The sequence below is a fragment of the Meriones unguiculatus genome, chromosome 3 (genome assembly GCF_030254825.1).
Source record: "Meriones unguiculatus strain TT.TT164.6M chromosome 3, Bangor_MerUng_6.1, whole genome shotgun sequence".
Classification (NCBI taxonomy): Eukaryota; Metazoa; Chordata; class Mammalia; order Rodentia; family Muridae; genus Meriones; species Meriones unguiculatus.
The window spans coordinates 26,561,004-26,704,065 of record NC_083351.1 but is presented as its reverse complement, the minus strand read 5'-3'; the positions used below and the strand labels follow the sequence as shown (position 1 = coordinate 26,704,065).

Sequence of the window (143,062 nt, the reverse complement as noted above, 5' to 3'; positions counted from 1 at the left end):
GTTTCCACCCCTCCCTCCTTAGCTGATGACCTCACTTTACAGAGAAATAGGAATCATCCTAAGAATCCCGCCAACACGTGCCTCTACCACGTCCATCCCCCACCCCATACCACAGATGGGTCCTTCCTCCCAGCCCCCCTGGGCTTTGCAGCCCCTCCCCTACCGCCTGCTCAGAACCACTCACTCTGCATTGTGCCACCTCCTCCTGCTTTATCTACTTCCTCTACTGTCATGTAGATATTCAAGTCTCTCCATGGCAGAACAAACCCTCCTGCAGCCACATCCCCCACTCATCATACTGTGCTCTCTCTCTCTCTCTCTCTCTCTCTCTCTCTCTCTCTCTCCCATAGCCAGACTGCCCCAAAGTTTTCTTTCCTGGTGTCTTTAGCATATGTTAGGGTTTAGAACCAGAGTTTGAATTCTAGCTCCCATCCTTGCCAGCTGTGTGACCCCCAGGCAAACCGCTAGCCTTTCTGACCTGTTTCTCTTGTCTCTTCCTCTCATGTAAGGAGTTACACACAGGCAGTGCATGGAGCAAAACCCACCTGAAATAAGGGTGTGCGCGCCTGGAGTCACCGTTATCGTCCGTCATTTCTGACAATGTAATTGCTTCCATTCATTCCTTCCTTAAGCCTGTTTTTCCTTCTACCTCTCCCTCTCGGAGAGACCCTTCTGGTTTCTTGGGAGGGTCATCCTTCTGCCCCAGATCTGTGTTTGAAACTTTGGCATGGGTTTCAACTTTGCCATGGCTCTTACCTGCCATGAGCCACCGCTCCTGTGACATGCTTTGGATAATACCAACATAGCATACGGCTTGGGATCTGTGTATTAGAGCCCTGTCCCCAGGGTGGCAGTATCAGAAGTGACTGAACCTACAGACGGGGTGCTGCGAAAGGACCCAAGGTCACTCACTAGTGGCATACCTTGTGAGGTGATCTGGGGACTCCGGCCTGTCCACTTATTCTTTTCTTTGTTTCCTTCTTTTGAGACAGGTTTCTCACTGTAGCCTTGGCTGTCCTGGACTTGCTTTATAGACAGGCTGGCCTTGAACTCACGGTGATCCGCCTGCCTCTGCCTCTGCCTCCCAGAGTTCTGGGATTATGGGCATGCACCACCATGCCCAACTTACTCTCTTGTTTCTTGACTCTGAGGTGAGTGGTCTGTTCAGCCACACACTCCTGGATCAGCGTCAGGTATCCCTTCTGCCAGAGACTTAGGACAATCACTCCACCCTATCTTTGCATAAATTGTGAGCCAAAAATCATTCTCTTTTTTTTTCTCCTTTATAAGTTCACTGTGTCTGCTATTTTGTAACAGTGATTGAAACCTGACTATGTCCAACCTCTCCTGAGTTAATAATATTCTACTCAGCATTGTACTGAGGCGTGTCAAGAACCAGCCTTGGCAATGTGCATGTAATCTTATGTAAGAAGTGGGAAATAATAAGATCTGGAATGAACAGGAACCCCACAAGGAGAACAACAGAACCAGAAATTTGAACACAGGGGTCTTCCCAGAGACTCATGCTCCAACCAAGTACCATTCATGGAGATAACCTAGAACCCCTGTACAGATGTAGCCCATGGCACTTTAGTGTCCAAGTGGGTTCCATAGTAATGGGAAGAGGGACTGTCTCTGACATAATCTGATTGGCCTGCTCTTTGATCACCTCCCCCTGAGTGGGGAGCAGCCTTACCAGGCCACAGAAGATGACAATGCAGCCACTCCTGATGAGATCTGATAGACTAAGATCAGAAGGAAGGAGAGGAGGACCTCCCCTATCAGTGGACTTGGGGAGGGACATGCGTGAAGAAGGGGATGGGAAGGTGGGATCTGGAAGGAAGAGGGAGGGGCTTATGGGGGGGATACAAAGTGAATAAAGTGTAATTAATAAAAAAAATTAAAAAAAGAAAGAACCAGCCTTGAGTGTGCTGAGATGGCTTCATGGATAAAGACACTGGTCAACAAACCTGACAGCCTGAGTTTGGGCTCTAGAACCCTTATGGAGCACTCTCTCTCTCTCTCTCTCTCTCCCCCTCCCCCAGTGCCCCGCCCTCCTCTCTAATGTATGCAGTTATTCTTGTCACTTCCTCCTGGTCTCCGTGCTGGATCCTTCTTCGGGCTCTAATTTCCAGCATTGACACTGATCTGTTGTTATTGTTGTTTTGTCTTCTTTTGTTTTGTTTTCAAGACAGGTTTTTTTTGTGTAGTATTGGCTGTCCTAGAACTTGCTCTGTAGACCAGGCTGGCCTTAAGTTCACAGAGATTCCAACTGCTGGAATTAAAGGTGTGTACCATGACTGCTGGGCTCGACCCTGATCTTTTAAAGGCCTGATTGCTCTCCAACACTCAGCCCTGATCTCTTCCATTCTGACTTCTTGTTAGGCTCCGAGAGGTAGCAAGCTGTCTACCACAGCTCCCAGCTTCATATCCCCTCTGCCTTCCAGTACAACTGTCTCTTATGCTAAATCCTAACATCTCTGCAAAACTCCCATGGCATGTCGGTAGTTCTGCCCAGACCTTAAACCTTTCCCAAACCCATCTGTGTGTCAATGGCATGCATGGCCTCTGTGCTCGCTTCCAGAGCTGATGGGTAGACAATTGTGTTAGTCTTTTCCAGTTGCTGGAACAAAGTGCCTAAGGCTGGATAATTTGTGAAGAAAAGAGGTCAATTTAGCTCCCAGTTTTAGAGGTCCAAGAACGCAGCGCTGCCTTCCGCTCAGCTCTGGGGAAGTCCTCCTGGCTGTATCGCAGAGTACCAGGTGGCCTCGTGACAAGAATACATGTGAGCACGAGAAAACAGCCACACGGCAGGACTGGAAGCAAGGGAGATCCCTTTATAGCAACCCCTTCTCACAGGAACTAAGTGGAGTCCGTCAGAGCTCCGCTCAGCCACCAGCCGGCCACCAGGCTCCTCCTTTAAGAAAGGTCACATCACTCAACACTGTCACCTGGGAACCAAGATTCCAACATACAAAGCTTTGGGAGACACCTGGGCCATCCAAACAATAGCAACCCCTGCAGGGAACAGCCCTGCAAACGGGGCCTTCTACAAGGAAAGCCGGCAGTATCCACGGTCAGCGCCAGGGTGGACATCAGCCTTTGTCCACGAGTGTTTCTTGAGGTGTATACAGCCGGGTACCGACCTCTCAGGATCCTCTGCAGCTGAGAACAGGGGAGAAAATATAGTCACGGGTAGAGATCACCTGACTCTTTCCTCCCAACCTCCAGAGATGGCCTATGCGTATTAGTACACCAGACTACTAAGATCTTCAGCAAAAGCCCCTCTTGGGTGCCCCCCTACCCTGCCCACACGCGTTCATGCCTGCATGTGTGTATGTGTGTGTTCATATATGCCCATGTGTGGGAATGATCATACGCACACAGGTCGCCAGGTACACATGTGCCAGGTACCTTCCTCAGTCTCCCTCCATTGTGTTTTAGATGGCGGTCTCTCCCAGAGCTAGGCTGCCTGGCCAGCGAGCCCTCAGGAATCCTGTCTCCAGCTCCCGGGGAATACAGGTATGTGCTGCTGTTCCTGGCTTTTTGTGTGGTTGCAGGAGATTCAGACTCGCATGTTCATGCTTACACAGAAGACACTTGGCCGGAGGGGCAGTCCCCCAAGCCCGAGGAGCAGTCCCCCAGGCCCGAGGAGCAGTCCCCCAAGCCCGAGGAGCAGTCCCCCAAGCCCGAGGAGCAGTCCCCCAAGCCCAAGGAGCAGTCCCCCAGGCCCGAGGAACAGTCCCCCAAGCCGGCCTCTGGCTTTCTTTAACCCGTTCCTCTCTCACCTGTACTGGTTTGCACATCCTCTTCCACCACCCTCTAGGCCCCTTCCCTGCCCCTACAGGGGGCTTCTTTGTTGGCTTGTAACATTGTTTCCTTCCCTGACCTGAGTTACTCCCTACTGCTCTGGCAGGAGGTGCTCCCAGAAGCCACTGCCCACTTCCTTGTTCTAACCATGAGTCTCCTGTGGGCCAAACAAACAAAAATGGCAAAACCGCTCACCAGGTAGAAGAGGACCCGCTCGTGCGAGGAACACGTACATATTCTGTGACACTGTATCTTGGTGGTGCCGATGACCTCGGCTCTTCATCCTTAATTGGGATAGCAGAGCTGTCAGAGGAGCTGAGTTCAAGACCAACCTCTTTTTGTTACACGCCTGCCTACCTCCTTGTGGTTCCTGCCATGGATTACCCAGGCGGCACCCAGAACCATCCAGGACAGCCCAGACAGGCTGAGGTTTGTGCACTGAAGATGTGGCTCAACAAAAAAGCCCCTGTCACATCTGGGACAGGCTGTAACTGTCAGGTGACAGAAAGATCAGCATAAAAATGTACAAAGTAGTGCCCAGGACTGTGCATGGCCATGGGTGTGGATGTGTGTGTGTGTGTGTGTGTGTGTGTGTGTGTGTGTGTGTGTGTGTGTGTGTGAATATAAAAGTGTGTTTTTATGCAGCACATGGATACTTACAGAGAGGGCTGTGTACGGATGAGAAAGAATGATGGACTAGCCGATCTGAATTGAAAAAAGGTGCTGAGAGAGCCCCATAGCAGAGCCCCATGGGGCCACCGTCCAGAAGTCTGAAACAGAAGCTGTGGCTGCCATTGTGGTCTGGCATGTGGGTTTCTCTCCTGTCTATCTCCTGAGCCTCCAAAGTATTCTGACCCATGGACGGGTTTGTGGTCTGATTTGTGGTCTCCCAGTGTGGTCTGCCACAGACCCACAAAGGAACCAGGAGTCCAGAATCAGGTCAGGCCCAGGTATGTCAGATCACTGGGGCTGGGATGCACAGCCCCTTGTTCAGCCTTTGGGGGGGGGGGGCGGAGGAGAGGCGTTGGCGGCTCCTGTGAGTTATGACTTTTATTATGCAGAAAACAGGCACATTAACTTCAGGTCCTTTGAAAAATGTGGTCCTGTAATCAGAGTCTGTGTCTGTCCCGATGCACAGTGGCAGCAGGCCAGGGGAGTGCAAGGATGAAATAAACATTTAGAGAGACAACTGCATTTGCAGATCTAAGAATTGAGTTATATGCATTTCTGACAGCTTCCTGAATCACAGCCCACGTCTCTGCCTGGCGAAACTGGGACCTGGCCCTTTAACTAGACTCCATTTCACATAATTAAAGACTCACAAAATTAAATGGCCTGCATGGAAAGTGGCTTTCAGTGGGCTAAATGCCGGGAGCAATCTCCTCGCCGGAGTGGAGAAGTGACACTAGCGTGCAGATCGATATCATCTCTGTTATTAATATCAAAAGCACATTACTTTGTTTTTGCCTGGCTCCCCTCCAAGCCTCCGGCCCTGCCGCGGAGCAGCCATTTGCTCGGGCCATAATTTACTTTGGTGAGTTTTTAAGGTATTGTTTTGTCAGGACCAATCACCGTGACGTTATAAATGGCTGGGAGGACCTGCACTCTCCCTCCGTGGCATATGCAGCGAAATTAATTTTTAAAAGTTTCACGTCAATTACTCCTGTCCTTGAGTTATGCAAGGGGACAAAGGAGCGGAGACGTAAGGATGTGAGTGATCTCAAACCGATGAGGTAACGACACACAGAGGGCCTAAGCTGAGGACCAGAGCAGACATGACACTATCTTTAATTGATGCATTGAATTAAACAATGCTAAAGCCAAATAAATATTGACCACTTAGCAAAAGAACCATTGATTTTTATGATGGACGACAATGCCATCCTGCACTCTGCCTGCTGGGGGGGGTTGGAATTGGTGGGGGGGGGTGTCTCACTGGTTCCAGAACTTAGGCCGGATGATAGGGGGAGTGACCATGACACTTTGGTGGAACTCGGCACATGAGTGTGACTGTTCTCCATGTTTCTTGCGCTCTCTGACCCAAACCCCTTCAAACCATCATCCTGCGGTCACTCCTTCACTCCGTATTCAGCAGACCTCTGGCATGGCCCTGCCTCCTCCTGCAGCCCTCACAGTGAGGTCAGAGGCCCCAAACATCCTTTCACCAGGATCTCCACCTGCCTCCTCCTCTGCCTTGTACCCAGAACCCAACTGCACGGCTTAACCTCAGCCCTGCACACAGAACGCATCACTCACCTCCTGTTCTGCCTGAAAATCAGGGGGACACAGGATGGGAACCAAAAGAGAGAACCGGATCCTCCCACCTACACCCACCCAAGCCTGCTTCTCTTCCAGAAGACAGGAAGATGCAGTCTCCCAGAATCTTGATGGGCAGATACTAGAGGCAAACTTAAAGGTGGACTTTCAGGGGGAGTGCTTGGAGACCACTCCCAAAACCTTCAGATCCGGTTTTCTCACCCTCACACCGTTGTCTGAATACCTCCAGATTCCACCCCTCCTTTCCCCACAGTGCAGAATCCATGGGCCCATTTCCGCCGTGGTCTAGACCCTCCTGGCTCTTGAGAATTACTTGTAGAATGAATGGGTACTATGAGCAAGGCATTAAAGGGTAAATTTTTACATTGTCTTTTAAGAGGAACAGGCCATTTGGCACCAATTATTTCAGAGCCACCTGTCAGGACGCCTGCAGCCTGGAAAGATGACGCAAGGACGGGGAAAAGTGACAGTCTTGTTCACACCAGGGCAGACATGATCGGTCTGTGTTAGGGGTTAGCAATGGCAGAATCTGTATGGTCTTGAGCCACCAACCACACTGGGCTCCAAGATGTCTTCAGATGGCACCAGAGTTGGGGCAAGGGTCTTTGTCTCAACCTGTACTCTGATGTCAGAAACCAAGATAGAGTCTGTGGAAAGTTCTCTCCCCAAACGCGCTGTGATAGCATATGTGTGTGATATGTGTGGGCGTGGGCGTGGGCGTGTGTGTGGAAACTGAGGCTCAAAGAAGTGAGCCACTTACCCAGGAGTGTAACATCTTCACCAAATAGTTGTATGAAATGGAGATTTCAATTATCTTTGTGTTTCTCCCTCTCTGTTTTGACTATCCCTGTGGTTAAGCGTGAAGACCTTGGCATGCCATTCTTAGCATTTTCCCAGAGGCTGTCAAGACCTAGCCAGTCTGGGCCACGGACACCAGGCAGCCCAGCATACGAATAGGTAGCAACATGGTACTCCAGGTGGGCTGGACAGGACACTCGCGCCCCCTCAGGGCAACGGCAGGCCTCAAAGGCTCTGTCACTGGTGAGAAGAGGCGCAGTTGAGTTGGGTGGCAAATTCGCTATCCTTCCACCGACAAGCATTTGCCAGAGCAACAGGCAAGACTTGGACCAGAGAAGCCTCAGCAAAGAAGGCCATGTCCTTGACCTCAGCGAGCTCACGGTTGACCAGATATAAGCTGCCATGTATATGGTCACACCACCCCGACACACCAGGTTAGTCCGTAGATGGGATAAAGAGACAGGACATTGTTTCAGTCTTCTTTAACTTTTATTTGCACAGGCAAGGAAACGAGCTTTTAAATACACTTCCTAGCTTAGTTAAAAAAAAAAATGCATAATTCTACATCAATAGATTAATTAGGAAAAAGAAAACAACAACCAGGCATGGGAAGCATCTGTGACAAACAGATTTCCAGTCGTACGTGAACACGTACGGGAACCCACAAAGCATCCCATCAGCGTACAATTTTCAAACACAAGTGTTTACAAGATGTGTTCTAGCAACTAGAATCTTTTTTTAACAAACACTTGTCTCAAGGTAATACAGGACCAGCTCTTGAGAGTTATACCTGTTCAAATTTTGACTCTCACTGGCTGGTGCTTTTAGAAAACACCGAGAAACACCCTCCAGAGGCCAGGGGTCCCAGGACTTGTGGATTTGCTGGAGTGTCACCAGAAAGAACAGTACGATGCTTCTAACCTTGTTTCCGCAAGGGGCGCTTGCTAACTTGGTGCTTCTGCCAATGGCACAGGTGCTCAAATAGCCCAGAAAGTGTATACATGTAGGGGAAGCTAGAGACAGCTTTGGGTGCTATCCTCAAGAACAGCATCCATCTCCTCAGAGACGTGGTCTGTCATGAGCCTGGAGCTCACTAATTTGCCTAGACCAACTAGCGAGCTCGTCCCAAGACGCCTCCTGTCTCCATCTCTCCAGCTCTGAGATTACAAGCTCACGGCGCCATGCCCAGCTCGTTTGATTGAATTCTTGTCTTCATGCTTGTATGCGGGCACTTAACTAAGCCATCCCCTCGCCCGGAGCTCTTGATGGCCTCTCTACTCTCAATACAAAAGGCAGAGAGACACATATAAATCAAGTCAGAGCTCTCCCCAGATCCAAGGCTCCAATAGATGCTATTGTACTTGTGGGGAAATGGAAAGTCTGACCATTGTCCCTGCATGCTGGGTCCCTGACTCTCCTCTAAACCACAGCCTCTTCCCGTTCCTGAAGCTGGAAAAGTTCACTCCAACCCCAGAGCCGTTGTGCTTCTTGCTTACTGAAATGAGCAAGATGTTCTTCACCTAAGTCTTCCTTTGACTAGCTTCATCACACTCAAATCCTCCTGCAGATGTCCTCTCTTGAGGGGTGGGGGTGGGGGGGTTTTCCTCTGTCTGCAAACCAAAGCAACAGTCCATCACTTCCCATCATGCCTTGTGTTTTACTGATGTCAAGGCCTGTGTCACTCTCTAAAACGGTCATGTCTGTCCTTTCAGTTGTGGTAACCTCTTGAGGAGATGGTAGACCGGTCAGCTAGGGGTCACTGCTGTGTTCCCAGCCTGGGAGATTCCGAGTGCTCAGAAAGTATTTATTGAACGAATCAACAAATGAATGAGTGGAAGAATGAGTGCATGAATGGGAGGAGAGCCTGGAGAAAACTTTGGGTGTCTGGAATGTTTGAGAAGCAGGGAAATCTGAGGAGGAGACTGCTTTCCCTGCCAAGCCTGGCTGTGAGCAGGAAGGCAGACCTCTGTACAGTGGGGATGGAGGGACAGGGATGCACTGGGGGCACTGGAGGACATCCAAGTGGATGCAGCTCATCCTCCCAGACCAAACTGCTCTTTGCCCCATGGTGATAGCTGGAGGCTAGAGGTGAGGGAGAAAAGGAGAAAACACAGACAAGATTGGTAGAAACCCAGCTGGACATAGTTGGACACACACACACACACACACACACACACACACACCGCACATCTCTGCATTGCAGGGAAGGGCAAGTTCAAGACACAGGACAACCCAGGCCAGGCTAAAACGCTCACATCCCAGCTAGCTCTGCCCCTGCTTGCCCTGAGAATGATTCCTATTAATAGTATTGACAAAGCTCCACTCTGTCCTCAAAGGCCAGTTGGGAAATAGTCTCCCAGAAACTTCTCCTGAACCTACTCTGTTCCTGCAAGCCCTTGCCAGGCTGGGTTTGCAGGTCGTCCCTTGCTGGCCTTTATCCCAGTCACTCTGACCCTTGCCTCTAGAATCAGCTCAGACAGGCGCTGTGCAACCTCCTTCAACCTGTTTCCACGTCATTAAGACAGGGGAAATAACAGACACCTTGCAAGGACGTCATGAGGCTTTCTGGAGAATGTCTGCAGCTGCTGAGTGATGGGTATGGTATTTAATAAATACTACACAGGATGGTGAGGAAGAAGAAAACTTTCTGAATCACCCCCCAAATGCCTGGCAGGTGGTTAGGTGGGCGCTGGTGAGAAAACAAAACAATGAAACAAAACACAGGACTTGGAATCCAAAATCCTGGCTCTGACACTGTAGCTGTGATTTGAACAGGTGTCACATACCCTGGGCCCTGCAGGATGGAGTTTCTAAAACTGTCCCCAGGGGATCGTTGGGATGGAATATATTCAGTCTTCTTTCCCATAAGTGAAGAACTGTGATATGTCACAAGCCAGGCTCAGCACCAAGTTAGACTGTGGATGATCCGGGGTCTGATGCCTGTAAGGAGGGGCAGAGAAGAAACAGCAGAGAAGGGACAGCTCAGTTCAGGCAGGCATGGAGGCTTACCCTCAGCAGCAGCCACCCAGGATAGCTCTGTGCCAGCCTTGGAGACAGATGCCTGCCCTAATGACATTGCTGATCGTAGCTAATGTGCACTGGGCGTTGACGGCACCACCTTGGCTTTAGGTTCTTCACACTTCCCAAAACCCAGGTACAACTGACAGCTGCCTCCCACGCGGCAGCCAAGGTTCTGTGAATTAATGTGCCGGGAGCGTGGATCTGAGGTCTGGCATCTCGCATGTGGTCAATAAACAGGAGCCCTGATGCTATTTATTAGCTCAAGAGGTAACACCAGGTGCTTAGAGCCTTGAGTGTTTGATCTTGTTTTAATCATTTAATCCAGGGCGACAAGTGCTAAGACACGACACGGGAAACCGCCCATACACTTAAAAGCTTTGCGCGTGTGAGGGTTTGCTGGCGTTTCCACAGGGGCCGGCCGACGACAGCAGAAGGCCTGGAGCGGTCAGCACGGGACTGGATCATCCAGGAACCCTTCTGGAAGGTGAGCTGGGGAGTTTGCGGGGTAGGCGAGAGAGGTCAGCGTTAGAGGACAGGGGGACCCACCCTCCGCCATCCAGGTTGCTTCGGGCGGCTGCGGAAGGCCTGGTTTCAAACAGGGCAATTTAAAAACATGTAAAAGGCATAAAGCAAGAGCAGCTGTGCACAGCTGCCGTCAAACGCTCCATCGCTGCCTTGCCGTGGACTCTAAATGACAATAAACCTTCCACCCCTTATAAATTAAGCAGACTTTCAAAAAAACCATATCTCCTCCTGCAACTTTTTATGGCTGTTTGGCAACTTTAATCATTTTGCAAAATGCAATTCCTGGCCATAAATTCTCTCCCAAGTACAGATTTAGGGAGATCTAGAGGACTGCGGCGGGTTGATAGGTAAGTTTTAATCTGACAAGGCCAAAAAGTCTATTAGATTTATAGGGAGGCAGCAGATACCCTGTAATTACACCAGGCTCGACCTCCCGGGAATCTCGAATGCTTCGGGATGGGGGGCGGGTGGGGGAAGAGACAGGGAAGGAAGCAGCTGGGGCAGCTGGAGGGGCAGGCCAGAAGCCCTATGGTTCAGCTCCCTGGCCTGGCCTCTCCAGCCCAGGTCGTGGTCACTTCCTGCACAGGCTTCCACATCGGGTTCCAGGTCAATGAAGCCCATAATTGATGCTCACGCAAATGCATACAGTATCCACTGTGCCTGTGGCCGGAGCCCGTTGTGAAGAGCCAAGCCCTCTGAAGGAGGTCACAGATCCCTGAGCAGGGTGCGGAGTGAATGAAAGGCAGCGGGCTCCACTCAATTACACATTCAACAAGCGCGCTGCCCACATTTGTGCTTTGTGTCACATGCTGTATGAGACAGCGGGACAGAGCCATAGACCGTGTGTAGATTGTGTGTTGCACAAGACATCCTGCTGAGGGGCGCCAGATACAGGCTCCAGTACTGGATGCTCCATCCCAAAGAAGACCTGTTCGGTATGCCCAGGGGCGTAGCACTGATGGCCCAATGCTAAGGATCTGACTGATATTTCTGTAGCCTCGACTTTGGCTCAAGTTGTGGGGCTCGGTCTCATAGGAACGCCAGGAACAAACCGGCAGTCCATGGGCCAGCACAGAGTTTTGAAATGCATAAATGTAACATGCATCCTCATTCCCTTATCTTTTTCTTCCCCTCCCCTGTCCTCCTCTTCCCTTTCTTTCCCTTCCCTTGCCTCTCCTTTCTTTTCCACGTGTTACCATTTCTCATTATCTCATATCTGGAGAATAAATTTACATTTTGCTGGGCTCTAGTGTGAGCTCCAGACCCTGGAAGACAGCTAAGGGTGGTGAAGAGGGAAGTAAAGAGCGACACGGGACAGGAGGCATAGCAACCAATCCATAAGCCCTTGGCAGGACAACAGGCAGAAAAACTGCCCAAGATGCTAAAATCCTGATCTTGGAGACTGAGTGTCTGCTATGTCCCTTGGCCCATGAGAAACAAAGGCCGTGGGTGTGGTTGGTTGCTAACCAGCTGACTGGAGGACAGAGAGCTAGTCCTGGCTTACCTGTGTGACCCAGTGTTATCATGTGTCCTGGCAGAGTGGAATTGGAAGGGAGAAGAGCAGTCAGGTCAGAATGAGGCCCCACGAGACAGATGTGACCCACCCAGGTCTGGCTGTGGAAACAGAGGAAGGGGCCCAGAGCAAAGGCAACTAGAACAGCAAGGAAACAGCTACCCCTTGACCTTTTAACCCCACTAAACCTTGATTTTTTTTTTTTTCCAGTGAAAACTATCTCGGACTTCTGACCCTTGGATCGTAAGGTGGTAAATATGTGCTGAGACTACCAAGTACAGTAAGCTGTTACAGCAGCAGCAAACGAGTGACACTGAAGCCGAGGCCTGAGGCACCCACAGACAAGTACCTCCAGCCAAGAGAGCACACCCAGTGTCGTAACTGCGGCCCTCATCGTAATTGCTCCAGGAGCACCACAGTTTACATGTACCCTCATGAAGGTAATGTGACCATTCAGGGTGTGTGAAGGTGGCCTCCGGTAGGTACAGGGTACAGACAGAGGCTGCCAGAGGAAGCTGGATCCCAACTGGGTTATTTAGGGGTGGCAGTGATCAGACCTGGGCCAGGGTGTGTCCTGAGAGTCTTCTGTGTTTTGTCTTCACTAGCAACCCTGGGTGTTGGGTCACACAGTGTCTATGACCACAGTGCCCTTGCCTCCCCTTGGAAGAAATGGGGACTCCTCAACCTTCACATCCCTTTCTTGGTACAGTGATGGTAGTTACTGCTCTTCCGGGCTTGTTCTACAGCTTAGATGAGAAGGTTGTCAGAATCCGGGGACAGTGAGTAGCTGGTACTGAACAGTTACGGCTCTCCTTGTTAAATATGATGTAAAGACTTGAGGTCACTCCAACAACCCCAGCCCCCTAGTGTTTGTACCCTTGCTCTATCTCCTCCCACATATGTGGGTGGGACCTGTCACTCACCTCTAATAGACCTGGAAAGGTGACAGTGTCCCTCCATGCTTCATGGTCACTCTATACTGGATAAGTTCTGTCTTAAGTACAGGCTCTTCCTGATTCAGACAGCAGCCATGCTGAAGAAATCCACAGGACCAGCCACTATGGGTCACTCAGAGTCGAGGGTCTTCTCAGCAGACAACCAGCAAGAGTAAGGTCCTGAAAGGAAAAAAAGTCGGCAGACTATAGAGGGCTCTTTGAAAGCAGACATCCACCAGCGCCATCACCACCACCATGACCACCATTGCCACCGACATGGCCACTGACATCAGCACCACCACCCCCTGTTGGATCCTCCTGATGGATGACCCCAGTTGACACTTGATGGAGCTACGTGAGACCCCCAGAAGAGGAGCCAGATAAGCCATCAACCCACCAGCATGTTTAGAATCATATTACTTAAAGCCATCAAGTCTGAGGTCCCTTCTTAGACTCCGCACAGAATGGACAATGAACCCATCACCTAAGCACCATGTTTCCCGTTTTACAAGTGGAAATTGAGGGTTGAGGAAAAGGGTGTTCTAGGGTCACACAGCCAGTCAAAGGCACAGCTTAGCCTGGACCCTGGCTCTCTAATTCTAGAATCCTTGTTATTAACCGCCCCACTACCAGCACCTAGCGGCTTTTCTCCTCCAGGACAGCCAGCTCACCCATCACCAGGCCTAAAGTTTCTCCTTGGGTTTCTTGTTCCTTCTCATCCTCTGCTCCCTTTCTCCTCTCCATCTCTCTTCCCTACCCATACTGCGTCACTTCATAACACTCTCCACCTGCTCATACCTCTGACCTCAGGGCCTCCCCTCTTGGTTCATCCCTGACAGCAAGCGGGCACCTACATACCTTTGTTCTACCCGGCCAGGCCACCCGATGAGCTGAGTTATTCCACTGGGCTAAAGGCAAACTCTTGGGTAGGCCTCCACAAATCTCAGAGCCAGTCCACAACAGATGCCACAAAGCCCATCACCCTGACAGCAGAACCAGCAGGAAGTGCAGCCCTTGGCGCCTCGAACCCATCAGCAGCCCTCCAGTCCTTCCCTGAAGGAAAGAGGGGCTTCTTTAGAGATGGGAACAGAATAAAATACAGACAAGCATTAGTCAAATGAAATTAATGCTTCCAATATTGTTTTAGGCTTGCTCATATGCATCAAGCATTTATGAAGTTGCCGTTTATCACATGAGAATATTGCAGTTATATATTAGCTGACTGTCTGGTGGCTACTGCAATGGCTCTCCCTAGACCCCAGGTCGCCCTTCACAGGCAAAGTCAGCCTTGGCGACATCCATCTCCTTCCTCTGCTGACACATCCCCAGATACTGATAAAAGGCCTTGCCCCCAACAACATATGAATATTTAAATGACAGTTAATTATTCAGCATATAATGATATGATTAGCATCCGCTTTATTGCTGGCTGTGGGCCCAGCCAAGTCTTGCCCCACACTGAGGGGGTGATGAAGAAATGCCAAAACGCCGGCAAGCCCCAGGTCTGTGGCATCTGCAGGGACCTGTTTGGTATTTGGGGAGGAAATGACCCTGAGGACATCTCCAGCTTTTCTGTGTCAGGCTGCACGTGGAGTCTGGGAGAGAAATCCAGCCAGCAGGGCCGCTGTTCGTACAGAGCTCAGAAGGAGCTCTCCTTCGCCCTGCCAAGCACTCCACAGAAGTGTCACCGGATTCTGAAGCATCGCGAAGCCTTGACCTTCATGACCTTCTTTCCCTTGGAAATGAGGAAAATAAAGTTCGAAGTGAATTGACACATGCCAGGTCACACCGTGTGTGGAGGACCCGGGATTTGAACCCCCGACTCCAGAGAACTTGCTCAACCAGCAACAAGCAAAGCGTATGCACCACACAGGAAGCAGTACTGAGACGGTGGTGCAAGCAGAAGATCTCAAGGCAGTGAGGCTGAGTTCGGATGCAGTGAGGTGGGAGCGGCTTCTGCAAGATAGAGTTGGAGCTGGGCATTGGGGAATAAATGAACTTGGGGTGCTGGGGGGAGGGGCATCCAGGCCAAACAACCTCAAAGAAAAAGGTATGGGGTGGAGAGATGAGGGGCATCCCCCCAAAAAAAATGCAATCATTAGGGCTGGGGAGGAAAGGTACTTAGGAGGTTAGAAGGAGCCAGGATGGGATTGGGCGCACACTGCCTACAGGATGAGTGGCAGCACACGCCTTTAATCCCAGCACTTGGGAGGCAGAGGCGGTCAGATCTCTGTGGGTTTCAGGTCAGCCTGGTCTACCTAGCAAGTACCCTGTCTCCAAAAATAAAAAATTAAAAAAAAAAAGCAAGCAAAAACATTAATTTCTTTCCCTACCTTGACACTTCTGAACCCCAGCTTTCCATCTATAAATACCTTTTCCTCACAATGGTTTTGTGGGTCCAAATCAGAAACTCTGCCAAGGAGGCCAGCGACATGGCTCAGCAAGTAGAGGTGCTTGCCAGGCAAGCCCTGTGACCTGTGAGCTGAATCCAATCCCTGGAATCTACGCAAAGGCAAAAGGAGAGACCTGACTCCATGAAGCTGTCCTCTGACAGCCACGCGCATGGCATGGCATGTATGCCCCGCATACATCACATACACAAAATAGTAAACAGAACTTTTCAAAGAAGCCCGTCAAGGGGCTGGCAGAGGGCAGGTGACCTCATTAAATCTAGGTCATGTTTTCAAGTTGCGCATCAAGGAAGTTCAAAACTCCAGGCCGGGCAGCACATGCTGTAATCCAAGCCTTCAGGAGGCTGAGGCAGAAGGATCAGTTATTGCAGGCCAGCCTGGGCTACATAGCATAAACTGACTCAGAAGAGAAAAAATAAGCTGGGCACGATGGCACACCCCTGTGATCCCAGCACTCAGGAGGCAGAGGCAGGCGGATCTCTGTGAGTTCGAGGCCAGCCTGGTCTATAAGGCGAGTCTAGGACAACCAAAGCTACACAGAGAAACACTGTCTCAAAAAATCAAACGCAAAGCAAAAAAAAAAAAAAAAAAAAAAAAAAAAGAAAAAGCAACATTAGCTGTCCCGTCCCTGGGACCTTGTGAGGCCTGTCCACTCACTCTCAGCAGCTAGCCGCTGACAGCTAGGACTAACTTCCGTTTACAACATAACCAGGTGTTGGGGAGTGAGTTAAATGACCCGGGAAGAAAACAAGTCAGTGAATTTAACAGAAAACCTGTGCCAAGATGAAAGGCCTAGAGTCTTTGAAAATAAATACGGTAAGGAAAAAAAAAATAGTAAAGAGGGCGATTCTAGATCTTAAAAGAATTTTTCCCCCCAGAGCTGAGGACCGAACCCAGGGCCTTGCCCTTGCTAGGCAAGCGCTCTACCACCGAGCTAAATCCCTAAGCTGGGCATTAGAAGATCAAATGTTAAACATAAAAAAATGTATTATCTGACTGGCTTCTAGTTCCAATGTGTGTGCACACACGTGTTCATATGTGTGAGGCTGCAGATGCTTGTTCGTGTGTTCACACGTGTGAAGAGACCGCGTGTGTTTCATATACACGAGGCTGTACATTTGCGCGCACGTGTTCATTTGTGCAGGCTTGCCTATGGGCACATGTGGGTGTGAAGTTGTATGTGTGCATACAGATCTTCATCTGTATGAGTCATATGCATTCACATGTTCATATGTTTGAGGCTGCACACACGCGTGTAGGGAGGCTAGAGTACAGCTCAGGCGTAACCTGAGGTACCTAAGGTGCCACCTACTTTTTCAAATTAACTAATTAATTTCTGAAGACTTGTTTTTATTCCTGTGTATGTTTATGTCTGTGTGTGGGTGCTACATAGGTGCGGGTGTCTGTGGAGGCCAGAGAACGTGTCTGTCTTCTGGAGCTACAATTGCAGGTGACTGTGAGCTCCCTGACGTGGGTGCTGGGAGCTTTAACGTGGGTCCTCTAAAAGAGCAACAAGGACTCCAAAGCCGGAGCCATCTCTCCAGGCCCATTCACCAGTTCTTCAGACAGGGTCTCTCACTGGCCTGGAGCTCAAGTAGGCTAAGCTGGCTGTCCAGCAAGCTCCAGGGATCCATCTGTCACCACCTTCCCATCCCTGGGATTACAAACCGTCACCACCACACCCACCTTTTATGAAGTAGGGATTGGGGATCAAACTCGGGTCCTCAAGCTTGCATGGCAAGCACTGAGCCATCCTCCCAGCCAAGAGTTCAGATTATTTACTTTAAACGAGAGATACAAAACCTTCTTTTGGAGCAACTGGGGAATGTGACTGACCTGAAAAGTGCCGTTTTGGAATTGTTGATTTTCTCACCAGCAACAGCGATGTTGCGACATCCCCATTCTTGGGAGGAGCATGGGAGTCATAGTATCTGAGATGGAGATGGGAGTCATAGCATCTGAACTCACCTGCAAACACTACACTGAAAAGGAAAGGCCGTAACAAAATGCAGCAGTTTCAACGGAGGGACTCTCTCTCCACGCAGGCTTCCCAGGTAATGACAGTATCCTTCCAAACTTGTCCACAGGTTTGAAAACTTCCAAAATTAAAAGTCAAGGGTGAAGGGAGAAAGTTCAGGACCCAGGCTGGCGGAAGCAAGCTCAGCCAGCTGCGGGGACCCCACCCAGACAACACAGCCCGACCACCCATGGCCAAGGGCTGAGTCACCCTTGTGGTCCTTCCGGCAGTGGCTCCAAGCTGGAGGGGGCAGAGGGTCATGGGCCCAGCTGTGGCCCCACTTCCCCCAACACCCTCTTGAAAGGTCAGTTCCCCCAGACATCAAGAAGGGCCCTGTCCCTGGGGAGGATGGAACCAGAAGCGCTCTGTGAGGCTTGCTGGGAGGTGACCACATGGACACTTGCCCCCAGGGACAAAAGCACTCTTGTTTTTCCAGCATGAGCCTTAGGTCCCTGGTACAAGAGTTTCCTTTGGTTCCTCTTCTACATGCTCCAGAGCAGCAACCACCCACTCCTGCCTGCAGGAGGATGGGAGAAGACCCTGTGGGGTGCTCAGGGCCCAGATCACAGGAACACATGGGCTGCACGGGCTGGGCCAGGTTCCTGAGTGGAACCGACTAAGAAACCATGGACTTGGCCTCTCTTTCAGAGAGTCCCAATATCTCAGGGGCTGAGAGTCCTCAAGTCAAGGACACTCATGTTCCTTTTTAACTGATGCTTCTCCAACTGACCCACCCCCAAACCTCTTTCTTTCACCGTCCTTAACAGCTCCAGCCACGCCGTGTCGGAATGCCTCCAAGAAGCTCAGCTAAGAGCTATCTTTTAGCTTTTTACGGTTTGTATCCAGAATGTCCCCCACAGGCTTGTACTTTAAGTTCTCAGTACCTGGCTTGCAGGGCTATTTTTAGGGCTGTGGAGCCTTTCAGAGGGAGACCCTGGTTGGTGGGAATATTAACATCACTAGAGGCAAACTCTGATGGGTATACTCATCCTGGTTCCAGGCTCGGTGTTGCCACTTCCTGGTCTACCGCCAAACTCACCTCACACGCACACACCTCCCCTGACAGGAAGCACTGACGTTTTCAGAATCCCTGAGCCAACATAGACCTTTTTCTTCACGGATGTTATTTCCATCAGCTATTTTGTCACAGTGTCACAAAGATGCTCCCGGAACGAATTTAGCTTTTGTAGCACCTTGCTTGCATGAACTAAACCAAAATTCTTTAAGATACAGGTATGACATTGACCCCCCACCCCAGTGCCATCTCTCAAAATAACAGGCATGAGCAAAGCCGAGACAGGAGTAGGAGAAAAAAGGGCAAGCATGACTGGTTGTCATGTCGTGTATGTGTATGTGTGTGTGTGTAAGAGAGAGTGCATGTGTGAGTGTGTAATGTTGCATGTGTATGTATGTACATGTGTGCATAAGAGTTTGTGCATGTGTGTGCACACATGTATGTATGCAATGTCTGTGATGGAGCACACACAAGTCATGGTGAGTGCAGAGGTCAGAAGACAATCTCAGACGTCGGTCCTTGTTTTCCACCTCTTTGAAATCCGGTCTTCATGTTGTTTTGTTTTATCGTTTGGTTTGGTTTTTCACTGCACACGTCAAGGTCCACAAGTTTATAGAGATCCTCCCATGTCTGCCTCCCATCTCCTGGCAGGAGCGCTGAGATTACAGCCATTCCTGCTCTGTGGACAGATTTTATGTGGGCCCTGGGGGTTCAAACTCAGATCCTCACACTTGCCCAGCGAGCTTGCATGGCTGTGCCCTGTGAACAAGGCAGGGGATGATGAGAATGGGATAGAAGTCACCGCTTGGGCATGGGTGTCGTGATCCTTACTACCCCACAACTCTTGAGAGTTATGTCTTGCTCCCAAAGGTCCCCCCACAAAGGAAAAGGGAGTCTGACTGTGCCATCCACTCCAGCTGACTGTCCTGCACAAGCAGGCAAATCATTCCACTGGATCCAGGCAAAGCTACAGACAGACCCTGTAGCCATAAATGCCCTCACAGCCGCACCAGGTCAGCCACGATCCAACCATGAGAAAGACATTCACCTCATGGAAGCGGTGCACGGGAGTTCCCATTCTCTTCGCTGAGGTGAAACCCCTGGCAGGAGCTAAGTGGGAGCCATTCCTCACGGCGGTGGGAGCCACTGAGTCTCTGTCAGCTACTCCGGTCGCATCACAGAAGCCAACTGGGAGGCAGAGATGAGCTAGGCTGTCAGGCCAGGCTAGCACCCTCAAGGCTCTGAAGAGGTCTGCTTCTTCCAGACAGGCCTTGACTCTTAAATCTTGCAGCTCCCCACACCCCAAACAGCACCTCCAACTGGTAACCAATTGATGTAAACATGAGCCTGGTTGGGGGGGGGGGGGGTGAGATGCCATTTCCCCGTTACCCAGGCCGCCAGCAGCCCAGCATCTGAAATCACCTTGTAAGAAATTGCAGGCCTTGTGTTCTCTTTGATAGCTGCACATTTCAGACGAATCCTGGGGCTCCGTTGTTGTTGGCATTAAGAGAAATGGCCCTCCTGGTGCCCGCTGGATGGTCAGAGGACACAGAAAGGACACACAACAAAAGCAGAGAGGGGGTCCTGGCTTCAGTCACCTGTCTCTTTTACCAAGCACAAGGAGACCCAGCCCTCCCTCCCCGCAGCCTGGAAAAACCAGCATTACCAGACAACAGCTGTACAAAGTGCTACAAAGAAAGGGAGGAATGGTGATTTCAGGAGGTGTAGCATCGAGCCTGACCCAGCCTGAGGACTCAGGACCGAGGGCAGATGCAGTCCCAGCAGTCAAGGGCTTCATCCATCCCCAAGAGTACGGCCCAGTCTGATTGTGCAGCATTTGTATGTGCCCACATTTATTTATAACCATGTTTTTTGTTTAAAAATATGCATATGTATTTGTAGATGTATTTATATAACTATACGTATAGATGTTCCCCTTGAGTTAAAGTTAACCATATAGGAAACTCTGTGTCAATCCCTTCCCTTTAATCTCTTTAGGATCATTATATACATGGGACTTCATGGTTATCTTTTCATATCCATTTATTTTCTCGTGTGTGTGTGTGTGTGTGTGTGTGTGTTCATGTGTGCCACATGAGCAGATCGGAAGACAACTTGCAGAAGCTGGCTTTCTCTTTTTACCACAAGTCTGAGGGACCGGACTCAGGCTTGATGGCAAGCACCTTTATCCACTGAGCCACCCCAGTGGTCCAGGAGCCACATTTAGGATCTGTATCCGGAATAGCCACGGCACATAAGAGTCCTGACCAGAGCAAGACCTCAGCCATCAAGCACCCTGCCCCAGTGTGCACTGTGCTGCACCTTGCAGAGAATGGACGGAACTCGATGTGCCCACAGGCCCGTGCAAGTGGCATAAGGGGTACGGAGGTACCTCACCGTGAGCATGCGTGTGTGCATGTATGTCAGCACCCTGGGCTCGGGCATACGTGTGGAAGCTCTGTGTTCTGTGAAGCACCTCGTTTTCCTGGGTTGGCAGTTTCGTGGTTCCGTGCCTCTGGGAGTCAGACACTCGCTACATCTCTGGTCTCCCTTACAGCCGTTTTGCCTGCAGCAGTCAGTCGCACAGTTGAAAAAAATATGGGTCCGTATGACTGCTAGGAGGCTCTGCAAAGGCAAACAAGTAGGACTCATGGCCATTTTGCAATTCCTGCTCATTAGACATGTCTGGGGCCTTGCGAGTGAGCTCTGAGGATAAATAAGTATAAATATTATATTTGCCTCCAGGTTATCTTTAAAAATGTATTTCCCCTCTCCTTCTACCTGTCTCCCAGCCCCCACAAGTAGCTGTCAGAGCCTCTCAAAGCCCCTGGGTGTCAGAAATACCACCCAGAGTGTCCAGAGCCTTTAGTCAGTGGCTTGCTTCTCCTGAACTGTCTCCAACCGCCGCTCCCCCCACTCACCCCCACCCACCCCCGTTCATGGGTGGCCAGAGGCAGCAGGGTACCCGTGGGCTTCTCCATGCCCCTGGAGCAAGAAGAAAGGGTGTGACTGACACCTTGCACTGAGTAGCTAAGCCCCAAGAAACACTACAAAGAGGTGACAAGGGGCTTTGTCCTCACCAGCTGGGCCTGGGTAGCATGAACAGGGCCACACAGGAACTAGGGGCATAGCAAAGGTCAAGATGGACTCTCAGGTGGCATGGTGCCACTTTGTGAAAAAGCCTGCAGTCCCCACAGTGGGGCCACGGAGATCCAGGACATCTTCAGCACATGGGCTACTTCGTTAAGAGAGCAAAGCCAGGGCTAGGCTGTGTCTCCACTGGCGGAATGCTTGCTTAGCATGTGCACAGCCTGGGTTTGGTCTCAGTGGCATGGGAGTGACTGCGCATATTCATAATCCCAGCACTCTGAAGGGTGGGCATCAGGGTTACCCTAGGCTACATAGTGAATTTGAAGCCAGTCTGAGCTACATGAGACTTTGTCTTAGGTGGGAGGAGGGGGTTAAAGGGAAGGAGGGGGAGTGATAGCCCTACTCATAGAACTCAAGAAAAAGCGTTGGGAAAGAGGGCATGCCTTCTGCCACGCTCTGAGCTGCCTTCGAGGGGATTTGGGGAGCGGGTATTTTTAGGAAGCTGCATATCCATTCTGGTGATCTCCCAGGTTGAGAGTCACTGAGGTAAAGTGGAAAAAAAAAATGGAGCCCAGCACCCCATGCTTCAGAGGGGGGCAGTAAGCCCCAGAAATTAACACTGCTTGCTATGTCTTCTGTGGGGGCACTCCCTCCTCTTCAGGATCCCCATAGAGTCCACTCTTTCTGCCTATGTCGGCCTTTCGGTGGTTCAGAGGAGACTACAGCTCGAAGGCAGATCTTCAGGATGCAGAGACTCCATCCCTTTTCATGGACAGCATCTCTTCTCTGGCTAATGTGCCCCATCTGCCACGTCATTCCAGATGTGGTTCCCACCAGAACAGCAAGTCACGGATTGCCCCTGTCACCACAGGAGAAACTGTCTTTCTTCCCTGTCTTGGACTCAATAGGTAAAGTGAGTCTCTAGGGCAGGAGAGGTGCCACAGCAGCATGATGAAGGTCACCCCCAAGTTGCATGACAGGAACAGCCACCATATGTTTGCTACTCGGGGTGGTTTGAATAGGTATGGCCCCACAGACTCATGCGTTTGAATCCCATAAGATGTGGCACTATTAGGAGGTGTGGCCCCGTTGGAGGAAGTGTGTCATCGTGGGGGCGGGCTCTGCGGTTTCCTTAGGCTCAAGACATGCCCAACGGAGACACAGTTTCCTTCTGCTGCCTGCAGATCAAGATGCAGAACTGTCAGCTCCTTCTCCATCACCAGGTCTGCCTGCATGCCGCCATGCTTCCAGCTGTGATGATAACGGACTAAACCTCAGAAACTGTAAGCCAACCCCAATAAATGTTTTCCTTCATGAGTGTCTCTTCACCACAATGAAACCCTAAGTAAGGTACCACGTCTGACTAGTCTAAACCTGTCCTAACAATTCTATTCCCAGTGCTTGGTTTATCCCAGGTCTACGCTGTGACACAGAAGGAAGTCTGTGGGGTGCTTAAAAGGAAAGAGATAGTGGCATGAGGTGCTACACACCTTTAACCCCAGAAGGCAGAGGCATGCAGAGTTCTGTGAGTTCAAGGCCAGCCCAGCCTAATGTTTTAGTTTTAATTACTGTGCCTAAGAGATCCATTAACAAAAATGCCTCTAACCTGCGAGCCCCTCGCCCATGGACAGACACTTCCTAAGATGCTGGAGCCGTATGGTCCAATCACTGGTAACTGTGTGTGTGTGTGTGTGTGTGTGTGTGTGTGTGTACATGAGTGGGCACGCGTGTGAGTGTCTGTGTGTGCATATGTATACATGTGTTTGTGGAGGCCACAGGTGCCATTGAGTGTCTTCCTTGACCACTATCCATCTTCTATTTTGAGACAGGGTATGGAACTCAGATTTAGCTAGGCTGATTGATGGGTCAGCAAGCCCCAGAGATCCTTCACTTCAGCCCCCCCACACACACACACTGCTGGGGTTACAGACACGGGTCACCAGCATGGCTTTTACAGGAGTCTTGGTGCTCCAAACTTGGGTCCACATACCCACATAGCAAGCCCTTTACCAGCTGAGTCATTGTCCCAGTCCCCTGGGAAGGTGGGCAGGGGCAGGTGGGATTTCTTCAGCTTCTTGGCCCTTCTTCCACAAGACACTAAATGGGCTTTTCTCATTCCAACCTCTTTCAGTCTGAGATTCTACTGTTTGACAGTGAGGTGTCTTTCCTGTTCATCCTCCCCACACCTCAGCGTTCTCATCTACAAAGTGTGAGCCACTGAAAAGTTGTTCTGAGGACTACAGAAAACAGGCCTACCTTTGCACATGGTTAACAACCATTATCATTAGAAATCAGTACTGTTTGTCCAATCCTTTTCCTCCCTGTAAACTGCCATTCCTCCCAATCACTTAGCTCAGGTCTAGCAATGACAGAAAAAAGAGAAGGAAAAGTTGCCAGGAGCCTGTCAGAGCAAAGAAAAAAAAAAAAAAAAACACAGATCCTTCCCTTCTAGCCTAAGACAGAGCTGTGTGATTGATCTAGATTGGTCAGGTGATCATCCTTGATCCAATCACCTGTGAGTAGGCATGAGATCTTGACTGGCCTGTGTTTGCTGTCCCAGTAGTGTAGAAGGGACACTGTGATAGCTCAAGATCTGGCCTTTGAGAAAACTCGGTGGTTTTCGCTTCCTTCTCCTCAGCCACTGCTCTGGGGACGTTTCCACCTAGAATCAAGCACATGCAACAGGAATCCAAGCTACACAGGAAGACTCTGGAAACAGCTCTAGCCCAGAACCGCCGTTTGCTAATGAGCATCAGTTGCTAGCCAGTGTCAACCACTAGATAGCACCCAAACAGGATATACAGGCCAGTTGCAAGCTCAACTAGCCCCAGCCCCTGCTGTGACTGGACTACAACAGCAATAGAGACCATAAGGGAGAATCACCCAGCCAATTCCAGCTCACCCCCAGAACCGGGAGAGAGAAGGAGAAGAAGAAAGGAGAAAGAAAAAAAGAAAGAGACAGAGAAAGAAAGAAAGAAAGAAAGAAAGAAAGAAAGAAAGAAAGAAAGAAAGAAAGAAAGAAAGAAAAGCAATGTAGGGGAGAGAGGGCTTATTTGTCCTACTCTCCAGGTTATCTGTTATTGCAGAGAAGCATCCCATACTCAGTCAAGAGCAGAGAGAGAGGAGGGTGTGGATTCCTGTTTGCTCACTCTCTGGTTGCTGCTCAGGTATCTTTCTCTTATGCTGCCAAGGGCCCAGCTCATGACATGGCACTGCCTACATTAGGATCTTCCAACCTCAATTAACAATTAAGACAGTTCCCGACAGACATGCCCACTTGCCAACCCGACCCAGGTAATCCCTCTTTCAGGCTCTTCCCAGGCTATTCTCGGTTGTAGGAAGTAGACAGTTAAAACTAGCCATCACTAGCTCCAGCTAGTACACCCTCTGCTTTATGTGTGTTGAAAAATAGCCAGAGTCCCCCAAAAGTGCTGGGGTTTTCCCTAATTTGTTTACCAAGGGCAAGAGACATTTTGTTCGGGCAGGCCTAAGTCATAGGCTGAAGCCTCGGGAATATGGAGCTGTTTTCAGAAGTGCAAATGAATACTGTGTGTGTGTGTGTTTGTGTGAAGACTCTGCAGGATATACATACAGCTCTCCACCATCCTCATCAAACAGAGTGGGGATTCCAGAAACTGCCAAGAGAGGGGCCGTGTTCTGGGCAATAGCCATTATATCCTAGTCAGTTGAGGACAGTCCCTAAGCAAATACAAATGAGGTATCTCCTTAACTCCGGCTTCTCCTGTCTCTCTGCAGCTCCTTTTCTCCAGGATAACTGGTCTGGCTTCTTCTACCCTTCCTCACAAACCTGTGTCACGCTAGATCAGAGTGACCAGGCCAGTGTCCAGCCCCACAAGAGGTGGCTGCAGGCCTTGCTTCCCAGACACGTCTGCAAACTAACGATGGCCACAATAATCACATCTTGAGAGGTCCATCCCAGAGCCTTTTGGGATGAGGTGGGGGCAAGGATCTGTTTTCTAAACTCCACCTTAACCCTCCTACATCTCTACCCACCAAATTCCCATTTCCGTTCACATTTCTACTTCGAACTGGTTGTCTGTACATTCAAAATGTCAGTAGCCTAAGACTGATGACAGGACATCAGAATAGACATGCCTATCCCCCAGTGACTCACTGGTGGGCAGGAGGCAGCCATTTTGGTGGGGGTGGGGGATCAGTGAACATCACTAACTACAAACTTCATCTTGGCCTCACAGCCATTCATTAGAGGCTGGTGGAGCTGGCCAGGGGCCAGGGGAGTGAGTGGCTTATTTCTGTTCCATTATAGCTTGAGTCCATATGCAAAGCAGAGGGCTGTGTCTATAAATAAGATATTATAGTTAAATCAATATTGATTATTAGGAGTTAGTGTTATATTTAAAGCCGTAAAACAGAATAAATATTATGGTAAAAGTATCCTAAATCTCATGGGTAAATTCACTGTGTTAAGACAAGGAGACAGGCCTTGGATTGATGGAGTTGTGACCTAATGTCCCAGCTACTATAAAGGGCTTCAAGCAGATGGCTGTCCCTTGTAGAAGCAGAGAGGGGCAAAAGTGATTTGGGGACAGTACATATGTCCACCAGCTCATTCCTCAGCCATATTCTTAAAATATTAGCTCAACTGGCCTGGCGACAACATTCAGTATACCACAATGATTGCCTAGCATGTACTCAGCTCTGGGTTCTAAATTTAAAAAAAGTAGGAAGGTAGGTAAGCAGGCAGACAGGCAGATACCCGTTTATTCTGACAGTAATTTGTATTTGCCAAATTCATCTACTTTTATTTCTTTATTTCGTCCGTCTGTGTGTGTGGATGAGACGGGGGATCACGTGGGTCACGGCGCACATGTGGAGGAGGTCAGAGGAAAACTGTGTGGTTATCTCTCCTTCCACCGTTACCCGGTACTTACACGGCCCGCTCACATACGTGCAGGTGAAACAATCATACACATAAAATAGTACATTTTTCAAAATTAATAAACACACCTGTGGTTCTCTGAATGAGAATGGGTCCCCAAAGGCTCATATATTTGAGTGCTTGGTTCTTAGTTGGTGAAACTGTTTCGGAAAATATCAGGAGGCGTGGCATGGTTGGAGAAGGTGTGTCGCTCAGGGGTGGGCTTTGAGGCCTCAAAAGCTCACCTCAGACCCAGTGTTTCCCTCTATCTCTCTACTTCCCTCCTGCCCTTCTTCCCACCCGCCTCCCCCTCTCTGCCTCCAGCTTGGGGATGAAACGTAAGTTCTCAGCTACTGCTCCAGTGTAATGCCTGCCTGCCGCCGTACTCTCTGCCACGGTGATGATGGACCCACCCTCTGAAGCTATAAGCAAGCCCCCAATTAAATGCTTTTTTCCTATGTCATCTTGGTTGTGGTGCCTCCTCACAGCAATAGAACAGTAATGGAGACAATAACAACACTCTATCAATGTGTTTAGCCTGTTTCTAAAACTAATAAAACTTTAGTTTTGCTTATCCTTTGTACCAGTGAAACCAACTGAAAAAGTGTGTATCTTTCAGAGATTGGGCTTAACTCTTCTCCAGATGACGAGGAAGAATGAACGTTGTGACTGGACAAGGAGTCATGTCTGATAAGACGACAGATGCCACCACATCCCTAGCCACAGCAGATGACTTAGAAGAGGCCAGAAGCAGAGAGTCCCAAAGACTGGATCCGGTGGATGCCTGAGGTCAGGAGACCTCCTCGATCTGCAGCAGACACGCGTTTCCTCACTGGACAGACCCTGAGGCCTCCTGCACTATCCTGTCACAGAATGGCCTGCAGCAGGCAAGGCCATCTCCTCACTTGCCAGCACTGTTGGGAAGAGTTATCACTGCACAGGGCCCCAGCAGGGGGGAAATTCCCACTCCCGATGTCCCTCAGTTCATGAGGGAGCATTGGGTCCTTCATCCATCTGGAGAGACAGAGTAGATGTGACTTACAGCCAGTCAGTCAGTCACCATCTCCTGGGACAGTGCATGCTGAGCAAGTGTCACAAGGACCCCAGGACTGCTTGGAGGCCAATAGGAGCAGCAGCAGACAAACACAGCTGTGTAACAGCAGTCGTGTCCCTCCCTAACCTGCTCCTGCTGAGAACAGGTTTCTGAACTTACAGTTTTATAACTCCCAGTCTTTCCAGGCTCCCCTTGCCCGTGCCTCTCCCAGGCCTGGCACCCAGCCTCCTGCTGATCAATGTGGTGATCAGGGCTGGACAGGGACTAAGAATTCCCACAATCTCCTCTCCCGACCCTTCCCACATCCCAGAAGGTAACCAGCGTCTCCTTTTACCCCCTTTCAGAACTCCCATAGTCCTCTGCTTGTACTCCTAACACTTATTTCACCATTTCTGGTATTATTGCAAGTAACTTGTGCATGGAAGGAGATACATGTTCATGTGTGTGCAGCTGCACACGTGTGCATATAGTGGCCAGAGGTCAACCTAGGGTGTCATTGTCCCACAAGCTAACCACCTTGCTTTTTCACCAGCCCGAGGCTCACCAACTAGGCTAGACTGACTGGGTAGTGAGGCCCCGGGGTCAGCCTGTCTCCACCTCTCCAGCATTGAGATTACAAGAGTGCACCAGGACGTCCAGCTTTTCTCCGGCGTCCCGAGGACCCAGCCTCATTTCCTCACGCTAGCACACCAGGCGCTTCATGACCTGCGTTATCTCCCCGGCCCTACAAGTAATTCTTAGCATGACACGAAACCAGGACTGCGCCCTACGCGATAATTAAAAGAGCTTGTAAAATAAATGAAGACATAAATAGTCATGCCCACTCAGTGACCAAAGGTGCAGCGGCACGCTCTGTGTTCCGCCATCCGCCGGCTAGCGCTAGCTAAGAGGCACTGGAGAGAATTCAGCACCTGCAGGGGAAACGCAGAGGGGCCCGGGAGTTCAGCCTCTGCAGATGTGAGCAACTTGTTCCCGGTTGGAAGACACAGGCATTAGGCTTTTTTCCTGGTGCATTTCCTTGACTGGAGCACCTGGCTATTGTTAACCGCGACTATTCCTGGGTCCCTCTGCGAGTCTATATCAGGCATCCCAAACTGGCCACCCGCGGGCCAAATGTGTCCTGGAGCTTTGTTTGGCCCGAGCTGGTATTTTTGTTTTAATTGACTTTAGTTGCCAGCACGCAAAATTCAGATGTCATGTCAAATTCTAGATTTCTGACTTCTTTTGAAAACTCGGGGCGTGGGGGGATTGGGAGGGGACGAGGGAGGGGGCTACAGCTGAGATACAAAGCGAACAAACTATAATTAATAAAAAATAAAAATAATTTTTTTAAAAAGGAAAGAAAACCCAGGAGGTCTAGCAATAGCATGCTAACTTCCTACAGTGTGTGATAGCCATGGCTGCAGTTGCCAAGGCTATCACACACACACACACACACACACACACACACACACACACACACACATGCACGCACACACATGTACATACTCTTCATGGTACCATCTTCCCCACAAGGTCACCTCACTTGTTTTCTGCCTGGTCCCTGAGGATAGAACACCCCCAGATCTCTGCTCACTGAATTTGATCAACGGGAGAAGCAGGCAGCTGAAGGACAACAGCTAGAAGAATCTGGAAAGCCATTCTCCTCAACTTATTCATGGAGGATTTGCCTTCTGCAAAAATAGAGCTCTGTCCCCCTTTGGGACAGCATTCCCCATGGGCCTGAGCAGTAGATCTTGGTACCAAGTCTTCGAGGCTCATGTAAAAGCCAATCGTGAAAGCCAGACCTCTGTCCCCTTACACTGTGTGTGAACCACAGCCCAGGGAGATGGAACTAATTTGCCCAGTTACGAGGAAGAAAGTGAAATCACACAGCTTAGCAAGCTCCCCATACGGCACTCGTTTCACCAGACCGTCTGAGTGACCCCAAGCTTACTGCTCCTCCTGCCTAGAGACAACTGGAGCTCAGTTAGGTTAAGAAAGGGTTCAGCCCGGATGCTATCATGTAGCCTCTCTGCCTTGGAGACTCCATAGGAGCACTTACTGCTTGGCTCTCACAGGGAAACAGGGATGGGGGCCGTGGCTCTGAAGGCAAAGACAAGGTAAGACTAAAGACATGAATTGACCCTTCCTGGATTGCTCAGTTTGTGATGGAGCCAAATATATAGAGTGCTACAGCTCTGCTGACTGTCGCCTCTTGAAATGCATGAGCTGCTGGCCGCCCCCACGCACACAACAGGGCTAGCTACAAACAAACAGCCTCTTCACACACCTTGAGCAAGCAAGCTCATTCCCACCTCGGATCTCACCAATTGTTCCCTCTCTTTGAAACAGCCTACATGGCTGCTTATTTTTGTCATCCAGGTCTCAGCTGAAATGTCCCCTCCTCAGAGAGTTCCCTCCTCCTGACCTTCAAGTCCTGGAGCTCATCTCTGGTCACTTTACACTCACGTCATTCATAGTTAGTGTCTCCACAAGTCTATGTGAAATGATCTTAATTAAATATTTGCCTTCTTGTCGATGGAGAATGCAAGCCTCTGAAAGCTGGGACAAGGTCTGCCTTGGTCAATATTATTTTCCCTTGTGAGCAGCTCAGAGTAACATGCAATAAATAGTTGTCAAATTAATTAATTAGTCAGTTATCCAAGTGAGAGATGGTCAGGGCACATATGAAGGGGTCGTCACTAAAAGTGGGATGGAAATCTGAGAGACGATGCAAGAATGGAAATCAACAGGCCAGTTACAGAGACTAGAGGAGACGGCAGAAGCCTGGGGTCTGAACATGAGGAGCTACCTGGCGACATCCAGGTGTGCGAGTATTTAGGAAATATATTTATAAGTATTTAGAAAAGATATTTAGGCTGCTGGTTGGTATTTGAGGAAACTATGGGAGAATAAACAGAGCTTGGAGGTATAAGCTCCCTCTACCTGGAGTAAGAGGGGGGGACTCAGATGACTGCCAAAGCATCCCTAAATTTTACTGGACAGATAAAACATGACCAGAAAGGGACCCTGTGTGAGTTATTTTTCTTGCTGTGACAGGACACCTGACAAAAGCACTTTAAGTAAGCTCACAGTCGGAGCGAATGCAGTCCGTGTGCCTGGCAGGAAGGTAGGGTGGCACTCTCTCAGGAACACCAAGAGTTGTACCTCTAAGTGATGCCAAACGTAGTCACGCTGACAATGACGACTAACCATCACAGCAGCTAAGACTCTGGAGAGATGGGAAGGGAGAGAGCGTGTTGTTGGGGACCACGCTGGGCAGCACACCTTCCAGGGAGACGGGGAAAACTGGGGGCGCTGCCCTTGCAATTTGGAGACACAAGGACCTAAGAGCCAGCTCAGTAATGAGCTCCACACAGACACCAGATTAGAGCGGATTAGGAATGGATGTAAGAACGAGACATGGGCACAATGGTCAGTCTGGCCAGGATGGAAGGTCAAAGACACAGTAATAGCCAGAGAGGACAAAAAAAAAAAAAAAAAAAAAAAAAATCCAAGAATGATTGGCTGTGAGCATATAACATGGCTTAAGGTCATTTCCCCAAATGACTGCTAATGCCCATGCAAGTCATTCTAGGTACCCAGCCATTATCTGTGACATGTATGAACATCACCCAAGAAAAGGACCCCTCAAACCAGATACCAAATTCTCCACCAGCATGGAACAGCGAAGTTAGAAATGACAATGGGACACTGCACTGAGTGATGGAGGAGGTAATTATAACATTCTGAGTGGTAGAGGGGTAGAAATGGAGAGGAGGCAGCCCAGGGCTCTGCTTTGAGCACGCGCGCGCGCGTGTGTGTGTGTGTGTGTGTGTAGGTGCACTTGCCCATGCATGTATGTGAGAAAGCCAGAGGTCAACCCTAAGTGTCCTCTTCCGCTGCTCTCCACATTTCTCTTTACACTCAACCGGGAGCTGGCTGTTTCCATTAGACTAGCTGGTCAGCAAACCCTTGGAAGCCTTCTATTTCTACGCCCTCAGTACTGAGTTTATGAACGCAGCCCTGCTGTGCCTGGCTTGTACATGAGTCCAATAAAACTTTACTTACAGGAGCAGGAAGTAGGCTGGCTTTGGCTTGTGGTCCAGAGTTGGCAGGCCACTGCTTTAGAACAAAAGTCTCTGGCACAAGGGACAGGGAAGGAAGACATCCCAGGCATTCAGGTCCAAGCCAGAGGCCTGACCACTGTGGCTGTAAACTCTCTAAAAGGGAAAGCTCCCAACTCACTGAACAAGCAAATAATAAACGAGTTTTGAAAATAATTAAAATTGAAAATTGATTGTCTGGGCCAGAGAAGATTTATGCAAAGGGCCCCTGCTCCGCCGGGAGTGGAAGGAGGGTTTCTAAGCTCTGTGTTGAACAAGCTAAGCATTTTTTCAGATTATTCCCAGCATAATATGCCAAAGGGAATAGGCTCCATTTATTATTTCCTTAAAAAAATCAATGAGCTGAAACATTCCCTCTAGACCTATAATATTTATTTCAATGTTCTGTCAATAAATATAACAAGGTTAGCTTTCTATCAGTTTAGTTGGAAGAATCATTTGAGGGAAGTTCTATTTGTTAAGCTCGATTACAGAAAGCAATCAATAAGGGAAAATTCCCTGGTCACTATAGGCAAGAAATATAGAACTCAGAGGAGCCATCCCAGAGAGGAGATTGATGCTCCTGCCCCCAGTCACTCCCTCCTTCCCCCAAAAGGTGGGAAATGTGGGTGCAGCACTGAGTTAGAGCAATCCACACATGGTGAACCAGAGAGTGGACGGGGCCATTCAGTCACAAAGAGACAGGAAATGCAGCCAGGCACGCCAGTACACACCTGTAATGCCAGCACTGAGGCTGCAGTGAATTCAAAGACAGCTGGGTGAGACCCTGCCCCCCAAAAAAACAAAACAGACAAATGAAAAGAATTAAAATCCAAGTAAGTATTCTGATCTCAGCTTTCATCCAGATCTTGAGTCAGGTTGGAGGCTGGGATAGGGGACCCAGGGATATGGAACATTTGCCTCTTTTACTTGAATTCACTTTCATTGCATCTGGTTGGTGTTAAAATGGCAGGGAAAAAAGGGCCTTCTGTGACTAGTAGATTCCTGGGTGCTTAAAGAGTTCACCTTTGGATCCTCACCCTCCAACACACATGTCCTCTCTCCTAGAATCTCATTTTGCGTGTTGCTCCTGGCTTGGGCCAGACAACTCAACTATCCCTAAGCCTTCCATGACATGTGCCATGGAGAATAAAAGGTTCGGGGTCAGAAAACCGGACCATTTGTCTCACCTGCCCCATTTACATAGCTGAGTGGTGACTTTTCCAATACTCCAAGCTTTTTCTTCCTCTTGGTAGAATGAGAAAAATCTTGACACCTTACTCGGGGACTACACAGAATACAAAGATAACATGACACTGTTAGAGAGATAAAATAGTTATTACAACTGTTGACGGAATTACTGTTATTGCTGGCATTTTTTTAATGTGTTCTATACGCCGACCATTGAATTAGGCATGCTCCATGCCTAATCAATTAAATTCAATTGAATTGGACAAGTGATGGGACCAATGTAGAGGTCCGTACATGCATGAATAAATAGAATATGGCATACATACACAATGCAATATTGTTTAGCATAAAGAAAACCAAAAAATATTTTGTCATTTGAAGGGATAGGGAGGGACTGACCATCATCATGTTAAATGAAATAAGCCAGGCGTACAAAGCAAAACTTCCCATTTTCATCTAATATGCAGAATCTAGATTTAAAAAAAAAAAAAAGCATAAGGGAGCTATTTGAGAAGAGGGAAGAGGTCAGCAGAAAAAGAAGAAGAGGAAGAGAAAAGATCAGAAGGGGATAAAAAGTAACCAAAAAAATTGCTAATTCTTTAAAAGAGAGGAGAATAAGGCTTGAAGATTACGTTTTTAATGTCCAAAGTCACAAAGCGAAAGACAGCAAAGATTTAAATCCAAATTATCTAACTCCAAAACCTGTACTCATAACCGTGGCAATCAGAAAGACCCTATAATTATCCTAACCTGAAAGGAGTGGGCTTCCTCAGCCGTACCCATGCCCACCAATCACTGTCAATCACCACCTGAACAAAAAAAAAGTGGGTTCTGAGAACAATATGGCTCAGTTGGCAAAGCGCAGGAAGACCTGAGTTTGGAGCCATAACACACATAAGAGTTAGATGTGGTGGCGTGTGCCTATAACGTCAATTCAGGGGCAGCAAAGATGGGAGGATCCCTGGGGCTAGCAAGCTAGCCAGTCTAGCCAAACTGGTGAGCTCCTGGTTCAGCAAGAGACTGTCTCAAAAGACGATATGGAGAAGAACTGAGAAAGACACCTGGTGTCAACCTCTGGCTTCGATATGCAAAAACACACACACTCACAGCACACACACACACACACACACACACACACACACACTCTCTCTCACATGCACACACAAACATACACATCTGAAGTGAGGTTCCAGCAGGCTCCAGGTCTTCATCTCTCGCCTGAGTCCCTAGGCCTTAGCTCTCTAAAGGAGGCTTCAATGAGTCAAGAGCCTTTTGAAGACTCTCCAAAGACATGCTTCATCAGTAAGAGGTCTTGAACTTTTAACTAACTTAATTCCCCTACGTGGAGACTAAATTATCCCACAGAGAAAATGCTAACATCTCTTCTGAACCAGCACTCAGGATGGATATTGCCAGAAAAAAAAAAACAAAAACAAAAACTTAACTCAAATAGTTGAACAATTATTTATTGAGTCCCTACCACGATGGGCATTATTTTAAACTCCGTAAAAAACAAACACATCTAACGGCTTGATTAACAATCTCCTAAGTGCTTGTGAGTATATTTACCTCTCATGTGGCGAAGCAATACATTCACTGAGTCCCTACTAAGCCCAGGGGGAATAGTCATCAGGTCCAGGTCATTTTGAAATACCAGCGGCATGGCCTTTACTGATTATTACGTTTTCAATGGCTACTATACTAGTTGATTTTCTCGTCACTGTCACCAAAAGCTGACAGAAAGCAACTTAAGGGAGGAAGAATTTATCTTGGTTCATTGTTGGTGGCAATAGTCCATCCTGGTGAGGGACACACAGCAGTAGGAGCCGCTGGCGGTTGTGGCAGCATTAGCGTAAGGCTGTTTGTTCACGTCTCTGTAGACCAGGAAACAGAATGGAAAATGGAAGTGGGGGAGGAAATCAACTTCAAATTTAACCCTCCAGAGGTACACCTCTAGCTAGACCCCACCTCCCAGAGGTTCTACCCAACAGCACTATGAGTGGGGGCCGGGGGGATCCAAACAGCCAAACAAATGGGTCTGTGTGGGACATTTCACATTCAAACTCTATCAACAAGGCTCTAAAGCTGAGGTTCTCAACCTGTGGGCTGTGACCCTTTGGGAAGTGAAATCGCCCTTTCACAGGGGTTGGGTATCAGATATTTATATCACGATTCACAATACTAGCAAAATCACAGTTCTGAAGCAGCAATGAAATAATTTTCTGGTTAGAGGGTCACTGCAACACGAGGAACAGGGTTCAAGGGTCACAGCGTTGGGAAGGTTGACAACCACTACCCTAAGGAGTGTGTCTGAGCAGCAAACACCATGCAAGACAGCTGTGAGGCAACAGACGGAACAATCCACACACCCTGGGCCTAACCAGCATCGAGTACAAATAATAGTCTTACTGCCTCAGTGTCCTGGACCGTCAGCTAGAATTCCCATCCTAAAGAGCTCCCTTCCGTTCCACTTCCGTGTACCTCCTCTACTGACATCTTAAGGATTGCCACATGATCCCCACAAATCAATGGGACCGCTACTCAACACGGCGACAATCAACCAAACACCACAGCGTCAGTTTTGCAGAGGTGCCACTCTGACTGTCCCAAGCAGAGCTAGATTTCTTTCGTTCTTCTAAAGAGATAGCTTTATCCAGAGAGGTCCCACGCCGGGGCTTCAGAGCACTGTGCAGCTTTCAATGCTTGATGAGCAAGCCCTTTGAGTCGCAGACATATCCTAATCCAAGAAAAAGGCTACCAGAAAGCAGTCCGAGCAGGGCTCGCTCTGGAACCAGTGACTGCCTTCCATGAGACAATGAATGCATGCGCCAAAGCAATCCTAAGCCAACGGCTCCAAATGAAGAATGGGAATTCCTCTCTTACTGATTCTGTTCCCCCCCAATCTCCCTTTGTCCCTCTCCATTTCTACTGCCAGTACCACAAGAGACCAACTCGTCACTATCACTTTTCTTGGTTGTTATAATTACCTTCTCTCTCAGCTCCACGCGAGCCCCACTCGTCTAGTCTCCACCCCGCCACAGGGCCATCCGTTTAACTCTGCTTGTGTAGCACACTGGCTTAAAGTGCGTCAGTGAATCCACACGCCTACTGCGTTCTGACCCTGGGACGTGAACTCAGAGCAAGAATCACAGAGAGGCATATAGAATGTAGGGTGTGCAAAAACTTCACAGGGGAAGCAGAAGAGTCCGAGGCATCGTTCGCTCTGTCCCATCATGTAGCAGCACACCTAGCTCCTCTCTTCATACACTGGTCAACTAGCACAAAGAACACAATACAACCATATAGAGCTCCTTGAGGCTCAACGGAATCGTTACTGTTTCTCCTTATGGAACAGGACCTCTAATGCCACAGGAACTTAAGACTCAAGACGGGAAGAACACGTTCCCCACTTTGGTCCCTGAAAGCGATGGTGAGAAGCCAAACCCACTTTCGAGGCCCTTGGCCCCCAGATCCATGCATTCTGTCCCGCACGACACAGCACCACGTCAGGGCCTTGAGTGGCCTAGATTGTGTGAGGATGGGAAGACGTACCATCAGGGTGGGTGGCTCCAGGCGGTGGGCTAGGAACCTGCGCTGACTCAAAAGAAGAAAAGAAGCTGAGCGCGAGTGTTCGTTCCTCTCTGTTTCCCGATTGGCGATGATCATGACGAACAGCCCCATGACGAACTCCTGTGGCCATGCCTTCCTGAATCTCTGCTTGGCTTATTTCTTGCATCTTGATATGCGTGTCTCTTATGAGGGCATCCAAGTACTTGCCACTTCCTGTTCACTGGGTTTAAGGAGAATGATGCCATCAGTACAGTGGACCAGCATGGTGGATCTGGAATGTCAAGATAATCAAAGACCCTTTAGACTATACTGTAACAGAAGAAAATCAACATAGCCCCAAGGCAAGACAGTGAATATATATTGCTGTCTTTCCCATGTGAGTACAAACCGCTTCTAATCCCTTTTCCTGATGTGAACTGAAAAGATCAAACGCTGCACATCAAATGCTGGAGGCAACAGTGATCTATTCTAGCGAAGATACCAAATCCAGCACAGAGCAGCTACAGCTGGAGATGCTATTTGTTTTCCACAGTCCATGTGCTGGCTAGTTTTGTGACAACTTGACACAAGCTACGGATATCTGAGAGGAGGGGACCTCAGCTGAGAATATATAGCTATAAGATCAGGCTGTAAACAAGCCCATAGAGCATTTTCTTAATTTGGTGCTTGATGAGAAAGGCGGTACCACTGTGGGTGGTAACATCCCTGGGCTGTCCTAGGGTCTATAAGAAAGAAGGCTGAGGAAGTCAGTGGGCAGCCCCCCTGCATGGCCTCTGCGCCAGCTCCTGACTCCAGGTTCCTGCCCTTCTCGAGTTCCTGGCCTGACTTCCCTCTGTGATGAACTATTACCAGCAAGTGTAATCGAAGTAACCTCTTTCCTCCCCAAGTTGCTATCGGTTGTGGTGTTTCCTCACAGCAACAGAAACCCTAAGACAGCCCACCATCACAACCTTAGAACAATGTGGATCTTTCAAAATAGTCCAGCCAACTATTTGTATGGAATGTGAAGTCCCTCTGGAAAATGCCTGGGGAAATGCCTATCGTAGATACTGAAAGTGTCATCACTACGCGTTTGCTCAAGGGGACTTGGCTTCCCTTTCCATCAAAGGACTCAGCCTAAAAAAGCAGCTCAGGTCTAAAAAGAGAGCAAAGAGTCACTATTTTCTCTAAGAATGGCTGCTATGAGCAGCCTTCTTAAGCCAGCTACTCTAGCTCCCTCTTGAGCTGTGCATGCCCTGGTTGGCTGCCCACGTCTAGCACCTTAGCTACCAGCAAGGGACCCTTGGGAGCAAAGTTTCCTAGCTGCTCCTTGGCTCTAACTGCTTGATGTGGTGACCAAGCCCACCTTTCCTCTGTCGGTTGCCTGGCTGGCCTCTGCTATGCTAAAGCTCATCACTGCTCCTCTCATCAGAGACATCTGCTACCCGCCAATATCTCTCACCATCCATCCTTGCCCTCAGAAGACAGCCACTGCAGAACCCTTCAAAAATACCAAATGCTCCTGGTGAGAGCACTCCTTGCTTCTTTAGTGAAGACAGTGTCCTCTGGACCCTGGGAGAAAACATGGTTCACTGCTGTCCCCGTCTCATGCCACGGCTCCACATCCTCTGATTGGCTCATCGATACTCTACCAATGCAATTTCAGCACCATCCATAATTTGCTGCAGGTGTGAACTATACGGGACATCCCAGGAGCACTTTTGTTTTGTTTTGTTTTGTTTTGTTTGTTTCGAGATTTTGAGCCAGGGTTTCTCTGTGTAGCCTGGCTGTCCTGGAACTCATTCTGTAGACAAGGCTGGCCTCAAACTCACAGAGATCCACCTGTCTCTGCCTCCAAGTGCTGGGATTAAAGGAGTGAGCCACCACCACCCACAGGAAAATATTCTTATGTTGACACCAAGCCCCACACAAGTCCCCCTCCTTCAGGTACGCCCACCTTGCTCCTACTGCTGCAACACAAAGGAGATCTTCTGTAAATATGCTATTTCTCCCTGGAGTCAAATCCGGACTTCCTTGATCAAGTTAAGCTGACACCTGGCCTGACTCAAGCCTGTTTCTACACTTCCATGTTGACCTTGAAAGTCCTATCTGTTGCCCAGCATGGTGGCACACCTTTAATCGAAGCACTTGGGAGGTAGGTGGGTCTCTGTGAGTTCAAGGCCAGCCTGGTCTGCAAGACAAGTTCCAGAACAGCCACGGCTGTTATATAGAGAGACCCTGTCTTGAAAACCAAAACAAAGAGTCATATGTGGGGCTGGAGAGATGACTGAGTGGTTAAAGTGCTTCCTGTGAAGGGAAAGGACTAGAATTTATATCTCCAGAACTCATGTAAAATACTGGGTGGGCATGGAGTCCAACTTGTAATTCTAGCTTTGGAAGGCAGAGACTGGAGGATCCCCAGAACAAGGTGGCTTGCAAGATTAGCCTATGCATACTGTGCACATACATCTACACACACCACACAGACACATACACACACGTGTGTGTGAGTGGGTCCGAAAACATGTGATCACTCACACATGAAAATAAAAAACAACAGCAAAGACTCACATCTGCCAGGGTACAGTTCTGGGTCTACTGACACACACCTGTGACCTCAGCACTAGGGAGGTACAGTCAGAAGTGTCAGAAACTCAAGGTCATCCTTGATTACAAAGTGAGTTCAAGGCCCACCTGGGCTATGTAAGAGAAAATTGACAACTTGATAAGAAAAGAAGGAAGGAAGAAGGAGGAAGGAAGGAAGGATCACATGTTATTCAGTTGTAAGCAATCATTCTACGATCACAGTGACAGAGACTGGGGGATTGTGAGTTCAATCTAGCCTGGATCACACAGTGACAGCCAGTCAAAAAATAAAGGAAAGAAGAGAGGGAGGGAGGAAGGGAAGGAGGAAAGAAAATGTGGAAGGGAGGTCGGGGGAGGGGAGGCAATGGGAGGAGGGAATCATACATTTAAAATGACTGTATCATGAAATGGAGGGAGCTGGGTCCTTTCCTGAATGTGGAAGAAAGCCGCCACTTACCGACACTTATGGAAGCATGGGCCAGAGAGTACTAAGGAGTCTGAGAGAGAAGCAAAAACTAAACTTTTCTTCAGCTAAATTGAATGTTTAGATTTTTCTGTTACAGCAACCAGCTATTAACTATTCTAGTCACTCCTATGTCTAAGGATCCAGAACAGACTGCTCCAAGCCTCCAGAGAGAAGAAAACGATTCAGACAGAACCCTACCTCACAACTCTGCCTTTTCTGCTCTAGAATGAGCTTGCCTGAGTACTATGGGGAGTAGAAATGTCAGTCCTTTCTAAGATAAATCCCACCCTCTCACAGAACAGCAGTCAGACACTAAAGCCCCAACAGGCCAACGATCTGATGTGAATGTTCTCCCTCAAATCTGAGTCCTTCACCTAATGTCTCCCATAGTTCTCACTGGCCCCACAGGTAGGCTAGGCTGCACCAGCTCAGTTACATCCCAAGGCATGATTTTCTACTGTAGGAGAAGGAAAAGAAGGGGGGGGGGGTCTGTAATGACACTCTTGTGCTATGTCTCCCCCACCCAAAAAAATCCAAACCCTTCTTTTTTGCACCTGGGAATAAATTCTTGTTTCTCAGGCCTCAGAAGCTCAGACATAAAAACTGGGACAAATCAGAGCCTGAACCATACAGAAGCGGAGAGCTGTCGCCGACATCAGTGCTGCAGCCGCCGTCAGAGCCACTGTGTCGCTGTCAGCCCACCATCCATACGGCAGATGCCTATGGCATGGGCCGCGAATACAAGAACAGCTAGGCAGTCCCGGCCCTGCTCTCCTAGAGCTTACATTCTAGTGGAAGAAACCAGTGCTCATCAGATAATCAAACAAATGAGTGCATAATTACAAACGGGCGTAAATATTCCAAGGGAACGCATCATAGGAGGGTAAATAAAGAATGAGCTGGCTTGAAGGCGCCTCTGAAGGCTCCACATTTGAACTGACATCTGAAGCATGAGTAGGAGTTAACCAAGCACAAACGGGGAGGGTGGAGAAGGCACAGTCCCGGCAGATGGTAGAGCAGGTGCCGACGTTCTGTGGCGTTGGGGGAAAGGGACAGGAACATGTTGAAGGTAAAAGGTCAGCACAGACCACGGGGACCCAAGGGGTTGCCTGCAGGCACCTGAGGCTGGAGAGGCAGGTGAGGTCAGGCCCCGTGGTCTCAGAAACACTGCAAAGATGCTGGTCCTCTCCGGAAGAGCCAAGCGAGGCAGGGGAGGGGATTTGCACAAGGAATGCTATGTGACCAGATAGGTGTCCGGAGGGGCTCACTCCATCAGCAGCGCAGACAATAGATTGGAAGGAGCAAGAACAGAAGCAGAAATGAGTTATGAGCCCTCCCCGGGAATCCAGGGAAAGGATGATGGAGGCTTAGACTGTGGGTGTAAAATCAACAGGACTGGGTGATGGGTGGATAATAGGCTAAGAGCAGCTGCTGCTAGCATCTTGTGCTCTCAGCAGCTCATAAAAATTGCAAGGTTCTTTTGGTTTTGAACAATGGAATCTCATCTTACACCGGGGCCAGATTTGGAAGTGCCTGAGACAAGAATTGCATGAAGTCAAAAGTGCCCTTGGAAAACTCTGAAGCCACTCGCGAAGTACAGTATCCTTGAGTTTGTTTATACAGCCACGAACAGAAATTTTTAGGCACACTAAAGTTAGAGAGCCGCTGAACTAGAATAAAGAAAGCAACAGAAGGAAAGCCCATATGCAAATGTATGGGCACTCAAATCACTCGCCTTTAAGACAAGGACTCAAATCCCTAGGAGTGAATGAGGAGCTGGGGGGTGGGGGTGGGGGACTCCAAATAGGAGATGAAGCAAGAATTTTCTTGAGGCCCAGCTTTGCTGAAAACATACCCTCTTGGTTTGAACACTGAGCCTTTGTAACTGCAGTTACCTGTTAGTGTACTAATTGCTTACAGTGTGTTGTCTGGGTGTAGGATCGAATCCTGGCATCTACGCTTTCCTCATCACCATCCCACTATCAGACAGCTCAGGTCTGCTGGGACCCTTCTATCAGCAGGAAAGTCAAGGTCAAGGGATTCTGACAAAAACCCCTCTTAATCTCAGCTGAGGTTGTGCACCCATGCCACGTGCTCATCACGAGTTGATAGGGTTCTGCCCCTTGTTTTCCCACCTGGCTGATGAAGCAGACACCACCTCAGCCCTTGCCAGCACCAGGGCAGAGGGAAAGAGCTCTCTCTGTGGGCTTCACAAAGCGAGTAAACGGCCGTGCATGGCGCCAGTCACTTCCATGCGCAGCTCATTGGCCAGAATTCACCACAGGGCTTCACCCACAACCACCAGAGGGCCAAGAAGAGCAAACCTTCCATGTGTTCAGCAGGTGCACAGCCGGAAATATTTGACAAACAACACTAATGACTTCCACATGCTCTAAATGTACAATGACAAGAGAGGGAAGAGACAAGCCTTAATCATTAAGCCTGTGTTTGGATCCAGGACCCTGTGTAACCATGTGGCTGAATAAAATGTGCCCGTGCATGCCCCCAGGAGGCACAGCCCGTGCCCAGAAAGACTCCCAGGCAGCAGCATTTGGATATGCTACCTTGGCATTAAAGAGAGGAACCATTAGAGGCTGCTGACAGCCTGGGCTTGTCTACACTGCCTCCTCTCTCTCTGTCTCTCTGTCTCTCTCTGCCCAGGATTCTAACATGAGAAATGGTGGGACTGGAACTCTGTCACCAAAGATCTCTGACAGTCCCTGGCAGTATTTGGGATGGAGGCAATGGGCAAACAACTGAATCCTTGCTCTCAAGGACCTTCCAGGAAGATGCTGTGTTCAGTGGTCACCCTCCCCCTCTTTACCCCTGATGCTCCTCTCTCACAACGGAACCTAGTCCCCTCCTTTTCAACCATGTCTGTCACCGTGCTTTCATCAGCAGTGTGTAGTAGGAGTGAAGACCAAGCCTTGAGACGAGAGTCACTTTCCCCTTCCTCCCTCTGGGAATCCAGTGACCATAGTGTAAGAAAGCCAGAGCAAGTGATTAGACTAGACACCATGTGGATGAAGGCCCTAGAGAGGGGGAAAGCATCTGGGACATCCCAGCCTCAAAGGAGCCCCCAGCTGAGTGCGGTCACACCAGATAATGCAGAACTGCCCAGAAGAAGCCAACTGACCCATAAAATAGAGGAAAACTCCAACCATTTGAAGTCACCATTGCTAAGGCACATTTTGTTACACAGCCACAGAAAACCGAAAAACACTCACTAGCTGATGTCTGTGTTCTGAGGAGGCCCAGAGAAAGAAAATCTGAGAACACACTAAAAGGTATTCAACCGTTGGGGTCTCTGGAAACAACCGGGCAGGAGATGCACTCTGGAGACTCAAGCCAAAAGCCAAGGTCATTGCATGTGGCGTGGTAATCTCTAACGGATGGGGAGGATGGGGAGGAGAGAGCAACGGTAGGTTGGAGATACCAGTCACAATTAGACGGAAGGAATGCATTCCAACGGTTTATAGCACGGTGTGGGGCGTTCACTGTAGCATGCTTTCAGGGGCAGCCAGAAGAGAGCTGCTGAGAAAGCCACAGACAGGATGAAATGATAAAGACACGGAAATGCTACCCGCCCTGGTTCGGTCAGTACACAGTACACACACATGTTTGAACATCATACTGTACCCTAGAAGCAAGTGCAACTATCGGATGTCAATCAAAAATAGGTTTACTGAGAAATCTAGACTTGGGCTTGTACCGGTGATGGTTAGTTTTTTTGTCTGCTTGACACAAACTAGGGTCAGCTGGGAAGAGGGAACCCCAGCTGACATTGTCTCCATCAAATTGGCCTGTGGGCTACACTTGTGGGGCATTTTCTTGATTGCTAATTTCTGTAGGAGGACCCGGTCCACTCTGCAGGTACCATATGTAGGCAGCTGGGTCTGGGCTCTGTAAGAAAGGTGGCTGAACAGGAACCCGAGAGCAAGCCAGCGAGCAGCATTCCTCCATGGGTTCCGCTCCAAGTTCCTGCCTTGAGTTCCTACCCTGACTTCCCTTAAAGATGAACTGTCACTCTTGTGTAAGATGAAACAAACCCGTTTGTCCCCAAGTTGCTTTTGGCCACAGTACTTCTTCACAGCAACAGAAAAGTCCCTGGAACAGCACCTAAGGCCCAAGATGGACCTTTGAATACTTGGCAGCCACAAAGAAGAGAGTTGTTCTAAGCTGAGGCAAAGAGGCAGTCCCCTCCTCAGCCAGCACTAGCTGTGGGCTGTTCTGGGAGGAGCCATCGCTTGAGTGAAAGTATCTGCCTGCTGTTTCTCAGTCCCCCTGGAGGGCTGTGGCCTGGCACACCCAGCACCTGACATTCTCAGCTGCTGAAGACAGAGGTAGCAGCCCCTGGAGAGGAAGGCAGGCACAAGAACACAACTGGAGGTGAGCCCACGGCACTTGAATTGAACTAGAGAAGCTCCCTGTGAAGGGAAGAAGGAGAGGGAGCTTCCAGGCAAAGGAAACAGCAAGAGCAAGGAAAGGCTCCAGCGTGAGAACAAGCAATGCCGGTGCCAGCAGAACACGGAAACTGAGATAAGAGATGAGGCAACAGCGAGCAGAGAAATGTGGGTTTTCCCGGAGGCAACAGGGACTACTGAGGAGTTCTAAGCAAGGCAGAGACTGGTGAGCCATCTGTCTCAAAAGATTCCCCTGACAGCCAGGTGGAAGGTGGACCAGCGTGTTAAGACCAGAGGCTGAGAGCCTGGTAATGATGTGGGAAAAGTTAGCTCCCTGCCTCGTGCTGGGGCCACCGGCTGAGCCCTGTAGCCTCTCCCTGGGCAGGCAGGTTATACTGCAGCCTCATCCACGTGATTGGCCTGGTGGCTGCTGCTGGTTGCAGTTGCTACATGCTGCACGGCATCTTGAAAGGCGCCTGCATCATTTGCATACACAGGAGAGCTATAGCCTTTAATAGGAAGGTGAAGGTCCCCTGCTGCCTAGGTGACCTAGAGTGTCAAGGCAGCCAAGGGACTCAGTCCAAATGTCTGTGTCCCAAGTGTCAGGACCCAAAACCAAACCTTGACTAATCAAAACACTGGAGCGTTTCTTTGTCGAGATTTCTGTTTTCTTTGGAAATCCTCTACCCTGATCCTGGGTTAAGTCTGTTTTTCTACCCTCCAGCTGTAGGAGAAATTCTCTTTTTCTGATTGCCAGGAAGCCCTCCCACTTTCACAGCTCACTATAAAATTGGGGGTGAGACGCTGGAGGGATGACTCAGCGGTTAAGAGCACTTGTTACCCTTCCAGAGGACCCAGGTTCGATTCCTTCCACTGGTGATCGATAGCTCACAGTTGTCTAGTCCTAGAGAACCCAACACCCTCTTCTGGCCTCCTGGACACTATACACACATGGTGCACTGCCATAAATGCAGGCAAGACACATCCACACACATAAAATTAGCTTAATACTTAATTTTTAAAAAATAGTGATGCATCACCTCAGCCCTTCATTGTCTTTGCCCCTAGCCACAATAATCTCATTCTATAGGCTTTGTACTCACTACCTCCCCTGAGCCTCTCCGGCGTCAGAGAGGCTGCCCACCAGCACACTCCCTCCCTCCAGTACCCATCCACCCTAATCACCACTGCTGAAAGTTTTAACAACTGCACTGCTCCAGCCAGTCAGGGGCCATTAGAGCCTCCACCCACCACCAGGGACAGGCTCCCGTTACCAACAGGCCGGTGGATAATCCGGCTCTAGATTCCCATTTTAGAGTCTGTTTCCTAGGAACCACTCTCAGCACCAACTGTAGTAGTAGGTCAGGTTCCCTAGAAATAGATCAAAGATGGAGATTTGCATGCAGAGGACTTACTGGAGAGTGAGAGGAGGGATGTTAGCAAAAAAGGAAGAAAGCCGGACTGGGCTGCCTGAGCCCTTGAACCCTGTGCACATGTGTCACAAACGGCAATCCCTTGGAAAGTTCTAGAGCAGGTATGGCCCTTCAGAGGCGCACCCAGATGAAGTGAGGGTAAAACAGGTGGTGAGTTGGAACCGCCTCCAGGGTTCCATAAACTTTAGGAGAGGCAGTTCCATTTATCAAAAGGCAATTCTGGGAGAGAGACCGCAGAATGCCATGGGCCACCATTGCTGTCACTAGGAACTAAACCATAGCACCCTCCACAAGCCACACTAGGGTGACTCAAAAAGGAGATCGGTGGTTGGTGTTGTTCCTGAGGTCAACAGGAACTGTTGAGGCACTGGGTTTGGCCTCAAGGAAGTCACAAGACACTATGGGAGCAGGGTGTTCATTCAACAGTGTGGTTGGAAGAATTTCATGCAAGAAGTAAAGAAGGAAGAGAAGCAGAAGGGAAGATGACCCTCTCCGCCATTCTAGTCCCCACTAATGAATGGCTGCCGAAGTAAACAGTGCCTAAGATAAGCTGTCTTTTAGAAGTACAGCGTTGCCAGGCATGATGGTTCACACCTCTAACGCCAGCACTCAGGAGGCAGAAGCGGGAAGAGCTCTATGACTTCAAAGCCACCCTGGTCTATGCCGTGAGTTCTAGGCCAGCCTGGATGACATAACTAGACCCTGTCTCAAATCAAAGAAAGTACACATCTTTGAACATTGCTTACATTTGCATTTTCCCATGCTCTATAGTGTATACAGAAACACGTACACACCGAGTTTTCCCAAAGCAAGAACTCCATCCATTGGCCAGTGAGCAGATCTGGACTCACTAGGCAAACACTGATTGGATTAGACATCTGAATACCACATCTTCCTGTATACCTACTGACTACAGATACAGCAGCTGGAATCTCAGCTCTGGGTTCAAGTCTGTCCAGAGCCCTGGAAGCAAGGACGACGTCACCAACAGCAGCTAACATTTTTTTAAGCACCAGCGAACCGTGCTTACAGTTTGTTCATTCTTCTCTGAGCCCTGTGAAAATGGTGCCTCTGTTTACCCATTTTACAGAGGAAGAAGCAGAGGTCCCAAGGACTAGATCATTTATCTCTGGTGTGTACAATTGGTTGGTGTCAGAACTGGGGCTGACATTCCAGTTAGGTTGGTGATGGAGACAAATAAAAGACAATGAGAACTGGCCCGGCAGCTGGACATGGTGGCGCACGCCTTTAACCCCAGCACTCGGAAGGCAGGGGCAGGTGGATCTCTGAGTTTGAGGTCAGCCTGGTCTACAAAGCAAGTTCCAGGACAGCCAGGTCTGTTATACAGAGAAATCCCCTGCCTTGAAAAGCCAGAGAGAGAGAGAGAGAGAATATTGAACTGGCTCACTCATTCATTCAGGAAACATTTATGCAGAACCTGCTGTCCAAAGCACTTGGAAAAAACCTCATGCAGCTGTAGCCATGGACATTCATTCCCTCATGTAACTCCCTGTACAGCAGGAGAGAAGAATAAGTAACAAATATAATTTGTATATGTTTAAATGTGTAACGGATTCTCTGGTCTGCCCCAGCTCCCCACTTCGAAACTGAGGGTCCTTCTCCTTCATCATGGGGAGTTCTGGTGACCATGGCATTCTGCATAACTGCTTTGGAAAGGAGGATGCTTCACCCAGAGTCACTCCCTTCCTCAGGAGCGGCCTATATCCAATGTCTGGTCAGAACAGAATCGTAAATGCCCCATCCACTGTCTTAATACCTAGCACTTTGAAAGCCCTTTAGGCTCCCAGGTCCCATGGAATCAGGTCCAGCCTTTGCCGTGACAACCTCACATCTTAGCTCTTCCTCTGCCCTGGAATGCTTCCCTCACTCTACACAGGACTGAGAACTTTTCCCAGTAAACTTCCTTCAGGGAAAATGCTCTATCACAATCTCTTTCCTGGTGCACTCAACCTGCTATGGGAAGGATATCTTCTAGGGGAGAAGAGGATGGAGAAAAAAAAAAGAAGAAAATCAGCAGAGGAAGAAGGATTGGGAAGGGCAGGGCCCCAAAAGGCAACAGGCTGTGAAATCAAAGAAGATAGTTAAGGCAACCTCATTAAGAAGTGATATTTGAGGAAAGGCTTGAGGGTGGATGTAAGGGAGTTACCCGAGTGGAAACCTGGTGGGAAAACATCCCGGGCAGGGGAAAGGGAAGACTAGGAGAGGTCAGCAGTGAGATAGGATGACACAGAACCAAGCACAAGCGAACTTGCAGGCCACTATACAATCCTCAGATTCAGGCAGAGGGCCTGGTCTGAAACTGGACATCCCTAGACTTCTAAAGAGACAAAGGTAAACTGCAATAAGCCAGTTAAGGTGCACCAGGGTGGTGGTGACTGGGGGGGAAAAGGTGGTCAGGGGTAGGTTTTCAAAGTACAATCAGCATCAATGGTCCTAACGCCCTGAATGCACCTGATCTCGTCTGATTTCGGAAGCTAAGCAGGCTCAGGCCTAGTGCTTAGATGGGAAACTACCTGGGAATGTCGCACGCCTGTAATCCCAGCACTCAGGAGGCAGAGGCAGGCGGATCTCTGTGAATTCGAGGCCAGCCTGGTCTACAAAGCAAGTCCAGGACAGCCAAGGCTACCCAGAGAAACCCTATCTTGAAAAACCAATAATCAAACAAACAAGCAAGCAGATCAAGTACAGCACATTTAGCTAACGACTGGGGGCATGAAGCAAAGAAAACAACAGGAGTCAAGAATGATCATGATGTTTTCTTGTCCTGAGACGGAAGGGCTTGCCAAGACCTCAGATGGAGGGACGGCCACTGGAGAAGGTTTAGAGGAGACCTGATGTGGCCACATTGTACTTAAGGTTTACTGAGTAACACCCATAGCAGTAGATTAGCTACCCGGCTCTGGGACAAAGTAGGCAGCATTCCATTTGGGAATGGCAGACAGGCACAGTGGAAGTGGGAAACTCAACAGCACAGCAGCCTGACTCTATCATCCCAGCCCCTAACACCCCAAGACCCAAACCAAGTTCATGTGGCCTCCTAACTCTGTGAGGGGCCGGCAGACACGTACGCAGAGAAGGCTCTGTGCGGCTGTGGAAAGTGTCCAACTATGTGGGAATTTGTGACTGAGATGAGAGCCCAAATGCTGTGTCCCTGTGTGTGGAGGTGTTGTGTGTCTGTGTGCCCATGAAGATCCAGAACATTGCAGTGTGAATAAGGAGATGATGCCAGCCCAGAGCCTGGCACCCAGAGGCCTCCCATTGTTATGGAATCTGTGGAGTAAGCAATTAGCTGCCGTTGGCATTTAGAACACTAACAAGCCCTCTTGGCTTCCCTGGGTCCCCTTAAAGCCTCGTACAGATGACTCCAGAGCATGAAGGTGCCTGCAACTCCCAAATGCCCATCTGTTCCCTGAGCTGCTGTGCCTGGATGGAGAAACTCACTGCTAGGGAGGGCAGAGAGTTAACTCTCCTTTTGCCATTAAACATAATCAGGGAGAAATCTGCGTGATGCGCAGGGCTCTGGCCAGTAAGCGACTCCCCCGGAACAACACATAAGAGCCTGGCACTAAAGTGCAGCCAGAAACGATGCGTAATTGGCATGAAAGAACCTTTGAATCTACACGCTGCTTTTAACTTGGGAGGCTTAAATTACAATTAATAGTTCCCTTGTAGGGGGGGGGATAGAGGAATTCCAGGCCCTTGAGCTCAGGGCCCCAGGCTCCATCTAAGCACTTAGGTGTTGGGAGGGGGCACTGTTAAATAGTATGGAGGGAGGAGAAAACTGGGACTGTAGATGTCTCAGGAACCCTGGCGGGTTATATTTCTTACAGGCATGAAGCATGCTGCTTTCTGAAAGAGATTCTGGGTATGCCTGAGCTGGGGAGCCCCTCCCGTAACACCCCTGCTGCTCACAGCCAGAACCACCACCCACCCCAGCCCCCAGCCCCTATTCTGCATATGGGGAAACTAGGAATGGCCTGGGCGCTCCTTCTTCCCACAATTCTCTAGGGTAGAAACATTCAGAGGTGGAAGGGCGTTTGCCTCCTTCCGTATCACCTAACAGTGTGAACTCGGCCCCCTCACTCGGGGGGCCAGTCCTTTCTTTATGCACTTAACCAGTGAGCCAGATTTGGGGCTGGGGGTGTAGCTCAGTGTTAGAGCACTTGCCTAAGATGCAAGGGCCTGGGTTCTAACGCCAATACTACAAAAATAAAAATTACATTAGAAAGGAGAGTAAGAGCCTGGCGGTGGTGGCACAGGCCTTTACTCCCAACACTGGGGAGGCAGAGGCAGGCAAATCTCCAAGTTCAGGGCCAGCCTGGTCTACAGAGTGAGTTCCAGGACAGCCAGGGCTACACAGAGAAACCCTGTCTCAACCCCTCCACACACACACAAAATGACAGTAAGAGTAACCACTGGACCATTCAGCCATTTTCCCCTCCCCAACACCTTCCTCCCAGGGCCTACTGTGCTCCCCTGAAAAAACCTCAGACCTGGATCAACCACTCTGTCTTTGTTTGCCTCAATCTAAGGGTCCCCTTCTCCTCCACTTTATCCTCACCCCACCCCCTCTGTCCAACGGGCAGAGTCACAGCCCCAAGGCTGTATGCAGCTTTGGCAGAGTTGCAGCTAGGCATAAACAGGAATCAAAAAGCTGTCCTCCAGGAACAATGGGTCTGGCCCTGAGAGGACACTGACAGACAGAGAGTGGCCACAACATTCCCAGAGCTTGCTGGGGGGCTCAGGCTCCTGTGTCAGTGGGAATGCTGAAGCTCCCAGCACATGAGCTCATGGGTGGCTCGGTGCCCAGCCCTGTGCTTCATGGCTCTGGAATGTGTTTTCTACGCTGGCCTGCCTTGCTCCCCCCATCTTGCCACAGCAAGTGCTGCTATCTGCTCTCGGCTCTTCAAAGCCAGGCAAGTTCCAAACACGTGTGTGTGTGTGTGTGTGTGTGTGTGTGTGTGTGTGTGTGTGTGAACATGTGTGCATGCAAGCAGCATGCATTCAAGCACCCAGGTCTTGCCCAGAGGGCAAAGCCATTGTCTGTGCATGGCTGAACTTGTGTGCACCTGTCTCGAGGCATGAGTGGGTACTGTGCGCATATCTGTGTGCGTTTGTGTATGTATTGCGTGAATTCTGTGCATGAGTAGTTTTAAAGGAACGCAGTGGGATTCGCTTGGGGCCCTGTGTAGCTGAACCTTATTTATAGCTCTCCTCTGTCTGCTTCGTTTCCTCTAACTTCCCTGCAGAATGATATGAATGAAAATGACACTATTGACTATCTTGGTAACCATAAAAGACCTTATAGAAATAAGATTTTTATAGTTTGTGGACTGGGAGAATCAAAAGACTAAGAGTTATGGACTCGGAGGAGAGGAGAGAATCAAGCCGAGGCGGTCGGAGAGGTCCCTGGGTGGATCGTCTGTGGGTTTTTTTTAAAACAAACTCATATAAATAAAGTGATTGTCTTGAAAGAGTTATGGGAGCCCTGAAGCTGGGCTGTATCCCTTCTGCAGAGGCGGAGGGCAGCTCGCTCTCTGTCTGAGAGAAAGCCCTCGCTTGAGCTGAGCTCCTGCTCCAGGCCTCCCCAGAGAGGTAGGAGGGGCAGCCACAAGCCCGGCATTGCCCTTTTGTCTCCTGGAGACCTATAGCATTTGACACGTTAGGATGTGAGCTCCCCAACCAACTGTGTGCCCTACACTGGGCGCCAACTCTGGGATCAGAACCGAAGACTCTGACCTCACAGGCCTAAGCAGAAAGGCCCGTCCAGCCCCTTGAGACACTTAAGACACACCCCCAGCACCCATCCCCACCACAGAGACTCCCTCCGCCATTCTCTGTAGACACCCTGCTCCATTCCCCTCACCAAAAATCCAAACCCAGTACCGATAGGTTTCAGCATCGCCCACTTAGAATCTGTGTTTTCAAAGGGGAAGCAGAGCCACCCCGCCCGCTCAGGGCTGAAACGACATGCCCACAATTGACTGGTACACGGAAGCCAGGGTACACCCTCCTACCCAGGGCAAAAGGTGGAGACGGGAGAGAGCGGTGCTGAAGCCTGGTGATCGAAGTTCAGGTTTTGTTCAACCCAACAGAGTAAGTGCTGGGCTCTGGGTACAAAGAGCAGAATCATTCGGTTCTCCTAAGGGTGAGGCACCTGTCCAGAAGGAGACGGACACTCACTGGCATGAGGCTCGGGTCACAGGAAGGCACAGCATTCTAGCCACCTGAACTGCACAACTGCCCAGGGAGCACAGCGGGACACGATCAGGAAAGTCTCCTCCAAGAGGGAACTTCCCCACAGACAGGATTGGGGAAAGTGATGGAAAAAGAAGCCAGGCTTGGGGAATGGTGAACTCAAAGGCCCTGAAGCAAATGCAAGGTGTATTTGCTATATCGCAAATATTGTATCTTCATGGGTTTGTTTGCTGGCTGACTGTGAGGGTCAATTCTGAATGGAATATTGGGGGCCTGATCGTGAGTTGGGAAAGAAAAGCGATCCGTGCCGAGGGTCTAGGCAATGGTGGTAACATCGCAGAGGGTCACATCAGAAGCAGAAAGTCAAGGAAAGATGGGACAGCCTCTTGCCCAGTTAGACAGCACTAGACCCCTGTCTAGTTCCGAAGACGAATCTAGTTCTGCCAGGATAACCCCTTTTGTGAGTAAACAGCAGCTTCCCTGGTGCCTCCACTTCTCAGTCTCTCCATCTTCCAGCTCCACCCCCAGCCCTCTGGGGCAACACCCTTTGATCTTGAAACAAATTCTGAAAACCAGAGAGAAGCCGTGCCACCTGACCAGGCAGCCCACTACAAGCAACCCACCGGGTGTCAGAAGCCATTCTGACTCCTGTCTCCTCTCCCTGGGGACCTGAGGACATTCAGAGAGGGGCAAGGCTTGCCCATAGCAAGCGTCAATGCCCAGACTCCTCGGAAGGCATCGATTTCCCTCCCTCTGACCTTTGTGGAGAGGAGCCCTGAGGTCCTCCCCAGGCCTTTACCGTGCTGATGGTGGAGAATGGGGGAGTGCCAGCCCCCCCCCCCCCCCCCCCCCCCCCGTCCTTGCTCCAGACCCTTCCCATGCAGGGAGGAGAGCAGCCTGGGCTGTCAGCCGGCCAGGAATGTCTGAATTGAGGGCAGCTGAGAGGGGCTGGATTCACACCGACTCTGCAACACTGCGGCAAGGAGGGTTTATGGTTCTTGATTACACCCAGCAGGGAGGCCTTCTTAGTGATGAGAGAGAAATATTCAACAACCTGTCTTTGCAATGTGCTGATCTGTGGGGTGGGGGTGGGGGGGAGACCAGAATGATTTATGATTCATGAGTGAGAAGAAGAGGATTTTTCAGTCCAGGGCTCCCCCCAAACCGCTTCAACATTTCCTTTCTCATCATTTCTTCTCATATTGGTGTGCTGCGTTCCAGGCAAAATTCTCTCTGGGGTCTCTTGCAAGCGGCGAAAAGCAAGCCAGGACACCGGCCAGAAAGGGGGAGAGCCCTTCCAGCCCTCACTCTGCACTGGCTCAGCGCTGGGACAGGACCCAGGCAGTATTGCCTCTCCTACGAAGTCTCTTCCAAAACCCCTCTCCCCGCTTCTCCAGCCCTTTCCACTTCGCCTTACATTCAAACTCCCATCTGCTCCCATTTGGTGCCTAAACACTGTGCCTGGCCCACAGTCAGCCCTAATAGATGAACAAATGGATGGCTGGATGGAGGGCTGTTCTCTCCCCTACATGGGACCTCTGGGTCTCCCGTGGTCCCGGCTAATAGCTTGCACCAAGTCATTACCAGTGATCCTTGTTGAATAAATGAGCGCTACATAATGGATTGCATCCACACAGAGTACTCCTATATTCTACAACTGAAGCGCCTTCCGATTTGGAACTATACCCTGTATGCAATGCTGCAACACACACACACACACTTCACCAAACCGGGAACTGGGGGAGAGGAAGATGACCCTTTTCACTGTCTCTTAATCCATGAGAATTTTAAGGCCAGAGGATGGTCATGGAGAGTATGGAGGGGGAGGTGAAGGGAGAGGGCCTGTCCTTCCACGGAGGGGGTGGGGAAGGGGAGGGCCTGTCCTTACAGGAGGACTCTGAGCTCTTCCCTCCCCAAACATCAGAAAGAACTGGGGGCACTCCTATCATTGACACCTTTCACAGCTCTCCTCTGAGGCCCCAGTGTTCTCCTATAGCCCAGCAAAGACTTCCTTACTGCCTCAGTCTCCCTACTTGGGGACAGGAGGGATCAACCCAGAAGGAAAAGAAGGCACCACAGCATGACTACAGCAGGATTCCGGTCTTCAAGATGTGTCCTGGCGTCCTGTCCCCAGTGTGAGAAGGAACGAAAAGCCTACTCGGACATTGAGGGGTGGAGAGGAATCCTGAGCTTGCTACCCAAGCAGAGGCCCACCTCACCCCTCAACCTCACTAGAGATGGGTGCAAGATCTTGAAAGCCGGCAAGCTGGTGTCTGCCAGGAGATCAGGGCACTGAGTCTCTTGCAAACCCATAGGATCAGCGACTGCAGGGCCAGAGGTCAGCAGGGAACCATTTGCCCTGCTTTCCTGACCCTTCAGGCTGCTGACAACGCTGTCACCCGGCTCCACTTGCCCCTGACTCTGCACGGGAAAGGGTCGGGGGTGTGTGGGGGAAAAGTGGGTGGCACCAGGGTCCATACTCGCACCTCGAAACTTTACGATGTAAAGTTAATCCACTGAAGCGTAGCCCAAAATAAGCGCGCACTGCCTAATGTGCCGGGAACTGCCGGTCGCAAGGCCAGACTGCAAGCGGAAGTCTGCGCATCTCCGCCCGCCCGCCCGGAGCCTGCATTTAGCGCCAGCGAGGGAGTCTGGGCTGGAGCGCTGCTTTCACACCGACTCGAGCGGCGAGTTTATGGATCTTGATTGCACCCAGCAGGGAATCCTTTTTAGTGATGAGAGAAAAAATATTCAACAACCTGTCTTTGCATTGGGTGTGTTGGACACACTTCGCTGCTTCGGAATCAGACATATGCGGGTTGTGGGAGTAGAGCTGCTGTCAGCAGGCCAGAACGCGCCTCGCCTCTCCTCCCCTCCTCTCTCCTCTCCACCCGCGTCCCCGGGCAGGGGGCGGGGAGCGAGGGGCTTGGTGCGGCGGGTCCCCGGCCACGCGGGGAGGATCCGCGGTGCCCAGGCGAAGCACCCACCCGGGGTCCTCCTCCTGCGCGGCGCCCGGGCCGCGCTTCCCCGCTCGGGCCTGCGGTGCTGCGGCTGGGCTGGCCTCCGGGGAGCCGGCGCCCGCGTGGGGCCCGCTGACAGCGCGCCCAGTAGAATATTGTATTAGTTGGTTGTGAGCTGTGTTCTCGTCAGGGTATCTGAGTTTCACAGAACAGACGGGGTGAGAGTTTTTGTGCTATATCCAGATTGGCTTAAAATAATGTCGGTTTTGTAGCTTATTAAACCACAGAAACTACACCAAAGTCATCCGTGCTGCTGTCAGAAAACTCTCCGAGTCGGGGTTGGGGTAAGAGGGAACTCAGGCCAGGGGCCTGACCTCTGACCTCCCAGAAAGGCTTTAGACCTCTTTCTCCTCACTCCAACCCATCAGCACTGCCCCTCTGGTCCAGAAGCCCTACCAGGACTTTGCAGAGTGAAAGGCAAAGGATGGGATGGGTTGAAAGCCCGGGGCAGCGTGATGCTGAGGTCTGCCCTGGCAGGGCTGAGGTGGCACTACCTGGCCTAAAGAGGTGGCTGAGAAATGCTGACCCCACCTGGGAAAGCTCCTGTCTCTGGGCAGGGAATGGTAGGTTCTTTGCCGCCTTGTCCTAGAGTTGCAGGGGAGAGGCAGGGCCTTAGGGAAGGGAAGATGGCCACAAACAGGAGAGTTGGTTCATCAGCACCCCTTCCTGGCCCAGAGAGGCCTCCTCTTTCCTTTCTGACAATTTTCCTAATTCCAAAGGAATGACTATGTCACTTACTTGGGGACAGGGGGCTCCGGAGACAAGCAAAGAGATGTGCCCAGAGCCACCCCTGTCCCCTGCCCACCTGCAGGGATCATCATCGCCGGTCCACTTCACACGCCCCACACACAGGAGAAGTGTGTGCTGCAGTAAGCCCTGTCAGCAGAGGAAACTAAGGCCCAGCGTGTAGACTGATTTTCCAGCAGTGTGGGGGGATCCAAACTATCCTTGCAGAATCAGAGTTGTAACTACTGTGCCCTGGAACTTCTGTGGTATTTGAACATAAAGATTGAAGATGCCTCTGGCTGAGTTTTCTCCTAGCCAGCCCGATTGGTATAAGCCTGTTTCCCTACCTACTGAGAGACTGAGGCAGGAAGATTGCCATGAGTTTGAGGTTAGCCTGGGCTATGTGGTAAGTTCCAGTCAGCCTAGGCTACAGAGTAAAAGTTGATCTCAAAAGTACAGTGGGTGGGAGGGTTTGGGGAGAGAGCGCAGTCTGTAAAATGATTGCCTTAGAGGTAGGAGGGCCTGAATATGATCCCCAGAACCCGCCTAAAGCCAGACACAGTGGTCTGCACTTCTAATCCCAGCACTGGGGAGCTGGAGACAGGCAGACCCCTCACTGGCCAGCCAGCCTAACTCACTGGCCAGCCAGCCTAACCTATGGCAGACTTCAAGCCAGTGAGAGACCCCATCTCCAAAAAAAGAGAGAGAGAGAGAAAGAAAGGAAGAAAGAAAGAAAGGAAAAGAAAAGAAAAAAGGTAGGTGGCACCTAACTACACTCAAGGTTGTCCTCTAGCCTCTAGGTACATTCTATAGACATGTATGTGCACACATGCGCACTTGCACACACATTTAAACACAAATATACAAAAAGAATAAAGCCTAAACCAGTGGGGGGGGGGAATATCAATCAAATCTCACCTCCATGTCAAAGTCTCTGTTGTCTCTCTAGATAACCATGTCTTGGCCACCATGCCCATAAGCCAACCCTCAGATCTCCTATCTGCCCTCTTACCCAAACACCCAGAAGTCATTCTCTGTGGCTCCCTCTGTCCTGCCCACCATGAATACCAAGGCTTTTTCCTTCCCCTCTAGGACTGCACCCCCACTTCAGCCATCAGGTCCAACCCCAGCCATGTCATCTGTGTCACCTTCCGCCCAGGAAATAGTGTCTTTCTGCCCGCTGACCTGCCTCACACTGGCCAGAGGACCTTCTAGGAGGACCATGCCACTCTTGATGCTCCCCATCTTGTGCTACCAGGATGTCAAAGACCTCATCCTACAGATACACCACCTCCTCACTCTACTCTGTCTCACCCCTGTGCATCCCATACACCAACCACCAGCACAGGCAGCCCTCCCGACCCCAAGCTCCTTCAGTGACTCCATGGTTGGCCACTGGCAGGACAGCCTGCTTGGTATATGGGCTCTGAGGAATCTGTTTCATATCCCCTCAAGAGACCAACTGAGAACAAAGAGCAAGCAACCGGAAGCTGGTAGGAAAGTGTGCTTCCAAGAGGCCCCAGCATGAATGCAAGATGAGAGGCACGGCACCCAGAGCCCAGAGACCAGAGACACTCAGCCCAAAAACATGAGACCGGAGACATGAGTCCAGAACCATTCTACCCAGAGCCAAGAGACTAGAACCACCCAACCCAGAGCCAATAGACCAGGGTCACCCCAACCACAGCCAAAAAGGCAGAGCTTCTCAGTGGTTAAGATTTGGGACTAGGGGGCTGTGGATGGGGCTGAGTCAGTAACGTACTGGCCTAGTGTCCCGGTCATTGTTCTATTGTGTGAAGACGCCATGATCAAGGCAACTCTTACAAAAGAAGGCAGGGGCTTGCTTGCAGGTTAGTCCATCACCATCATGGTAGGAGCATGGCAGCACACGTGGCACTGGAGCAGTGTCTGAGAGCCACATCCGGATCTGTAGGCCAAGAGAGAGAGACACAGGGCTTGACATGGGATCTTGAAGCCTGAAAGCCCACCCCAAGACACATTTCCCCTGACAAACCACATCTCCTAATCCTTCTAATCCTTTCAAATAGTTCCACTCCCTGGTGACTAAGCATTGGAATACATGAGCCTATGGGGGCTGTTCTTGTTCAAACTACCACACCTAGCATGCATGAAACCTTAGGTTGGATCCCCAGAACTACATAAACTAGGACATCATGGTATGTGCTTAAAACAACAGCACCCCAGGAGATGGAGGCAAAAGGATCAGAAGTTCAAGGTCATCCTCAGCTACATAGTGAGGATGCCAGACTGAGCTACAAAAGACCCTGAAAAAAAACACCAAGAATTGTGTCTGGTCCCAATCCTGCTTCCAGTATTTGGTTCTGTCATTGGTACCCTGACAATGTAAAATGGTCTAATAATATCTGAAGTTGGTTACGAGGGTTAAAATAGTTAATACATACAACAAATTTAGAACATGGGACTACAGAGATGGGTCAGCAACTTAGAACACTTGATGACCTTGCAGGGGACTTGGGGTTGATTCCCAGCACATATATGGTTGTTCACAACTATCTGTGACTCCAGGAATCCAATGCCCTCCTCTGACCTCTGTGGGCACCAGGCACACACATGATACACATACAGGCAAAACATGCATACACAGAAAATTAAAACAAATGTCTAAAATAATTTGGACCAGGCTTGGCATCCAGTATTTTATATATATGCTGGCTGACTGTCGTTGTTTTCATCATCTGGGATGGGCCATCCATGCCCCAATTCCATTCACTTTGACCCTTGATCACCTTCACAGTCCTCTCTTCTCTTCCTGTCTCTCTCACTCTGTCTCTCAGATGCACACGGGTACCACCTGCCTCCCACACCAGCCTCCCCACCCCTCATGATGACTTGGTGTATTTTCGCATTTTGTGGTCCTCTTCAGCTGCATCCTCAAGGCCCAGGCCCCTAACTCTTCTGATGTCGGAATTCTAAGTCAGCAGCTCCACTAAGAACACAATCCAATTCTCCCCCCCTTGCATCCTCAGCCAGTCCCTGCCTACACTGCTCACCAAATGAGAGACTTCTTAGTAGAGAGGAGAATGAGATGAGGAGGCATCACCCACAGGCACACCGCAATGGGAAAGTTGAGATGATCCCAAGAGAAGTCCCTGGAGGGAGGACTTCCTTCCATGACAATGATTCTAGTCCATGCTGTAGCCATCTTTTTTCAGCTCCGGCTGCAGAATATTCCAGGCATAGTTCAGGTCCAGGGGACTGACTCTTGTCTAGTGTATGGAATGCAGAAGGTATTCTCTATCCTTCCCTCAGGAGCATCAGGAAGGCTTCCTTTGAAACCTTGTAGAAGCTTCCAGACAAGGCTCAGACACACTACTAACTTAGTACATCACACCTACTCAGGCCACCTCTTTCATGATCCAGACTATTCAGGGGAGGAAAGATTTAGGGTGAGACAAAAGCAAATTTTGAAACCATTGCATCCTGACTGTAAATTTTACTGCCTGACCTCTCCTCTAGAAGACAGAAATGGGTACTCAGGACTGTCGTGGGGAATGACCAGAAGATGAGCAATTTGGAAGCAGGAAGATTGGGGATATTTCCCATCACCTTGAGCTGGCCATTCTCTACTTACTCACTGTGTTCCAACATTCGTTTTCTGTCTTGGCTCTGTCTCAGGAGCCTCATCGATGAAGTATGCCACTCTGTCCTCTAACTTCCAGGTCAGGCCACCATGTGTTGTGCCCACAGGCCAGGCAGAGAGAAAGGAAAAGAGAAACTGAGGATACACAGAACCCTCTCTCCTCTCCAATTTGTGACATTCTGACCCCAGCTATGAAGTTCTCTCCCTTAGCTCTGTCCCTGATTCCTAGGACCTTTTGGACCCAAAAGTAACCACGGCTTCCTTCCCATTGAAACTAATGTTTCAACTGTGTAAATGAAGGAAGTGATTTTGACAGAAGCCTATCTCATCCTCCCCAAAGTCTCTGGATGAGTTTTCTTCGGCTGATGTCAGTGTAGCCCCTACCTAGACCCATCGGTACCTTCTGTGTTCTACAGCTGTTCCAGACTTAAAGGTGCCCTGGGATTCCACCTTGAACAACCCTGCCTGCTAAGTCTGTGGATCTAGGTCACTGACAGGATGAGGGTATGGAAGACTGACAGGATTTTAGGACGGCTCTACATTTGAGGAGTCCTTGAAGTGGGAGGAGTCGCATCCATTGCCTAAGGATCCTAAGCCAATGCTGCTACAGGCAAAGTGGCAGCCTGGCCAGGTGAAGACCCCAGCCACTGGGAGACTCAGGCCAGGGGCGTCTTTGTTCCCCGCACCTGGAGCACAGAGCCAGCCTTGCCTGGGAGGTAGAGGCTCTGGTTTAATTAAGGATCATAGCAGAGAATTCTCTCTTGTTATTTTCTGAATAAATTAAGGAAGTAACTTTGATGCCATATCATTTTCATCTAATCAGGAACATTCTGAAATTAACATATTGTTTTCCCATTAGAAACCCCATCAGCCCCCAAATCAGATAACCAGGCTGGAGGCTGCCAAGGCCCCTCTGTCCTGGGGCGAGTGCATGCTGTGGGGACAAAAAAGGACTTGCTGAAACTGCCACAATCCTTGGTTGAGTTCATGGGATGGCTTCTGGCTGTTAGCGAAGGTCTTCGCAGCGGCCAGGGTTTCAGGTGGGGTTTCCTGCCACCCAGGCAAAAGGAAGGGCCTGGGGATATCTGCAGAGTGGCGTGAGCTGCATCAAAACCTTCCCAGGTGCTCACTGATAGTCAGAATGAACAGAAAAAAGCACCAGGTTTCTTCCCAGGAGCCCTGAGAAAAGCCTACACAAGGTAGGGCCAGAGGCTGCCAGGAATGAACAGAATTTCCCAGAATGCTGATTTCTCACCCCTTACAAAACTCTCTGGGGGCTTGAACTGAGGGGTGGGTACCAAGCCCACAGCATATTTGGGATCCATTCAGGGGAAACTGGGAGAATCCCAGAATCGGACCAGCCTCAAAAGAGGCTTGTCACTTCCCAAGCCCTAACACCCAAGGATCCTCTCCAGTCCTCCTTGGCAGGAGTGAGACACAGAGGCCAACTAGAGCCCAGAATACAGGTCATGCACCCTATATGTACTGAAACAGACCCTAACCTACTTAAGTAAAGACTGGCTTTTCAGAGGTGCTTGGTGATGAGGTCTTGTCTATCTTATCTGTCATCCCTCCAGGAGCACCCCTTTACCCACAGGGAACATATCCTAAGACACCCCTCCCTCCCCAGTAGATATTTAAGGCCACAGCTATTACCTTGTCCCATACATGTTAAGGACCTGTGGGTAGGTAGCATATACCGTGTGTATACGCTGAACAAGGAATAATTGACTACCTGGGTGAAGCAGAGTGGGACAGTGGGCTTTTTCATCACGTTACAAGGAATGGTATGCAACTTAAAACTCATGTACTGTTTATCTCTACAATTTTCCATTCAATGTTTTGAGACCTGGATTGGCCAAGGGTTAGTAAAGCTATAGAAAGTGAAACCGAGAATTAAGGGAGAATACTATCTTCTCATCCTCTCTACCCAGACTTCTAACTCTTGCCTCTATCTTCCAGCCCCTCCTTCCTGCCTCCCTTTTCTCTCACTTCCTCCTCTCCCCTTTCTTTCATATGTCAGCTCTCCACCATGCTCCAGGCCTTCAAGAAGCCAAGACCCTTACCCAGAACCCAAGATGAACCTCTATTCGCCCACCCTGCTCTGCCCGTCTCAATGCCAAAGCCGGAAACAGTGATTGCCAGCTCTGAGAGAGGGTTCGGAGACTTCCACTGCTCCAGCAGCACAAGGACATGACCAGGCATTAGCTACCATCCAAAGACAGTATGAAGAAGGGCAGGGAGGGAGGCAGATGAGAACGACAAGGAGGCTGATTGTCACCCACGCACGATGGGAGTTAGAAGTGAGGTGAATGCACACAGGTGGGGAGAGATTCAGGAACAGAGCAGCCAGCCTGGTAGCTTTGCTCAAAGCCTGTTGCTCTGGGAAAGGATGTATCTTTTTCTCCTTTGGTTCCAAAAGTTCAGCAGAAGCTCAAACACAGGAAGCCCAGAGAACACAGGACTGAATAAAAGACAAAGAAATGGCATGGTGAACCACACACCACAGTCCAGCGAGGATCCCTTGGAAACAGAGAGGAACAGGAATTCTCAAATCCACTTGAACCCTCAAGGCCAGGAAAGCTGCAACGAGGAGCCCTGGTCCCATTCCCAGCTGGATCTGGGACTCTACTTGAATCAAGGAGCGGGGAGGGAGGGGAGATCAGCGACTCACAGGTGGATGACTTCAGAGCTCTCTGTGCGAAGCTCCTGGCCTAGGCCCATCTGCCTGCCTGTGAGTGTGAGTGCAGGGTGTTTTTGGAGGTGGTGGGTGCGAGCAGGGTAGGAAAGGAGGTAAGTGAGACTGTGTGGGCAGGGCCTGAGTGCTTGCAGGTGCAAATGAGGACAGTCAAGTGAGGATGGGACACAGCAGGGACAGCAGGCTCCCCTAACCAGGAGCTAAGGACGGGTTCTCACTGTGACTGCTCAGCTCATTTTCTGCTCCGAGGGGCGGGCCACCATCCATTGCCACGCCAGTCCACCGTCTAACACTTGACTTTGACAGCCCATCTTACCACAATGGGAATCTTGGGATGCAGGGAAAACGCAGTTACCAGGAGATGTTTTATATATTTGGCTTGGTAAATTCTTCCTACAATTTTTTCCGGCTTTTCTGGGTGTGATTTCCAAATTGGTACTTGCTAGCATGATGCCAGACACACAGTAGGCGTCCTTCTGCTGGCCCATGCTGCTGGGCCTGTTGCTTCCTCATTTTTGTCTCCTGTCCCAAGCTGAGGTGGGCCTCCAAGTCCCCTCCATCGTTCGAGAGAATCAACATCCCTTCTTTTGGCCCGTAAGCTTGGCATGTGATTTTAGTTGCAAATCAGTCAGTCTCCCTGGCCCCAGCTCTACCTCCCAAGTGTCCCAGCACCCAGAGCCCAAGAACGGGTCAGAACTGCTGTGAAGCCCCAGGGTTTGCTGAAAGTTGGTTCCAAAGAGGTATCTAGTTCCCTGCCTGTGCCTGGCTGCAACCCAGCTGCAACCCAGCCAGCGCACTGGGACGCCCCTGCTGTCGCTGGCTGAAGCTTTGTTGTCTAACCTGGTTGGTGGGGGGAAGCGAGCAGGGAGGGTGGCCTGGCAGAGCTCATGGAGCAGGCACACCCTGGGTGAGGTCATGCCTGCCTCACACCTCTGGTATTCTGGCTGATCACTATCTGCTCCGCCGATGCAGGCGGCAGAGATGCAGGCAAAGGAGGTGCTGATTCTACCTCCTAGCTCCAGGCAGGACAGCGGCTGCAGCTGAGCCCCGGCCTGCCTGTCTGCTGTTCCCACTGGTACCTCCACCCGCTTCTTACCTCCCCTCCAGATGGACAAACAGACAAAGAAGGCTGGCTGCCCTGTGGGAGAGATGCCTGCTTCTAACACACACCCCTCCCAGGTGGAACTCCGATCCACAGTTTGCCAGCCTGGGAAGGACCCCCTGGCAAGGGGAAGAGGCTAAGAGGGGGCAGGGTCCCCAGTAAGCTTCCTCCCTGAAAACACATGTAAGTTACCTCCACTAAGCGCTCTTGGCTCCTCCCTTCCACGTCAATCAAACTTTAACCATTCTGGTAAAAGACTGCCGCCAACTGCAGAGAATGAAACACAAAGTCTCATGACCCAGAGTGTACCAGGAAATCTGATGTCTAGCTGCCTGGATTCCTGAGCCTCTAGGGATGGTAAGTCCCATGAAGATGGGTAGGCACACTGTTAAAATTGGGAGAGCCTGACTCTTAGACTTGGGTTTCAAGGAACTAGAGAAGAATCCTGTCACCAGTCTTTTTTTTTTTTTTTTTTTTTTTAAAGAGAAGGTACTGTGGGAGTGAGCGCCATAGAAACCAGAGAGGGCCCAAGTACCAGTCAGTGCCTCCTCCGCTACATGTTCCCCTAAGTTGCCCCATTTTTGGTCTGGCCCTGGAGCAGGGAGATCAAGACCCTAAGAAAGGCAGGCTCCTGAAGAGAATATGATCTCTCCTTTCATTCTGCCCTCCTTACACTGTACACAGAAAGAAAGAAAGAAAGAAAGAAAGAAAGAAAGAAAGAAAGAAAGAAAGAAAGAAAGAAAGAAAGAAGAGGAGGGAGGGAGGGAGGGAGGGAGGGAGGGAGGGAGGGAGGGAGGGAGGGAGGGAGGGAAAGAAAGAAAGACAAAGAAACAGAGACAGAAAGATCCACTTCCTTCTCCATCTGCCACAGCTGTGCCAATCATTTTTCCCACATGGTCTCTGGACAGCAGGCTCAGGAACAGCAGCGCCTGGGAACTCACTCATTAGAAAAGCAAGTAGGCCTGCGCCCATGTAAGGTGAAAGGAGCGAAGCAGCTCCACAGAGGTCCTCTGACCTCCCCACACACGTACACACATTGCCAACATCGTTGTCACCATCACCATCATCATCACAATAATAATAACAACAACAACTTTTAAAAAAGAGAAGGAAAAGCAAGTCCTTAGGCCCCTTCCCAGACTGCTCAGACCAGGCTGCAGGAGAATCTCCCAGGAGTCAGCAAATATGTCTTCTTGCATGCTCTAGCTGAAAGGCCTAGCTCCAGGGTTCTCAGCCTTGAGCCGATGCACAGGTCTCCTGGGACCCTGGCCAAATGCAAACTGAAGTGTGACTCGTGGGGTCCATCTCAGGGCCTGATTCTGTGTTTCTTAGAAGCCCCTGGTGTGACGTCAATGCAGATAACCCTCAGACCACGGAAATAGCAAGGTTCCGTGCAACCTTGGTCCTCCACCCTGGCTGTCCTTTAGGATCACCTAGAGAGCCTTTTAAAATTGCAGTGCCTGGGCCCTGTCTCCTGAAAGCCAGATGCACTGATCTGAGGAGAGACTGGAGCACAGGGAGGCTTGACAGCTTTCCTGGATGACTCTGACACACGATACCATTCTCAGCTAGGGATGAGGCACGGATGTGCTGGGCACACGTGCCCCGTGTACCCACTCACCCTCCAGGATCTTCTTTCTCCCGTCAGGCTTCCTGGTCCCCTCTAACATCTGCCCGCCGGCATCTGCCATTCGACAGACACAAGCCGTGGACATACAGAGAGGTCCCTAGACAGTAAGGCAGGCACACCCAACACAGGTGAACAAGTGTGCCCACAAGCATAGACATGAACAGACGTCTCAGACCCTTTGTGCGTGATCCCTGAACACTCCCCGGGGATAGATAAAGGTGCTCACACATGCAAACACAGGACATTCAGAAGCAGACACCTGCCTCAAAGGAGTCAAGGGCACCCTCTGTATGCTTCTAGGGGGGTCGACCCTGCAGCTCGTTGCACTGCATGGGCAAACCCATGCTCTCAGCAGTGTCTTTCCATGTCTACTTTGGTGTCCCTGGAGCCAGAGGTCAGCCAGCACTCTTCCGGCTCAGCACCACAAAGTTCTCCTGGCTAGAAGCTAGCCTTCCTGCGGAGCTTTAGGGCACGCAGCCTCAAGATCTTGGGGGTGGGATACAATTCAGGATTCACGCCTGCCTCCTTGAGCCCACATGAGCCACAAGGACCTGGCCTTTTCAGAGCCCTTAGGTGTCTTCAGTCCCTCAGCCCTGCGTGGCGTCGTTGCCGTGTTGAGGCCTCCTTTGAGTTTAAGATCTTGCGCCCCCATCTTGCATCCCAGAGCCCTCCGCAGACAGGCCTGATTGATGACTCCGGGGGACGGCGGCTGCCGCAGGCCTATTTTATGATGTCATTAGGCGGCTTCGGCAGCGGGAAGGAATCCCTCCTGACATCATAAAGGACTTGATATTTCGCTAATGTTATCTTGGTGGCGTGTCGCCCTGACATTTTCTCTTCGCTGCACTCCCCCCTCAGGACCGGGAGTTGTCTAACTACAGCCTGGAAAAAATGCAAAACAGACAAATACACCCTCGGGGGACAGCGGGAGAAAGCTAATAGACCGTCCCTGGCTCCCCATCCACAGAGGTGCTTCAGGCGGCAAGCATGATGCGCTTATCAACGGGGACCCAGGCTGCCTTCCCTTCCTGTCTCAGCTCCCCGCTGTTCTAGCTCCGCACTCCGCTGCAGGGGTCAGGAGTCAGGAGTCAGGTACCGGGACTCTAGAGTCAGCTCCACCATTGTCAGGCTATCTCAGCTTTTGCCCAGGCTGAGCGTCAGTGATACCATCCACACGCCCACCTTGGTTTTGAACCAGACGGTTACAAAGACGGTCCCAGCCAAGGGTGAGGGCCGTGAAACTCCAGGAAAAGATCTGCAGAAACAGAAAGAGAGACCATCAAGACCCCACTCTGAAACTCAGAGCAGCTTGCCACTGAGCGGCGGGGCTTAGAAGCCACCCAGACTCGGGATGCTGCAATGTTGCCTCAGTCTGAAGCTCACCTTCAAAGGACCCAAGATCAGCTACTGTGCTGAGGCAAAACAGGTGGCTTGGCCGAAAACTTTTTACACAAACAGCACAAGCAGAAACCAGTAGCAAGGGACCATTTTCAAATTCCCAGAGTGGCTTGAGTTGCTCAGGGTTGGCGAAAGGAGAACTTCGCCAGGTTGGCTACCTCTTAGATCACGTCCAAAGAAGCCCAGGGAAGTCTTTTCCCACCCAGGGAAAAGCTATCTGACCCCAGAAGCCCTGACAGATGAATTGTCAACTCACCCCCTGCACAGAAGCAGCCTTTCTCCCTCCCCTGCAAACCAGCTCTCTCCCTCCTGGGGCATTTCCCTGCCCCAAGGCTCCCAGCTCTACCTCCTGAGCGCTGGACTTACAAGTCTGTACCACCCACCCAGTTTATACAGTGCTGAGACTCAAACCCGGGGCTTGACTCGTGCTACGTAAGCATTCTACCAACACGGCCGCATCCCCAGCTACGCATCTATAGGAGAGAAAGAGCCTTGCTTATGCAGCCCAGGTGGGCTCCAAACTTGTCATCCTCCTGCCGAAGTTTCTGAGGGCTAAGATGATAGGTGTGTGCCGGCACACCTGGCTTCAAACAGTGTTCTCATTATGTATGTGTTTTTACTTTCTGTGCATGGGTGTTTTGCCTGCGTGTGTATATGCCTGGTTCCTGCAGAGCATGTCAAATCCCCTGGATCTGGAGTTACAGGTGGTTGTGAGCCACACTGAGGGTACCGGGAATCGAACCTAAGTCCTCCGCAAGAGCAGCAAGTGCTCTTAACTGCTGAGCCATCTCTCCAGCCCCCAAAACAGTATTTTTAGGTACATAAAATAAGACGCAGGACTACAAAAGAAACTCGCTGCATTGAAATGTGGTTCTAACCAGGGGCCTCTGGCTCAAACGGCCAGTCAGACTCCTTGTAGGCAAACTCTCCAGTCCCGCAAAGGCAAAGACGCAGCTCTACTTCTCTAGTTCTTCTGCGTGCCTAGAGAGTGGGGTGGGGAAGCTCAGGGCCAGCCTCTGCCATAGGAAGGGTGTGTCCAGCCTGGGCTACGTGAAACCCTGCCACCACTACCCCATTTTTTAAAAATGCCCACACATTAAGATAACAATAATTATAATTAATAACAATAATTATGCTTTGTTCTAGAAAAGCTATGCTTAGCCATGAACGGGTTGAGTTTTAGTTTGGTGTGGGTGAGTCGGGTTGTAAAGAATTCCTGATCCCCTTGGAGGAAACAACTTGAAAAGTGGAGGTGTGTGTCCTGAGGCCCCAGCTGCACCACAGCGCTTCTTCTCTGTCCTGAAAGGGCTAGACCCGACCCCCATTCCAGGTGTTCTCTGTATGTCACTGTTCTAAGCAGTGGAGAGATGGACAAACATGGAACAGTCCAGGCCTGCTTCAGGAAGTGTTCTCTAGGTAAAGCACAACCAGCAGCCATGCCTGCTGCCTGGGGTGAGGTGGGGGAGAGGGGAGGCAGCAATCCCAAGTGCTCCCCATGCCACTCTTCAGCCAGCATGCCCTCGAAGATGCTACCAACCCAGTGCCTGGCTGACTTCCTACCTTGGTCTGAGTTCATTTAAGGTCTGGTTCCCTTCTCCTGTGGGCAGGCCCTGGCTTAGTCGGAGCCTCCACCTTGGCCTTGAATGCACTTGCAGGAAATGGGGCAAGAAACTACAAGAGTGCACCAGGAATCAGGTCCTCTACAAGAACAGCAAGTGCAAAGCCACCTCTCCAGCCCCTCAGATGGTATCCATCGACGTTGAATATTTTTATTCTTACTTATGTACTCTCTAACTGTTAATCGTTTTTCTTGTAAATTCTATTCTATTTAATTAGCAAAGGGCCAAGCATGGTGGCCCACACCTTTATTTCCAGCACTTGGGAGGCAGAGGCAGGAGGACCTCTCTAAGCCTGAGGCCAGCCTGGTCTATACAGTGAGTTCCGGTCTGTACAGTCTGTACAGTGAGTACAGCCAGTACATAGTGAGACTGTGTCTCACAAAAAATAAATACAAATATAAACACGGTCATAAACAAAGGAAAAGAGCTGCAAGGAAATGGGGAGATACGGGGACACCTGGTAAGTGTGGGGTATAAGCTGGGGTATCTCATTTCTTACCAAAACCATCTTTCAGCCTTAGTGCTCTGGTGGGGGTCACACCCTGAGCCAGGGATCTGTGGGACAAGCAAGGTGGCTCTGACCCGGGCCCTGCCCCAAAGACTACCAAAAATCATTACAAAGGGGGTTGAAGAGATGGCTCAGCAGTTAAAAGCACCAACTGCCCTTCAAATGTCCTAGGTTTGATTTCCAGCACCCACATGGCAGCTCACAGCCATCTGTAACTCTGGTTTCTAGGGCATCCAACACCCTCTTCTGGCCTCTGTGGGCACTACATGTGCATGGGACACGGACATACGTGCAGACAAAACCCCCATACACGTCAAGTAAAAATAAAGCCTATACTTTATAAATATTAAAAAAGATAAGACATTTTCAGCTAGCCCATAAAAGAAATGTATCGGGAGAGGGGTTTCCAGGGGACCATGAGGTCCACTAGGAACAGCTGGCTCTTGATCCCCGCCAGGAAGAATGGAATCCCAGGAAAGGCACTGAGGTTTCGGCCAAATGCACCATGGATAGGAGGGCCAGCAGTAGCACTGGGTTAAGGATGCTGTTAAGTCTGAGCCAGCCTATCTGCCATCTTCCACCAGCACCGTGAGGAGGCTGGCTGGGACTACACCCCAGGGAAAAAAGAGAAACTTGGGGCTTTTTAGCCTCAGTCACCATTTGATTAAAAAAATACAGTTGAAAGCATGGTGGCACACGACTGTATCCCCTGCAGGGGGATCAGGAGTTCCAGGCTAGTCTGACCGACACTTAAGACTTTGTCTCAGATTAAAAGGATGGCAGACATGAAGAGATGTCTCAGTGCTTAAAAGTACCTGCTGATATTCTGGGGGACCCAAGTTTGGCTCCTAGCACCCATGCCGAGCAGCTCACAACTACCTGTAACCCAGGCCTAGAAGATCTGATGTCCTCAACTGGACTCTGTAGGCACCAGCACTCATGCACACACAGGCACACAAACACACACACACACACACACACACACACACACACACATATACATATAACTTTTTTAAGGCTGGAAAAAGGGAAGAGGGTAGGGAGAGAAATAATAAACACAGTGAAAAGGCAGTGGCTTTAATTTAACCCCTGTGCGACTCTGGAGTGAGTCTATGGGAGTGGAGCTTCAACAGAGGCCTGCCCAGCAGCTCAAGGCCCAGTCTCTTCAAGAGAATTGAGAGAATGGAAGGAAAAGAAGGAGAGAGTGGGGCAGGGGTGATGGAAGGGAAACAGAAAGAACATGGGATGGGGATGAGGACAAGGAAAGAGGGAGGGATGAATAAGCACCAAGGAGCCAGCAGATCCTTCTCCAAGACCCCCAAGCCCTGGGAAAACAGAGTGAGGCTTCCTTCTCCACAGAGCAAAGGCTCAGGAGAGCCCAGGAGGCCTCAGCTCAAGGCAAGGATGAGGACACACAAAAGAGCCCAGTCAGCATCTACTTTACAGGTGGACACATACACACTGTGAGAAAAGCACCCACAATGGAGGAGTGGATCTGAGGAAGGAAGGAGGTAGAGGGGAGGGATTGGGAGGAGAGGAAGAAGGGGGAGCTGTGGTCCAGATGTAATATAGAGAGAAGACTAGATAAATAAAATAAAGAAATGCACTCGCACGTGAGCCAGATACAGACGCTCACTGACACATGCATAAGCATGAGCAGTTTTGCAGATGTTTCCAGACAGAGGGGCTCTGACACAGACGTGTGCCAGCAGAAGGGCATGGCCCATGCCCAGACACTGGCAGCGGCCCATGCTTCTGCTATGGACACTCTTGCACAGATGGGCAGAGTGGAGAACCCACATTCGAGGCTATCCACAGAAACCTAGACATGTGTCCACAGACATAACAGAGACCCTCACACTAGTTCAGTTATACACGGCCGTGTGAGCATAAGCGTGGGGGCTCAGAGGTAGAGCGGGTCCTCGGCTTGCACAATGCCCTGGGTCCCATTTCCAGTACCAGCAAAGAAAAAATAAAACAGACATGTGGGCTCACTCTCACACATACCTCAACACAGGGCTGTACAACTACATAACACATGTGTTCTTGAACTGATAGAGAGACACACACCTGTGTGAGAGCACACCTACCCAGACATGTCCTCTGACATACATGTGCCCAACACATGCTCAGAAACACTGGCACATCCCACCGCTGCCTGCAACACATTGATGGGCTGTTTTCTGAAGTGCAGCCTGGCTTTCACCATCCCTGAAGACACTCTCCTCAAGCCAGGTCATCCTTGGCTCACTCTTGCCAAGCACTGGCTTTGGCTAACTCCCTAGTACTCAGCCGCCCACCAGCCCTGCGTCTACCCACTGGCCCTGGCCCTGGCCCAGGCCCCAGGCTGCAGAATGGCAATTGCCCCATTCTCCCAGTTGCCAATTCAACCAAATTTCACACCCAGCAGTGGAGCCCAGCCAGCGGGCTTGTCGTGGCCCGCTTGGTTCAACAGCATCGGGGTAGCTCAGGGAAGCCAGCAGACTGCAGCAGCAGAGAGAGCAGCCCTGTCCACAGGCCGGCCTTCCGGAGAGGTCTCTGTGGCTGCCTCTCTAAGCCACCCACCCTCACCAGCCTTGGACAGCCTCACCTCTGAAATGAGACAATGTGGACGCTAAGTTGACACATCCCCTCCCAGATGACAAAGAGCCTTTGCCTAACCATCCCATGTTTGCCCATTACGGCGACTCTCACGTATCAGCTTTACACCAGGAAGCTGTGTTCCAGGCCAAATAAGTCAATCAAGGCAGAGAAGGCAGGCTCTTGCTCCAACTGCGTCTTTCATGGCAAATAAATACGTAGCCGGTAACCTGCCAGAGTCCGAGGACCTGCCCACTGCAGATATCACTAATCCATTCCCATCTATTAGCCTCAGAATCCTCCTCAATACAACACTGTAAGCAGGCATTCATGATTGACCGGGTGGTAAAGGAGTGCCACCACAGGAGTAACTGTAATACCGTCTCCAGTCCTGTGTCCATCCAAGTCTTCCCCGCTCCCATGACTCGGGGGTGAGGGTGAGGGACAAGACAGTCACTGTCATCACTCCATTCACAGAGGAAGAAACTAAGGAGAGACCGAGAGTGAAGCAGAGCTTTTTGAAGACAAGGCCCTACCATGACCACCACCCAGGTAGGGCCAAACTGAGTACCTGGAAGTCAGGGGACAAAGGAGCAGACTCCTCCCAACTGAAAGGGACACAGCCTTCCACTAATTGGTTCAAGTGCTTCTTTTGACCCTAATTAGTTGTTTGTCATGTCTCCATTTGCATAGCAGAAAAGAGGCAAATTTGCATATTTGTAAATGAGACTGGGCCTAGATGTGGGTTCTGGAAGAGCCTGGCAGTTGCTGGCAGGCTGGGAGGCAGCTGGCTCTTGCCACTAAGGGCCTCATGGGAAGAGGAGATCCGGAAGACAGCTCCTTGGCTGCAGGCTGGAAGGTGATCTCAAAGGGGGTGAGAGGGGGGGACAGGACAGCCTCCCTCCACCCCAACCCCACCCCTGGGCCTGAGCTGAGTGGTGGGCAGAAGTGAGGATGGGTGAGCCTAATGCTGTTATTTTGATTAGCTGAAAGAAGGAGGAGGGAATAGAAAGTGATTTCAGGATGCTCTGTGCTGGAAAACCTTCTGTTCGCATCCTTGGATAGAACCTGTATCACTTACGGGGCAGGAGGGCGGGGGAGGTCCTCCTCCTCCTCCTTCTCCTCCTTCTCCACCTCCTCTTCCTTCTCTTCCTTCTTCTCCTCCTCCTCCTTCTCTCCATCCCCAGAGAGGAAAAAGATCAGGAGAGGTGGGGGGCAGAAAGCATTTCCTGACTGCCTCTCCCTACCCTTCTCCCTCTGCTTCTCTCCCGGACTCTAACACCTACACACACACACACACACACACACACACACACACACACACCCCGCAGCCCCCCCCCACCCCCACCCCCGAAGGACCAACACACTCAACTCCTCCAGACCCACAGAGGTACACATGCAACTCAACTGGAGAGGCACGTTCACACATGCAAACATTCCCAGGCTTTCCTCAACACACACATTCACGCCCTTACACATACAGACACACACGCAAACACTTGAACATAGATGTAGGCACACAGACTCACTTAAGCTGTGCATAAATATTTACACACAAGCCACACTCCTGCGAGCACATCCATGCTAGGACCAAACTTCTTGGAAATTTCTGGAGATTCGGACCCCTCTGCCAGGGTTGTCTGGTGCCTCTTGGGGAAAGAGACAAAAGAGACTAACCTTTTTGTTATTGTTTTCTTTTTGTTTTGTCGTTGTTGTTGTTGTTGTGGTGGTGGTGGTGGGGTTTTTTGTTGTTGTTGTTGTTGTTGTTGTTGTTGTTTTGACAGGCTCAAGCCAGGATGACCCTAAGCTCACTACATAGCTGAGGCTGACCTTGAACTCCTGCTCCTCCCGCCTCCAACTTCCCACATGCCGGCATTACAGGCATGTACCACTGCATCAAAAGAAGGAATCACCGTGTCCCCCAGGAATAGGACCCCAAATCCGGACTGGCTCTCCCTAAGGACGCCAATGACTAATTACTAATTAGCCCATGTCCTCAGTGCTTTGACCTCAAGCCTGGAGCACAGCGGAGGGCAGGCAGGAACGGATGTGAGAAGCTGTGACAGACGGATGGTGCCTGGCCCAAGCGTCGTCTACTTGTGATTTCCACGTCCACCTCAGAGGCCACTGTGACCCCTAGTGATGTGAGCTGCTGTTTCTTCAAGCACAGGGACACTGAGATTCTCAGCTCTGAGGACCCCCACTGGCTTCCTGGGCTCTGACATCCAGACTCCAGGGTCTGGAGGCACAGGGTCAGGGCCCCGGAGCCTCTGCCTCTGTCCCCATTCTCCAGGACCTCCTCTCCAAAGCCTGCATCTCAAAGGCAAGCTAAATAGCTCTGTATTTGTAAATTAAATATAGCCTGCACGTCGGCTTTCCAAAGAGCTGGGAAGGAGAGAAGGAGAAAGAAAGAGAGAGGAAGAGAAGAAAAGCTGCCGCCCTCAGGAAAGTCTGGCTGGTACAGATTGCCTGAGTCATGAATATTCATCTGGCGAATGAGGAGAGCGGGAGTTTGCATAACAGCTCCACCCACCCAACTGAAAGAAATGTCACCGCCTTTGCCAATAAAGTGCCAAAGGAAGCTGGTAGAGGCTGCCAGCCAGACGGTGCCAAACTGCTGACTTCCACTCCCAGTCGTGGAGAACGCACATTGTTTCCGGCCCAAGGAGCGCCACTCCGGGCTGAGGAATGGAGCTGGCTCCCGGGAAAGAACCAGGAAGCAAAGTTGAAAGTGGCACAAGCCACCCACACGAAGCCTGAGGAGAAGAGAGGCCCACGTCTGCCTATTCCAGGACACCTCTCCTGGTCACCAGCAAGGACCCTGGTGGCCCGACCTCCCAGTCAGCCCCTGCTGATGGCACCAGGCTACTGAGTGTCTTAAAGAAACCTCAGAAGGGGTCTCCTTGCGTCTTTTGAGGCTTTGAGGGCAAGGAGATAGTCTAGGTGTCACTTGGAGACCTAGAAATCCATAGGGAGCTTACCCACCTTCTGCAGAAGGTTGTATTCTAACTGTCAGGAACTTGTCTTTCTCCAGGTTCGTAGTCATGTCCAGAGAACAGTAACACCGTCTCTTATTTTGAGAAGTCTTTCCTCAAACCCTGTCCTCAAGACAGGCAATTTCCCTGCCCTCTGCACATTCCAGTCCTGAAAGGTGCCTGGTCCCCGGGCTCCCTTGGCCGGCTGTGGGATTCCAGCCCATAATAGGACACAAATAACCATCCTCAAACCATTTGAATGGAGTTGCTATTTCCATCCTTCCCACTCTCACTCCTGCACCAGACCTGAAACTTTACAGATTCTCTGGATGGTGCTGGTCAAGTCCCCTGAGGTAAGGGCATCCATTTCAGTCTGGCAGCTCAGTATGGACCTACTGGGATCAAAGCCAGCCCCCTAACCCACAGACTCCCACTTGAGAAGGCTAGCACAGCCATCTGAGTGGCACCTATGGGTGACATTGCAAACACGCTGCCCACTTGCCTGTCTGGGGCTCCTGTCAGTAATTACCTGAATGAGCAACAAAACTGGAGCTGGTGAGGGCATCGTCTCTTGAGTGCAGAAAAGCAATTAGGACTGTGGGCGTCACCAGCTGCTGCTCCTGAGATGTGGAGTTTAGGGTGTGTATTTGGGGCCGGATGAGGATCCACACACATGTCCACACCTTCACAGACTGCTCATTTGCAGCCTGTGAGGGCTCATGAGTAGAACACAGAATGAGGAAAGCCAAGATGGGAGGCAGCAGGATCTGAAGGAAGAGTACCGGCTATGAGGAACCAGAAAGGCCCCTCCTGCTCATAGGACCCCTGAGGCCTATGCTAACACGCACCCAGAGCTCCCTTAGCTTCGGCTGAAATTTGCCTCCACTGGAGCTGGGATCCCTTACTGCTTCTGCCACAGTGAAAACTTCTGCAGCAGGGTACAGAGTCCTTCCAAAACCTGACCTGGAATCTGCCTCTCCATCATGTCCCCGCACTGACCCCAAACAGCCCCAGATCACATCACCTTCTCTGGCCCATTAATCCTTCTGGAGACACACTTTTAAATTCAAAGTTTTGTGCAAATGAATTCGGGAAGAATTCTAAGATCCACATGGAACAAACCTCTCCCCTGCAGGACTGCTCAGAGCCTTTATAGCATTCACGTGTGCCAGCCTGTGAGTGCGACATTTCACAGACACAGAATCCTTTTCCGTGGAACACCTCAAGAAACTAATATTCACTGGGGTAATTTTTAGGAAAGTGTTTCTGCGGATTAAAAGACGTCTAATCCCTCAGCCTACGCTTCTCCAAGTGTCTTTCTTTTTCTGAGCGGGCCTCTCTCCAGCCTGTTCCTTCCCTGGAGGTAAGCTCTGCCTGTGCATATATTCTTCTAGCTCTGAGCTACCAAGGGTCCAGAACAACCTCCACCTCCTCCCCGAAAGACCCCCTATCTTCCCACTGATGCAATCAAAATGCTGTCTTTGACACAAACACGGAGCTTTCTCCTTGAAAGTCTTCCCACCAAGACATGAGTGAGCCTCTCTGTGTCCTGCTCTGCTCTCAAGGCCTGCAACTAGGGACCCATAAACAGACCCCTTATGCTCAGTGTTGCAAACGGTGATGTCCCTAATTGCCTTCCCTGGATCCCCAGATGGAGGGACACTGTGGGCACTCTAATGTCTGTGCACTGACTGACATGTAACCTACGGTCAGGCTTTTTCACAATGTGACCCAGTGTGTAAGTGTGTCTACTATCCCACTGGTTCAGACTTCTCAGCTCACCCCGTAAGCCCCACTTATCCCGAGATCCTGGCTAGGCATCTCTTGAGACCAGGCTCATGGACCAGCTCTCCTTGGTCTATCTAGCTCGTGCATTGCTTCTTCCATGCCTCCCTCTGCACCATCCTGCAAGCCCGTGCTCCGGCCCAGGCAAAACCACGAGGTTCACTTTCCCACCAGCTCCCATCCGCTGGCATTGTCCCCCCAGACTGGCTATTGAGAGAAAGACTTGAGGCTTTTCCCAGGCTTGGCAGAATGATTAGTGATGTCTGCTGGGGCCTGCAAAGGGGCAGCTGCCTGTTACTGACGTCCTAAATCAGAGCTCCATCCCTTTCCCTCCAGTCAGGGATCCTGTAACTGGAACCCTCCCTCCTGCACATGACAGTGGACAGACGGCCCACCCCTCCATCAAAACCACTCTCCCAGGTCACAAACAGCCTCCTGTTTGTCAGGTCCTGTGTTCTGTCCTCACCTCCGTGCCTCTGCATTCTTTCATATAGCAGACATTAAGAAATGTCCTCTGTGACTCGAGGGCCTTGCATGCCCTTGCTTCTACCATCTTGTCACCATGGCTCTCCCATGCTTTCATTCTCCAGCCCTCGAGCGCGCTTTGTCCTTGGAGAGAGCCCCCGAGGGAGGCAGCCACTGCCTTCCAGCCACTACCACCATCACATGCACTGGTGCCTCCTCTTTCTGCCACAGTCAACTCTCTTGGACTCACACCCCCCACACACACACCAACACAATCCTTCAGGCTTTGCACGTCATGCCTTTATCCACACTAACTGAGCCACCAAGTGCTCTGTCCTCCTAGTTAACACTTTCTTCCTTCCCAAGTGGAAATACTTTATCATTTGCGCTGGTTGAAAACCATGATTCATCTTCATTATAAAGCTCAAATCAAACCAATGCCTCAAAAGTATGAAAAAGAAAGTAAAAAATCCCATCACCCAGATATAACTCCCAGCATTCTGGTGAACAGGCTTGCAGACATATCTCTATGCATATATACACATGGAGCGCCATGTATATAATTTTATAGCTAAGGAGTTGTATTATACATACTGTTCTCGCTGACACCTGCTTTTCCTGCTCAACAATATGTCATAGACATCTTTCTATGTCAATAAATAGAGCTTTACAAAATTATTCTAATTACTCCATAGTACTCCATTGTATGTGTGCGTCTTCTTTATGTTCCTGGGTCTCTACTGATGATCACGTAGGATGTTGTTAAGATTTTCCTGTCGTCAACAACGTTGGGATAAACATCCTCATACATATCTCTTTGCTCATTTTAGTACTTTGCAGCTCCTTAGACTAAACACTGGCGAACGAGACTACTGCAGCGGAGGAGACAGTAGTTTTAATTTGACTAGGCTGCCCTTCAGAACGCCTTCATGAATGTCCAATCTGCAGCCTGGGCCACAGGCAGCCTTGGATAGCTATAAAAAGGCCCAAACTGAAATCATAAGCTTTCTTTAAACATGAGTTTTGTTTTGCTTTGTGTGGTTTCTTAGAAACCGATTGCACAGTTCTCGAGCATGAGCTCTGCAGATGACAACGTCATGTTGCAATGTCAAAAGGTCAGCTTCCCCTTGCCCTACACCACTGCCTGGGACATAAGCCACAATCTCACCAGCCCGGGTCTTATCAGCCTCCAGAAGTGAATGCAAGGCACTGAAGAGTGGTTCCTGTTGGCGCGGACGAGCCCCTGCGTGGACATACAGAGTTATGGACCTTTTCACTTATCTTTGGTTATTTTCTTTCTGAATTGCCTGTCCATGCCCTTTGCCCACGTTACCCATGAAATATTTGTCTTTTTCTTAATAGTCTGTAAATGCTCTTTGAACATTAAAGACAAAATTGAAATTTTTTTCTATTGTTTATCCTTTCTGTACTTTCCTCTTTATTAAGTGTGTGTGTGTGTGTGTGTGTGTGTGTGTGTGTGTGTGTATCTATGGCCTATGTTTGGGTGCCTGCAGAGGCTAGAAGAGGGTGTTGGATCCCCGGAGCACAGGTGATTATGGGAACTGAACTCATGTTCTCTGAAAGAAAAACAGGTACTCTTAACCACTGAGCCATTCTCTCTAGCCTCCACCTCCCCTCCCCACCCCCGCCTTTTTTGGGAGGCTGGCTTCATTATGCAGCCAACCTTGTAACTCTGTTGTTTGTTGTTGTTTTAACAATATCTTACTATACAGTCCAGGCCGGCCTGAAACTGATGGAGATCCTCCTGTCTCTGCCTTCCAAGTGTTAGGTGTGTGCCGCCATACATAACCCTTAATGGTGTTTTTCTTTTTCCTCAATGTACTTACATTCTTAATACTCACAATCAAGTTTATTAAATTTTTACTTATGTGCATGTACATAAATGTACATCAGAAGACAATTGTGGGAATCCATTCTCTCCTTCTGCCATGGTGGTCCCAGGAATCAGGCTTGGCACCAGGTGTCTTTACTCACTGAACCATCTTTACTAGTACATTTTTTTTTAATGACTTCTGGGTATCATGGCATGCTTAGAAGGATGTGCCCCACCTTAGGATAAACAAAATATTCATTCATTCACATCACCATGGCCTCCACAGCCTGACTTTACTACACAAAGCTGGAAACCCTGTTTATGTTGTAATAACTGGTCCATTTTTCTTCCTCAATGAAATCTATAAAATCATCCATATATTCCCAATTCAAGTGAAATGCCATTTTATCATACCAAAAAATCCCCTTAAATATTTGGATCCTTTTCTGGACTTTCCATTCTGTCCCAGTGACAGAATGGAGCTATTCTTAACATGAGAGTTTTAATGAGTGTCCTTTAGAAAGCATACTAATATCTGATAAATATTCATTTTTTTTTCAATCTTTGGAATTTTCTGACTTCTCTCCTTTTTTACTTTCTTTCTCTTAGCTTTAAGATTATTTTGGCAAATTCAAAGCTTTTTTTTTTCTGGATCTCTTGGTTATCTTAATTTCGTACATTCACGTACAAAGATCTGGTGTCACTGATGCGATCTCGAAGCTTGTCAAGGCAGCAAGGAGTCTGCCATATCTACTCATCCCTGTTCTGTTCTCCAAAAGTTTTCTGGTTTTCTTCGTGTAATGCCCCAGTTCTGATAAAGCTCATCTCTAGATATCCTGTAGTTTGTGTTCCTTCATAGATAGAGTCGCTTCACAAACGCAAAGCCTGCTGGTGGAAGGCTCCCAGCACTCAGGAGATGGAGGCAGGCAGATCTCTTCAAGCTGAAGGCCACAAAGCAGGTTTCAGGTCAGGCCAGCCCTGATTACACAGTGAGACCCTGTGTTTTTGTTTTGATGATAAGGAGGAGGAGAAAGAAGAAAGAAAGGAAAAGAAAAACAGCCTATCAGGCTTTGGTTGTTGTTGTTGTTGTTTTGGTATTTTGAGACAGGGTCTCTACCTAGCCCTGGCTGTCCTGGAACTCACAAAGATCCTCTTGCCTTTGCCTCCTGACTGCTGGGATTTAAAGATGTACCACCACTACCCAGCCAGAGGAGGACATTTCCCTAAACTTTTTTTTTTTCCTTCCAGCTATTTTTCTCTGGAAGTCATCTTGGGCTTTCCAGACAATCATCTCACCTCGCCTCTAAGTCATCTGTTCACCTGCCCAGTACGTGTTCTATTCAGTATTCATGTCTGCTGGCAATGTCTACCGCTTCAGGAAGAGCGTACTCCAAACACTGACAGGAGTGAGGCGATGCTCAGTGGCAGGCCATGCACTTAGCAGGCATGGGGTCCTGGGTCAGCCCCCAGCACCAAAAGTCTACTAGACAGAGAGAGAGAGAGAGAGAGAGAGAGAGAGAGAGAGATGATAGGTGGGTAGATGACTAGATATAGATAGACAAACAGATGAATAGATGATAGATAGATGGATAATATATTGATAGGTAACAGAGAGATGGATATAGACAATAGATATAGATAGATAAACAGATGGATAATAAATAATAGATAGACAACAGAGATAGAAAGATAGGGTGATTGATTGATTGATTGATTGACTGGTAATAGATTGGTAGAAAATAGATGGTAGGCAACCTGGTATGGTTTCTGACTGATGAGCACATATCTAGGGTTTTGTTGGCCCAATGTCCTTTGTTCCTCCTCTCAACGTTTGTAATCTCTACCTTAGTCTGACCTGCACTAAAGTGTCACTTGTGTTATCAGAAGCATGATGAATAAAAGCAGAGTCTGAAGTCAGGCGGCCTGAGTTTGAGACCTGATTCTGTCATTTACTAATCCTACGATCTAGTCAAGTCACACAAGATCTTTGAAACTCAAACTAAAAGATGGGTGGTGCAGGCCCAGGCTTTTTCTATTTTTCCTTTTTTTTTTTTTTTTTTTTTTTTTGAGACAGGATTTCTGTGTGTAGCCTTGGCTGTCTTGGACTTGCTTCGTAGTCCAGGCTGGCCTTGAACTCACAGCAATCCGCCTGCCTCTGCCTCCTGGAGTGCAGGGATCACAGGCGTGCACCACCACGCCCAGCTAGACCCAGGCTCTTTTACAGAATAAATCAGACAGCACACACAGATTTATTGCTAATGAACTCTGCACACTCTCAGTAAATGATCATTTTTAAGTCTCCCCTCCTCCCCCTGCTCTCCTATCCAACCTAATGAAGCCCACTTTAAGCTGCTCTTCCCCAAGCCTGTGCTCTCATACTTTGCTTCCCCTCCTGCCCTTTGTACCCAGCTACCAATCCCCCCTGCTGCTTAGAGAATCACCCCGGGGTTCCTTCTTAACCCTGCCCTGAGGCCCCTCTTTAATCACCCCAGCCTTCCTTCCTTCTTGTCTCCCAGCATCCACTGCCACCCCCATCCCAGCACAAACTCCTACCATCCTTTAACTCCCACTAATTGCTACTTTATACCACACAAGCTTAGACCCCTCCGTTAGCCTGTGCCTGATTTACGTGAGAAATGAAAAAAAAAAAAAAAAAAAAAAAACTAAATCAGAATTAATAAAACAGATTTTACTAGCTCGCTTACTAAATGCTCTGGATAGAAGGGCCAAATCTCAGGCACAGTTTGATCAGGGACGAGACTATTTCTCTGTGATTTTTCTAGATTCTTCCTCCATGTGGACCACCCCCACCCACCCCACTTCCACCCCTGCCCCCGGGACACTATCTCTGTTAACAGTTGTCAGCCAGAAATGAGAGCCTCATGTTTTCTCGTTCAAAACCAGGCAGAGAGCGAATGGTTGTTTCTTCAGCCTTTAACAAACATCTACACTTTCTAATGAGGCCAATCATTGCCCGTGACCATGGGACTGACTGTGCCCGTGATTTGGTGGAGAACAAAGGGGAAGGTTTTCCTTGATTGGCTAAACTGGGAGAGGGGAGCGCATCCCCAGAACCCCACAGGCTGTGATGCTGCTCCTGCTGCGGATGCCAGGCTCTAACCTCCCTCACCCCAGTTGCTGGGAGTTAAGCTTCCTTTAGCCCCAGACCTCTGACAACTGTGAGTCCCTCTCTTCAGCTTCCCACACTCATGCTCTCTGCTCACCACTGCCGTGGATAATTTAGTGATATAGTCATTTGTCCCATTTCCCCAATCACAGAACTGACTGAGGTCTGCACAGTAATTCACACAAGCTGGCCCTTTTGGCCCTTCCCCACAAGCCTGTGGGACTCAGAGAAGTGCTCTTCCCGGCCCTTCCCCCTGGCACCTCCTCCCTTTTCCTATTTCACCTCAATTTCTAGAGCGTCTAGTCTTCCTGCAAAAAAAAAAAAAAAAAAAAAGTACAGAGAAAGTTTTCTTGCCAGACAGCAGTTTTGAAGATTTGTGTGACAAGGCCGGGTAAAATTCAAATGACTCTGGCTGATTTAATCTGCTTGGGGCTGGAGTGGTAAATCAGGGCCGCCCCAGAAACGCACCGGGAGCTTATCAGGCAATCTGCAGGTGAGGCCCTACAACTAGGCTCTTCAGCTCGGGGAGTTCCCCTCCACTGCGTGTCAACACATTTGGAGGGTCCCAAGGCCCTCCATGCTATGACCTACATGTTCTGCCAAAAGCCTTCTCTCCCAGGCTGCAGCTGCCCCCTCCCAAGGCCAGAGCTGGCTCCCCAGTCAGAGGGACAAAGGGCAGCCTGGCTCAAGCTTTCACTGAAACTATACCTCAGTGCCAGGCACTTACACCCCCATGACCTCATTCCATCTTCATAACAACTTAATGAGGGAGGCTGGCCAGCCATGCCCAGCTGGCAGGCGACTTAAGTGAGGAGCAGGCTATTAAATACCTTGCCCAGGGTCATTACACATCTAGGAAGAGGAGGCAGAGCTGCAAACCTAGACTCTCAAGACTCCTAAATCTTTGGCCCCACCACCTGACCAGGGAGGAAGATCTCCACGTCAGTCAGTCAGAGACCTGAGATGGCTAGCTGCAGGAAGCTGGGGGGAAGCGGGGGGCTGTTACTCTGAACAAATAAAGCAGTCAGCTTTCCTTACAAAAGAGGTGTCAAAGGAGAAGGCAGGTGCACTCATTAAACACCAACTGTATGCACTGTGTTCTGTTTGTGGGTGCTGGGTGCCAGGTACACAGCACCCATCCTACCACACTCTGTAAGTAAGTGATAAACATTCACCACGAGCCTCTAAAAATTTACCAATCAACTCTTGGGAAGAGAAAGAGAGAGAGAGAGAGAGAGAGAGAGAGAGAGAGAGAGAGAGAGAGAGAGAGAGAGAGAGAACGCTCTGATTCGGAGCAGCAGCTGCCATTTGCCGGGGTGGGGTAGGGGGTAAATACTGCAGTCATGGTAAATCAGGGCCGCTTGGTAGTCATGGTCAGTCGGAGCTATCACACAGTGCGTTCTAGGGCAGAGTTAGGAAGGAAGACCCCAGTCGATTCTCCAAGGCAAGGCGCCCCTCACCAGCAAACTGCGTCCTCTAAGAGGGGACACAAAACATCACAGCGGTCCACTCCATCTCCACAAAATTCTCCCTAACTCACGTGCCCTGAGACACAGGCGAGACCTTAGTCACAGCTTCTGACGTCATCTCTAGAGGCTGAGCTCCTCAAAATTCCAACTGTCCCAGGGCAGGAGACAGAAGAACTCACTGACTGCCCCGCCAGGTGCAAGAAGGCAGAGAGGAGCACCCCGCCTTCTCTGCCCATAGTGAGAGCTAGAAGGGCACCCAGCCTTATCTGCCCACAGTGAGAGCTGGAGGAGCACCAGCCTTCTCTGCCCACAGTGAGAGCTCCTGCTGAGGAGGCACACGGAAGAGCCACTACACACGTTTTCCACGCAACGTTACCAAATCAAAATTGAGCGCTGGTCTTCCCTAATACACTGCTTCTCCTCCTATAGCCCCTCCACACTTGTCCATGGTCAACCTGGACGTCCCATTTATTCCACAGCCTCCACCTCGCAAGCAGGTACCATCTCCCTGTGTTCCCCACCCCCAGATCTTCTGTCACTGGTGCCACTGGTCTCTGCAACCCTACCCCTGACCTGCCAACCCATCGCCACAGTGAGTATGCCACTGCCACCCTTCAGTGGGTGGCCATGAGGAGGGAATCAAATCCCTGATCACTGGCATCTTCCTCCACCTCATGCTGGCCTTCCTCAGCCATCCTGGTTGGTTTCTTCTAATGCCTGTGTCTCGCCTCCACCCGTGCCATTGGACACACACTCAGTCCTGCCAGGATGCCAGTCTACCCTCTCCTGGGTTCCTTCCCTTTGCCTCCGTGGCTTTATTCAGTAAGATAACTTAGAGTGTCAGTAGGCAGTCCTAAAGGGCCAGGTTCCGGAGCTGGTGTCCTCTTAGTGATCTCAATGCCAATGCTTGGTAGTCACGTCCCTCTGACTCTCTTCATGGAACTCTGCAAGGCTTCTCTGGGCTCCAAGACCCTATTCTAGCATTTCGAAGATGGAAAATTTGAGGCCCAGAGAGGGAAAGGAATTTGCCCAAAATCACACAGGAAGCCAAAATGGCAGAGCCATGATGAAAACCACACATCTGCCTCCCAGTACAGGGCTTCTCCCTGGTCCCAGTTTACTTCATTTATTTATTTAGTCTTACAGTCTCCAGGCTGAGCCTCCCACACCAACACACATATACGTGCCCACAACCGACACCACCTGTTTTGACTTAGCTCCTCCTGCCCAAGCCAGACCCACCCCTTCCTACCTCTGCCCCTCTGTGGCAGTGCTCTGCTCTGGTTCCAGGAAGCCTGCTTCCCCTGTCAAGCCAAACCCACGCGCCCGCCCCCCACCCCCACACAGACATGCCCTTCCCCCAAAATACCCCTGTCTGTCTGGGTGCAGCAGCCACGACTCAGCACACTCACATGCAACAATGCTTCCTACAGCCTCACCAGGCACGAGGCTCACTCCTCAGGGACAGCCGATGTCTCCTCATCCTCCCTCTTCCCCTCCTTCCTCTTCATCCTTCTATTTTCCAGCTATAAACACAACATGTGGCCGAAATAGCTTAGGCAAGAGGGTCAGAGAGGCTCATAACCCAGTCCTGAGTATCCTCTGTGTATCTGCGGGGTCTGATTCTCCAGCAGGACCTCAACTTTCCCAGTCTGTGTAACGGGCCCTTCCCATCCAGGGCTCTTAGGGAACTGAACCAGCAAATGCACACTGCAAGCCTAGCGTTCAGCTGGCTCCCAATAAAGGCGCTCTTTCTTCCCATGTTTTCGCAGTGAGCCCTGAGACCCCTGATGAAGCAGGCGGTGGGGGCAAGGCCAACTCCTGCATTCTCTTTCAGTACCCTTCCTCAACAGGGAAGGAGAGGCCTGTGTGCTTCTCCAACTCCCTTCCCCACCCCCAGCAATCTGCTTTAACCTTCTTATCACAAATGCCTTGTTTATTTCAATATCATCCGTTTTACTTTTCCGTTCGTGAAAAAAAAAAAAAAAAAGGGAGGGGGGAGAGAGAAAGAAAAAGAAAAAAAAAAATCACAAAAACAGATTTAAGAGGAAAAAGAAGGCTTTAATGAGTAAAACTGTCTGCAGCCCTGTTTCTCTCTCAGGAAAAAGTGGCTGTGATCCTGGCAGAGACAGGGAGCCTCAACAGCTTCCCTACAGGGCAGCTGCCAGGAGAAGTGCATTTTGGAGTAGAGCAGAGCCTCCAAATTCAACAGCATGTCTCCCCGCCAGGCGCTTCCTGTGCCCAATTCAGCTTGGCAGGTGACGGCAGCTCTAGCAGAGACGCAGCCCCAGCAGGAGCAAAGCTCAGCTCCCGGCTGCCACTCTGCTCCAGCAGAGCAAAGAGCAGAGCAGGGCCGGGCCGACGCTGACCACCGGACACGAAGGCTCTGGAAAAGAAGGAGACAGGCAGCTGGAAAGAAGGCGGGCAACCCCGGCCAACACCGTAGGGACCAGTCCCCTCTCCAGGCATTTTCCTCCTCATTTTCCTTCCCCCTCGAGGGAAGATGGCTGAGTGGGTGTAAAAATCAGTCCCGAGGCTTACTGTGCACACCAAAGCTCAGTAACTGAATATTTCTTACTTTTTTTTTTTTTAGGGGGGGTGGCAGAAGACTCAAAGGTAAGGGTATTTGCTGCTGTTGAAAAAGACCAGGATTCAATTCCCAGCACCCAAATCAGGGAGCTCATGACTACCTATAACTCTAGCGCCAGGGAATCCTACAACCTCTTCTGACCTCTATGGGCACTGCACACACACAAACACATACACACACACACACACACACACACACACACACACAAATAAAATTTTTTAAATCTTGAAAATGATTTATAAAAGATGTCATATTTGGGGAGAGATGGCTCAGAGGTTAAGAGCACTGGCTGCTCTTCCCGAGGTTCTGAGTTCAATTCTCAGCAACCACATGGTGGCTCACAACCATCTATAGTGAGATCTGGTGCCCTCTTCTGGCATGCAAGTGTACATGCAGATGGAACACTGTATACATAATAAATCTTAAAAAAAAAATTTAAAAAGATATCATTTGGGACATGCTCTGGATAGAATGTCAAGGCCAGACTCGAAGGAAGGAAGGAAGGAAGGAAGGAAGGAAGGAAGGAAGGAAGGAAGGAAGGAAGGAAGGAAGGAAGGAAGGAAGGAGGAAAAAAAAGGAGAAAAAGAAGGAAGAAAGAAAGAAAGAAAAGACACAAGCTTGTGAGGATTGGGTAAGACCATGTGTGACCCATGAGCACACTTGGTGCTGAGTAAACAAAGCCTCCTCCATGGCCCTTGCTGGCTCATGGGCCTCACCTGCTAGTCCTTCAACTAACACCCGAACCATGTGCCCAGTCTTGGTGAAGCCACACTGGCTCCAGGGACCACGGCCTTCACCTTCAGAATCAGAGAGTTCCTTCCGTATGCCAGGCCCTGACACCAACATCTGCTCAACATCTGCTCTAAGCATGGCTCTCTGGCTTTTCACTCAGTTTTTGAACATTTACTTGTTATCAGAGGCCAACTGGCGGGGGCCTGTTCTTTCCGCCCACCAAGTGTCTTCTGAGGATCAGATTCAACAAGCTTAGCAGCTAGTGCCTTTCTTCATCTCCTTCGAGTCTTTTCTAGGTGGATTCCTTCTAGGGCAGCCTCCCCTTCCTAGTCCCTGGGAGGTTTTGATTGTTTCTGTTGTGCTTTTTTTTTTTTTTCGGGGTGGGGGGACAGAATCTCATTATGAAACACTGTTTGGTCTGGAGTATACTACATAGACCAAGCTGGATTTAGAGCAATCCTCCTGTTTCTGCACCCCTGCGTGCAGGGATTCCAGACATGAATCACTACGCCTATTCAATTCAATTGTGGGGTTTTTGTTTTGTTTTGTTTTTGTTTTCAAATAAAAATTACAGTGGTGATGAGAGCTTAATCCTTCCATAAGAATAGAAGAAAACTAAATGGTCCTACTTCTGAGGAACCTGACGTGCAGAGAGGTGACAAAAACCCCTCCAAGGCACGCAGTAGGTCAATATCCTAGCAAAGCCCAGCTCGGTCAGACCCTGGACACCACATTCTCAACACGGTTTGGTCGGAAGTGGTGGCTGACCTCTCAACTTGCTGCACTTGGCTTGTGGTCCAACCTCCACTCAGCTGAGCATCTCTGTCCTGGTACTGTCATTTCACAGGAGGGCCACTCCCCGACCCCTCCTCCCAGCCGCTCTGCGCCCACCCCCTCAACTAGCAAAGGGCTGCTCTGGCATCAATTCCAGATCTCTGTGGAGACAGGGTAGTCAACCCTTCATCCCGGCCCTGCAAACACGGTGTCTTGGCAGTGGCATCCCAGGTCCTTGTGATCGCTAATCTTGGTTGCCAATTTGACCATCTAGAATCATCTAAAGCCCAAGCAGCTAAGCTTGCCTATGAGTGATTTTCTTGGTTGGATCCTTCTGAGGTGGGAAGCCCCACCCCAAACCTGGACCACATCTTCTAGGGCAACCCACATAAAAAGGACGTGGAAGAAGAAAATTTTCCCTTTTTGCCTGCTTGCCCTCGTTCTCTCTTGCAAGTTCATCTATCCTGTTGCGGAGGCATTCCTGCGCTGAACCTACTTCTTTTGGATCCCAATATAAACTGAAGACCCGCAGCTCTCTGGGAATTTTCTGGGACTCCATTACCAGAATGGGACAGCTGACACATCCATGGCTGTAGAATGAACAACTCTCATATCCCTGGCCATTCCCTCGAGATACAACCACCGATGGGACACAGCCTGTAAGCCGCTCTAATAAATTCCATATGCATTCATTGTATTGGTTCTGTTCCTCTAGAGAAGCCTAATACAATTCCTAACGCTAGGCATTGACTCCTCCACTGACCAGGCACAGGGCCAGCTGGACCTTCTTCCCCGTCATTTGTCAAGCTCAGACACCTGTTGCCCCCATGGCTACACTCCAGCACTGACAGCCAGCTTTTATCCTTCTGATGACGTGCCTGTCCTGGGAGGTCAAACCCGGTTGCAGGTTGTAGAGCTTCTGGAAGCCTGGGGGACAGACCTACCAGTGGTAAGAGGAGCTAGCCCTGAAACTCGGGCCTGTGCACACCATGTGGACAAGCAGTGGAGGAAAAGGTTCCTTTAGATTCGTGTGACTGTGTGCAAACCCTGACCACAGCCATGCAGAAGGCCCATAACCTGAAACCTCCATCAGAAGCCTGGCCCACGGAAACAGAGTGCTGAAGCAAGCCCAGCCTGCTTCCGACCCCGGTCATCCACACAATCAAAACTGCAGCCATTGACAACCACACCTACAAGCACGCTTACACCAAGCACCATGGGTCAACTCAGGCCCTGAGATTCACACCTGTTTATCTGGTGAACGTGGCTGAAGCACCTGCCACCTCCCAACACCATGCTAAGCATTGGGAGAGATCAGTGGATAGAACAGACCTACCATCCAGGCACCATAAAGTATACTTGAATCCCAGCACTTGGAAACTTGGAAGGCTATGAATTCAGGGCTGGCCTGGACCCCCTAGCAAGATTCTGCACAAAAAAAAAAAAAAAAAAAAAAAACACCACACTTGTGAGGAATGCCAGGAACAAAATACAATTCCAAAATTAAATATAAATACACACACACACACACACACATACACACACACATATATGTATGTGTATATCTTAAATGACTGAGTTATACTGGCAGAGTGGAAAGTGTGCTCTCGTTAGTTTTAATAGTCAATCTGACACAATCTATAGAATCACCTAGGAAGAAAGTCTCAGGGACAGACTGTCCTCATTAGGTTGGCCTGCAGGCATATGGGGGCTGGGGTTGCATAGGGGTCAGGGGTCAGACTGTCTTGATTAAGTTATGTGCGAGGACCCAGCCCTCTGTGGGAGGCACCATTCCCTAGGCAGGTGTCCTAAACTGGGTAAGCGTGGGGAAACGGAGCTGAGCACAAGCAAGGAAGCCAAGGAGTATGCACGCATTCATTTCTCTCTGCTCTTGACTGTGGGCGTTTGAAGTCCCCGCCTTGACTTCCACACAGGGGTAGACGGTAACCTGGAACTGTAAGCTAAGATAAATGCTTTCTCCCCTAAGGGTTGTTTTTTTGTTTGTTTGTTTGTTTTGTTTTTTTTTTTTGGGGGGAAGGGTCTGTTTTGGTTTGGGTTTTTTGGTCAGGGTGTTTTTATCATAGCAACAGAAATAAACCTAGAACAGAAAGTAATGTGGGGAAAGGGGGTATCTTATTCTAACTATTGAAAACCCCAAGTGATATGGTCAAACCATCGAGAGAAAGAGTGCCATTTCAGGGACTGCTTGGTGGGTGGGGGTAGGGATAACGCGTCATTCAATCATTTATCTATAATACTAAGCATCCACAATGCCACTCTCTGCCAGAGACAGTCTTAATAGGGGGGGCACATTTGTGAACAAACCCACCACAGCTGGCTCCTACCCTCATGGAGTTTCCATTCTGGCATCCACCTGGGAGAGAAACAGTAAACAAAACAGCCATGCGCCTAGCCAGGAATGCTCATTGTGCCCAGAAACAGCCCAGACACAGAGAACTTAAAACTAGCATTAAGAAGGAAGCTGAATCTGCTTTCTCTTGCTGTAACTTGACACCACAAGCACAGCAATTTACATTAAAAAAGAGAAGTTTGCTTAATCGGAGGCCTTGGGATTGACAGCAACAATGGGGCCATACACATTTTCTAATCCCATCACTCAGGAGGAAGAGTCAGTAATACTTCTGTGATTTGAGGCCAGCCTGGTCTACATAGCAAGTTCCAGGACAGCCAAGGCTGCATAAGGAAGCCCTGTCTCAAAACAACAAAAAAAGATCTGGCAGCCACATCTGGTGGCGTTCTTGCTGTTGGGAAGTCGCAGGGTCCCCAGGTAGCTCAGAGCATTGCTGGCTGGAGAGGGATTACCCTGCAATCCCTCTCTCCCTCTTCCTGTGAGGCCCCAATCCCACAGGCTCAGGGACCAGCCCCAGGGCCTCATCTAACCTTCATTGCCTCCTAGAGGTCACATGCCAAATGCCAGTCAACTTTAGCTTCTGCCTTTTTAAGTGTCACAGCAAGGGATAAATTTCAAAATGAGGCCAGGTATGGCGACACTCATGTGTAACCCCAACACTTGAGAGGCTGAAACAGGACTGTGGTGTATCCACGTCAGCCTGAGCTGTGGACCGTGAAGCTCGTCTCAAAAAGCTGGAAAACAAACAAACATTGTTCAAATCTGGGTGGGGATGCTCAAGCTGCAGCAGCAGATAAGGGGTTCATACAAGCAAACCCTAAGCAAGGATGGTCCCTTGGCCTCACCTCCCAGATCCTTCCATAGAGCAGGGACAGCCACAGACCACCCACCAGAATCATGGTTGTACAACAGGCACATGGAACATCCCCTTCTGTGAAAGGTACACACACACACACACACACACGCACGCACGCACGCACGCACGCACGCACGCACCCCTCAGCCCAGCTTAAAAGTAAGGCTCAGAGAAACTCTCAAGACCACAGATACTAGAAAGTGAGACAGGGCCCCTACGGACCTGCAAAAGTAGAAGCCAGGAGAGAGACAACAGTTTGCTCAAGGCCAGCAGCATGGTGGTGCAATAGACATGTTCCAGTTCGGACATCTATTCCATGAAGCACGGTTTCCCATGCAACAGACCGTCAGCCTCGGCATTCAACAAAGTCCCTCACGCTTGCAAACACTCACCGAGAGGCACACAGTGGGCTGGCAAGATGGCTCGGTAGATAAGGGCACTTGTCACCAAGCCTGTCAGGCTGAGATCCATCCCTGGGATCCACATGGCAGAAGGAACGAAATGACTCCCACAGGTTGTACTCTGACTTCTACACCATGTCTCATACAAACACAGGTGTGTACACACACAGATAGATAGGTAGATCCGTAGATAGATAGATGATAGATAGATAGATAGATAGATAGATAGATAGATAGATAGATGTAAAAATAAAAATACACAGTGATCACAAATGATCTTCTCACCTCTACCCACATTCTGTGACACAGGTACAACCAGACACAGACAAACACAGAAATACAGCAGTCACAGAAAGAAGCCGAGACACTTACGCACAGAAATACCCATTCAAGCTCAGCCAAGAGACTGAGCCCCGTGTGCCTTCCCACAACGAGGCCTGTGAAACTTGGAGGGTCTCTAACAATTGCATTGTCCCTTGTCCCTTGTCCCCTCCCATCCCACTCATCTTCCCTCCTTCCTTAGCCTGTGGCCAGGAGCTGCTTCTGCATATACATACATCACGTGTAAAACTGGCATGCGTGTAGATTGGAAATGAGTGGGCACATTTGTACCTAAGTATTCACACAAAAGCCGGCATCAGTGGGAAATCTGCAACATGTGAGCATGTACCTTTGTATATATGGGTTCGTGCGTGCGTGTGTGTGTGTGTGTGTGTGTGTGTGTCTGTATATTTGTATATGTGTGTGTATAATATGTGCGTGTGGGTGTAAAAATGTGTGGTGTGATGTGTATGTGTGTGTGTATGCAGGCTTCCAGCGAGTCAGAGAAATTTATCATATAAATCTTGCCTCCCAGGGGACGAGAGGAAGTGAAGCCGAGTTCAGGTTTAAATCACACCCCCACGAGCGGGTGGGGAGAGGTTCCCTGGCCTTGCATGATTACCTGCCTGTGCATAGCAGAGTGGCAGCACAGGCTGGCAGGCAGGAGGCAGCGGGCCCATCAGCAGGGAGTCATTTGTTGTCTCCAGGCCCCTGGGACCCACTGTGGCTGCTCCAGGAGCGGGAGCCCTAAATGCACTGACAGCTCCAACAAGCATATTCCCAACCCAGGTGCTGGGGAGTTGGGAGCAGGATTCTAACCTCCAGCTCAGAAAAGCAAAAAGAGGCCAGACAGAAGCCCCACACTTTTCAGACTGGATGAAGGGAGCTGGTCCAGGCTGTGGGTTGCACAGGTGCCAGGGCAGGCTGGCCCAACATCTTTTCTGTCCAGAGAAGTGTGGTCCCAGAGCCCCAAGCAGCAGAACCCCAGGCAGCGTGAGAGTCCCCTTCCTCCCAAGGAGGATCCCCTCTCTTCTCTCTCCTCTCCTCTCTTCTCCTCTCTCCCCTCCCCTCCCCTCCCCTCTCCTCTCCCCTCCCCTTTGCCTCAATCTTTGCTTGTGTGCCATTTGCTCCTTGTCCTTATCCTAGCTCTCAGTTCCTAGGATTCTGCTACCTCTTGTGAGACTGTCTGACTTCATCTCTCCATCCATCCACCTTACACTCTTTTCCAGTGCCTCTGCCTTCCCTGATCTCGACATTTCCCCCTGTAGAGCCCGTTGCCTCCTGGGACCTAGTTTATGCCAGACCCCAAGCCTCACAGTGCGTTTCACCCCACTAGAGATGCTCAGTCACCTTTCCACTGAGGAAGGCTGGCAACAGGAGTGCTGAGATTCCCCAGCCCTTCAAAAGCAGATCTCTGTGAGCTGGATCTACATAGCAAGTTCCAAGCCAGACAGGGCTACCTGGTGAGACTTTGTCTCTAATTAATTAATTGAGTGAGTAAAATTCCAGTTCACAGATGAGGAAACTGAGTTCCCAAAACTTCTCCATGGCTATCCAGGGGACTAAAAACGTCTAAAATTTTAGACATGGGACTAAAAATCCAGGTCTTGCCATACATGGTGGCACACACATTTAATCCCAACACTCCAGAGGCAGAGGCTAGCCTGGTCTCCATAGTGAGTTCCAGGCCAGCCAAGGGCTACATAGTGAAACCCTGTCTCAGAAAACAAAACAAACCGACCGAGTAGCAAACAAATGCCCAGGTCTTTCCCTCCACAACCATGACTCTGTAACCTCGCAATCTGCAAAAACACAAGCCAGTCACAATACTGAAAACCCCAGGTAAAGAGGACTTGAGGGCCCAGGTCCCCACAGTCCACCCGCCTCCGCCGACAAGGTGTTCAGACAGCTTTTAACTAAAGAGCCTAGAAACCAGGAAGGCTGAGATGGCAAGCAGTCTGTCCTTCCAAAGATGCCTTCCCCAACCAGTCCACGCTGTCCCACCCAGTGTTGCTGTGTGGCTCAGGCTGAACTCACACTCCTCCGCCCCCGGCCTGCTAGGGTTCCCAGCACGGCCCACTTCCTGACTCTTATGTAAGTACCCTCCAGGCTGCCATCATCCCGTCTGCACGGTGGTGGAAGAGGCCTTACACTGCTGATACAGGCCCAACTCCAACAAATGTAGTGGTTTCTTTCCTCTCCAGGACCCCGGTCCCTAAAAGACCTTTGACGCCAGCCACAAGGACCCCTCGTTTGCCTCAGGAAAAGCCCCGTGCTTCCAAGAACACCGGCACGCCTCCAGCGTCCCGGCAGCTGGACAGTGACCATGAAGACACTGGGCTCAGAGGCTGAACCCCATCTGCCTTAGGGTCCCACAGCTTCCTACGGCCTCCGCTGGTGCCTCCAGCCCCACCTGAGAGGCAGCGGCACCAACGACCCGCCAGGGCCTGCCCATTTTCCTTTCTTTTCATTGCCAGCTCCGTGCATGGTTATAGACCCAGGGTCTCCACAGAGTAATTTACTGGCAGAATCTCTCCCAGAATCCAGCTTGAAACCAAGCTGTAAAAACAGCTTCGAGTGTAAATAATTCATGCAGACAATATGACTTTTTTATGTAAATTCGGTGCATTAACCCTCTATTATAATGATGGACGACAGATAGGGGCGACGTTGCCTTGGTAAGAGCTAATGGATGGCCGCCATAAATTCAGTGCACATTTTATTGTGTTGCTGGAAATTGTGCCTTCAGGCAATGCTGTTTACTTTTATGTAAAACTCTAGGTTCCCTAAATATTACAAATATTTTACACCCAGCTCCTCAGCATTCGGGCTTTGCCCACAAATCAAGCTTTCTCCATGTGAGTTGTAATTAAAGGTTTGTTTTTTTGTTGTTTTTTTTCCTGGGACAATTATCTCCAACTATAAAGAGAAATATTTTTCCCCTTTAGATGTTCCGTCATTGACTTATTAACAAATCCTTTGAAGGAGGAGGTTGTAAGTGACTCGCTGTGGTACTTGGCAGGAGGTGGGTCTGTGGGCAAAGGGGCGCCGTGGGTGCGAGAGTTCGGCAGCTGGCTTTTATGTCTGGCCGCCACAACAGTTTATTTACACATATGATATTCTGGGCCTTCCCCCCCTTCCTTTCTATAATTCATGGCCGCTTTAACAGGGTGATTCCTCCAACCACCTTCCAAGGGACGGGCCCCTGGCACACCCCTGACCACACTCATCAGAGGACTCAGACTTGCTCCTGAGAGGGCCAGAGTGGAGTCACCACCCACACACAAACCTTTCTGCTCCCCTGCCTGCCCTCACACACCGCCAAGAACTCCTTGGAAGGAAACTTGGGGTTTCCTGTCTCAATCCCCTTTCAACCCAGAGTGCTGGAAATGTCTGTTGGGTTCAGCTCTGCTCGGGCAGAGGTCGAGAGCACGCCACGGCATCTGTTAGAGGTCTGAGAAGAGAAAGGCCGGGACCTCAGAGGCTTCCTAATGAAGGGAGGCAACAGCTGGAGTAGCAGTCCTCTTTAAAAATAATCCTCACACTTGTTTATTGTTGTCATTAATATTAATGGCCATGCTATTAATATTCATATAGCTGCATTAATATCATCCAGGAGCACCTGGGATCTCTAAGCACTCCTAATGGCATGTGGATTCAGCCTCCTGAGTACCCCAACCCCCTGCCTAGCCACCCCACAGGGACAATGCCTGCTGGCCCACACAGGTCCCCATCTTCCCCCACCGACCCCCACTCTCCACCCACCTCTGTCAGCTCTGATTGGCGCCTGCCCTTGGTAACCCACAGCCACTTGGGACTCAGAGTCCTCTCTCAGACCCAGGGTGGGGGGTGGGGGCCCCTACTCTGGGGATGGAACCCTGTGCAGGCTGGGGACTCCTGGCGTTTCCTCCCTCCTCAAAGGATATAGGAAGTTTTTCTGACAAAGGGTAGTTCAAGAAAGATGGTTCATTTCCAACACACCTCTCCTTCCTGAGAGCTCAATTTCCTGTGGAGTCCAAAAGGGGGGGAAATAAAAAAGACACATTGGCTAAAAACAAAGATGAAATATCATTTTTCACCGATTAGATTGGCAAAGATAAATTAAAACAGAGACGAGTTGGGCCGGCCAGCCCACTTCCTGCGTGTGCTCGCGGCCTGCTCAGTGCTAGCAAGCTGAACAAGCCTTCACTGGTAGCCTGCAAGCACACTCTTTATGGCACTGTAAATCCCGGGCACCGTCCCGGAGTGCAATTTACAATCCGTAACAAAATTCCAGGCCTGTTAGCCTCTGACCCAGCGATTTCCAGTTTTAGGAAATCAGGTGTTTGTCATGGGAACACCAAGCTCCTCTGCCTTCTTTCTCCTTTGGTGATGCCAGGAATCAAACCCAGGCGCTCACTGGTGCTAGGTGAACCCTCTGCCACCGAGATATAGCCTGAGCCTCCTTATTATCTATCACCTGCTCTGAGAGGCCTTCCCTGACTGCAAGACAAGTGACCTTTCTAGTTTTGTTCTCTCCTTGCTTCCTAACTACAGGCTTTTCCTTGGTTCAGTGCTAGTTGGTTCAGTGCTAATTGGATAAATATTCGTATGACTACTTAATACATATGCTCACTTAAAAAAAAATTGCTGCATTCCCTGTCTCGACACTACTTTTTTTTTTTTTTTCCAAAACAAGGTTTCTCTGTATAGCCCTGGCTGTTCCAGAACTCACTCTGTAGACCAGGCTGGCCTCGAACTCACAGAGATCTGTCTGACTCTGCCTTCCTAATGCCAGTATCAAAGGCGTGCGCCACCATCTCCCAGCTTCACCACCACATCTCAAATGCCGTAAGGGCAAAGACTGAACAAGTCTGTTCTTTCTGCATATTGTCTGTATGTCCAGCCCTTGGTCTGGGGCTATCCTTTAGGCTATGGATCGAGCTTGAACAACATCTACAGTATATAAGGAATATGCAAAGGCAAGCCCGCAGTTGCTCACTGCAGGCCTGCTTATACGCAAAACAACTGGAAATATTTCTATCTCCGTCGTCGGGGTCCATCAGCTGGGGACCTGGAGACAGGAGAAGGAAAGTGAAGCAGATAGTGGTCCAGGCTATCCAGGCACACAAGGCAGGCATGAAATCGGTGAGGTGGATCGACAGGAACTGACATGAAGGATGTCCAGGACATATTGCTGAGTGTGTGTGTGGGGGGGGGGACAGGTGACAGAACAGCATGTGTCATCTGATGTCGCTAGGGGTAGAACTGCAGACGTAGAATCTATTTGTGTATATTTATGCACAGAGAGGAGTCTGGAGGGACGTTCACCAAAATGTTATGTGGTTGTCTCTGGCTGGTAGAATCCGAGGTGGTTTTTACATTTTTTTTTCTTTGAACTTTTCCATATTGTCTGATTTTTTTTTCTTTTTGCAATGAACATATGTATCTTTTTTTTAAAAAAATACAAAATGATAAAGCTGCTTTCAAAAGAATTATAGGTGCATGGGGTAAGGACAGGAAGTGCTCTGTGAGCAACCCAAAGGCAAGGGCATCAGACCCATCAGACTGAAGGGGGCTGGGGAGGCCCAGGGGCTTGACTCTGGTTTCTGGAATAGCTGGTTTCTGGAATAGCTGGGTACTCTCCCAGGCCGCAGAGAAAGGCACTTAGGACCAGATTCTCTGCCCCTGTCTCTCCTCCAGGAGCCATGCCTGTCCAGAGTGGAGTTTCTAGATAGGGTTTTCCACATTTGAGTCTTCTGACATGCTTTATCGCCTCGGAGCTGTTTTGCAAAATTCATAGCGATTTTCGGAGGCTCCAAGCTTCCTGGGACCAATTCCATTTTGAACAATAGCAGAGCGTCTGCTTTCGAGAAGGGTTGGCCCACCCCAGAGCGGCCTCCGGGCCCCTGTGAGCTGGGACTGTGGCTGAGTGTCGAGGCTGCCACATGAAAATACATGAGCTCCTCCTCGTCCTTGTCCTCACCCTCCTCCCACTCGCCCAGTGCAGGAGGGGGAAGAAGGAAAGCTGCCTTCCCTTAGCAGCAGCCCTTCAGTGCCCTGAGGGGACCCTGCATCCCAGGAGGTGAAACAAAGAGCCCACCCCCACCCCCATGTTCCGCCTGCAAACTCTGGCTTCTTACCTAAGAACAACTTGGTGTCCTTCATGGCCAAGTGACTTGACCAGAGTGAGATAAAGGCAGGAAGCAGAGCAGTGGTCAGATTGCAGCTACCTGCTCAGTGCTGGCTTACAGATCCATGCTTCGGAAAACAGTAAACAGCCAGGTACCTACCAGGAGGTAGACACAGGAGGATCACGAGTTCAAGGCCAGCCCCAGCTACATAGGAAGTTCAAGGCCAGCCTGGGCTACAAATTAAACGGCATTGATTCCACCTCTGCTGCCTTTAGGCCAGTCCTTCCTCCTTCTGGATCTAGGATGCAGGGGTCTATAAAATACAAACCTGGAGTTCTGTGGCTCCATACTCCCGGAGGGACAGGGGGAGATCTACGCGTCTTCCCCTGACACTCAAGTCCTTTATGATCGGACCGGCCAGTCTCCTAAACCTTCCCACACCTCACTCTGCACACCACTGCAGCATCTCTGCTGACTTCAGTGTTACCAGCCCAGCCCCCACTGCTGCCGTACCCCACACCTTAGCCCATTACCTTCCTTCACCTGGTCTAGGCCTTGCCATGCTGTAGGGTCGAGCTTTGAGTCTCTCTCTAACCCCCTTACCACAGGCGCGTCGGACAGTCCTCCAGCCACAGTGGAAGGGGGTCTCCATTCAATCACTAGGTCACTCAGCAAATATTTCCTTAGAACCTGACACAGGTAGGCCTCTGTTGAGGCATCCCCTGAACTGCAGAGCCTGTTTCTGTGCCTGCCTACTTCCTCACAACTCAGCAAGCTCCCTGAGGACTGAGACACAGTGTCAGGGCCCAGCTTTCACCCTCATCCACACATATGTGGCCAACCGCACAGATCAGCACCAATGGCAGCCTGATTTCTCAGCTCAGAAAGCCAGGGAGCCCTCAACTGGAGATGAATAAGAACAGGTTTTCTACAAGCAAACGCATCTAACCCTGTCCTCCTACAGTCCTGTTGTCCTCCCCAACCCGCTGCAGACCTTGCATGGTGGAGCCTTGGCTCCCTCCCTTTTCCTGCAAGCTCCCACCTTCCAGAGCCTTTCATAATTCCTTCCAGGTTCCACCATGTTTTGCCTCTGGGCTTTGCACCCGATTTTACCTCTGCCTATGGCAATCTTCTGTCTTGTTCCTCCTGGTCTCTCAATGCCTGACACATGGGGGATGGAGAGGTGAATGATCAGACTGCGTTTCACAGTTATCCAAAACTGAAGATGACTAGCTTGCATCACGCCCCTGCCCCTACTGGAGACCCCTTCTGCATTCTCATCTTTCCCCCTCTGTGTCCACTGGCCTAGTGGGCATCCTCATCCATGTCCCATCGATGGAGCCACAACTGAGTGCCGCTATTGGCTTTCCGTCTCCATCCCCTCCATTTATTCCTTTTTTTTTTTTTTAATTTATTTTAATCTCATGTGCATTGGTGTTTTGCCTGCATGTATGTCTGTGTGAGGGTGTCAGATCCTCTGGAAGTGGAGTTGCAGACAGTTGTGAGCTGCCATGTGGCTGCTGGGAATTGAACCTGGGTCTACTGGAAGAGCAGCCGGTACTCTTAACCACTGAGCCATCTCTCCAGCTCCCCTCCACAATACCTCAATGCACAGCTCACACGCTCCCCCTACACTGGCAGTGGCCTTGCTATCTTCCAGCACATTCAGCAGGAGTCATCTCTCTGGCCACTGTGTCCCTCCTTGTCCTTGTTCATAAACTTAAGGAAGGGGCTCAGTAGCTCCCCACTGCCCTCAGGATCCACAGCCTTGAGTGGTCCTCTCCAGCCACCCCTGCCCCTCCTCTTTCTCTGCAGCCACTCTGAATGGGGTAAGTGGGGGGGGGTGTCCAACTCTAAACTCCCAAGAGATGGCTGCTCTTCCCAGGGTCTCTATCTGCTGAACTGTCCACTCTCCAAGATGCTAAAGAAACAGCCTCTAGCCCCACCCTCTCCCCCTTCTCCACCGCACAGCACGGGCCGGCCTGGACCGTCTCCGTGATGACCAGGTTGCCACTGCCTGTCTCCTGGTGCCCCTCTCCCATGGTGATGTGAACCTCTCCCACTGAAGCAGCGCGGTGGCTGGTGGGCATGTGTCATTGTTAGAGTGGTGGTTCATCAGTCTTCTGTCTCCCAGGCTCAGGGAGGGGACTGACTTTCCCAAGGTCGCAAGCTGGCGAGATGCGGGGCCAGGGCTTGAATTCAGATGTTACCCTCTCCAGGATGTCCAATTCCGCTTAAGGATGACTCTAGGGAGTTCTCACACACACACACACACACACACACACACACAATTTTTAGACATACATAGGAATACTCATTAATGTATACAAACATATACATCAGACACAAAGACACAAATTTGTATCTGTGCACACACAAACACAAATGTCAGTGCCCACAGACATGCTCAATGACCTCAGAGGTGTTTGCATGTGAGATGTCATACATACGTGTATACATATAGCATTGTATACAGACACATGTACAAATAGGAAACATAAAAGCACAGATATAGACATGCATGAATATGCATATATCCAGCACCAAATACACAAACTCACAAATATGTATATGAGCATACTGAGATGTAAAACACACACACACACACACACACACACACACACACACACACACAATTAGAGACATACATAAACAAAACCAGAGTCCTATGCACACATGTCCAGACCACCACACAGGCACAGGCAGACACAGAAAGACACCTCACCTGCTACATGCATGCACTCATATAAACACAGGCACACATGTGTATTCACACAAGGACACATGCATGCCCCCAGAGCCACACAGAAGCAGCATGCACACTGGCTGTTTGCACAGATGCATTGCATACACCCATACTCCCGAGACATGGTGGTGAATGACGTGGGTCAAATGAATCTGTCTGCTGGGGGCGGGGGCCTGTCTGAGGTACCTCGGGGCGCTCACATTTTTGCAGCTCAGGAAGGCAGCTGACATACCAGCCTGGCTGTGATGGTATTTTGCATAAATGCTAATGTATTAATTACCATGTACAGTACACAGAGCTGCCATTTAAAAGAAAAAGTTAAGACTTTTTAATTCAAAAGCCCCATGTGGGTGGGGGTAGGGCTCTGGACTGCGTAGGGGGTGGAAGCAGGCAGGGCAGCCGTGCCCGTGCCTGCTGGCACTGCTCTCCAGCCCCTGCTTGTGGCTTCCAGCCAATCCTCTGCTCCTAGATCCTAGATACTCTCTGCGACCCTGAAGCAACTAGGACCCCTGGCCTGGGAGAGTCAGGGATAGAGAGAGGAGTGAGCCTTCTGCCAGGCTGGGGTGTAACTGGACCCAACGGTAGCCATGCGTATCCATGTGTTGGAACCTTCCCCTCCTTTTGATCCTTTCCAGCTCAGCAGTGAGTCAGACTGATTCTGCCCAGGCTCAAACCTCCCAAAGGTTTCCCAGGGCTCTTGGAATATAGTTCACGCTGGCGGGGCCAGGTGTCACACACCTGCCGGCCCAGCAGGACGGCCACTTGGTCTCAGGAGTTCGAAACCAGCTCAATATACTGAAACCGTCTCAGATAAATGGCAGGAAAGTTAAAAAGAAAGTTTACATGCCCTAAAAAAATGCCTGCAAAGGCCCGTATGCCCTGGCTTCTCTCCCACTTTCCAGAGCCTCCTGCCACGCTGGCCAGCTCTTCCATAAGCATCTCGAGATGGCAACTCATCAGCCAGCCCTGGGCTCATGTGGCACACTATCAGACCAGACCTCCCCGGACCATCTGAAGAAGCCCTACTGCAGTGTCTCTTTGACATGAGGAATTTGATTCTGGCATTTATTTCTTTATGCCCCCGTAGGCCATTCTGTTGTTTCTACATTCTGTTGTTGTTGTTTCTGTTTGTGTCACGGTCTGTCCAGTGTGCTTTGAGAAGCTAGGACTTTGCCAACCTTGAGCCACCACCATGACAGAGGCCAAAGGTCAGGGTCTGCCTGGTGCTCTGTGCTGTTCCGTGTCGCGGCCCGAAGGCTGTGGGATAAAACATGCCGGGAAAGCATTCCACCACTGAGTCACACAGCCAGGTAGGGTCTGGCACTTTCTAAGCAGGGTTGAGAGAATGGATGAGCTTGGTGTGAGCAAGATGCTACTGGGGACCATCCTGAACCCTGGAGCTAAGAATGCATTACTGTTCTCTCCACTACCTGGCAAGAGCACCCTAACTATCCAGCCATGGAGGAGGGGTATGCCTCTGGTCAGGTAACCAAGGCCCAAAATAAAGAAGGCAGCCCACCATTATACCACATCCTGGAGCCCAATGTCCAGACCTCCTTCGTCTGCCCCTGCCAGCCTCCCCTAACGGGCTGAACAGGCCAGCTAAACTAGCACAGAGACCTCTAGCCCCTACTTCTTTCTCTGCCCTACCCATCATCTTTTACAGTCCTCAGGAGGTAAGAAGTTGTTCCTAAGGCATTATGTCAGAAGTTAAGGCTGAGAGCCTCCACATCATCCAAGGAATCTGGATTCAAGTCTGTGGCCCAGCTCTAGGCTTCCAATGAGCACACACACCTTCTCCCAACCAGACCCTGAGGATATGCCCAGCAGCTAGAGCACGGCAATGCCAGTGGGCCCAAACATGCCCCAGACACCTCCCATCCTTCTGAAGAAGCAGAAAAGCCCACGGAAGGCCTGGCAGGCAGGCAAAGACAGCAGCCAATGAAGCTGGCTGGCCTGTTCCCCAAGCTCCAGGTGGAGCCTACCGTGACCCTCACTCCCACACCTGCCCAGCCACCAGCGACTGCCATGCCGCACCCAGAGTCTCTCCTCAGCTTGCCCTCCCACTCATGCCCTCTGCCTCTGCTCTGGGTCCAGCCAGCCAGCTGCTGGTTCCCACCTAAACGATCATGACAGCCTCCACATGTCAGGCAACTCAGACCCTATTCTCCTCCCCCTACCTCCGGATCATCCCGGTACTTCCCCTGTGGTAGTTTGTGAAGGTGAGTTACTGATAAGAGCGTATTCCACCCATGTTCAAATCCTGGCCCTGCTGCCCTACTTGCTAGGTGATCTGCAGCAAGTCACCTCACTTCTCTGTGCGCTTCAAGTACCAAATCCATAAGATAGCAGCACTCGGCTAGAGTTTCCATGAAGATGAAGTGTGTGGGGCACCCAAGCTAGCACCGGAAGCTGAAGCACACTGTGTAAGAGACAACTCCTGTTTGCTATTGTTTTTGTGACGGATCTGTACCTTTCTAGTCCACAAAATTACAAACTCCAGGAGGACTGGGCCTAGAGCAGGCTGGCTGCTCAGCTCTTCTTTGCCCCTTCTCGGCTCCTATCTGCCTGAAGCCTTTGTTCTGTCTTCCCTAGTCCTGATGGGTGCCAGCCCTCCAGGGGGGGAAGGGCATGCCCCCAGCAGGAAGCGCTGTCAGAGGCAGAGTTCCAGGCGGCAGCAGGAGAAAGCTGTTCCCTGCTGTACCCTGCAGAGCCCCCAAGTTCCTGGGAGCCCCCACATGGCCAAAGCCTCCCTTTGTCCTGAAGGTCAGGAACAGAGGGCCAGCTGTGGAGGAGTTCCGCTGCCCTGCTCCCGACGGCAGCCCAGATGTGCGTGTTTGTACAGCCGAGCCCAGGCTCTGAAGGGGCCTTGTTGAATACTCTGAAAGGGGGGCTTGTGAGGCTCCCTTCAGCCTCCAGGACAGCGAGCAGGAATGCAGCCCGCAGGAAGCCCTTCCTAGGAAGCCTGCCAAGTGCCCTTCTCACTGGGGAGTCGGGGACGCTGGCACAAACAGGTTGAGCTTGCCAAATGCGAACTGCAAGCCTGGTTTCTGACCTATGTCCAGGTTTCCCTTCTGCGAAACTCGGAGAGGCCCCACATAATCACGCAGTCATCTCGAAAGTCCCGAAGTCAGGGGCAGGGTGTGGCAGCTCCTGCCTGTAATCCCAGTGCTCTGGAGACTGAAGCAGCAGGATCATAAATCCTAGGCCAGCCTGGGCCACACACAAAACAAAACAGAAACAGGAGGGTTGGGGAAACGGCTCAGTAAAGTGCTTGCTGCTCCAAGCGTAAGGACCCAGGTTCAATCCCCAGCACCCAGGCGGCAGCAGGTAAATCCAGCCCTGGGAAGGCCAGGCAGAAGCCTTCCTGGGCTTCTCTAGTCAGCCTAATCTGTGAGCCCCAGATCCCGTGAAAGACTTGGTCTCAAAAAATAAGATGGATGGGGAAGGAGGAGCCTGGGGAGATGGCTCAGTGGTTAAGAGCGGTTAAGGCTGCTCTTCTGGAAGTCCTGAGTTCAATTCCCAGCAACCACATGGTGGCTCACAACCATGGGATCTGATGCTCATATGTATAAATAAATAAAATAAATCTTAAAAAAAATAATAAGATGCACAGAGCCTAAGGAATAAAACGGAAGGTCATCCTCTGCCCTCCATATCCATGCACACACACACACACACTGAATAAATAAGTAAATAAATGGTGACTATATGAATACAGGGTCATATACATGCACACATGTCCACACACACACATAAAGCAAATGATGAACAAATAAATAGAGGGTCATATCCATGCACACATGTGCATACGTGCATACACACAAAAAAATTAAGTGGTGAATAAATGAACACAGGGTTCCAGATTCAGGAAAAAAAAATGTTATCCGTGAATCTGTTTTTCACCGGTCAACAGGGGTGACAACTCCGGCCTCGTGGGGTTATCCTGGAGAGGGACTGACGTGATGGGCAGAAAAGACCAGGAACACACTGACACACAGTTGACGTTCAAAAGCACTTCACGTTCTTTCTCCCTGAGCTCCCCAGGCTCCAGATGGGCATGGGGCCTGAGCCTGTTGCTGCTGAGCACAGATGTCTTCCGCCCACCACCCCAGAACAAGAGCTGCTGCTGAAGGTCCCCACCCCAGGCACAGTGACACTTAGCTGGATACCCGTGACTTCACGTCCAGGCGGAAGAGGCCCTGCACACACACTAGTCTCTGTCCATGGCTGACCATGTGCCCTATATTTCCACATACAATGTCTCCTTAAGCCCAGCCCTGGGTAGGACCAGTCCTTGGTCTCGGCTGGTTTGCCAGATCCAGGCTGTCCTTTAACCTTAACTGATATCTGGGAAAGCCTGGTCCCTATAACTAATCTCTAAGCACAGGTTTCTCCATGCATATCAATCCCTGGGCACATCAGGCCTCTAGACACAGACACCGTGGGTATCATTAGACCATAGATAGAGGTACACTCAGTGCAGCTGGCACTCAGGCATGGCTCCAGTAGGCAAGTTAGCCATCAGTTCAGATGGCCCCCAACATGGCAAGTTCCCGGAGGGTCTCTTGGAACAGTCGTTCCTGGGCACGGTCACCCCCAGGCACAGGGAGTCCCTGAATACAGTCAGCTCACAGATGGTTGGTCCTCCCTGGGCACTGTCGGCAGTGAGAACACAGCCGGAATCAACCTTAAGCTTTCTAACAAAGCAGACCATGATGCAGGCCAAGAAGATGACCCCTTGTGGATTTCCATGACCCCGCCCAGGGAGCCAGAAGAGGGGGGGTAAATACGGAGCCCTGCATGGTCTGCTTAATTATAGGCAGAGGCAGCAGGGAAAGCAGGGGATTGGGGTTTAGACCAGGCCTCCACCAATCCCCTCTGAAACATTTGGCCATCGACGCCAGAGGAAAATTATAAGATTAAAATGATATAAAAAATATAAAATTATAAGAAAGAGGACCCTTGCTCCTCTCCCCACCCTCTCTCAATATGTAAGGAAGATCCTGTGCCCCAGATGCCAAACCTTCCAAAGATCTGGACAACGTGTGATCCAAAGACATGTGTCTTCCAGCTGTAAGGTTAGAAGGCCCGGTGAGGTGGCCCTGTCCCTCTAGCCAGTATCTCCAGTACTGTACATGACACCCACAAAAAGGAGGAGGTGGCTGGTGCCTGTCGGCCTCCAAGCATCACGGAGCTGGATTTCTGTCAGATCCTAGTCTGATTAGTCCCACGTTTTCATCCCAAACCCAGCCCCAGCTGGCCACAGCGCCCCACAGCTGGAGTCTACCTGTTTGGGCTCCATTCCCTCGCCCTTGTTATTGTCTGAGGGAGCCTGGTTCCTGCAGGATGGTAATGCAACGTGGCATCCCATTAGCCCGAGCCTGCCCTTTGTGCCCACTTCCCTCCCCCGGCCCCCACACGCATCAACGCTTCGTTGAGTCACCAGGGTAGTAGTGCACGTCACATCTGTTTCAGGGTCTAGGAACAATGTGAGCAATAAACACAGGTCACCCATCCCGGACGACACCACCCACCCATCAGCCGGGCCATCCCTGACAAGCACCGCCGCTGTCACAGGGGACAGCTCATTCCTGTTCCTTCAAAGAGAAAGAGAGGAATGCTCTGGCTCAAATAGGAAGAGCAGGGGAAGAGTGTGCAGGGGAATTGTACAGGGGTGGGGGGTGGGGGCGGGCAGCAGGAATGGAAAGTGGGCAGGTGATGGTCTGGTAATCAACCAAGTTAGGGCTGGCCAGCTGAGGTCCTCCAGCTGACAGAGACCAGAAGCCCAGATGCTGCAGTCATTTATCTACTTATACTCCCTAACCTACGGGCGTCCCAAGCAAAGCCACACAAGCAAGACAAGTCCAAGAGGATTTCAACCCCGAGTCCCAACACTAGGACTGGAAAGCGAGTCAACCAGAAAGAGACTGGTAGTATTTAAAGTGGTTCAGTCCAGTTCAGACTGGTGCCAACTGGCAGCAACCAGATCTAATTGAGTCAAGCCGGCTTCAGCCAAAGCAAATCTGTTGAAGCCAGCTCCAACATACAGATCTGCCCAAGTCTGGATTGAGCTGAACCAAACTGGCTGTGACCTGCTCAAATCACCTGGGGCCATTAGAAAACCAGCTATTCACACACCTTCCCTGGTGTTACTCTTGGCCATGTATACCTTTATGTATTCCAGCCTCTGAAAATGTCCTGAGTTCTTTTGCTTCTAGTATACATTTGGTCTAATTTTTTTTTTTTTATGTCAAGCATTGCAAGACAACCCAAGTATATGTGTTTAAGCACATATTCACAGGTGTACTCGAGCACACGTGCACACAGCTGGGTTCTTGTTTGTCTGTTTGTTTGGTTTCTGTTTTTTTCGAGACATGGTTTCTCTGTGTAGCCCTGGCTGTTCTGGACGTGCTTCGGGTTCGTAGACCAGGCTGGCCTTGAGCTCACGGTGATCCTCCTGCCTCTGCCTCCCTGAGTGCTGGGATCACGGGTGCACGCCACGCCGCCCAGCTGCAGCTGGGTTCTAATGCAGGGCTTAGGTCTCTCACTGCAGTTTCTTGGCTGTGTGATTCTGAGGAAGTAATCTAATCTCCACCAGTCTCAAGAGTCAAAAAGTCAACTAACGAACAGGACCTGCTTCACAGAGGACAGTTTTCAGAACCCAGACACAGAGAGAAAAGCGCGTACAGATGTATTTATCGAGACAGGAAGGGGTGCTAGAGCAGGTACGGAACCATGTGATGTGTGGAAGTGCTTGTTATAGTACTATGATCGGTCGATGGCTTCCAGGGTCAGAAGATAAAAATTCAGACACACCTCCCAAGCTGGGGAGGTGGCTCAGTAAATAAAGCGATGGCTGTACAAGCATGCAAGCATGAGGACCAGAGTTCAAACCCTCCCGTAACTCACATACAAGCAGAGCAGATGCACCAGCCCAACTCAGGGGACAGAGACAGGGATCCCTGAGGCGAGCTGGGATCAAGACTAGCTGGAACAGGTGAGCTCAACGATCAATGATGGAGCCTACCTCTATGTATAAGTGGACAGTGACCAAAAGAGACACCAGACAGAAACTTCCAGGCCTGCTCATGAACATGCCCGTACATGCGCCCACCCGTGTGGACAAGCGCGCACACACACATACACATGCAGAGTAAATGAAGAGTTGAAATGTTTTCTTCATTAAAAACCAGGCCTCAGACCCTTAGTCTGCCATTTCCTCACTGTGTGAACTCAGGCTCTGCAGGTGGTGTCGTGGGAGCCTCAATTTCCCCCAAGTGAAAAGGGGGAATCTCGAGGATTGGCTTGAATCCTGGGCAGATGCGGTTTCCAAAGCACTGAGCGCCACGGTTAACACAGTGCCCGACCCACTGAGTGGCCAGCACTCAGAACCACTTGATGCCTGCTCTGCCGGGTAGCGTGCTGAACCTTGGCACTGCCGGCTGGGTGCTCACCACGGTCCCAGGAAGTGGGTGCTTTTATTATTCCCATTTTCAGGCGAGGAAGAAGACCTGTGTGTTGGGGAGACAGAAAGGGTACATTTGCCACGGTGCAGAGGTGAAAGACTGGGCCCCAGGACGAGTCTTGGGAAGAAAGGGGTGTGCTGGGAAGAGGGATGCTCTGCATCCGGGAACGCCTGGCCTCAGGTCCTGAGCTCACATACTGCCTAAGTCTCCGTGTCCTCATCTGTCAAAGGGGAACAAGAGGTTTCTCCTTTTGGAGGTCTGGGGACTCTATCACCTATGAGTTCAATGCTCAAAAATCCAAACTGGGGCTCGGTGGTTTAGGACACTGGCTGTCCTCACTGAGGACCCAGGTTCACTTCCCAGCACCCACACGGTGCTCACAACTCCGGTTCCAGAGGATCTGACTCCCTGTTCTGGCCTCTGCGGGAACGAGGCATACACACGATGCATGTACACACATACAGGCAAATAAATAAAACAAATACTAAATAAAACAAATAAATAAATAAAATAAATCTTTAAAAATACTTCTTTTGAAAAGGCAAGCTGAATCTCTTCTTCCACAGAGACATTAGCTTCCAAACCTGTGTTTGAGACAGTGGCGTTTCTCAGGGTAGTGACTTCGCAGGGTGCACAGAGGTTCTTCTGATTTTTAAGACCGCATCTGTCCTCCGTGTGCGGTCCGCTTCTAACGTGGCACCCGTTCAGCACCTCCCCGTTTCTACACACTGAACACCGGTCCACGGGGACATGGCCCCTGACTATGCCGTTACCCTGCCCAAGTTCCAAGCAGAAGCAGCCAGAGTGATGGAACCAGCCAGATGTGATGATGAGCTTGCACGCCCAGCCAGGTATCTGCTTTGTGACATCCAGTGAGGCAGAGAATGGTCTGGGTTCTTCTGCCGGGTGACAGTCCCGCAAGGCCAGGCCCAGGATATGGGCCTGGTCGGTCTGTACCTGTGCAGTGCCCACCTGTGGCTGCCCCAGGCAGGGACCTTTCCCAGATGCCTCCCTTCTCTGCTCCTACCCAGATGGCTGGGGCACCAACGTCCCCTGAACCCAGTGACAGTGATGGTAGTGATGGTAAGGGTAATACCTGGCATTTAGTTACAATGCAACACATCAGACACTTTTTTAGTGCGTTTAATAAGATGCTATAAAACACACTATTATAGTCTCAGCTCCTGAGACACTGGGGTGCTTATCTCTATTTGAAAGGAATTCAGAGTCTACATAGCTATCCAAGCACAAGCACACCCATTAGGTCAGTGATGAGTGTTTTAAACACACATACACAGTGTGTGTGTGTGTGTGTGTGTGTGTGTGTGTGTGTGTGTGTGTGTTTAAAACACACATGCACATGCAGAGGCCAAAGCAGGGCATTAAAGTCTTCCTCTATCGTTTTCCACTTACTGTCTGGAGTCAGGGTCTCTTACTGAACTAGTAACTAATAACTAGTTGGCCAGTGAACTCCTGAGATCTGCTTTCTACCCCACCAATGCAGGGGATTACAAATACACAAAGCCATTCCCAGATTTTCACGTGGGTGCTAGGGATTTGAACTTGGATCCTCAAGCTTGCAGAGGATCTTACCCAGAACTTGAGATTCAAATCCACACTGCCTCATTCCAAACAAAGCCCTGAGGGTGTTGCTGCCCACCTCCACCTGGATGCCCAGAACTTCCTTTTTCTAACCTTCATTCTGCTAAGGTGCAAGAAAGCAGGTCCTAGGAGACCTGTAAGGAGCACTGCGCAGCCGCTGACCTCAAAGTCGGTCAATAAGGATTGGGGCAGAATGTGGTGGGGACAGGTCAGGTTCACGTGCTGCATGGGTGATGAAACAGATGGGAAGCCTGATCCAGTGAGGAGCAGCAGCCGGCTGACCTGTTAGTCAGGTCTGGTGAGGCTGAGCTACCCAAGTGGTAACCAGTACAGCAACTGCTTCTGTGACCTCATACCTAACACTGATTTTTGCTCAAGACCACCGTGGGTCCAGCCACTCCTCAGGACAGCTTTATTTCCAGCGGTGACTCGGGGACCCAGGCTGCTTGGGTCAGACGCTGAAGCCATCTGGAACATATAGTTTCTGGGCCACCAGGGCAAGGAAACTGAGTTGGAAGGCCAGTCCTAATGTCTCACTCCAGAGGGTCATCTATCACATCAGGCCACAGGCCACCGGCCAGATGAATTATGTGGCCCTGGCTGCTACGAGGAAGGAAGGAAATCATGAAGCGCTAGAACGTAACAGGCATCAGCTGACAGGAAAATGAAGCTGTTAACCAAGCAAGTCCTAATCAATTCTTATTGTTGTTTTTGTTTGTTTGTTTGTTTGATTGTTTTTGAGACAGGGTCTCACTGTCTAGCCTTGGCTGCCTACGACTCACTATGTAGACCAGGCTGGCCTCAAACTCACAGAATTCCACCTGTCTCTGCCTCCTAAGTGCTAGGACTAAAGGCATGGGTCACCACTTTCTGCCCTAATATTCACATTCTTTTATTATTGTTAACTTTTTCTTTTCTTTCTTTCTTTTTTTTTTCTTTTTTCTTCTTGAGACAGGGTTTCATATACCTCAGGCTGGCCTCAGACTTGCTATGTGGTCAAGGATGAGCTCAAATCAGACTCTAATATTCAATTTGGTTTTGATTTTGTTTCTTTTTTTGTTTGTTTGTTTGTCTGGTTTGGTTTGGTTTAGTTTGGTTCGGGACAGGATTTCTTTGGGTAGCCCTGGCGGTCCTGGAACTAGCTCTGTAGAGGGGGCTGGTCTCAAACTCACTGAGAAGCCTCCCACCTCTGCCCCACCAAGTGCTGGGATTAAAGATGTGTGCCACCACCTCCTGGCTTGTTTGGCTTTTTTGAGACAGGGCTTCACTGTGTAGCTGGGGCTGTCCTGGAACTCTATAGAACAGGCTGGCCTCGAACTCATAAAGATCCACCTACATCTGCTTCCCGCACCACCAATGCCCAGCTCTATTTTTTTTTAAATTATATTACATATGTTTTCTGTGTGTGTGCACATACACACAACTTACAGGAGTCAGTTTTCTCCTGAGCCCCTTTTACCACATGGATCCCAGGGATTGAACTCAGGTTATCAGTCTTGGTGGCAAGCACATTCACTACTTGAGCTATCTCAACAGCCCCTCTAATGTTCACTTTAAAAAAGGAGATGGTGCTTTGCCATGTCACTCTCAGGCTGTACCTGAAGCGACATGCCCAGTTCAAGATGCTGTATTTTCAGAAGTGTCCGAATAAACCGGATTCCCATGAAAAGAGATCAAGTTTGGGAAGGAACTCAAGAGTTGAATCTTCTGAGGAAAAACTGAAAAGATGTTTTGTCTGGAGACAAGAGACTTCAGCTCTTTGAAGGGCTGTGAGTGGGCGAAAGACATACATCATTGTTCGGGGCTCCAAGGAGCAGAGCCAGGCCAGTGAGAGTGACAGAAACAATTCCAGTTCTGAAGGAAAATACTCCCTGTCCCAAGAATATGAAAACGGCCCAGAACATCATTTTGAGCTGGATGTTGTAGAAAAATTCAAGTATCAGAAGGAGTGGAAACAAACATGGGAGAGGAGGAGTGAAAACAGACATGGGACAGGAGTCCTTGCAGGCAGGGTCTAAATGGTGGGTGTAGGGAGCACATCCTTATTCAGAGCTGAGCCTGGTATTGGGACAGATCAGACCCTCAGGGCCTCTCCTAGTTTCAGTGTGCTAGGCTTCGACCAGGACAGCAAAAAAACAAAAAACCCACAACTCTACAGTTTATAGATACAGGTTTATTTGTCAGGGGTAGGAAAGACTGTCCAGATCTGTCCCCCGTGGAGAAGGCCTTCTCCCCATTGCTCTGAGGTAACAAGCTTTGTGTCTGATGCCTCCCTCTCTCAGGGACACTTATGAAGGACACCCAACGTGAAAACAAATAAAAGGAAATCACCCCATCAGAGCTATAAGTAATAATCAATAATTCAAAGCCTTGATAAAGTCTTACTGGAGAGCGCTTCAGAGAGAAGGCACGGGCTGAGTTTCATGGTTAATTCAATGTCAATTAGCTGATTGCTAACTTCCCTCCAGCTAAATCGCATGCAGTGCAGGGGAGAGAAATCAAACGTGCTCTCGCTTTAACAAGCCTGGTGTTTCAATCATTCATCTCTGGCCGCAGGCTCCGAATCACTGTCAACAGACATTCCCTCACAGTTTTATCAGCCATTTTCTGCATGCCACTGTTTTCTCTGCTGCCCTTAATTGTCCTGAGACTGTACCAGGAACCCAAACTCAAGGGAAGCCTTCAGCTTCCTGGAAGGCATTAGACCCACTACTCCTGAAACTCAGTTTCCCCTGATACCCTCCTCCAAGGCACGCTGTGATCACTGCATGTAAACAAGAACAGATGCGGTGCACCGGGAAAGTAACTTTGCTCTGTCCCAAGTCCTGAGTCCAGTGCCTGGCTCACCTTCCTCCCTGTAGCCCCTGTCTTCAGCACCACGGCCAGCTCCTGTGCCTGCAGGCTGACCGGCTCCCAGCTGAAGAGGCTGCAGAAAAACAGATGCGAGGGGATCTCAAAGACCCATGAGATCACACCCACCTCTGCAGAGAAGCAAACAGGCCAGAGAGGGCCAGAGAGGGCGAGGAAATTCTCAAAATTATAAGAAACACTCCAGCCACCCCCTCCAAGGCAGAGCGGCTCCCCATCTCATGCTGACCCAAGAAAGGACTCATGACGAATTTTAGTTTCTTCTTGGGATTCTTTAGGATGTGCGGAACACAAGAAAAAAGCTACTGATACACGGGGAGACCCAGGGAAGTACTGATCAATGGAAGATTATCAACTAAAGCCCCAAAGGCTCGTCCTTGCCCAAATTTCCTGCAAAGTCCCCTTTGCTGCCCCACCACCAGCACACACTGGCCTTCGAACTCACTATGTAGCAAAGGATAACCCTGAACTTCTGATCCTCCTGCCTCTATCTCCCAAGTGTCAGGATCAAAGGACCGTGCCACAGTAACCCAGTTTACATGGTGGCAGGGATCAATCTTAGGATTGCATGCATGCTGGGCTAACACGCTACCAAATTAACTACATCCCTAGCCCCAGATTGGGATGTTAATGGGTCTTCCACGGGCCTTGAGCTACGCACAGCATGGACCTGCTAAGGGTGACTTCTGGCATACCCACCACCTGCCCAGGCAGGCGCACATCCTCTTCATCAACGCCCGGCACACCCACACCTCATAAACTGCACCCGCTTTCATAATGAGGGCAGAGAGAACGTCCTGTGTAATACAGAAGAGCCCACAGGCCAACTCCTCTGCTTCCCTTAGGTGACAGCAAAGAAAGCATGCCCCCCCCAGCCTCCCTCATCACAGGCCGCCCCTGAGCTGTGCACATTAAGCCTATCTGTGCCAGCTTCCACTTGAGGACCTGTAGGCTGCTGGTCTGAAGAAAAGAGATGCTATTTCGGATCCTTTTTCTTCGGTGAGGCACTAAGAGTGAAGACCTACAGATCCAGGTTTGAGTTCTACTTCTACCACGTACCGGCTGGGAGACTCTAAACTTCCTGAGTCCTACTTTTACTTTATTTATAAAACGAGGTGCATGAAGCTGAGCGTGGTGGGACACGCCTGTAATCCCAGCATCTCTGGGAGGCAGAGGCAGGCGGATCTCTGTGAGTTCGAGGCCAGCTTGGTCTACAAAGGGAGTCCAGGATAGCCAAGGCTATGCAGAGAGACACTGTCTGAAAAATCAATAATAATAATAAATAGGGACCATGTAGTGCCTGACTTTAAGGGTTTGAGTGGATTAAAGGATGTAATTCATATAAGAAACTCAGCATGATACCCAACACAAAGTACTTCCTAACTAGTATGATTTTTTTTTTTTTCATGAAAGTTTCTTTTGGGGCTGGAGAGATGGCTCAGTGGTTGAGAGCACTGTCTGCTCTTCCAAAGGTCATGAGTTCAATGCCTGGTGACCACATAGTGGCTAACAACCATCTGTAATGTGAACTGATTCCCTCTTCGGGCAGATGTAAACGCAGATAGAACACTCATATACATAAAATAAATAAATCTTCTTTTAAAAAAAGAAAAAGTTTCCTTTTGAAAAATTCCCATCCACAGGTATATTCCATCCACAGATCCTACTCAGAGGCCTGGGTCTGGACTCAGTGTGAGGTCAGAATTCAGGCTTCACGTGAGGCCAAGTTCAAAGCTCTACAACCTCATGACCAGCCTTGGAAAAGCCCCTTCCCGATGCACCTCGGTTTCCTTCTCTATTAAATGGGAACATGGAGCCTTCAGTAGCTTCCCTCTAGGAGGTGCCACCAGGACACCAGCAAACCATGAAAGCTCAGGTGGCTTCGCTCCTCCATGTTCTGATGGTACATGGCATGTGGGACCTGCTGTTCTCGCAACTGGGTCGGCTGACCTCTCTGTCCTCCGCCACCTCGAGGCAATCACTTCCCAGTTTATCTGAGGAGATGTAGGGGAGCCAGCTTGAGATTCCAAGGACAGCTGAGCCCTTTCCCACACTTCACCCACACCCTCACCTGCTCCCTCCACATGAGGGAGCCTCCTTACGCCTCGCCTCTTTTTTTCTTGCTTCCTCTTTCTTCTTCAGCTATTTATCCTCCTGCTCTGTGCCCAACAGCCTGACCTCAGAGGCTGGGCCTAGGCTCCCCTGGTTGGGTCCGGCTGGTTGGAAACACAAGCAGACACTGCGGGGAGAAGAGATGAAGATTTGCTCCCCTCCCCTCCAGGGTTTCACTGCACTGGCATTGCCCAACACCCAACACCCAGGTTCCACACCACACATTCCCACTTCCACTCATCAGCCCCAGAGGTAAGGCCTCCTGCGTTGCTGGTCTCAGGGATCGCTGTCTCTGGTTGTTCCCTGAATTCCATGTCCCCCTGCCTCTGTAATGAACCCTGTCCATCACAGCAAACCATCCTGCTAGGGGCCTGACCAGACAGCCCTGCTCACTCTTCAACACACTCCATTTTTCCCTGGCATGGGTCCTCCTGGATGCAGGGTGGGAAACACTGTGACTCTTCCTGTGTAGCCGCTGAGTAGAGACCAGCCATGGATCCTGAGGGATGGAGAGGCTGCTGCATCAGGCCAACCCACACACACAGAGCCAAGGGTCTCTTTTCTTTTACAGGTCAGGGAAAAGTAGGAGCAGCGTAGAACAAAGTCGGAAAAGCTGGGCTGAAGCAACCCCTTCACCACATACCCACACAGTGCATTTCTGAGGCCCACTTCCGTTTGTGACACAGACGTGAGACCTCACCCTAGCTCAGGGTCTCTTGCTAAACGCAGAGCTCACTGTTTTGACTCGTCTGTCTGAGCAGTCTGCTTGTTTTGGGGAGTTTCTGGTCTCTGCCTCCCGCACTGGGATCACAGGCACCCATCAAACCTACCTGGCTTCGTGTGTGGGCTCTGGGAAGCCAAACTCTGGCCCTCACGTTTGCATGGCAAGCGCTTCACCCACTGAGCCATCTCCCTAGCCCTGGATTCATCATTTTTCTCACTGCTGCAACAAAATCGCTGACAAAAGCAACAGAAGGGAGAATTTACTGTGGTCCGTAGTCTGCAGGGAGGTAGCCCATTGTGTTGTGGGCACAGAGGCAGGGGCATGACGCAGCTGACCACATCCCGACTGCAGTCAGGAAGCAGAGGAAGATGAGCACGGGATCTTGATTCTCATCTTTTTTCCCCTTTAACTCAGGCCAAGACCCCAGGCCACGAGATGATGTGCTCGTGTTCGGGGTGGGCCATCCCTCCTCAGCCAAGCCTCGACAGAAACACCCTCACGGGTCTCTTGAGTGACTCCAAATCCAGAGGAGTTGACAACAGAATGGACTGGGACTCATTCATCCCATTTCAACTTGACACCCAAGCATTATCACTTCCATCCATAATAGTTTCCTTGTGGGTTTTTGTTTAACTGATTATTGCCATTTTGAGATCAAGTCCCTGTGTGTAGTAGCCCAGGCTAACCTCAAACTTGGATCAGTTCCCCTGCCTCAACCTCCCAAGTGCTGGGATTACATGTTTGCTACTTTGCCAGTTGGAACTTGGCTGTCATATGGAAAGAAAGACAGTAGTGCAAGGGCCTACTGGGTGCACAGCTAAAAGCTGTAAATGAAGGCCAGGGAGATGAGGGGGTTGGAAGGCACAGATGCCAGAACTGTATCACAAGCCTATTAGCCCAGTACCTGGGAAGTAGGAAAATCATGCGTTCAAGGATAGCCTTGGCTGCACAGTAAATTTGAATCTAGCGTCAACTACATGAGACTCTGCTGAAGTGAGGGAGGGAGAGACTATGGGTAACAGGTCATGGAAGGTCTTCAGACATGATGAGAGCCTCCTAAGAGATCCAAAGTTAGTGTGGGACAAACATGACCAAGTGATAGACTCCAGCTAGGAACCACGGAAGGTTCCATGGAAGGGGTGGCAAAACCAGTTAAGCTGTGTGACATCAGACATGTGATTTCCCCTCTGAGCCTCAGAACCTTTTGTCTGTTTGTGTGCTTGTTTGTGTGTTTGTTTGTTTGTTTGTTTGAGGGAGACAGGCAGGGCACGTACTATTTTTGCCCAGGCTGGTCCCTATCTATGGCAATCCTCCTGCCTCAACCTCCTGAGTGCTGAGATTACAGGTGGGAGCCACCACTGCTAGCTCTTCGTGTCTCCTTTCAGGTGTTGGTGGTGATTTCTATGTTGGGAGGGCTTGATGTTCCCAAGCAAACCAGATGCCAGCGAGTGAAAGGGCAGAAGCTCCAAGAAGGCACCTCCGCAGCCAGACTGCCTCCCGAGTCCCCCACCCCTCAGGGTGCCAGGCCTGATCTTCGCAGCTCTCAGGACAGCTCCAAGCCGCGCTAAAACTTAATGACAAGAAACCTGAAGGGTCACGAAATTCCACACAGCATAATTTACAGAGGAGATGTATTGGGGTAGGGGGGATGAGACGCTGAGCTCTCAAGGCTCTGGGGTGGGGTATAGCATCAGCTCAATAAAACTGATCCACATATTTCCAGCCCAGACACCACGCCCTGCACCACCTCCACCCAGCAGCAGAGACCCTGCTTGGTAGGAGACTTCGTCAGACTCAACCTGCCTGCCCTGCTAGTCCCTGCCAGGCCGCCTTATCCTTGCATTGTCCGACTCTCCAGGCCCCGGGGCTCTCCTGTATCATCTCTGCCAGTGTGTGGTGGACCCTAGGCTAGAGAGAGGAGGAACTGAAAAGCAGGAGCGTCAGGAGAGGTCATTCTACTGCAGACCCTCAAGGAACAGGACGGCACCACTCCAGGTCAGTAGTGTTTCCTGGGGGTGGGGGGAGGGGACTTCTTGTAGTTAGGACAAGGGAACAGTTCATAGTTGCCTAAAGGAGAATCTGAGGCAATGCATCCTATACAAAAGGGCAAAGGTGTGTGTGTGTGTGTGTGTGTGTGTGTGTGTGTGTGTGTGTGTGTGTGTGTTGTGGGGGGCACACACGCATGCAGCTGTATGTGAGTTTGGCATGCACTTATACATGCGTGCACATACTGGTGCATTTGGAGGACAACTTCAAGAGTCATTCTCAGCCAGCTACCTACTTTTTTTTTCTTCTTGAGACAAGGTCTCTCACTGGCCTAGAACTCCGGGTGGACCAGAGAGGCTGGCCACTGAGCCAATGGATCTGTCTAGCACTGTGGTTAGAAGCACATGCCACCGCGCCTAGCTTTCCTTAATGTGGTTTTGGGGATCTCTGCAGTCTGACAAAGACTATTTAAATTACTGAAGACAGAGCCCCTCTCTGCTCCCCGCCACCACCACATATACACACACCAGCTGTTCCTGCCTAGGGCAGAGGGAGAAGCCGCAGTCTTTTAGAACCCTCACCATGCCTTTTTCTTTCTCTGTTTTATTTACTTTCTTTTTTCCATGTCGTTTCCTTAATCATCCCTGCTGGCCCCTTCTCTCTTATCTGCTCCTCTTAATTCCCTCACCTCTGATCTATTCCTTCCTCCATACACTCTACTCCAGGTTTACTGATTGCCATGTTCTTCACACATACCCCAGGACCACAGTTTGCACTGCTCAGTCACTTAGTCACCTCGCTGAAGTCTGATGGGCTCCAGACCAGTCTAACAAAGCTTGCACCTTCCCTGCACACTTCTGAACCCCCTTCCCACTTAAACTTCTTCTCTGTAGCACATGTCACTAAATGCTTTCTTTTCAAAGCTCAAGAGATGGCTTAGTGGCTAAGAGCACACACGGCTCTTGCAGAGGACCCCAAATGGGTCCCAGCACCCATGCCAGGCAGCTCACAACCACCTGCAACTCCAGTGCCAGGGGATCCAGCACCCTCTCCTGGGGTACTGCGTCCAGAGAGTGCATAGGGAGGTCTAGAAAGAAAATGAACAAGCCAAGGGGAAAAGAACAAATTCGAGCAAGTATTCTGGACAAAGGTGAAGAGCAGGAGTGGGGGGGGGGGCTTAGCAGGACCTTCGCGCAGATTCCAGGACTGTGCCAAAGGATGCCATTGCCCCAGGCCTGGGAGCCGTGTGCATGTCCGGTTCACATGCTGTCATTCATTTTTGGTTTTGTTTTAAGTGAACCTTTCTCTGTAGCTGGTCTCAAACTCACAGTCTTCTTTCCTGGGCTTCCAAGTGCTGGAATTACAGGTGCACTTGCTGATAAAATTTTTTATTTTTATTTTATTACGTGTGTGTGTGTGTGTGTGTGTGTGTGTGTGTGTGTGTGTGTGTATGTGCTGTGGCACACCTGTGCTGTCATAGGACAACTGTAAGAAGTTGGTTTTTTCTTTCTACCTTTATGGTAGACCTTTATGTGAGCCAAGGTCTTTGGCCTTATGCCATGAGTGCCTGTACTTGTAGAGCCATCACACAGACCCTGCATTTGCTTATTTTCGAGGCACAAATACTCCCACCACTCAAAGAACCAATGTGAATTCACTGTGCTTGACAGCAACAGCGTGTACAAGGGGCTCCCAGCCTGTAGGCTGTTGTGTGGGGGTGGCCTTTAACCACCCCACACTTTTTAGGACTAGCTTCCATCTGTCTCACTTGGCCTTCCCAGGGAGAGGCCAGCTCAGGTATGGAACTTGTGCGACAAGATGTCAGCCACCTCCTACCCAGAGAATTCGGGGAAACAATGTCGGTACATGTGCTTTCTTGACACATGATCTCACTAAGTTGCCCAGGCTTGCCTCAAATTCACTGTGTAGCCCAGGTTGGCCTCAAACTCTCAACTGTCCTCTTTGTTGACATTGCATGTGGGTGCTATCACGTCTAGCTATGGAATTCAGATCCCTCCCTCCTCCCCACCCCTGCCCATCCCTCTCAACCCTGAGTCCATTGAATCCATGGCCACATGGATATGCACATATCTGCCTCGGAGAAGGACCAAAGTCATAAGCACTCATTGTATCCTAAATAGCTTGGGGAGGGGACTCTCCAGGTTTCATGCCCAATCTCCTATGCAGACAAGTTTCCTTCAGAGGACCTGTCCCCTCCGAGGGGCTCTGTCAGACCAAGTGGAAAGCCAACTTCAGAGGCTTGGGCCTGTGCCAGTCCCACAGAGCGCTCTGTCACAGGGGGAGGCCACCTTGCTCCCTGCCTCTTCCCACCTCCTCCCTAGCAGGTTATCAGCATGAAAACAGGAAGGCTGGCAGTGCTATTAATAAAACATGAAGCAGAGCTCTGCCCCATCAGGCTTCAGAAGCAGGCGGCAGCTCAGGCCCTCCACTCCCCCAGAGGGAAAGAGCCCCGCTTCTGGGCCTGGGCAGGGGTATCCTCTCCTCCAGATGCCAGGAGCTCCATTTTGCTGACTGCCCCAGTGACCTGCAGAAGATTCGATCCATATAGAGAATCCTCTGGCCTGGGACACAGGAGACCAAGAATTTGATTTAAAAAGTAAACAAGTTCTGCAGTACGGAGAGAAATCAAAGGATGTGGAATTAGAGAAGGCTGCAAAAGAACAACCCAAGCCTTGGTGGCAGATCTGAATTCCAGCCCAGACCCACCTACGGGGTGACTTCAGACAAGTCGCTTTACCTCTCTGAACCTCCCGTTCTTTATCCAAAAAAGCAGAGGTGACAGAAGAAATGGTGAGAAAAAGTGGAGGCGGCGCTGGGACCTTCCTGCCACACCGCAGATACTCAATAAAGGGCGACCGGCTTTTACTTTGATGACAGTGAACATGGGCAAGCTCTTGACTTCCCTGAGCCCACCGGAAGATCACTGCTGTCCCTATGGCATGAGAGAGTAGCGGGTGGCCCATCTGTTTGCCACAGAGGGCAGAAAGTCCTTCGAGGAGGGCACAGTTAAAGGGGAATCCGAATCAAGACAAACATGTGTAGGGATGAAAACCGGTCCTGGAACGAGAACTGGGAGTTGAAAGGCTCCGGTGTAGAAATGAACTCAGTAAGTTTAAACATGGAAGAAGGGAGAACGGAGCAGTGACAGGAAGATCTTGGAGGAAACAAAGGGCCGGGTCACCTGCAAAATGTGATAGAAGCCAAGGTGAGGACTCGGGCTTACCATGTCACTGTTTGGATATAAAGAACCTCCTCACCAGAATGGGGAAAGGCGGGATCTAGGGCTGAAGAGATGGCTCAGTGGTTAAGAGCACTCACCGCTCTTCCTGAGGTCCTGAGTTCAATTCCCAGCACCCACATGGCAGCTCACAACTGCCTGATGCCTGTGCAGATGTACATGCAGACAAAATACCCACATACACTAAATACATAAATAAATCTTTATTAAAAGAAAAAGAGGAAGGAAGAAGGAAGGAAGGAAGGAAGGAAGGAAGGAAGGAAGGCTCTATTTGAGGGAAGTGGGTCACCAGAGGTGTGCCTTCCAAGGATGGGTCTTACCTGGGCCCCTCCTGACTCTTCTCCACTTTCTGGCTGCCATGACATGAGCAGCTTCCCTCCAACAGGCCCTCCCCCTACAGTGCTTCTCCATACAAGCCTAAGAGCAGTAGAGCCAGTGAGCCCTGAGTGGAAACCTCAGACAGAGTGAGCAAAATGGAATCCATCCCGCTAAAGGGTTCCTCTCTGGTATCTGTCACGACCATGAAATGTCTGTCTCACCAGCCTGCATCCAGTCTGGCCTACATCCAGTAGAAATACTTCAAGGGCTATGAGCTGAGCACAGACATATTCACCACAGGCTAAAAGCCTCCCCCTGGTGACTAACAGGCTCTGAGGCAGCACTGGCCACAGAGATGCCATTCGAGATTCATGTGTGTTTTGAATTTTTCCAGTGACACATCCAAAAAGGTAAACAAAGTGGACATAATGACTGATGCCTGTATCACAGCTCTTGGAAGGTAAGTTCCTTCCAAGTCAGAAGTTCATGGACACCTTGGGGTCCAGTCTGTGACTGGTGCCAGCCGATTCCATATAAGAATCTACTGTTGGGGCCGGAGAGATGGCTCAGCGGGTAAGAGCACTGGCTCCTCTTCGAGAGGACCCAGGTTCAATTTCCAGGACCCACACGGCAGCTCACAGCTATCTCTAACTCCAGTTCCAGGGGATCCAACACACACACACACACACACACACACACACACACACACACACGTACCGGCAAAAACACTGATGCACATAAAATAAAAACAAAAATAAAATTATATATAAAAAAATAAGTAAAACTAATTTTAGGAATATATTTTATTTTACCCATCTCAATACACCAACTACATAAAAGAACTCTTAGAAAATTTTTCTTTTTTTTTTTTCTCAGACCAAGTTTTCGAATTCAGTGCATGTTTTATGCTTACAGCCTTTCAAGTTGGCCTGGCCTTGTTTTAAGGCCCTTGAGTTACATGTGGCTGCTGTTTGGGATGTGGGAGGAGGGATACAGAAAGAAAGCAGAGAGACTCAGGCAGAGGCAGAGGTGCAGAGACAGGCCTAGGGTGTGTGGTGAAGCCATAGAAGGAAGGAGTTCTGGGGAGGTGCTGTGAGAGGTAAAGGGGGCGGGGCTGGGATGAGTTCCCGGGAATAAGAGTTTCTGCCAAATGGTGACCTGATACTGTGCTGTAGGTACAATGCAGCACTTACCTAGCTCAGTGGGCCAGCAGCTGGTCCCTTAGGGAGCCAACAAAGGCCAGTACCTGGCCTCCAACCAGGGTTGGGGGGAGGTGGGTATTTTAGAGCAGGTATCACTTCTCAGAGAAACCATTCCTAAGCAGCACAGCCCCTCGCCTGGAAGTGGCTCTAGCACTGACCTATAACTCAGAAGGGGCTTGCCCTAGGACTGCGAGTGGCACCTGATACAGGCTTAAGAAGAGGACCCCAGAACCTGGGTCTCCTCAGGCCTGAAGCCTTGGGAGCCAGGCTACCTCTCCGCCTTGGCTATAAAAGGAGGAGCTGGCGCTGTGTAAGGACAAGGGACACAGGGGCCACCCAGAGGACTCCTTATTCACCTGAGGTAGTAACTCGCTGCCTGGGAATCTCTTAGGCTTGGGCTCTACAGTCACACCATCAGTAAAATTGGGTGTTATTTCAGGATGCTGTGTCTGGGTGGATGGTCTTCTAAAAACTGATGCTGAGCTCTGATTCCCAGCACCCCAGTACTTAGAAGCGACTGGGTTGTTAAAAAGAATTAATGCAGCGCTCATGGGCACGGAACCCCTTGCTAAAAAAAGAAACTCAAGCCCTTACGTCCACCAGGCTCTTCCACTGCCCATCTTTTTCTTCTTTTCTGATGCAGCATAAGGCCCTGGCCAGGAGCACCCAGCTGATCTCGGACTTCTGACCACCAGAACCATGAGCTAAACAAACATTACTTGAAAGGCTTGGTGTCAGCAAAAGGTCCACAGCCCAAGACCCTGGCTCCATCCACCAGGCTAAGGGGTCTGAAGGTCACAAGCCTGGTCTAGGAGAGGCAGAAGCATTGTGCAAGATTTCCCACCAAGTTGGACAGCCACTACCAACCCATAGCCAAGACAGACCTCTTCCTTGGCTCTACAGAAGGGGCAGTTCCACTGAATAAAGAGTGTCCCCATCAAACCAGATGGGGAGAAGACAGAACGGAGGATTCACAGAAATAAAAGCACTGGCCAGGTCCCCAGAATACTAAGTTGATAAACAGAACTGAGCTACAGGCTGCGTCAGGCATCAGTCAGCAGGCAGATGGATGGACCAAGAGATAGATGGATTCACAGGTTGGTAGATAGGTGGGAGGAGGGATGCCTGAATCCATGGATGGGTGTGTGTAGATGGATGGACGTGGGCATGGTTGCATAAATAGGTAGACAAATGGGTGGATGGGTGCATGGCTGAATACACGGATGCATGCCCGGGGAAGCAGGCGGGTGAGCAGGGGGGTAGAAGGCAAACTGGAGAAGTATCAGGCTTCTCCCTTGGCCTCTGAATTTTGACAGAACTTCTCTCCGTACCACGTACTCTTTTGCACTGCAAGTCAGTGAGGAGCTTGGACCATGGGTGTCAGCTAAGCGCGTGGCCACTGGCGGCTGTCGGGAACCAGAAGCCCATCCTGCCTGAAGCCTTGTGAGTGCTACATGGGAAGGAACAGAGCGGGCTGAACCGGCCACAAAGCAGCCTTGCTGCCTCCAGCAGAGTTAGTGAGTCTGATCAGAAAACAGTTACAGATCCCCTTCTTTGTTCCCTCCTGGAGCCTCAGACCTGAGCTGGGGTGTGGCTTCTCAAGAACAGCTGATAGACAAGAGCTCTGCAGAAGAGCTGGGACCAGATAGGTGAGTCTGGGTGGAGCAGGGCAGGTCAGGTGGAGTAGGGGGACGCCGCTGCTGAGATGGTAGAGAAGATAGGAAAACCGGGCCTGAAGTGGTCCACACGAATGGCTCCACCCCACCCGCCCTGGTGTTCCGGGTGGCAGATACTGGATGCCCAACGTGGTTGGCACCTAAGAAGTGGCTGCAAGAATCAGGGGGAGACCAACTATCTCTCCAGATGACTTCTGTGACTCATTGCAAAGCTGTGAGTAAAGGCAGCAATGCGTGTGAAATGCTTGGCTCCAGCGAGCATCAAGTGTTACTGATTGGCATCTAGGATAGCGCCTGGTGCACTAAAGAGTTGTCGAATGGATGAATGTGACCCTCGGTGAGCTCCTCCGCTTCGAACACCGGAGGACAAGAGTATACGCTGCCTCTACAGCTACCGGGGGAAATGGACACTTCAAGTCCATTCATACTCCACCTTTCCCCTCTTGACTTAGAACTCTGCAGCCGGAAACCTGGAAGGGTCTGAGCACTTCGCGCCGGAAGAGCTCCTTCCCAGCATGCCCTCTGCTTTTCCACTCAAGTCATGACCAAGCCCACATACAGATAACCAGGCAGTCCTGACTTGCCAGCCTCGATGTTCCTCCTCCAACCCATGGCTAGGACTTGAGCCAACAGGACTCTCGCCTGGAAGGTGGTACTACCTAGATAGAGATGGTCTCCAGTTTCCACACATGACAACAACCAGGAGTGGAGACTCTTGGCTCTACCATATATATATATATATATATATATACACACACATATTTATGTATATATACATATACATACATATATATACACATACATATACACATATATTCAGTATATATGCATGTATATATATTCTTCCATTGAGCATTTACCGTGCACCAGCTACAATGCCAAGCTCTCCACACACCTGAACTCATTTCACCCTTACAATATCAAAGAGGCTGGTATCCTATTTGGCACCTAAGCTGGGGCAGAACAGACTGAGTGCCTCGGCTCCAGAAGGAGGCAGAGCTGGCTGGGTTCCGAATCCGAACCTCTCCACGCCCTTGCTGTGTGACCTTGGACAAGTTGCTGCAGCAGTCTGAACCTGCTTCCTCCTCCACAGAGAAGAGATAAGAGAGCCTAGAGCCCCTCTGGGCCCTTGTGAGGATTAAGAAGATAATGGATGTAAATACCACAGGGTGCCAGGCTCACAGGCCTCAGAGGTGAGGTCAGGGCCTGCCCTTCCCTCCTTATCTCACCAGCTCCCCTGCCAAGGCTTGCAGGCTGAGACAGACCTTCTCCACAGTTCCAGGCACAGGGCTGGGCGCTTCCTGCACACACACAAGTTATTGCTGATCAGCAGCTTTTCTCTCCTTGGGCATCTTGGGCCAGGGACTGCCCTGGCAGCATTCAGCAGCCAGGCCCCTTCTGCCTCTCTGGTTTCTGGGTAGCTTGGAAGTCCTTCCACAACTGCCACTTGTCCACACCTGCTGTGGCCCTCCCTGGAACTCTGGGTCTGAACTCCTCAGATGCCCTGACTGCCTGTCACTATGACACCTACCTGTCACTATGTCCCCTAACCCTGGCACCTAGAGGTTTGGCCCTGTCATCTGGTGATAGATCACACACACACGCACACACTCCCCTCCGCTGTTCAACCCACCCATTCTGGAATCCAGGTTTGCCCATTCTGTGCCCCTGAACCTGCCAATCGCCTACCCACAGCCACTGGCACCCCACCCAACAACTCCGAATGCAGTCAGGACTTCACCCGCATCCACGCTAGCCACGGCCTCTGCAGGGCCCTGAAGCCTGACAGAAAAATCACAGACACACTTTGACATTAATCAAAGGCTCTCATAAATAAATATGTGTAAATCATATGCAAACCAGGTAGGAATTTACATCTCTCTCTCTCTCTCTCTCTCTCTGATGAGTCAGCATCTCCAGGCACCAGGGAGGCTGTGTGCCGCTCAGGAGGCATGGGGAACAAGAGCCCTCAGCATCCAGGGGAGCCCATTGAATTCACAACCTCAGATTCTAGAATTTTCAGCTTGGAAGTATAAATCAATTAATTGTTGCAGTGCTTTCTTTCTCCCACACACTAGCGACTCAAAAGCATTTAATGAGATGATACGGGAAGTGCTTAGAAGGGTTATCGGTGGTATGCACCCAGTTTACCTACCATCTTCTCCATATTATCTCATCTAGATTTCACAGTGATAGCAATAATCATTATGACAGTAATAAAAGCAAGAGGTGTTCTTCTCTCTCGGAGGCTTCCAGTATCACAGCCTCCCAGGGTGCAGGCGGCAGAGGCCTGGTGTTCCGCCCCCATCGCTTCAGGCCCTACCGTTTCAGTACATTCTAGCCTGGCTTCCCACCGCCAGGAACTGCAGCTTTGCCTGAGGGCTTCTGCTCACCTCCAGGAAGTTGCTCTCCCCTCCTAGGGCAGGCCACAAGTGTTGGGAGAGTCAGGAGGCAACAGCCAGAGAAATGACCTGGCTGGTAGAGACTGACTCATTCATCCGGTGGTAGAGCTTCCAGGTGCGTGCAACTCTGATGCCCAACGGGCCTCGGTGGGATGGGTGTCCTCAAAGCTAACTTGCTACTTGCTGAATAACGCTCCAGCTGTTGGCTAACCCCCCCCCACACACACACACTCCTCCATCCCACTTCCCTGTCTCTCCCCCATCCTCCTGCCACTGTTTCCTGGATCATTTTCTTGGGGTCTGCTTTGGGGAAAGTTAAGCTGAAACTTTAGGCATCTCAAACTGTGCTAGTAACCACCCCAGGAAGCATGAATATGTCTTTATCTGAGACTCGGGCATGCTGTTCACATTTCCATCAGGTCCTGCTACATCTGGCCCAGCTGCAGCTCCTACTGCCCCCTCCTTCCTGTTCTGCTAGGGTAAGTCAGAACTCCTGGACACCGAGCCCATCTTCTAGCTGGAAACCTCTCTATGCTGGGTGTGCAAGGGGCTGATCTGATCCTTCAAGGCTCGGAGCTTTCTCAGCCTTTCCATGCCCTTCCAGCAACTCCACTGTCTCCACTGATGCCTCCTTACTTGACACAGTCTGTACTGAGACTCTTCTCTTTCAGAAAGTCCTATGCTTCCTGTGGGCAGGAGCCCTGTCCTTTTCATTGTTATGTCTTCTTCGGTGCCTTCAGTCCACAACAGGAAATCAAAATCATCAGTGGAGGGCTAGCAAGATGAGTCACAGGGTAAAGGGGCTTGCCACCAAGCCTAATAAGAAAAGTTCGAGTCCCCTGGACCTACATGGTAGAAAGAGGGAACTGACCTCCTCAGGCACACATGTTCTGGCATACACAGACAGGCAGGCAGACAGACAAACACACAAACATACACACACACATATACATACATATAAACAAAGACACGTACACACAAATAAATAAGTGTTTGTATGGGGTTTTTATTATTTATTTTTTGAGACAGGGTTTCTCTCTCTGCCTAGCCTTAGCCATCCTGAACTCACTTTGCAGTCCAGGCTGGCCTTGAACAATCCTTACAGCAATCCACCTATCTCTGCCTTCCTAAATGCTGGGATTACAGGCATGCACCACATCTGGCTCATATGTTTGTTTTTAAATAGCAGAGTCCAGCATTCTAACAACAGTAAACCAATATCAGAAAAGCAGAAGCAGTAGGTTCAAGAGTTCAAGGCTCAGGCATGGTAGTGAGCATTTAATCTCAGCACTTGGGAAACAGAGGCAGGGCGATCTCTGAGTTCCAAGTCACCCTTGGCTACAGATAGACACTAGATGATAGATAAATAGGTAGGTAGGTAGATGATTGATCAATCGATAGATAGATAGACAGACAGACAGATAGATAGAAAACTAGAAAATCGATAGATACCACCTCTACTGTGGTTACAATTTCCATCAAAAGTCTATGTCCTGAGGCCAGCAAGATGGCTTAGCAGGTAAAGGCACTTATAAACGAGCCCGAGAACCTGCGTTCAATCCCCAGGACTTCCTCCATGGAAGGAAAAAAATGATCCTACAAGCTGTTCTCTGACCTCCACGCCATGTGCCATAGCATGCACAGGTACAAATAAATATTTGGGATTTTGAAAAGGTAATAAAAGAGCCCACATCCTAGGAAGCTGGACAAGGCGTTAACTGCCTACATCCCAACACAAAGCTGAAGTAAGACCAAAGTCATGACTAGCCTGGGCTGATACCATACCCTTTCTTAAAAAGGGAACAGAAGTCCCCAGTCACACATGCCTGAAATCCCAGCAGAGGCAGGTGGACTTCTATGAGTTCAAGGCCAGCCTGGAGGCCAGCCTGGTCTAACAAAACAAAACAAACAAACAAAAAAAAAAAAAAAAAACACAATACAGGAAAGAGAAAAGGTAGTTATATTTATGCCAAAACAGTGTTTACATAAAACACATTCATGAGTATATGTAAAGAGCTGTCACTTTGGCAGATTAATTCAATTCTCAGAGCCTCGATTTCTTCATTTGTAAAACAGGGTAATTAATAGCTGCAAACATTTTTGTAAGGACGCAGCATGGAAGGGCAGTTACGAGCAGTGAGCCTAGCACCTGCGCATGGTAATAAACCATGGCTCTTATTAAACATCGTGTATGCGTGCAGAATGTTCCGGAAAGATAGCACCAAAACATGAGTCGTTAGGAGAGGTGAGGCAGAGAGGCAGATGGAGTCCTATTTCAGATACTTTCAGGGTAAAGAATCTTTACAAATGAGACTGTGTTGCTTTTATCAGCAGCAGAAGAGTTAACAGACACTCCTATTGGCTAGAGGAAGAGCTCTGATGTCTAGACCATGTTTCAGGGCCTCTCACTTCCTAGCCATCTCCTCCAGCCTCCAGAAGGCTCCAAACCCACAGGGGTAGGGGGTGCTCTCCTAGGAACGGGTAGCCTTCTGATCCTGACCGGATGCCAGGCAGGGTCCACCTGAGAGATCACTTTGCTCTACACAAACCTACATGGCTTATACCTTATTTCTTTCCTTTCTGCCCAGATATGAAAAACCCAGAACCCTGCAGCTTCTCCATTGGAGCTAAGCCAGGGTCTGCACTCCCTCAGGGAAAGGCCATAACATGTGCTGGGACACTGTCCTCTCCACTAGATTTACGCCTGTCGCCTACCCCACACAGAGGCTAGCATGCCCAGATTCAGGGCTGCCCCTGGCCTTCCCTGCTTCTCCCTACTCCTGCTGGCAGCAACCATTTCCACTCTTACCATCCTAGTCATCTTCATTATGGTCTCAGGTCGGGAATTTTAGGCAGAACCAAGCCCTAACAAGCCCCTGTCCTGGTACTCTGGGTGATTAAGCAGCCCACGTTGGTTACAGGCAATGACCCAGTGTGAATAAGAAGGCCCACTCTCTGAGGCTGAAAGCCAGTAGCTGCAGTATCCTCTCGTCATCCCCTTTTTAAAAAAAGAAAGCGCTAGGCCAGGAGTGGTAGCGAACACCTGTAGTCCCAGAACCCAGGAAGCTGAGGCAGACGGACCAGAAAGACCATTGATTCCAAGCCAGCCTGATTTACATAGCAAGATCCAATCTCCAAAACCCGAGGAAATAAATAAAAAACTGTAAAAAAGGGAAGTAAAACGGGCATACCTTTAATCCCAGCACTGGAGGCAGAAGGATCTCTTTGAGTTCAAGGCCAGCCTGGTCTACATATCTAGTTCCAACCAAGCCAGAGCTACATAGTGTGTGCATGACTAGCCTAGACAACACCCTGTTTAAAAAATATATATATATATATAGGTGCTCACTATAAACCAGGAACTGAGCTGGATCCTAGGGCACCCCAATAAAATGGAGCCAGTAGAGAAACATACAACAAAGAACCCAGGGAACGTGGGCTAAAAAATGCTATCACAGAGACGGACTATGTAAATAGGGCAGAGACCACGTCTCCTTCTGGAAGGGGAGGTTTCCCAGTGTTGATGACAGTTGAACCCAGACTTAAAGGGCATGAAGCAGAGAAAAAATGCATGAAGCAGAGAGAAAAGCATTCTGGGAAGACAGATTCTTGTGTACACAGGCAGGAGGCAGGGGAGGGCCTGACTGCCTTGGGGGACAGAACAGGTGCTTCTGTGTTGAAAGAGACATAGGACAGGATCGTCAGGGGCTGGGACTTGATGACAGGCACACCGAAAGCCAAGAAACACTGCTCAGAGCCAAATGTCATGGCTGAGCTGGGTCTTAGTGGGAACACCCCAACTTGAGTCAGCTACTCAGAAAGGATGAGAGGGAAGCAGAGGCCTTCCAGAGCAGTAAATAGACTGTGAACGTTGTCACTCCCTTTAACCTTGGCTTCTGGGAGTCAGAGATGCAGGTTTGGACCATACTTTAACACACCCACGCAACAAGCCCATGGCACCCACAACTACAGGTAAACTGAGGCACTCCATGTAAGAGTTCTTCTATAATGGAAAGGAGAGTGGGGATGTGATCCCTCCACACACTGTCTTCAGCCACGGATCAAAGTTAAGACCCCAGGGTGATTCTATCTGCAACTACAAGCCTATTCCCAGGCTCAGACAGGTGTTGTTCTGGATCCAGCAGATGTCCCCAAGTCAGACACATGTCCAGAGCTCAAACAGACATTGCCCCCAGGCCTGGAAGATGTTGCATGAGGCCCAGACAGATGTTGTACTTGGTTCAGACACATGTCCTGAGCCCACACAGAAGCTTTCCCGGGGCCAGATAATGTGCTGGGCTCAGCCAGGTGTCCCAGCCTCAAACAGATGTTGCCTCCATCCCAGGCAGATGCTAGCTTAAATTCAGACAGATGTCTGCCACCAGAGATACATAAAGATGCTGAGAGGGCTCTAGGAGAATACCATTCCTAAATCTCCCTTTGCCTCTCCACCTGCTACCCCAAGGAAGGTTGAAGAAGGCCAGCTAACAGTCCATAAAGCCACCAAACTATCTCCAAGTGCTCCTACACCCCACAGTTCCGGGCAGCCTCGGCAGGAGAAGGCAGAGCCACATAGTGTGGTGGTAAATGAACCATGAGCACCACAGAATAAGACACCTTGGCCATCTGCGCAGTGGTAGACACTGATGCCCAAGGCACCTGAGCTGAATGTAGGGGAGAGGGACACTGAAGGAAGGATGGAAGGGCCTCAACCCCTCACTGTGGGACTGAAGGAGAAGTCCTGAGACCTCACTCCCAGACACGTACTTTGCACTCAAGTAACCTCATTCCTGAGTTCTTTGAAAAGACTTGCTACCCCAAAGCTCAAATGCATGAAGTAAGTTTAAAAAAGGGACCCAGAGTAGGGAGAGGGTTCCATCCATCAGGCTTATCTCTAGCTGTAAGATGATCTTTCTTCTCCAAGAGCATCTTACCCTGGGTAGAAAAAGAATGTCCCCCTTGTGGCCAGAGAACTGCCGCCAGGACTCTAGAACTTTGTGGATCTCCAGATGGCAGGCACAGGGTGGAAAAGGCAGCTGGTCCCTCTACCTGGGGGGAACCTGTCCATTCCACCTGCCCTGAGAGGTCTCTGGGGGCAGCTGGCTCATGAATATGTAAATAAAGCATGAACCACACCTCTCAGCAGGTGCCCGGTCGGAGCCACCCTCCAGACAGGACCCTCTAGTCCTCAAGAGCTACCCCAGGCTGAAGGAGGTGAAGACAAGGTATGCTCTCACACACAAGAAGGCATCTCCAGGGGCTGGAGAAATGGCTCAGTGGTTAAGAGCACTGTCTGCTCTTCCAAAGGTCATGAGTTCAATTCCCAGCAACCACATGGTGACTTACAACCATCTATAATGTAAACTGATTCTCTCTTCTGGCCTTCTGGCAGGTGTAAATGCAGATAGAACACTCATATACATAAAATAAATAAAAAAAAAAAAAGAAGGCATCTCCAAAACAGACCCTCGTGTGTGTCCACTGGTACAAACCAAACCCAAACACAGTAAAACAAACACACACACACTTAAAGGAAGCTTTAAAACAAGCATGGGAGCACACACTCAGCGCACTTACATACGCTCAAACCACTCACATGCATGCAATCAAAATAATATTAATTGTATGCCTGTGAGTATTTGAGCGTGTGTGTGTGAATGTGTGTACAGAGCAGTGAGAGAGCTCAGCTGGTAAAGACACTTGTGCTAAGTCTGATTATAAGACTTCAACCCCCGTACCTGCAGAGTGGATGGAGAGAATCAACTCTCATAAGTTGTCCTCTTACCTCCACGTGTCCACCATCACACACACACACACACACACACACACACACACACCACTATTTAAAAAATGTAAACTACAGACATGTTAATTCATGGACGTCAACATACATTCGGTCACCATACACAAAAGCACCTCGAGCCACCAGCTACCACTGCAAACACTGAAACTGGAGGCAACCCCCCTCCCCCCAGTCACCCCAACCAAGCCACCTACACCAGCCTTCGCTGAACCACAAAGTCAAGAGCCTCACTCTTCTGGCACTGAGGACAAGGACTTAAACTAGCACTCTCTGCCCTCAGCCCACCCTGCTGCGCTGAATTTTGCATTCATTCAAGTAAAAGTGAGAAGGAGGGAGGGAAGAAGGAGAGAGAAAGAGGGGGAAGAGGAGGAGGGTAAGGGGATGGGGAATGAAGAACGGGAGGGTGACAGGAAGGCAGAGAAGGAGAAAGAGAGGGAGGGAAGAGGAAACAAAGCCCAGCCCAGCCTTTTACTGTAATTAATCCCCTCTAATAATTTACCGATTTGAAGAGCTCATGTTTTACATAACAGGACTATGGGCGTCGACGCCAGCTCAGGGGCGCCACTCTGCTAAAACAGAAGTACATTTCAACAGCACCTACCACTCCTGACTTAAATACTACAGAAAGACCATCATTCCCACCCACAGGCCTGGGGGTTAAGGTGGCAGGGAAGGCGGAGGAAAGGCATCCCTCCTTCCCTGCACCAAGCAGAGACAGGAACTCCGATATTCCAAAGAGACTGTGTCTCCTCTGCCAAAAGCTGAACCAGCCCTACCCCTACCCTCCTTGGCCTTGAGCTCTAGAGAGGGTTCAGGAAAGACAGAAGACGAGTTCAGAAAGGAGAGGGACTTTAAGTGTGGCTTTAAGTGGTGTCCGGTACCTAGCTAGTGCCTACCCGTATGGACAGAATGACCCCAACACTCCACGTCCACATCTGGAGACTAGGGATCTGTGGCAGCCGGTACCTGGCAAATGCTTCCAATCAAAACCACGTTCTAGTCCGGAAATACAGCTCAGTATTTCAGTGGGTCCACGTGCTTGCCTAGCACACAGGAAGTCCTGGGTTTGATCCCCCCACGCTGCATAAGTTGGAATGTGGTGGCACACATCTGTGTGCCCTCAGGAGGCTGAGATGGGGATCGGGAGTTCAAAGTCATCCTTGCCTACATAGCTCATTGGAAGCCAGCCACACAAGACTCACACAAGTTCTACCCTTCAGCAAGAACTACTGGGGGAAGGCGGGTCAGCAAGACAGCTCAGCAGTAAAAGCATTTGTCCCTGGAAGTTGTTCTCTGACCTCCACTCTTGCGCTGTGGCATCCACACCCCCATACACGAACTCACATCACATATGTAGATAATAATTAAAAATTAAATAGCTCATCTGAGGAACAAGCAGTTTCTGCTTCCACCAACTCACCCAGACAGGTAGAGAGCAAAATCAAGCCACGGGTACCCTTTCCAAGCTCCCACCGGGTGGTAATCTGGTCCCACCTTCTTTCTCTACCCTTCTTTCTTTCTCTTTTGGAGTCAAAACACTTTATTCAGAGGCTTGGGGAAAGGCTGGAGAGGTCCACGCTATCTGTTGTCCTCCACAGGGCAGAGCTTAGGGGTCTCCCAGGGCTAAGGGTCATCCTACCTTCTTAATCACCCTAAGAGGCCATCCTGCCCGATTTATAAAGGAAGCTCTGGAGAGGTCAAAGGCCACAGAGATCAGGATACTGAGACTGGCTCAGGATCCACAAGCCCCAAGCCAAGGCCCAGATGAAACCCAGGACCCTGACTCCAGGCCCCACTCAAGACTGGCAAGAGGGAAAGGAAGTGGGTCGTGAGTGCTACCCAAGCCCAGACAGCCCAAAACAAAGACCCTAAGCCCTTGGCTAGGAGGACATCCAGAAGCCCAGCCGCTGGACTCTCTCTCCTTCTTTACTTCTTCCCAGCAGCCCTGATTTGCCAGGGCTCCAGGTGGTGCATCCGGAGTCTGCCCCCACACCACAAAGGCTGAGCCTGCCCTCTGCCCTCCCAAGCCTCCAGACTAATGGTTAGAAGAAAGCTCCAGGGGCTCAGGGACCTAAGGGGAAAGCAGCCAGATCCAGCTGCCACCGACAGACACTAAGCAGGACCGCACCTCTTCCTCCCCACCCCCGAACCTATGCTCGTGAGCCCGACCAGGGATGGAGAACTGAACTGTAACGGTGAGTCCATCACTGCCAGGGTGCTGATGGTGGCAGCCTCACGAGTGTAGCTGTGTTTACAAGGCAGCCTCTGTGGAAGTCTATGCCTGTGACCTCAGGCTTTGCACACTGGAGCTTGCACAGCTATGACTCCTCCCTACAAGAGCCCTCCCCACACCCACACCCACCCCCAACCGCCCTGCAGCTCAAAGGCCCCCTACAGCGAGGGCCCCATCTGCTGGAGGCTCGGTGACCTGTGTCAAATGAGCAGGCGCTCGGTCACACTCCAGAGCCTGGAGCGGGCTGTGCACTCTGGGAAAGCTGAGGAGCTCCTGCCTGGGGGCCGGCTGGGCAGGGGCCCCACAGGGGAGCCTGAGACTGGCAGCAGGCTAGCTGGAAGCTGCCCTGCACAGGCGAGAAGAGGGGAGGGGAACAAGAAATAAATGGAGAAAGAAGAGCTTTTCCATCTCCTTGTGGCTAACGCTGAGAACAAACCAAGAGGACCAGACTCAGGACTGAGCACAGCCCCTTCCTGCTTTCTGGTCCCTTGTGCAGACCTGGCGATTCCTTCAGGGAGTGGATAATGGTGTCTGTGTACGTCTAGGGGATGGGAGAAGTCTTTATCTGCTCACCTGGGTGAGAGAATGTGCATAGCCAGTTCCGCGGGCTAACAGATACCAAAGCGTGCCTATCTGTGTGACTAATACTGTATGCCAGCCAAGTGCCACTGTGTTTGTGACTCCAGGGGCCCACAGGTCTCAGATATTTTAGTGTCAGAGAAGGAAGACACATCTCAGTCAATGTGGGCATTCTGTGTTTGACCCTGTTTAGACACGGGCCTTATTTTTTGTTAGGTGATGCTTTGGATAACCGCATGTTTGGCCTACGGATGCAAGTCTCTATGTTCTTGCAGTGAATTAGTATGTGCATCCCTGTGCTAGCTTTGCATATCTGTATCTATATGTTCAGTACGTGTGAGAGTGCACATCTCCGGACATGTTTTCACCCTTCCGTCTGCACCACCACATGGGTTGCCTGACTTCCGTGAGCACACCATGGCTGTGCAGCATGGTCAGGAAGAAGAGACTGGGACTAGGAACGCAGTGGTCCTTACGCCTAGACCCCTTTAATACAGCTCCTCATGTTGGGGTGAGCCCAGACCTTAAAATTATTTCCATTGCTACTTCGTAACTGTAATGTTGCTACTGTGAGGAACTGTCATGTATTACATCTGTTTTCTGATGGTCTTAGGTGACCTCTGTGAAAGGGGTTGTGACCCACAAGTTGAGAACTACTGTTCTAGACAGAGAAGCCATCCTGGTAACAGGTATCTGCCAGGGGCCTATGACGGGCCTCAACGTTCCACCCGTTCTCTGAGAACAAGAAGGAAAGGAATACCAAGATTTTCTGTGCAAAACTAAACTCCTAGAAAAAGTAGGACTCAGAACCCATATCACTGTAGACTCTCCAGTGTAGAGGGTCTAAAATTTCAATGCCAAGTTATTAATTTTACTTTTCATGCTGCTGCTCACCCAAGGGCAGCATCCGCTGTGTATGCTACACTTAAATGATGTTCTTTGTTACATGCTCAGAGCCTCAGAGCAATGCTAAGATTAAAGCACCACTGTCCCTACTTTAAGATGGAGAAACCACAGCCCCAAGAAGCGAGTGATCCACAGAGGCTGCTTGCTTCTGGGGCTGTTAACCTGGGGACTGAGATGTGCTGGGCAACAAGCTGGTAACCTAGGGGCTTGGGCACTGCTTTACTGAGGATAACCCTCCGTTCAGCACAGACCAGGGAACACAGCATCCAGGGAACCCTGACCTGCCTACGAGCATGTCCGGAGATACGGCTGTAAGGCCATCTTTGCCCCGAAGGCCAAAACTGCAACAGGGAGAATGACCAGTGGGACAGCAGAAGTAAGACTCGGCTCTGCTTTATACTCTGAGGATGATGTCATTAGCTCTCCCAAGGATTAAGGCACAGACCAAAGGATGGACAGAACAGCACCACGCCTGTGGGTCACTGTTTTTCGAGCCACGGTGGTAACCCCTAAATCTGTACAGCACAGCATCTGTCTGCTATCTAAACATTACCCATCTTCCAGCAGGACTGGGGTAAATATGTAGAACCTTAGACTGTCAAAGATGGAAAAGCAAAGAAGGTAAATTGATCCAAACCCCATAGCCCACTGTGCAGACGAGGAAACAGACTTAGGTGCTCACCTAGCAGACAGCACCAACAGGACAGAGCAGAGTAAAGGCCCTTTGTGTGTGGGAAGGGGGGCTCACTCCCACCATCTCATACCACTCCCTGTTCACCTTAGGGAGACAGAAGGACCATAAGACATTGTTAGTCCCAATTTACAAGAAGGAAACCCAAATTCAGAGAGAACAGACCGGAGGAAGACAGGGGAAGCTCCACTTTCAGCCTAATCTTCAGAGTACGCAGGCCTGCTTAGGACTGGCATGAGAGACTTCAGCTGTAGGAACCCAAGCCTTGGTCCTGCCCTTCTTAGGCCTGGGAGACCAAGAGAACTCGAGCTGCCTCAAGGTGACTGCTTCCTGGACCAAGATGGAGGAAAACCCAGCATCCCTATCTGGATTCAGACACAGGAACCCATCACAGCTCCTGCGGCTAGAAGGGACCTAAAGGTGCCTGTTCTGGACTGTGGCCAATAGTCAGACAACCCTGACCTCTTCCATTCCTTCCCCCGGAGACCGGACATGTGCTGAACTTGGGGCACTGAGGGCTCAGAGAACACTGTCTCAACCCAGGGTATAACTCTTCACTGTCAACTCTGTCCCAGCCCCTCTTAGATCATCCCCACAGCGGCTGCCTTCAGGGCTCTTGTCTCCTTTCTTCAAACAGGCTTCATTCCTTAGGTGGACCTAAGGATCCTAGCTAGGGCCCCCAGCTCGGCACCCTGGAATCTCCCTCCGAATCACTTTGAAGCAAGACTAGAGGCAGAAGAGAATCTAATAGTGGACAGGAAGCCCAGCGCCGGAACAGGCAGAAATATAGATGAATGTAAGGAAAGGAAGCACAGACCAGCCGCAACTGAGGCCCTACCCCACTCAGGAGCCGTAGGAGAGACACATCGAACAAGGACAGGGATGAAAAGATCGGCTGTATCCCACTGTCCACTTCTCCAACAAGGTCACCTCAAACTCAATTTCCTACCAGACAAGCCCGAGTTGGCTCCGCGGGAGGCTGGACAGCTGCCAGCCTGCACACTGGATTTCTCAAGTGCCCAACTATCCTGAGTCAGTCCACCCATTCTCTCCAGCAAGTTTCCGGCCGGCATGACCCCCCCCCCCCCACCATAACCAGCGGCAACGAGCGACCACCGGTTCAAGCTGGGAGGAAACAGCGAGAACGGGCTGCGGCAGCGCAGGGCAGGGCCCAGTGTCCATCCCCCATCCTCCGGTGGCGCTTTCTCTGGAACCCGCCTCTACCTCGATGTTCTCTCACTGCAGAACCCCGGAGCCCAGCCGGTTACAGGAGCTCGCACCTACGCGTAGAGCCCCCGCCGCCCGCTGTCCTGGCGCAGCACTCCCCACGCGGTACTCACCTGGCCTCGGCGTGTCCAGGGAGAAAGCCGGAGAGCCAGCGAGAGGCGTGAAGCCGGAGCGGATCCGACTGCGTCCGAGCCGGCCGCACCTTCAGGCCTGGAGAGGTCCAGGTAGCGGTGACGCTGAGTCTAAGAGGGAGAAGAGGGAAAACCAAGACCGGGGGAACGGCGCGAAGGGGAGGGCACCGAGACGCCGGAGGCGAGGCCGCGGAGGTGAGCAGCTGAGCGGTGCAGAGCCAGGAAGCCACCCCGCTCTCTCGCTCTCGCCGCAGCCCAGACTCGCGGGATCCCGGCCCGCAGGCAGCGGCGCCGCGCAGGGAGGAGTGCGGGGCTGAGCCTCTGCTTGGAGCCCGAGCGCCTCCCGGAGCCCGCAATCCCCCCCCGCCCCAGTGGGACGCGGCTGGAAAGCCAGCTCGTGTGGAACGTGGGACCGACCCGGCTCCGAGTCTCCCGCGCTGCGGGGAAAGCGGGGCCCACGCAACCGGGACCGGAGGGGGTGCGGTCCCAGTGCCACCCCCGCGCCACTCCCCACGTGGCGGCCGCGCCCCCGGGGCGTGAATGTGTACGCGGACGGCAGCGGGGAGGGGGGGGGCCATGAATGAAGCCCCAGCGGCCAATCAGCGCGGTCGGCGCGCGGGACCCCGGGAGCGAGGCCCAATAGCGAGCTCCGGGCTGCGGGCCCCGGCGGCGGGCGGGCGCGGGGGGCGGAGGCCGGGACCGGGGGGCGGGAGGCGGCTCCGCGGGCAGCCAATGGGCGGCGGGAGGGGTGGGGCTCCGGAGCGCCCAGCGGGTCCCGGCTTTAAGTCGGCGGAGCGCGGCGGCGGGGCCCGCAGACGGAGCGAGGCGGCGGCGCGGCGCGGCGCAGGGCGCGGGGCGGCATGGCCACCACCGCGCAGTACCTGCCGCGGGGCCCCGGCGGCGGAGCCGGGGGCACCGGGCCGCTCATGCATCCCGATGCCGCGGCAGCGGCGGCGGCGGCGGCGGCGGCCGCCGAGCGGCTGCACGCGGGGGCCGCGTACCGCGAAGTGCAGAAGCTGATGCACCACGAGTGGCTGGGCGCGGGCGCGGGCCACCCCGTGGGCCTAGCACACCCCCAGTGGCTACCCACGGGAGGAGGCGGCGGCGGCGACTGGGCGGGCGGCCCGCACCTGGAACACGGCAAGGCGGGCGGCGGCGGCACCGGCCGGGCCGACGACGGCGGCGGCGGCGGCGGCGGCGGTTTCCACGCCCGCCTGGTGCACCAAGGGGCGGCCCACGCGGGCGCGGCATGGGCGCAGGGCGGCACGGCGCACCACCTGGGCCCCGCCATGTCGCCGTCTCCCGGGAGCGGCGGGGGCCACCAGCCCCAGCCGCTCGGGCTGTACGCTCAGGCGGCCTACCCCGGCGGCGGCGGCGGCGGCCTGGCCGGGATGCTGGCCGCCGGCGGTGGCGGCGCGGGGCCCGGCCTGCACCACGCGCTGCACGAGGACGGCCACGAGGCGCAGTTGGAGCCGTCGCCGCCGCCGCACCTGAGTGCCCACGGACACGCACACGGACACGCACACGCGGGCGGCCTGCACGCGGCGGCGGCGGCGCACCTGCACCCGGGCGCGGGCGGCGGCGGCGGCTCGTCGGTGGGCGAGCACTCGGACGAGGACGCGCCCAGCTCCGACGACCTGGAGCAGTTCGCCAAGCAGTTCAAGCAGCGGCGCATCAAGCTGGGCTTCACCCAGGCCGACGTGGGCCTGGCGCTGGGCACGCTCTACGGGAACGTGTTCTCGCAGACCACCATCTGCCGCTTCGAGGCCCTGCAGCTGAGCTTCAAGAACATGTGCAAGCTCAAGCCGCTGCTCAACAAGTGGCTGGAGGAGACCGACTCGTCCAGCGGCAGCCCCACCAACCTGGACAAGATCGCGGCGCAGGGCCGCAAGCGCAAGAAGCGCACGTCCATCGAGGTGGGGGTCAAGGGCGCGCTCGAGAGCCACTTCCTCAAGTGCCCCAAGCCGTCGGCGCACGAGATCACCGGCCTGGCCGACAGCCTGCAGCTGGAGAAGGAGGTGGTGCGCGTCTGGTTCTGCAACCGGCGACAGAAGGAGAAGCGCATGACCCCTGCGGCCGGCGCGGGCCACCCGCCCATGGACGACGTTTACGCGCCCGGGGAGCTGGGCCCCGGCGGGGGCGGCGCGTCGCCGCCCTCCGCGCCCCCGCCGCCCCCGCCGGCCGCGCTGCACCACCACCACCACCACACACTGCCCGGCTCCGTGCAGTGACCCCGCGGCCCCGGGCCTCCCCCCTCCCCCGCCGGCGCGCACTCAGCCCCGCGTGGCCTGGACTCCTTTTTTTTTGTTGTTGTTGTTGTTGCCGTTGTCGTTTATCCGGTTGCTTTGGATTTTACAAAAAGGAAAAAAAGGATGAAAAAAAAAAAAAAGCCCAGAAACTTTTAAACAGAACCAAACACTCCCCCCCCCCCGGACCGACCTCCCCCCTACGCCCCCGTCTCCGGCGAGCGGCGAAGGGCGCCCAGGAGGGGAGGCTGGGTCCGGCCCGGTCCCCAGGAGAGAGCCGCGAAGATCCAGAAGGAGCCAGCTCGCTCCGGGCGCCCCCTCCGCCCACCGCCTGCTCCCTGTCCCCATCCCCTCGACGACCCCCGCCCCTGCCCCCACGGGCTGTTCGGGGCCGGATCCCGGCAGCGGCCTCCCCACAGCGAAAGGTAACGCGGTGCGGGGTTAGGGATGCCCAGGAGAACGGACGCAGAGAGAGGGGAGCCCCGGCAGCTCTCCCGGGCGTCCGCGCCCGGCGGCCTGCAGGTCACGGGAGGGGGACCGTCACGCTAGCTCTCCGCGCCTCTTCTCTCGAACCAGGATGCGCCCCACCCCCCTTACCCTTTCTTCGGGCTTGGTTGTTTTGTTTCTTTTTTTTTTTTTTTCTTTTCTTTTTTGGTTTTTTTTTTTTTTTTCTTTTTACGATTTTTATTTATTCGTGGAGCCTCTCGGCTCCTGGGGTCCTTCTAACTCCGCCCGCGCCCTTAATTTAAATCGCTGTATACTGTATTTATCGGGGCCCCGGAGGGGAGGCCGCGAGAGCCGCATCTGTGTATAAAAGCAGGAAATAGCCAAAGCTTTAATCTAGCCTAATTTATTTTCCCTTTCTCTTCCCCGCTCCTTCTTCCAAGAACGCAAAACAAACAAAAAAAAACTAACAAAAAAAATTTTTGAGTGTTCATTTTTCGTTTCGTTTCACCCGAGCCCTCCCTCGGCTCGGTTCCTGGCCTAGCGGAGAGGGTCTGCGCTCCCACGCACGCCCGGGTGGGAAGGGGCATCTCCACCCGCCAGACCGAGCACGCACCGCGGGCCGCTGCTTCCCCGCCGGGCCCTGCCCCTCCTGGCCTTAACGAACGAAACTTAAAAAAGTTGGAACTATTTTTTAACCAGCTGTAGAAATAAACCGTTCTCCTAAGAACCTTCCGCCTGTTTCCCCCACAGCTTCCCCCTGTTCTCTTTCGAGCCCCCGCGGGATGCTGAGGGAACCCTGGAGATGGATTCTCCAAACTTGGGGTGAGGTGGGAACCATGTAAATATGTGAGATATGTACACACTGGCGGGGGGCAAGAAACGTTTTGTGCTTGGTTTTTATTTTTTGGTTTTCTGGGTTGTTCTTCCTCCCCACCCTAAAGGGTTTTGTACACCCGACCAAACCGAAAAAGATATTTTAATATGGTTTCCTGATTTCCGACCCATCTCTATTTATTTTCTGGATGTGTTTGGGGCTTCCCCCTTGACTCTTTCTTCATCTGTTTGTTAAGGTTTGAGCTTAAAATTTTGTTATTTTATTTTTTGTTATTTTTGAACAATGTTTTGGTGCATTCTCTTTGTATCTTTATCGCAAAAAAAATGATTAATAATGTAGACTGGGAAGTTCCCTTTATATTTATGTTATAGTAAATATTTTATTACTCACATAAACACATACCCCAGGGCTGTGTCCTGTTCTCTTTACTGCTAGGGCTGGGCTTATTTTGCAGGAAGCCGTGAGATTCCCTTGCCTGGTACCCTCTCCCAAAGCTCTAGACTCAGTGAAAGGCCACTACCAGCCTTCTTCCGGGTCAGTATCAGGACTGCCTGCCTGTTGCTTGGTCAACAGTTGGGCACCTGGCCCAGGTACACCAGTCTAGAGAAAATGAATCACATCCTGTTCCCATTGACTTTTAAGACCAGACCAGGGCCTAGGACAGTAAGCCATTGATAACACAACATGGCTGAACCTGGGGTCAGCCATGCATCCCCATCATTAGCTCACTGTTCTCAGCCGAAGAGGCTCACCTCTTTATTACCAGCCCTCACTGTTTTCCTCTTGCCTGACACCCCAACCCTTAACTTTGATTTTTACCTTGCGTTCTACTTACGGTGTCTAAGCCAAGTTTTCAGGTTATAGCGCAACTGGGAACCTACCTGGTCAGGCTCTTCCATCCTACCCCGACTGGCTCTCCATCCATACAAATGGTACCCATGCCCCCCTAGATACACTGGGCATCTGGTGAACTCCGGTCCATTCAGTGGTCCCGCAGAACTAAGTCAGCTTGGGAGTCCTGCTTGTGTGCTCGGGCGAAGCTAGCTCTGCTTTGCAAACAGACAGCCAGTCCCAGCCACTCTTGAGAGAAGTAGGGGCATAGACTCTGCTGTGGAAAAAGCTTGGCATATCTTCTGGGGTAGACACCCAAAAACCACACAGAGGGGAGAGCTGGTGGGAGGGAGGTTGCAGGACTGAGCAGCAGGACCTGAGGGGAAACATTCAGAAATGTTCTCAATTCTTGAGTAGCAGCCTCCCCTGAGAAGGTCCCGATGCTTGGAGCAGGTCTCAGTCCAGCTCAAAACCCAAGATGGCATCCCAGTCAAGACTTTTTTTTTTTTTTTTTTTTTTTTTTTTTTTTGTCCTTTTAAAACAACTCTTACCGTTTCTCCCATACACCATGGTTCTTTTTCCTTCTCAGGAGAAATACGAGGTTCTTCGTACTATGCGGAGCAAAGCAGCTTGAAGGTGCTGTGGCCTGTTAGGGGAGAAAGTTGATCCCTGGTGAAGGGGTATGTGGGGGGGGGGGGGCTGTGTGCCTGGGAAGCTGTCTGGGCCTTGGAGAGCACCTGACTGTAACTGGTGGATTGGTTGATGCCCAGAGACAGGTGTTCCAGGACCCCAAACTGCTGGTCCTCGGCTGGGCCGGGACAGTGGGATAATTGTGCCACGATGATGGGTGCTGGTGACTTTGCTGCCCCTCAAGCTTAGAGGGAGCACAAAGGCTCCCGGATTTTTCAAAACCTCAGCTCCTTCTCTCTGCTCCTTTTTTTTTTTTTTTTCTCTTTAGTTCAACTTAGTTCATGGCTAGCCTGTGATGGGCACCAAAGTCCCTGCTGTTCCTCCTGTCACTGCTGAACCTCATTGTGCTTCTCAAGGAGACAGACTTGTGGGCCAGCAGGGAGATGGCACGGGAGCCCCTGGCCACCCTCCCTCGGCCTCTCATTTCATGCTCCATTAAATAAAAAACTCTGAAGCCTTCTCATACTCCTGAGTTCTCCACCTCTAGGTTTGTCCCTGCCTTGGGGGTCGGGGGGGGAACTCCCAAAATGGAAGCAAATGAAACTTCCCAGTCCCTGCCAGCCTCTGCAGGTTTTGAAATTGGAAGGGCCTCGAGGAAGACGGGCCTTTCACTGGCCTCTTGCCTACAGCTGACACCAATTGATTGATTGATTTCCTAATTGTCTGCTTAATCTTGTACAAGAGGGTGGGCTTATTATTTAAGCAAGTCAACTCAAAAATAGCAAAACAATGTAGCCTCCCAAGAGCCAGCGGCAGCTGAGGAGCAGAACAAAAAGAGAGGGAAAGGTGGGAAAGGGGGTGGGAGAAAATCTTGCACTGCAAGGATTTTGCTTAATGAGACACCAGACTGGGATAACACCCCTTCGGAGCAGAAGGCCCTAAGGCTTCTCCCTCCACACTCCTGCTCCAGACAACCTCAGAACCTAGAGTCCTAACCCCTTGACAAAATAGTTTAAGAAAGGCACATCAGTTGTGGGCTCCTGTATTTCCCATATGCAGGTCCCTCCACTTACACGGGCATCCCTCGGGCCTCCGTTTGTCCAGGAGAGGCATCCCTAACACTCGCCCCCAACGAAACACAACTTTCCACTGCAAGCCTGGAATTACTGAAGCCACCTCTCACCCTTCACACGCAAACGAAGTTACTTCCCATCATCGTGGAGCCATGGGTCGGCACCTACCTGCTGATATTTGTGTATTCTGCTGCCTGTGTGGCTGGTCCCAAGAGCCACGTGGTACCGGGGGAATCCATATCATTCCTGAGAATCTGATCTAGAGCGTTTGCGAAGGCTAAGGGTCTGTTAATGCTTGAAAGAAGGAAGGTGGCCACTGTGGTCATCAAGGCAAATCCAGAAGGTACCCTGCCCTGAGCACCAAGCACATTGACATTGTCCTTCCCCGGGTTGCACAGGCTTCTGTGTGGCCTGGTACAAATCCCAAGCAAGCGTCCCTTGCCCCTGGAATTCAACTGGGTGTCCACAGGTCCACCTGACTCCTAGCCATGGCTGCCCACTCGGCGCTCCTTGGAAGTTCCTACATAGGCTCTAAGGGGAGATGAGTCAACATGACCCACCCAGCCTTCTTCCTTTCTGAACTTTCCACAGCACGACTTGAGCTCCAGAACAGAGAGTCGCTTAGGCAGAGGGGAAAGTGGGACAGGGTTATCGAGCCCAGCTGCGCCCATAAGTTTAGCCAAGGGGCTCTTCCCAGGGTCTCGGGTTAGAGACGACTGCCAGAGGCAGCTTTGAGTTTTGTCTCTGCCTGTCATCTGTGAAGGCCCTAGAGTTAGTGTTTGCCAGGTCTGCCGGGGCTTCCCCAGTGCTGCGCAGGACTCCGTGTGGGAGGACTGCCCTCTATTGGTCCCTATGCTGGGACACGACACCAGTCACCAGAACGGCCTAATTCTTGAGCCGGCCCTTCTCCCCAGGCCAGCCTCAACGTGCTGACTCTAGGCTTTGCCAGCAAGAGGTGGCTTCGGGCCCCCAAGGAAGAAATCCCACTTCACACAGAGACACAGATAGGCTTGTCTGTGACCCTTCCCTTCCCATCTACCACCTGCCCA

General features: G+C 50.8%; 2 protein-coding genes and 1 long non-coding RNA gene across 29 annotated transcripts; 1 reads left to right on the top strand and 2 right to left on the bottom strand.

Annotated features, from left to right (window-relative positions):
* Window positions 1–7,385: 7,385 nt before the first annotated feature.
* On the bottom strand, window positions 7,386–14,856 carry LOC110540014 (uncharacterized). Its single transcript, XR_002475915.2, has 4 exons — window positions 13,738–14,856; window positions 12,868–13,059; window positions 9,672–9,825; window positions 7,386–8,967 (listed from the first exon to the last, which is right to left on the bottom strand). It is a non-coding gene; the product is annotated as an uncharacterized LOC110540014 (long non-coding RNA).
* Window positions 14,857–34,085: 19,229 nt separating this feature from the next.
* Window positions 34,086–136,603, bottom strand: LOC110540019 (atrophin-1). Of its 27 annotated transcripts, none has more exons than XR_009590621.1 (8): window positions 135,934–136,575; window positions 65,282–65,354; window positions 62,662–62,736; window positions 58,665–58,737; window positions 58,080–58,295; window positions 56,872–56,974; window positions 36,198–36,486; window positions 34,086–34,519 (listed from the first exon to the last, which is right to left on the bottom strand). XR_009590621.1 is itself a non-coding variant. In XM_060379598.1 (6 exons), the coding sequence occupies exons 1-4, from the start codon at window positions 136,527–136,529 to the stop codon at window positions 56,913–56,915; spliced, it is 804 nt and encodes a 267-aa protein (XP_060235581.1). In that variant the 5' UTR covers window positions 136,530–136,600; the 3' UTR covers window positions 34,086–34,519; window positions 36,198–36,486; window positions 56,810–56,912. The 27 variants fall into 27 exon arrangements, 17 of the variants coding, with proteins under 17 accessions (XP_060235581.1, XP_060235583.1, XP_060235577.1 ...); XR_009590618.1 differs by having other exon boundaries at window positions 58,665–58,741; window positions 135,934–136,574; XR_009590617.1 differs by having other exon boundaries at window positions 58,080–58,247; window positions 58,661–58,741; window positions 135,934–136,569.
* Window positions 136,604–136,767: 164 nt separating this feature from the next.
* Window positions 136,768–140,780, top strand: Pou3f1 (POU class 3 homeobox 1). The gene has a single exon (XM_021626821.2). It carries the CDS (start codon window positions 136,812–136,814, stop codon window positions 138,180–138,182), a length of 1,371 nt encoding a protein of 456 aa, XP_021482496.1. The 5' UTR covers window positions 136,768–136,811; the 3' UTR covers window positions 138,183–140,780.
* The last annotated feature ends 2,282 nt before the right edge of the window (window positions 140,781–143,062 follow it).

Coding starts and splice junctions, on each gene's coding strand:
- LOC110540019 (XM_060379588.1), bottom strand. CDS start 136,529: ATGGCCCCCCCCCTCCCCGCTGCCGTCCGCGTACACATTCACGCCCCG. Junction 65,355..135,933: donor CCTGGACACGCCGAGGCCAG/GTGAGTACCGCG, acceptor CTGTTTCTGCAG/ATCTTTTCCTGGAGTTTCAC. Junction 56,975..65,281: donor CCGTCTGGTTCAAAACCAAG/GTGGGCGTGTGG, acceptor CTTGGCCTACAG/ATCCGGATGTGGCTCTCAGA.
- Pou3f1 (XM_021626821.2), top strand. CDS start 136,812: ATGGCCACCACCGCGCAGTACCTGCCGCGGGGCCCCGGCGGCGGAGCC.